Genomic DNA, 121,896 nt, shown 5'->3' on the forward strand with positions numbered 1-121,896 from the left:
GACTGTGTATTTAACAATAAAGTACTTGGTGAAAGTCAGTAATTAAAATAAAATTGAAAAGAAAAATGCAGCTCTCAGCCTTCAGCAGTTTCATTTTCCATATAATATTCACATTATAACTTTTAAGGAACTCAGTGTTCAGGGGATTTCTTTCTTGGCGTATCAGTCCACTTTTAAGGCACATTGGTGTCATATTACTTGGACCCTAACACTGACAGACTCTACAGGCTTGATCAAGTGTATTAAAGCACTGCTAAAAACAGTACTAAATACATTCACAAAAGTCTGTAAACAGAGACATATAGCTTCACTATTTATATGAAAACCCTTTTATTTCTCCTGGGGTCAATGAAAACTTTTTTCCCAAATAATAGTTTACAGCTACAAGCACTGTTGTATAGCTTATATTACACACATAACTGTGGTATATTGCAAAAGAAACAGGATAGAAATACTTATCTATTTACCAATGTATCAGCAATATGAACGAGCACCCACCTAACTATTTTGCAGTAGGGAGCGCAGAATGGCAGAGCTGTCATAGCAGTTAACGATTAAAAAGTAAGCTGGTTAACTAGTAATATTTATTCTGCTTAACACAGATCATTTCAAACACACTAACAACAAAAGACTGATAGTTTGGCTAGTTGCCAGTAAGTGTCTCCAGAGCCAGGTAAAGGAAAGGAGGAGGAGAACACATGGCAGATGGAGAACAAAGATTGATAAACTTTTGCTATTGATAGTAAAAAAAAAAGGAAGGAAGGACATTTTCCTCTCCCCTTACCCATAAAAGAATTCAGCATGACATATAGAGGTCTGCAAAAACACACTAGTCTTTCCCACAAGGGGACAAAGGCTCTCCTTTTAGCCACAGAGAGGGAAGGATAAAGTGGGTGTGGGCCAATATACTTCAGTTTCCACTAGAATGAGCCAATATGGTTGAGTTCAGAACCAGGTTAGGTTCAGACTGAGGTTGAAAGGATAGCCTTTAAGATTAACTAGGCTGGGAGTAAGGTTTAATGGTGCCAAAACCTGACACTAACGTGAGATGTCACTTCTAAGTGAAGGATGTCCTATAAAATCTCACAGGCCATTAGACTGTAATATTCATTATAAGCCCTCAAAATTGCCCTGGAGAGGAAAATCTCTCAGGTATTGGTCAAATTCCAAAAACTAAACTCGAGTGCAGGAACTTTAGCCAAAATGTCATGAAACGCAAGAGAAAAGGATTTCAAATGCAAAGGAATAGCTTGAGGCCATTTTTTATTGTTAAACGGGAATTTGGATTGGCTTAGTTTAAATAATTTGAATTTAATTTAGAAGTACCTGTGCTAGTAATACAGCTGCATATTTTCCCAATAGTCACCTTAGTCTCTCAATAAATCTTTTTCGGAAAAATGTAAGATCAGACAAAGTAATTCTAATACATACACCATTTAAAGAACTCCCTTCAGTCTCTACTGCATTTGTGATAAAAGTAGGATTGACATCAATAATCCAATACACCTTCTGAAGCAGATGGAGAAGTCAATATGATCTGATGCAATGTCCTTTGAAGCCTTTAGGAAGCTTTACATTTAACCTAATGCTCAATGAATCAGACCCTTAAACATTAAAGCTGTCTTCATCTGGGAACTCAAGATTCCTGCTCCTGTTGACTGTCCCCCCTGCTATTTACTTAAACATGACATTTTCTAAAACCCATCAACTTTGTCATTTGAACAGAGCTTTGCCCAATATCAGAGGCAAAGTCTAGTTTCCTGTCTAAGGACTAAATGCTGAAAAAGATTTTCAAGTTTTGGGCCAAAAATATATTATGTTTTCAGCCAGACCCTTATGACAGAAAAGGAAGCTAGGAGTTTGCACCACATTTCAACCGTTTATTTTCATTAGCTCTCCAGCTAGCTGGCATGACAGTACAGAACATGCTGCAATGCTGATCATTAGGACTGACATTTTCTCACAGAGCACATGCTAATTCCCATAAATCTTCTAGAGTCCCTAACCTTCATCTCCTGGCCTCAAATACCAATTCTTAAAAGGAGTTTCTCTTTCTTTAGAAAAGATGAAGTCTCTTCCTATGTTGCCTTCAAGTTCTACCTCTCTGATTTACTGAGAAAACTTTTCTCTAGAGAACAAAATATTCTGAGGTTATCAGATCCTGTCCCTGCTAGACATAATTTCTTGAATAAACTCACTCACTTTTTATCTTAAAGGCAGTTAATTGCTTTAGAGATGTTTCTACAAATGTTTGGGACTTTATAAATCTTCTAAAGATTTTACAAACTTTCAGAGATCTGAGTCTATCTTTACTGAAACCAATGCAAGCTTTTCCAATAACTAAACAAGGCTAGAAAAGCACCCAATGTCATTTACCATGGCTTCCAATTCCATTTAATAGCTCTGATTTCTAATCCACCAATCCCAATAGTGTGATTTCATTGGTTCTTTAACACTCTCAACTATTTTGCTTATATTATGACTTCCTGTTTCAGTATACTTAGAGTTAACAGAATTATATCAAATGCAGGCTGTTTTCACAGGTCTAGACAAATCTTTGGGGAACTGGAAATGAATTGACTTTGTTCTACATGTATTTTCAGGGTATACTATCTTCTCTTGAATGTGAGACATTCGCATCTTTTGTCTTTATTTAAAAAGCATCTCTTTACACCTCCTCAGAGAAGAAATAAAATTGAATTTTATTCCTGGATTTGAATATTTACCAAGGACATTAAAGAAATTGCTTTTTTCATAAGTCTGTAAGTTCTATAACTTACAGTAAATTTATATCAAAGTTTATGCTTCTCAGAGTAATATTATATTTCACAATGGCACCATCTACTGGAAGATGACCACTAATCAAATTAAAGTAAATGCTGGTTTTCTCACTTCCATCTTTCAGAGTTAAACCAGCATTCCTCTCCAGACAATTACTGACATCCAACAGCTCGTTCTCCAAATGGCAACATAAATTACATCTGGAAAAATAACTGAAGGGACCAGGAAGCTGATAATGAGAGATTATCACTGAAGCTTTCATACTGAAAATTTTCTTTAGAATACAACAGGAGCTAATTATTACTATTTGGCTCAACTCTTTCTTACCTATATGGTATTACCTTGAGACAAAAACTAGGAATCTGAAATCTCTTGACTTGTATTTCATGTAGCACACGCTACTGTGTTACCTTGGAAATTCATTCAGACACAAAGGGACAGAAATACCTTCTTTTAGAGATGTTAGGTCCACTTGTTGATTTGCATGATGACTGGGCTCTCTGACACCGCCTTTCAAACCTTCTCTATTACAATAGTGTGCAAAAGTGACTGCTTCTACATCTTAAAGACATTAAAAAAAAACCCACCTCCAACCACCATCAGCAACCTCCTTATACAAGGCTGCAACTTAATTTAAAACATACAGCAGAATGTTACAACAAACAGTATCCCAATCTGTAAAACAATATCTAGCCCAATAAATGCATTTTGTCACAACTTCAACAAAATTGGAATATTCCAGACTCATGAAAGAACTGAGTTCAGGAGCCCTCCAATTTTACTCCTTTCATAGAACTAAATTGCATTGTAATCATCCACAAAGGGAGGCGTGAAAACAACTCCCTCATTTCTGGCGAAAAATGTAGTATCACCTACACCAAAATAAATGTGCAACAGCCTTAGATTCAGGAATTTACTGCTGTGTGTGTTGAAATACGATAATTTCAGAGAGAAAACACAACGTGCTCCCATCACTGCAGTAGGTAAAAAATTAACTTGCTTCTTAGAAAAAATAAAGCGTTGAGATAGGAGAACAAGGTCATCGAACCACTCAGTGATTCTGCAGCACGGAAGGGGGAAGGCTTAGGCCTGTTAACTTCTCCGCGTACTCGGGATGCGCGGCTGCGGCCTGGTCGCCTCATGACCGGCGCGAGCCGCGTGCGAGGCAGCCACCGGCCGCAGCCCGCGGCACCCCCTCCCCTCACAGCAGGCCAGGGCGCCCTGCCCGCGCGCCGGGAGCAGCAGCAGCCTTCCCCTGAATTCTCTCGACCTCCATGACTGAAAAACCCTCGCCCAGCGGAGCGCCGCGACCGCGCCGCGAGCACCACCGCCTCCCAGCCGAGCTGACCTGGCGCCCGGCGGAGGTGTGTGTGTGTGTGTGGGGGGGGGGGGGGGCTGCTTCCCGCCGCGCGGTCGCGACCGTTAACGGCCGCAACCGTTAACGGCCGCCCGCCTTCTCGCGGCTCTTCCAGGCCCGGCCGCCCCCCGCTCCTCCTGACAGGGTGGGCAGACAGCGGGCTCCTTGCTGCGTTTTTCGCGCCACCGTTCCTCCTCCATCACCCGGCTAGGAGCATCTTCGGGGCTCTTCATCTCCTTCTTTCCCCTCACGCTGCCATGGGCACAGCTGTGAGGAGGTTTCGTGGTTTTGTGGCAGAGAACAGGTTCCCACCACAGGAAACTGCACAAATGCTCCCAGTGCTTCTCCTGACATCTGCATTTTTAAACGTTTGCCTGCTAGCTGCAGGCAAATATTCCAGTCTTGTGGTTAACTGTCAGCATTTCCACATAACAGCGATTTGTGAGGGGAGGGTAGAGGTTGTCTTAAAAAAAAAAAAAAAGAAGAAGAAGGAAGGAAGTTACATACAAAATTCTGTGAGGAAAACACACAGATTATGCAAAAGATCCAGCTCTGGAAAGTATTTTAGATTACACAGATAAAAGAGGACGCTCTTGTAGGACCTTGTCTTGTTAGCTGCAAAATGTGGAGGAGCCATAAGAAAAGAGACAAAGATCACAGTCATATTTTTAAGGCACTCAACTGTACAGTAGCTCCTCATATACAGAGCCTAGAGTTCTTCAAAACTTCAGTTCTTCAATGTATATTGACAATGTTACTGCTGGATGTATATTAAAGCCCCAGAGCTTTCAGGCAATCAGTTGCATGTATCCTCAGAGCCTGTCCTCTTTCCTGCTATACTGTATTAGGCAAAGCACATTAGTGGCACTGCAAATTCTTCTCAACTCCAGAAGCCTAGATACACACACACACTCTAAAGATTACATCTACCTTGCCCAGAGACCCAGGATGACAAATTAAGAACATCCACTTGCCATCACTGTAATAATGCAGCTTTGTGTTACTGACTAGATCATTAAATTAATCATCAAAGTCTGCTTTGCAAGAAGAAGATGGTGTTGAACTCAAGTCCATGATGAGATTCTACCTTCTACTATAAGATCTAATTTTCTCACAGCTTAAAATTTGAAGTTTGACCAAAATATTTCCCTAGTAGGCAAAATATTTCCCTAGTCATTTAGGAATATTTCTCAACATCTTAAAACTTCCATTAATTAAGCACTAATGTTCTTTTTTTTTTTTGTCAATTTTTATAAAATGATATTGCTGCCAAAAAGAGCAGTACCACACTCTCCCTTAGTCTCAACCACATGCTCCCAGAGGATCTCTTGCATTATCACTAGCAAATGTGTGACTGTGGGATATGAATCAGTTCAGTGAGCAGTCCTCTATAAGAAGAATTCTAGACAAATTATATATAATGCTGTAGACTACATGGTAGCATAGTTCTACAACACGGCTCTCAGACATGAAGTTCCTGATTATATTAGCGACATCTTAAAACAACTATACATAACAGTTGTATCTCAAACAGCTGTTCCTCACCACAAAGCTTTTTCTTCCACCCACTACTGTAACGTGACTGCCATAGGCTAAATATAAATGGAATACAACAAAAGTCTTTCTCCAAACATCATCAGTAACAATCAGCACTTCCGTATTTAGGACTTCCTCAACCACTTGGCTTTTGAGCCACTCCTCAAAGATCTCCTTACCAGTGTAACTACACCATCTGCCCTGTTCAGTATCAGCTTCATCTTTGAAAGAAAATGTTTTTTCTCACTGTTCTGCTGTTTTCCTATGGTAAGCCAAGGACATACTTCTTACAAATAATTCTAAACAACAGCCATTGTTTCTTGTCTGAAAGTTTTCTTCTCTTTTAAGCTCAAGTCTCTCAGCAGATTCAGAAATTAACTGCAGAACGCAGAGGTAGGTTCTTTTCTCCATTTTTGTGATATATGTCTTGGCATCAACTGCTCACACAAAAAAGGGGGAGGGATTCTAGAATGTCTGAAGCTGTCAAGTAAAATAAAAACTTTTTCCCTTGTTCGCACAATGAGACAGTTTAAAATTTTCTATGCAAAGTTAACTTTCTTCTTGCTGATACACAATTGTATGTACATTCAAAATTGCTTTAAGTTATTCAAAACTATTTTATAACTCTAGAATTGCCATGATTTATCTTAATCGCAGCTGGCTTATTAGCATTTTCTATGAAAAGATGTTGCAGGTTTTTCTCACAGTTGTACTTGTGTGATCCCATAAAACCAAACTATTTTGATAAACAGTCAAGGCTACTGCTGCTACTATTCAAAAGTTGGGGAGGATAAAGTTAGATCTGTTTACACGTGATTAATTCTGCCTATTTACACAGGGCCACAGATAAAATACTGTCTTTACTCGCAGGCTCACATGCTACCTCTCAACTAGCATATAAGGCTACTTTCTCCTACAACTAACACCCCATAATATTTGTATTTCTCTGTTATACTTCTATTTGTCATTGCTGTTGTGGTACAAAAGTTTTTTGTTGGTTCATCTAAATACCTGTTGGCTTTGTGTGGATATGCTCTCTTTTGTATGAAGATACACATTTTTCATTGAATGTTTGAAGCTACATACTGTCATTGAAAAATACAAAGTTGTGTTGCCTGCTACTGGAGGTGAAAAAATATTAGGATGATCTATTTCAACAGAAAACTACAGCATGGTCCTCAACATATTTTGGGAATAACCTGGGAGATACTTGGATGATAGGTGCAACGAATTCACTCAGAAGTTTCTTCTTTCTAGAGATGATCTCCAGCCCCACGCTCAGGCATGTTCAGGGCACTTTGGAAGTAGTGATGAACCAGAATGTGAGCCTCTCCTGTCACTCAGACTCTGGCTATCCACCTGTCAGATACACACTGTTTAAAGGAAATCAGAAGGTAGCCACACTAAATGGGATGGGCTTGACCGCAGTTTTGTTTAACCTGACTATCAACTCTGCCAGTGATGTGGGTGAATACAAATGCAAAGCTGAGTATAGAACCCCCAATGATGGAAAATACAGCAAAAGTCTCAACTTCTCACTTATAGGTAGGTCTTGCTGTATACCTTCCCAGCACATTTTATTTTAGGAGCACAGAGCCACCCACTGTCTGATCCATTCCGCCAGGGTTTTGTTTGAGGCAGGTGCTGTTTTGCACTGCAGTGAGTGCCTGCCTTGATTGCAGAGCTGAACTTAACTACTGCCCACTAGTATCAGGGGTCAGCAGTGCTACTCTGATCTGGCTCACTGCTCCCTCTGTCCCTTAGGCCCATCTCATTTGCCTGCGTTGCTGTCTTCCTTTGGAGTTTGTTCTGTACTCAGTGATGCAGTCTTTTTGTTTTCTTTTTACAGAGCCAGTTTCCAAACCAGTGTTAAGCTCACCCAGCTCTCAAGCAAAGAAAGGACAGAATGTGACACTATCTTGTTTCTCAGAAAATGGTTCTCTTCCTATCACATACATATTCTTCAGAGAAAGAAAGAGCATCTCTCGCCCAATGAAGATGCAGAAGAAGGAAGCAGCTATGTTTTCTCTGTTTATCAATTCATCTAGTGACTTTGGAACTTATAAATGCAGAGCTGAAAACGGCTTTCCCAATAACACAAAATACAGCAACAGTTTCAACTTTACATTAGCAGGTATGCACATTTCAAACAATTTACCATCGTCAATAAACAAGGACCACACAAAATTCAGAATCTAGTAACAGTGCAAGTCTTTTAGGCATAATTTTTCTCCCCACAATGTTATGTTGAAGCTATAATGATTAGAATAATAATAATAAAAAACAAAAATCCTGGGTTCTTTTAAAATTAAGGTAAAAAGACAGAATTCCATGCAAGAACGTAGTGGTAGTTGAAGTGACCGTGTAGGACGACCATAAAGGATTCACTGCTAGAAGAGACCTTTGCTCTCCTGTTGCTCTACCTGGGGGAGATCCTAGCTTCATTTTTCTCTCTGGTTCCTATGAAAGGGAGGGCCCTTCAATCTCATTAGTCTTACTAGATCACTGGCTGCAGCACACTCCCTCCTGCTGTGGCAGCGTGCAGTTTGCACTCTCCTGAGTAGTTCTATTAACCACAGTTAATCTGAAAGGTGAAAGAAATGCAAAGTTTTGATTTTAAGTTACAGAAAATACTTAGAATATGAAACAACATTTATTTGCATAAACACTTTTTTTTTTTCTTTTTAACAGAAGAGAGAAGCAGTTCTCAACCATTGCTCATTTCTCTTGGGCTGATCCTGCTGTTGTTGACAATAGGATTTGCTCTGGCAATTCCATTTTTCATTATTCCTTCATGTAAAGCAAGTGAGTTATTTAATGTCTATTTCATTTTCCAGAGGTGCTAACTTATGTCCTCAACACATTCTAATATGTAAACATCACGTTACAAGCAGAATTAAGCTCTGGGAATTTTAGATGTTGTCACTCTGCTCTTAACCAACATAAATTGGAGGCACTTAAAAGACATTGACTTCTCAGCTATGTTTTAGATGGCAGGCCTGGGCTATGAGAGGCAAAGCAATATCTAAATTAAATATATACATAAATGTTGGCAAGAATTGGTCCTTACTGTCCATAATAAAGAAAAGAAATTCTTTTAAAAATGCCCTTGGTTAAGGAGCAGTATTAATCATGAAAATAACATTATTTAAGATGTTCAAATATAAAAAAAATATCATGGAGCTGTTTATTTCCCCCAAGAGAAATGTATATATGTATATATGCATATGTGTTTGTTTCTTTTACAATTTGCAGAAAAAAATAAGTTTGCTAAGTCCTCAGCTGGCCTTATTTCAACAATGAATGCAGAAGAGACAGAAAACTATGTCATATACACAGAGATTGGTAAGTTGACGTCACTCTCCGTGTAGACACAAAACTTACTTGCAAGAGTTTGGTTGAAGAATACCATTATACTATTTGTAGTTAGTATGGGACAATTCCTTTAGATATTGCAAAAGAAAGGAGAAAGGGACCCCTACTACCAGTTAGTGAGCTAACATGCGTGCTGACCATAACCAGCAGAGGCAGCATTTGAAGTCCCCCAGGATCCATATTTACAGTCTACCACCTGTCAGCCACACAGCCAAAACTGCAACTTTGATTATACTGGGTAAAGGGTTCTGGAGTCTCACACAAGAATCTACTATAAACAGAAAAGAAAAAAATGAAGAATTGAATTTGGAAACTCATGGTGAAGATAGGAACAGCCATTGCAGAGGAAAAAATTAAAAACCAGAGAGTAAACCAGAAGTACAGTGCCCATTTACTAAGAGTCAAAAATGGGATACATGTTGTAGCAAAAGAAAACTTGTGCAGCTCCTGCCTTTTGTTCTGAATTGTTCAGTACACGTTAGTTCTTTGTGTTTCTTAACTTTGACAAGACTCAAAGTCACTTCAAACAATGAAGTAACACTAGATAACAGTCAACAAGGCAACTGAATTAAGACATTGTACTACTCCAATTGTAGAAAACATGCAATAATGAAGACATTGCATGAAAGCCACAATGCTAATTATTATCTCGTAGATCTTTTCAAATCCTCCTTATACATGATTTTCACTATTTTCAAGCAAAACAAACACAAAGATACTATGTTTCCTGTTCCTAAATACCAAAAGGGAATCATTCTCCCCCAACAAGTCTGCCTTCCTGCTCAGGTGGTAAATAAGCAGAATTCTAGCAGCTCTGCTCAGTTTGCCTCGTACTCTCTGCAGCCTCTTGTTCCAGATACCAATCAACATTCTACCCACATTGCCTGCAAAGAGAGTGAAAATAGCTCTGATAAGGCCCATACATGCTACAAGAAGCATGTTTAGATTTTATATCCTGAATCTCACTGCTTTGTACCAAGATAAAAATGACCTGGCCATAACTTCTTGTACTTACCTCTTGTTCATCATCTTTAATCCAGAGTACATTAAACCTGAAGAAGAGTATGCCAACTTTACCGTTATTAGAAAGGAAGATGAAAAAGGTAAAAATCCTGAAATTATAGTAGTGAAACATCTGGGGTGCACAAAAATATTTTGGGGGGATTTTGCTGGGGATTTTTTTTAGAGAGTAGCAGTTATGTAGTGAAACTGCTTACTTACTACAGAGAAATTAAAGTAAATTTAAGACTTAAGAAAAAAAAGGAAGAAAAAAAAGGAAGAAAAAAAAAAAGGAAGAAAAAAAAAGGTCTATCACCAACTTATGATTCAAAAACTCAACAGCTTAATTTTGAAACCATGCAGGCCATGTTATCAGTGACCAAGCTGCTAATGGCATATTAAGCTACTGAAGTGTACCCTTATTAAAGGACGGATTATGTTATTCTGGCTTTTAGCAGAGAAGAGGACCTGTGCTACAATCTATTCAAAGGTCATCATAAGAGATGGAGTACAAGGTAGGATCTCACTTGTGATTTACTGAATTACATATTTTAAAGAATCTTTTGCTCCTCAGATGTTCTGAGCATCACTGAGCCTGCACAGAAAGAGTAGATGATGCTCAGATGTTGTTTTCCTGTCTTATTTTGTAGACAAACAATAAGTTAGTTTTCTCTGATAGTGAAATCCCCAAAATGACAATTCCTAGGGACTTCAACTTGAAACAAAGTGCAGAACAGGTAAAAATTGGAACTCAGAGACCCAAATACCAAACCCATTAGTCAAACAGCACCTTATTGCCCAAGTAGCACCATTAAAAACAAAAATCCATGGAATCACTGCCAGGTAAGTTGGACATAGTATATAGTCTGGCACTATGTGTATCTGATGAACAAACAGAAAGCAAAAACTATGAGCTGATTAATGCTATCCAAATGGAAAGCTTTCACTCAGATCTGTGTTCCTGTGCATGTCTGACGAGTGAGTAATTCTCATGAAGTAGTAACTGGATTGTATACAAACAAATAATGAAAAATAGTTTAGTCAGCTACTACAAAAAATAATCCCAACTGTGCTGTCCTCTAAGCACATTCTAGAGGATCCATATTTGGCCTCTGTACCTGTCGTTACCTAGCAGCAAGGATGGCAGCTTCACAGTTCAACATTACTTCAGCTTTGATGGAGAAGGAATGGGAGGCTAAAATTAACTTTTGGGCAGTTAATTCTGAAAGAGATTCTGCATCCTACTGTAGGCTGTTTCTAAGACGTCTCTTAAGCTCATTGCCTGGGTGGATTTAATGTTGTTCCATAGCCAGTTTAGGTAGAATTCCAAGGCTTCAGTAAGTCACCCAGGTATACTGTATTAACCTTGCACCATTTGTCACAGAATCGCTGAGACGGAAAGGGACCTCTGGAGATTGTCTAGTCCAATCTTGACAGCTATATATTTGGTATATAATTATACTATGCAGTAATTCATATTATTTAGTGTATAGCAGTTGCAAATAACCCATTTATAGTTACATTAGCACCATGTTAACAGAAGAGATTTTAAGGCAAGTTCTTGTCTTCTGTGACATTAATGATTATCAGTGACTGCATGCATTGTTGCATACACCTTAAAGCACCTGTTCAATATACTAACTTAACAAGCTGTATACACATAGTAAATCTACAGAAGATCAAAATCACTCAGCTTCATTTATATTCCAACTCTCATTATCTGATTTTGACTACAATACTCAGGTATAGTATAAACATAACCGCACATTAGTCTTGTTTTCACTCTATGGCACAGATTTTCTGTCTACTAAAATTTTTTTTTGTCTACTAAAATTCTGTCTAACAAAAACGCTTGACGAGAACTATTTACAACTGATTTCTTCTAATTCCTCTGTTACCGTTAATACATTTATTATTATTATTATTTTTAAATCAAGTGCAAGGCATAGTAGCTTACATGCTGGATTGGAGAACAGAGGCCATGTGATAAAATACACTCATGAACAGATATTAGAAAGATTAAATAATGTTATTAAACTTTTCTAAATTTAATATTTGAAAGTCTTTTGTATAAAATACCATTTATATTCCAGCAGAGACCATAATTTGGCAGCATATATTAGCAATACCTAGATGGAAGATGAATTTTTAAGTTAGAATTGAATGTTTTCAATAAGATAGTGAAACTGAAGATATGAAGAAGAATACAGTTAGCCCTGCTAATGATGGACAAGTTTGTTTCTTCCCTCTTTTCAGGGTAATCTAGAAACCTAGATGGTCCAGATTTGACAGAAAAGAGATGCACCAACAAGCTTTAGTGGAACTATTTTCAGAGAAATCACTGGACCAGTGACACCCTGGAAAGTCAGTTCAGGCACAGAGATTTAAGAAATTCCTTTTATTAGACTGAGTTAAGTCTATATGTTTTTCGCTGATGTTACATACTTAGTTAAAAAGTCCTTCAGCCTAGAAATGTGCATCATTTCCTTCATGGTGGTGTCTCTGCTTCTCAGCTGGACCACTCCATTCTCCAGAGTAGCATCAGTTATCAATACGGTGAAGAGAACGCTCATCTCATCATATCTGAAAAGAGATCAGCACACCTGTTACTGCTTTTGGTGTATGAAAATTTGAGATAAGTTATGTACAAATGACCATATGCTGTAAATATTTATTTTTGTTACACTGTACTAAGTCAAGAGTGAAGATAACATTTTCTTGTTACCATTCCTTTATTTCTCAATAAATTTCCTTAAGTTATTGAGTCACTTCAGAACATAAAGAGAATTTTATCCAACAACCTATTACATGTATATTTTTGTAGAAGCAGAATATCTTTTTTCTATTTTTTAATAACCAGGCTTACTTTGAAAACTACTGTACATGAACAATTATTCATATATGTTTTCTGTAAGGGAAAAAAATATTCATTGATATGCTCAAAATTCACTCCTGATCAGCCTGAAACTTGTGTATGGATCACTTACTGGAATATTATTTATCTGCACAAAGAATTCCATCAAATATACCATTAGTAATCATTCCAGGCTTGAAAAACTTTAGGATCAAGGCCAGATATGGTGTGTGATTTGAAACAGTACTTAAGAATGAAACACAGATGCCAGCCCAGATGCAAAAATGGAAAATAAATCAGTTCTGCAAGTTAATGACTCATCTTAAGAAGTTTATTTTCATAGGAAGGTCTCTAACAGGCACTTCACAGTTCAAGAGCAACAGCAATAGCAATAGAAAAGTATGAAAGATGCACAGTTCATTTAATTCTTAAGTGAACTACCTGGCATTGCTCTTCATTAAAAAAAAAAAAAAAAAATCAAGTTTAAATGTATGGTTCTGAATACATGCCTTCAGCCACTTGGCTACTGCACATGATGACTGCTTATTGAGAACTGGTTTATTTTCACTAGTTCACAGAATCTCATCTTTCACCTTCATAGTTTAATTTACAAAACACTATTTTTCCTTACTTTGTATAAAGTTGTTCCAGAGATATCTGCATGGTTTCAAGATATCCTGGCCATACAGAAATTCTGTTTTCTGACAGTTCATTGAATAATCCTTGACAAACCTGTGTTTATTTAAAAACAAAAGTAAGAGACAGTCTTTGAGGGTTTGAAATCCTAGACAAAGAAGCCATTCAAACTGTAGTATGTGTGATATTAGCATTCCTAACTGGTATTAATTTACTGGCTAAAACAAGCGCAAAGTGGAAAGCAACTTGGCAGCTAGATCTCCATTTTTATTAAAAAAATATGCCAAGGTAAGTTTTCTCCCTTCTGTGTGTATTTCTTAAACATAACTGACTTAAAAAACAAACAAACAAAAAGCCTTCTGAAGATGTAACCCACATTATGTAATTATGCAAGATTAAGCTGATTTTATTTTCTTCCATTTTGCATAAAATTAGTATCAACTTTATTAATAGTAAAAGGAGTACATTAAAGCCAGGCAGGTTATCTGCTTCCCACTTTCCATGGTGTACTCCTTGCGCCAAAACTCACAAGCTACACAGTGGAAGCACTACTGAACCTATGCAAACATGACTCTCCAAGAACCACAAAGTAGCAGCACGATTTTCCCCAAATGTAAATACTGTAAGAATTATAACAGAAGACAACATGCTCATAATTAAAATGCTTTCTTACAACATACCTGTCTCAGCTCTGTTGTCGGACCTTTTCCTACATCCAAGGCCACTTTAATAGGTGCTAAACAAGGGTGAAGCTTAAGTACCTAATGTTACAAAAAGTGACAGATTACTATCTACACTAAATACATTTAAACAGAACTACAGAATATTAAAAAAGCCATTTGAAATTTTTTCATTTTTTTTACTGAATGAAAAAGCAGCTTTGCTAGAAAAGGTTCTAAACATGCATAATTTGTCTCATAGAACAAAATCATAACCTGAAAGAAAGCAAATCATACTTGATATAACTAGCACACATGCCAGCTACATTACCATGGCAGAAATTATTCTGCGTCAGCTGAGTGCTGTAAAGAAAATGAAGCTTTGCCAGCAGAGCTGCATCATCTTTTATGATAAAGCCAGAGATCCAAGAGACAGCCCACTAGACACATCACATCCAGTCTACCGCCTATTCTTAAAGGAGACAGAACACTTATTTGAGTAACAAGTACTGTTTGAAAGCTAGCACTCGGGAACTCCAGAAAACCACCGTAGAAGCAGAGTTAATAATGGTCCTTGAGAAAAATAACCCACTACCATCTCTGACCCACTTTTTCTACTCTTCTCTAGCAACCTGCAAACTCTGCTGGAAGAAGCCTCCCCAAACATCCTTTCTCCCACTTAGCAACTACATTGTTCCTCATAACTCCACCATCACTTACAACAGCCCACTAAGCATCAGAGAGAAGCAAAGACCTCAGAATAGGCGAAAAAATTGCGTATGTGGGTAGGAAGGACTGCAAAGGCAGTACCATGGGCCCAGTCTGTTGCTATCAGTAAAAAGTGTTCTGTCTGCACCTGTTGGGGAAGGGAACAGAGAATGGAGATGTGAAAGGAGAGGGAGATGTCTCTGTTTAAGTTTACCACAACAGCTGACCAACAAGGTTGCACCCAACACTCTGCTCTAAACTAACAAAAGCACTTCACTGTTGGCTAGTTCAGTCTATCCTGGGGCTTTTACGGATATATTTGTGTTGACCTGGGGTGTGACTTTTTCTATTCAAGTTTTGTACTTAGACCTGGACCCTTCATCCACCATCTGTTCTTCCTCTGCTTTCTGCAGAAAGTTACCTTTCTCTGTGAATTTTTCTTTTTCATTAATGGATTCTCAACTAGCTGTAGAGAATCAAAGAGATACGCTAATGTTCCTCGGTCCAGATTTCCACTCACAGACAGAACATGAGGAATAACATTCTTCCTTCCATCTCGGCCCTGAGAAGAAAAAAACCCACAGAGGGATACCTCAAACACTGCCTCAAAGGGTCTTCTGTTTACTTTAAATGTGTAATGAAGCATTGATCTCAAGCACCCTTATCACATTTAAAATACAGTCAGACATATATTTAAAAAGAGTTACTGGCAATTTTAGAGTGTAATAATAACTAGTTAAGACTGTAACACTGGGGAAAGTAAGACATGTGAGGAAGATGCCATATTTTCTTGTCCCTACTCTCTGATAATAAATTTAAATCTACTCGCAATACACTTGAAACTGCATTTTCTTTTGGAAGTGTGTAGATTACTTCCAAGTGACCACAAGAATCTGTCTCCACACTTTGAGAAATCACTACCTCACCTAACAAGTGCCATATTTTCCAACTTCTGTACAAAAAATAAGAAAGCTGCAAAAACAGAAATTAAGATGACTGGCATGTTCCCCCTGTCCAATATATTCAGTAGAGCAGTTTCCCTCCGCTCCATTCCCCCTTTTGTCTTATCGAATGTGATAACTTTTATAAAGCCACGTGCACAGCTTATGATTCTTTAAGCCACATACATAGTACTTCTAAGCATGGAATGGGACAAGCTATAAAAGGAAGCATTTACAGAATCTTTTTGACGTGAACTTAGCAAGGAAACACACAGTTTGTCTTAACAACAGCTCACCAATAAAGACTATGCAACTGACAACAGCTGTCTTGTCAATATACCTCATTTCTAATTTCACAGAATTAACTCCATGCAAAAATTATTTAGCTTCCATGCCTATTTTATCTGCAATGATAAGATCATCCAAAGGAGGTCTGATTGCAAAGTACCAATTATATTGCTTTTACCACAACAGAATAAAAAGATGGTCACACTTCAAGCAACTGGATCACCAAAAAAATCATTTCTCTCACGCATCATTTTTTAATCAAGAAACATTTTTAATATCATAAAACTAAGTTAAGGCTTACAAGTAATTTTGATCTATCCTCTGGATACATTTGTAACAGTTCAGTATCACCGAGATTTATCAATGTTTCTATTGCTTCCTTCCCCCAAGGAAAGTCATAGCATAAATTAAATCCTCTTCTTCCTTCTTCATCCTGAAAGTCACTGCTGCTGAAGTTAGATGGGCCTATTGCAAACTGAAAATTAAAGATATAAGAGGTGACCCATTACTATGTATGCTATATTAATCACAACAAATAAATCTGTAAGGCAAGCGGAAGTCCATGATATGCTTTAGCTTGAAGTACCACGTGCTTTTTATAAATCACAAACCAAAACACTTTTGTTTTATAGCACCTTGATCTCAAATCATGTACAAAAGCAAAACATTTGCCTGTCTGCAAGTCATGTTATGAACTACTTAACAGATTTGTCATAATCTTAAGCAGTTTTTCTGTTTCTTGCAAGAAATACATGCATTTCAGTGATGAACAACTGGCAATATAGCTACAAAAAACTTATCATTAAGTCCAGTCCCCCTGGGGGGGGGACAGGAAGGCCAAGACTTCCTATCTTAAAAACAGTAGAAGAGCACAAGCAAATACCTTTCTCCACCATTGGAGTCTCTGACGTAACCAGTAATCAAGCCATTGTCCTGCAGTTCTGGCAGAGCTAAACCATACAAGGGAAGACGTGGTCCTTTCGCCTATTCTTTAAACAATAGCAAGGTCAGCAAATTAACTCCTTCAAAAATAATAGGAAAAAAGCAAGAGACAGTGTTCAAATATAATCCAAAAGCAAAACATATTCAAAGAAGTGGTTTAAGTATAAAAAGGGATTAATCACTCTTCATTACTGTACCTGCTGAGGTTTTCATTGTATTGTTCACTTTCTGGAATAGAGTGAAAACATACTCCAATTTGAGCAAGGCCACAAGGCAGTCTCTTGTTTACCAACTCTAAACAGTTAACATACTGTGCTAAAGCACCTGTCAAAAGACAAATAATTAATTTTAGCAGCCACAGGAAGAACTTTAATTTTTTAATTATAGTGAAATCATATACTGAATTTAAGATCCCTGTGCTACACAGTCCATTTATACATGCGGTCTAATTAGCTTTCATGCTGTGCAAACATTAGGTCAGCGGCTTGTACAGCACGATTGCTCTGGGTACTTTGGCAACTGTGATTTTAATGAGCCCATTTCCTAAACGCGCGAAGAGCGAGATGCACGTTCAGGCACTCGTGCCGCTCGGGTCCGTAGAAAGGACACCAGCTCCCAGCCGGTGGACTGACACGGCCAGAAACAACGCGGCGGCTTCGCTCCCTGCCAGCGAAACGCGAGCGGGCGGCCCAGAGCCTCCCCCGGCCCCGGGACCTACCGGGAAGCAGCGACTCGCGGAGCAGCCCCGCGGCCCCCAGCACTTCTTCGGCGGAGGGGCCGCCCGGCTCCCGGCCCCCGCCCCGGAGGGCTTCGCGCAGCGTCTCGGAGGGCACCAGCCGGAGATCATCCCCCGCCAGCGGGGCGCCGGGGCCGGCGGGGCCGTGCAGCGGCGCGTCCGCCGCGAACACCTGCTCCCGGAAGGCGGCCACCGCCTCCCACCACTGCGCCGCCAGGTTGCCGCGCAGCGCCACGCCCAGGGGCCCGAAGCCCGGCGGGCAGCCGCTGAGGTAGGCGCGCCAGGGCCGCGGCTCCGCGCCGCCCCGCAGGAAGTGCCGCCGCCGGCACACCTCCAGCAGCGCCTCGCCGCTCGCCGCCTCGCCGCCGCCCGCCGCGTAGGGCCGCGCCAGGGACCCCGCAGCCGGCGCCCGCCGCTTCAGCGCGGGGCGCCCCAAGCGAGCCCGGCCGCACAGACGCGCCCCTTGGCCGCAGCCCAGCGCCATCTTCCTCCCCTCCCTCACACGGCGAGGGGGGAGGGGCGCTGCGAGCACCGCGCATGCGCCGCGCGCGCCACGGCTGCGCGCGCAGGAGCGATGAGGCGCGGAGCGCGCATGCGCAGCTGCCGGCCCGCCCAGCGGCGGCGGCGCTCGGTTCCCGCGCGGGGCGGGCGTCTCTCGCGGCCCCCTCACGGCTGCTTCGCGCTCTCCGGCCCACCCGGGTTCACTCGGCGCCAGGCGGCCGGGGAGGGGAGAGGGGGCGCCGGGCCGGGACCCGGCGGCTGCGAGCTGCCCGCTTGGGGGGGGGTTGGGGCGATCAGTCAGGCCTCGCAGGCGTGGGGTGCAAAGGCCGGCGTCTAGGGGAAGCGCAAACGCAGATCTCCTCGGAGCGGCCTCGGGGCTTTCTAGCCAGGAGGCGTCGAAACCGCAGAGATGAAATCTCATGTTTACAACAGCGCGTTCTGCTGCTGTAACGGGGTGGGGAAGCCCAGGGCCTCGATAGCGCTGCTGAAGTTTCCAGCCGGCCGCCTGGTGCAGCAGTAGAGCAGTGGAAATTTCCATGCATGCTTAATCACGGCTTTGTACCAGTGCCAGAAGGCAGAGCTTAAAAGAGGACAAAACATTCAGTGTGCTGTTTGTCATGAAAAATTCATGCATGTTAAGGCCCAGTGAACTGGAATAATCTCAGCATGGGCTCTCTTCTGCACACTCAGTCCCACAGGAGTGAGACTGAGAGCTGAAAAGACAACTTGTTAGTAGGCCACTAGGTCAGCTGCTTGTTACTTCTGTTACTGGTGGTCACAAAGTTGCAACTTCTAAGCAAAATTAATCCAGTTTAAAGCCTGCTGTCCTGACCCAGCCTGGAGAATACTGCATCGCAATTATTTACAGTGCAGACCTGCCCTCAGTTCAGTTTTAGCACTAGATCTGGCCCAGAACCAAAACAATATTGTTTAGCATAGCTCCTTTTACTTCCACCATTGCATATATCAGGGGAGGGCCTGCACTACACTGAGCAAGACCTTTCCCTAAGGAAGCATTTCCCCTACCCCATTTTCATTCAGAAACACCAGAAGGCAATACACAGCATGCAGCTAAAAAATTCAAGGTATCATCCTCTTTATTTCCCCAGATGCGTCTTAAAGGACACTTGTTTTGGGGGGGGGGGGGAGAGGAGACAACAAATACCAGCCCAGTACCCTACATCACATCTAGAAGCAAGATGGTCAAACTCCATTTGAGCTTGACAGTTACTTCACCTTCTAGAGGTAGCTGACTAGTTTTTGGCAGGTGCCAAGTTCCACCTAATTCCACAAATGTCCATCAGGAATCTATAGCCTTGAAAAAAGTCTACTAAAATACATCATTAATGAAGTGCACACCTTCCCAATCTTTCCTGCTTAAGCTTTCAACATCCTTTTTAACCAGTGTGACTTACACATGCTCGTATGGGTTTCACTTTAACAAATTTGTTTGGTGCTATCTCCCATATAAAGGGAGAAAGAGGCTATTTAAAAGCTCTCTGCATCACTTCATTTTATTTTGAAAGACCTGAGTCTTTCAGCTTTAATTTACAAACAATAATTTTTTTTAAATATATAACTATATATAAATATATGTATTCTTAGCAAAAGTAAAATTTTAAACAGAAACAAGTTTTACATGTGTTTTTAGTTTCAGGTAGTTGATCTAGAAACTTAGCAAATACCTCAAGTTTCAAAGATGAGCAATGATCAATTTGCTGGACTTCACACTGACAGTACTAGATCTGGATCTAAATAGTTTTAAGTTACAAGCATTTAACTAAAGCTTACCATTGTTACTGATAAACAAGAAACAAGTGGGAGGAGGGAACTGAAGGTCAGTATTAACTGGAATTTTAAGCTACTACACTTGAAAGCATCAAGTGCTTGTTTGCTTCCAGCTACGCATCTAATCAGGGAGATGCTTTAGAACATTGTTTTTGCTCAGCATGCGTGTTGCTTTGAGACTAGAGAGTATTTATTTGCATGTACTGCTAATCTCAGGAGGGAGGGAGGGGGAAGGAGGGGGGGATGGAAATCTATGAAGTATGTTGGAAAAAACAGTTGCTTTTCTTTCCAAAGCAGAATGTCGAAGCTTCTGATCACTGAAAAGTAACCCAGTTCCCTCCCCCCACTTCCATAAAGAAATCACTGCTCAATACCAGTTTAAGTGTAATTTGAAGTTTTAATACTAAGATCTTCCCGTATCTCTGAAGCTCATAGTAAGCCTGCATGCTAACTCACAAGGCCTGACAGCTGTAGGTACATTACACTCAAGCCTAGTCTGCACGTTTGCTCATGTGAAGGAGACACTTATGGTGCTGCAAAGAAGAAAAAAAAAAAAAAAGGAAAAAAATTCCTACATTTGTCCCAGAAGCTCATTAGCAACACCACTTCAGCAGAGTTTTGGTTAGCAAGATTTTAGCTATACCATTACTCCAATGGATGTTTTCCAAAAGTGGCCCTACTCTAGTTAGGCAGGGAAGAGTACTGTTTCCAATAGTTGTTTAGAAGCCAGTTTTAATTTTCTTCCCCCTTAAAGTGGAGCCTGCCATGCTAAGCAATCTAGTCCAATCAAGGCAAGGCTGTTTTTTGTATATGCTTTTATCTTAACTGCTTAATCAGACACATTTGAGAAACCCTTCTAGAATTTAATATAAAAACATTTGACATTCTATTAATGTAAAGTTGTGCACATGTTGAGAAAATTGCCATTTGAAAGAAAATTCGGTCTTCAAATATCTTTATTGGAAGGCCATGCACTGCCTTCATTACTGTATTTCAAATCACTGTACATTTACTTTGAAAACACTGTCTGCATTTTCTAGTACAAAAAACTAAAAATTGTTTCAGGAATGTAGAGAAATATTCAACTTAAATAGCGAAAAAAGTGCACCATAATTACTGCTGCACTGCAGTCATTTCTGCATTTCCCATTTCTTAAATAACTATCCTGTCTTGATAACACACAATATAAAGAGCAATTATGAAAAACTGAGACATTTAAATACACTAAGTTATTGAGAATAACTTGCTGGCATTGGGTAACCTATCATAGGAGCAGCACCAGTGGCAGGATATGCATACTGCTGTTGGTTCATGCCATTGTGCATATTTGCAATGTTACTTCCATATTGCTGATCATAGCCATTCTGGTAAGCTCCTGCAGGGTTACCAGCCCTGAAGCCAGCTTGCATGCCTGCAGCTGCAAAACCGTTTCCAAAAGGAGTTCCGTTACTGTAGCTTTGGGCACTGAAGGCCCCATTTTGAGCTTTTGCTCCGAAGTCTCTCTTTCCTAGTGCACCATAATTTCTCTCAAAGTTCTCCCTCTCTCTAAAACTACTAAATCCACCCCTTTTGCCCGCAGAATATCTGTCACGTCGATCGCCTCGGGAACGACCTATTAAAAAAAACAAAACAAAAAAAAAACCACAAGACCACAGTTATATATAATAAGGTTGCATTTTAGGTTAGTCTACTGAATGAATTTAAACTTATAGCCCCCTGACTATCAATGAATCCAAAAAAATAAAAGATATCTTTCTGTTTCGGCCCCAGCAAGACACGCCTACTATGAAAGCCTTCCAGTTACAATGTAGACCCATTAGGTACAAAGTCTGAGGACCGTTAGGATAGAACAAGGTGTCAATTTAACCCAGGAGAAGACAAAGCCATACTTTGAGACAAGTGCTCTCTCCTGTAATGTAAGTGGTAGCATGAAGACAAAAAGTCACTCTGATCTTGCCAATGGGACACTGTTCACTCCATGCATTTTTCCAGCCACGGGGAAAAATAAAAAAAACACTGAAACAAGCCCTGTCAAGCATATTACTTCAAAGTAACTCAAGTCAGAAGTGTATTTTTGACCAGCATTAGTCACGGTGCACTAAAAGGTGCTCCACAGAACACGCATAGAGTGTAGGGTTTTTTTTTTTGTTAATAAATACCTTTTCAGGTCAGCATAACAAGCACCTAAGCCACCTTCAACTTCCATTTTAGGGAGAGGTTGGAGGTGTAATTTGAGTTTCCAGTGTGTTTTGAGAAGCAAGCTATGGACTGTGGTTAGCAGCAGTACTTACCTGAACCTCTGTCTTCAATCAACTGAAGCAATTTGGGGTTGATGGCTTGATTAGCCTCCCGAAGCACAGAGATGAGGTCATTTACTTGCTTAATATTGTTAGGAGTAAAGAATGTGTATGCTGTGCCTGTTTTGGTACTGCGGGCAGTTCGTCCAATTCGGTGGATATAGTCCTCTGAGGAGTTAGGGTAGTCATAATTGATGACAAATTTCACATCTTCCACATCTGTAAAGTGTTGCAGTGTGGCAAAAGGCAATGTACAAAGTTTTGCACACCACAACAGCCAAATCAGAGATAAACGTTAGACAATAGTACTTTAAAGGAAATAATGGCTGCAAAGAACGTTGTTAGAATTATCCATTTCTGCATGAATATTGTGGAAGAGAAAGTTATGCACACTCCATCTGTTCCCGTCTTACACCCACCCTGTGATCCAAAACCTTACCATAAAGGAGTATGCATTTGCTTGTCAATCCCAACTCAAGAGTCCCCTTTACAAATCATCAAGTGACATCTGAATGCTTCTTGCAGTAGGGCCACTAAAGCTCACAGCAGCCTCTTCATGTGCTCATTTGAGGACCTTAGAGTAAAAACACACAAGGTCCTTCACATACACACTCATCAGAAGCTCAAAAAAAAAAGGGCCACACTGTTCGTCTTGCCAAGACCTTTGAACTGCAGCTGCAAGAAAAACATACCTGTCCCCCAAAAGTCACCAAGCTGTTTTTATGCACTGTGTCTCGTCTAGGCAAGCGCTTCCAAGAAGCCAGGGTTCACTTGAGAATGTGTCTCTCTCTGGCAGGTCTCGACATGACGACTATGTAAAGGTGGAGGAACTTCGACTTTCAAAGGCATTTAGAAAAGCCATTGCTTTCCTGCCCCACTTGCTAAAGTGAGAGGTGGACTTTTTCTCAGATTTCATGTGCCAGTACTCACCAATTTGTACAAGGCTTAGTACATTTTAAAGCTGCTCTCTCCATTTCATGGTTGAAAAAAAAAAATTTTCATTGAACATTGAAGTTTGTAATTATTTTCTTCGACATTTCAGCAAACTCACTGAAATTCAAAGACCCACAGATCACAGCAAACAATATGCACAAAACTAACAGTACTGCACCATGGCAAATCATGCAAAGCATGGAGAGAAGAGAAATACCAGGGCAAAGTGAACTGTGAATGCAACTGCTTATTTCATGAGAGAACAGTTTATGGGGTAGTAGTTTAAAGGATGATCTTTGCCTTTTGAAGATTACTGGCACACAATGCTCTCAGCTTTCACCTCTCTATTTGACTGGAAGCAGCCAGCCGATCATTTCCACTAGTCCTCCATCCCCCTCGAGTCCTCCGATTGTCATGCCTAGGCCTTGCCACAAAGACTGCACCTTTATGTGAAGAAAACTTAGAAAAATGCAGAGGTTAAAGAAAGCAATAGACTTTCTTTAAATAACTTTGGGCAACTGGCATTACGAGTTGTACTAACCTAGACCTCTGGATGCAACATCTGTAGCAATCAGGATTGGTGCTTTTCCATGTTTGAATTCTGTAACAGAAGCAGCTCATCAGTTTCTTCATTTATCAGCCAACATGGAAAATACAGTTAAAGAAATCACTAAAATACTCACCATTTAGAACCCAGTCCCGCTCCTGCTGACTTTTATCACCATGGATACCCATTGCTGGCCACCTGAAAGATACATAAATTGATTGATCAAACTTGAAATATTAGTTGAGTAGTTTCATTGGTCAGCAAAAGCAAGTTTCCAAGTTAGTTCCTTTCACACAGCTTCTAGAAATAGTTTTAGCATTTTAACTGACACCTGGTGGGGCTGTATTAGTTTTGACAGCATGGTGTCAAGTTGTTGTTCATGAAGGCTCAAGAGCTTGTTTACAATCTGTTGGAGTAACTGACAGAAGTTCAAGCTACTATTTACTTACCCATCTCTCCTCATTTTCCTGGTAAGATCATCACACCGTCTTTTGGTTTCCACAAAAACAATTGTTTTGTTTTCCTTCTCACTCATGATTTCTTCCATCAAGCGAATAAGCCTTGTTTTGAAAAGGTGACAGTTAGAACTTAGATCAACTCGCTGTACTGTGCATGCTTGTTTCACTACCAGTCTGACTATGATACTGAGGTTTTTTTATTTAGCAGTATCAGACCAGTGCCAAAACTTCAAGATCAATTCACTTCAAAAATATATATGTACTGCTATGAACATTTTGTCCCCACTGACTACTTACTTGTCATCTTTCTCTACATCATGACACACATCCACAATCTGAAGAATGTTGTGGTTCGCACTCAATTCTAATGCTCCAATGTTGATGTGTACATATTCTTTCAAAAAGTCTTCAGCCAGCTGTCTTACTTCCTTTGGCCATGTTGCACTCCACATCAGAGTCTGCCTGTCAGGCTAGAGAAGGAGACTGGGTTAGTACAAGATTCCAAAGTTGAGCCAAATACCCAGTCAAAAAAAAACAAAAAAACAAAAAAAAGCCTACCCAGGCAAGCCCAGAAGAGTTAACTGTACTGATCTTGTTTTTAAAGAACACAGTCACACATGTTTATGTAATACTGATATACATATATATATATATATATATATATAAAAAAAATACCACTTATACTCACTCTGATCTGATCTACAATTTTTCTGATCTGTGGTTCAAATCCCATGTCAAGCATTCGGTCAGCTTCATCAAGTACAAGGTAAGTACACCTCCTGAGATTGGTCTTTCCAGCTTCTAAGAAGTCTATAAGTCTTCCAGGTGTTGCAATGCAGATTTCCACACCTAAAACACAAACAGTAAGTCAGCTGAAGTAGTGTCCACATTGCCTCAGAGAGATGCATCAAGGCTTATCCATACCTCTTTCTAAGTCACGAATTTGTGGTCCCTTTGGAGCACCTCCATAAATACACGTAGACTTCAAACGGCATGCTCTACTATATTCTGCAGCTACCTGCTGCACTTGTTGAGCCAGTTCACGAGTTGGTGCCAGCACAAGACACTAGAAATAGGATGTCCAGCTTTTAGTTCAGTAGTTATATGAAGAAACAAAGTTTCTAGTCTTACACAAAAGTTTTAAATGGAAAGACCATTACATACTACTATGCTATCACCAGAATATAAATAAAAGATTTATTTGAATAGACAGAACTAGAAAGCCAAGTAAACTAGTATCTCAACTGCCACCAGACACTGGCCCATGCTGTGTGGTTAGGTAGTGTATTTGGAAGTCACCAGTTTCCAGGGGATGATTATTTCCAAAACAGGGCATCTAGCCCTGTTCTGCAAAACTTTAAACAAAAATAAATAAATCTGAGCTTACAAAACAATCTTGGGAGACTACTGAAGCATGAAACCACTTTATTCATGATGAGAAATACAATACTGCTATGATATAGGAAAGCATTCTGTACTCACATAAGCATGGACAAGTAGACTCTAACAAATCCACATTCTTTTTTAAATTAAGATCTCCTTTCATTTATGAATACTCACTATAGGTCCATCTCCTCGCTCTAGGAATGGCTGATGATTTATATGCACAATGGCAGGCAACAAGTACTGTTTGGAGAGGGAGGGGGGAAAAAAAAAAAAATCTCATTACAGTCTCTTTCCAGAAGTGTTCAGACCAAATGAAGTCAGGCAACACTGTCACTGCTGAAGTTCAGCAATATTCTAAGTTACAATCAAAACTTACAGACAGTGTTTTCCCTGATCCAGTCTGTGCTACTCCAACCATATCCAGTCCACTCAAGGCAACAGGCCATCCTTGTGCTTGAATAGCAGTTGGTTCAGTGAAGTTCTGCCTCTGAATCACTTCCATGACATTTGCTTGAAGAGAAAATTAGAACTTATTAACTTAGTTTTTCCAGGCTTGATTAAGATGAAGTCTATCAGTACACTATTCTGCACTTACCAGGAAAGTTAGCTTCATAGAAGTTTATAATTGGTTTTGGACAGTTATGGCCCCTGACTGTGACTTCTTTGCTTGATCTGTACTGTTCAACCTCTTGCTGCAAGACAAAAACCCCGTGATTGGAAATAAGCTTTAATACCAAAGTTATCCTTTAAGTTACCTCATCCATGCCCCATGACCCTCAGCATGTTTGTACTTTATTTGTTTATTTTTGCACAAGTTGGATAGGGTACATACCACAGTACGTCTAACTACATCAGGATGTTCTTGATAGAAGTTCTTCTCAAATTTGGGCAGTTCATCCAAATTCCATTTCTTTTTTGTAAGCTTTTCCCCAGGGTTTCCAAACTTCTTTCCAGAGAGAGGTCCACCTCTACTTCCTCCAAAACGAGGGGCTCCAAACCTAGAGAAGAATACACCATAATATAGAATCCAAGAGTAACTTTTTGCTCTTTTTCATATATGTATGACTGGATCATTATCTTGACAACCAAACTGTAACTTGACAATTCAGTTTTATAAGCCTCACATACATCATACTAAGACTCCAAAAACATACCAAAGTTACAGATGCCACAGTTTGCCTAATTATAAGCCATATTTTGACACTACAGTAACACATTACCTTGCAGTTTGCACAAAATGAAGCTGAGACACTTACTAACAAGCTACAACATAGTAAGAACATTAAAACGTCTGTATAACCCCCAGGATCAAAATGGTTTTCCACACAAGTGACACTGCCATTGTGTGTCAGCCTACAGAAAGTGAGTAGGGGCAGTTATGACATCTCGGGACAACTTTCCCGTAAACGGTTGCTTTTGTACCCCAAAGGACTGGCTCCTCTCGGTAACAATGTTTTCACGAGGTCATGCGTTTTAGGTTAGGTCCTTTCGTTCAGGAGAGGCTTGTCTCAAAAGCCTACCCTCGCGGCTCTGGAGCACGGCCCTAAGCAAAGTGTACCCGCACACCGAGGACCGCTAAGCCGGATCCGAGCGGGGTGCTCCCTCCCTCGCCCCGACTGCACCCCACTCCTGGCTGGGCAGGAGCTGGGAGCGATCCTCCCAACACAACACAGCGCTCCCAGAGGGGACCTGGCTGAGTGGCCGCTGCTTCCTGCCAGCGCTGTTTCCTTTGTCTCTCATTTCTGTCTACGCCACATTTTCCAGCCGCTGCCATTTTAGAGTCTGAGCTGGGCGGGGGGAGGAGGAGGAGGAACAAAGGCAGCAGCAGCAGCAGCCGGCATTTTGATTTCCCCTCAGTCACCGCATGGCGGGGCCGGCCATTAACATCCGCTTACACAACACAAAGCGGGAGCCGGCCGGCTTCTGCCAGCAACAGCTAGAGCCGCCGTCCCCGGTGAGGGGGAAGGGAGAGAAGGGAACCGCCCTACCGAGAGCTCCCCCAAGGCTTCTCCGGCATCGACGAAGCGCCCGGCCAACCCACTGACCCACAAACCTCCAGCCAGCCCGCCACTCCTCAGTCCGCCCCCACAGCCGAGGTGCGTGGGGAGAGGGTGTGTGGAAGGACAAGAATCGAGCTCTGTTGGGGCCATCCATACTCGGGGTGTTCCCCAGAGAGGGCTCGATTCCGATTCTCCTTTTCCCGACCGCACCCCTAATAAGCGGTCAGAGGCTCCGCAGAGGCGGACGGACTTAGCCCCCGCCCTGGATTATGCAGCCACCCGCACACGGTGACTGCTATCAGCGGCGCCGAGAGCTCCTAAAGCCATTTCCTCCTTCGCCCCTCCCCCCCCGGCTCCCGTCGCGAAGCTCCGGAGCCCTGGAGACGACAAGAGCTGAGAAGAAGGGCTCCAGGCCCAACCCTCACGCCTCGCCGCCATTTTAAACGGCTAAAAAAAAACAGCCAAAACCCCCATAGGCGGTCTAAGAGTCCGGACGCTGGCGGCGGCTAGCGCCGGCCGGGCCCCCGGACTCACCCTCTATCCCTGTCGCTGGAATACCCGGGCATGGCGATGGAAGCGATGGTGGCGAGACGGTCCCGGTCACTAAAGTGGGTAGCGAAAGGTACGGCCGGATCCGACGCCGTTGATGGGGGCCACTGAATGTAGAGCGCCTCGCTGCCCGGATGCCGGTTATATAAGGGGTGCCGCGGAGGCTGCTGGGAGCCGGTTGGTGACGCAAGGCGCCGAACCCGCCCTTTGTTTTATGTAAGCGGCCCGAGCTGGACGGAGCCTCCGCCCCCTCCCCTGTGGGCGTGGCCGCGGCTCGGCCGACTGACCGGCTTCTGCGCTCGCGGGCGGAAGTCCCCCTCCCGCTTCGGGGCGTGGCCTCTGTGTCGTCACTGCCCGGCAGCTGTGAGGGGGGGAGGCGTCTCCCCCTCGCAGTGCCCACGCAGGGAAGGGCGCGAGCCGCCGCGCCTGCGCAGTAGCGCGGGGCCGCAGGCCGCGGCCTAGCGGCGCCCGCTCGACCCGTGACAGCGGCCCCGAGCGGCTTTGGCCTGACGGGAACAGCGATTCCCCCCCCCCCCCCCGGTTTTAACTCCGGACAAATAGTAGATCTGACACCTTGAGAGATCAGTAACTGGCTAACTAGTGACCTCCCTCCGCACATACACATGACTGGACAGAGCCATAGAGCAAGCAGGAGTTTTTATCTCGGGGGTCTAAAAGCAATCCGAGTCAGCCACAGCCGTACTTAGGCTTTTCAGGAAACCAAAGGAGCTGGATGCAGAGATCCTCCTGAAGTTAACAAGCTGGCCGTAAATAATTAGAAGAGTAGACAGATAAAACACTGCTTGAGCAGCTCTTTTAGACTGTTACCCATTGCCTGGGCACCTTCCTAAATATTAAAATACATGTGATTGGAAACAGGCACTATTTTTATCTTTCCAAATTCCACAATAGGTCTAGTAAAGCGATTTAAAGGTCACAAGAAGTGCACCAGTGCACTGAAGGACACTGCTGCTTGTTTAGAAAGCACAGGTGTAATAAATGTCAAACACCTGAAGTGACTAGGGTTGCTTATCTTCCCTGCTTGGTTAGCTTGAGGAATAACTTGAATGTCTTGCTACCTGTGGCTTTAAGCACACACAAGATGAGGCTCGAAGCATAAATATAAGCAGCCATATTGCCAGACCACCTGTTTTCAGGCAGTGGCCAATAGCACATGAAAACAACATAAGGAAGAAGTGCCGTAACAACACCCTCCCTTTATAGCCTCCCACCTTCTAGCAATCTGTGGTTTAAGACTTTTCTGAAACAAAAATAACTGTATTTGACAGTTATAGGCATTCTTTTGCATTTTTTTTGTTCTATTTATGCTCTTAGCTTCTAAAGCATTCTGTGACAATCAGTTTCACAATTTAAATATACACCACCCGAAAAGTATTTCCATTTTTTTCAACATGTTGACTGATAAGAACAAGGGGGCACTAACAAAGTGAATTGTTAGAAATGGTAAATAATAATTTCCTATCCACTTTATGTATACCTTTTGTGGACATTAATATCTTCTCAGTTATCCCTTTTCTAAGTCAAAGGTGCAGTCTAATTATTTCTCCTTTAAAAGCAATTCTACACATCTGATAATCCTTGTCACTTTTAAGTTTATTGACAAGAAATGCACATAGAATGCAAAATCTGCACCCCATATAGTTTTACATAAGGAAAGTAAAAGGGTGTTCTTGTTTTGTCTTGTATTATTTCCTAATGATTGTATTTCCTTTTTTTGATTGCTGCTAAGATTGGAGCAAGGTTTTCAAAGAACAGTACTAGATGATTCCATGACCGGCTCTCAAAAGTAAGACCTAAATTAGGCCTATCTTTTTTTATGTATACCCACAGCTGTTTCTTCCTCATACATATTACTTTTTACGTAACTCTGCACAATTTCACCTAAAGAAACATAACCTTCAGAACCTCTCATAGTCTCCATGTCATCTGCACACATTTAGACTGCAAGTAACTTGTTTCTTCTTTGAAAAAAAACAAACTTCCTCATTTTTGTGTTTCACCCTTTTAAGTTAAACACATTTATTTTCCTCTGTTCCATTCTTTGAGCCAATATATGCAATGTAAAACGGAGGCTTGCAGAGCTGTGTATGTATCAAACTGAAATCCATGTTTCCTGGGGCAACAAGGAAATTCCAGAATCCCTAAGCAGCACTGTATACTTGTGCTTAGTAACAAAGAAAATACGCTTTCATCATCAAAGGCCTTCAAAAACTTGTGAACTAACAGCTAGCTGTACAGTAGGTTTCACTAGACAAAACCTTCTAAGTCGTATTTCTAATAAAGGTTCTGGCACTCCAATCATCCGCGAAAGTCACCAAGTTACCCGGCATTTTCCCAAGCAAACCTACATCACCTGCTAATTTAAACCAAACTCCCCAATTGTACACTAACCCTTTTAATGTAAATACCACCTCCGCCTATTAGCAAACGATCCCGAGGCCGGCCCCGCAAGGTCAAGTGCTAGAATTTTCCCCCGCTCCCCCCCGCCTGCCAAAGCCGGCCCTCTCCCCTCCTCATTCTGTGAAAATCCGGGAAAAAAATCACCTCACTTCAGGGGGATTAAGGGCGGAACCACTTCAGCGAACCCTCCCCAACTGCCCGCGGAACTGAGGCCGAGTTAAAGTATATATATATTTTTTTATTACACTGCCACGTTACGCCGTGAGCCCGCCTCGCGGCCCGAGGCGCTGCCCCCACACAGCCCGGCGAAGTTCACCCGCCGCCCGCCACAACGCTGAGGGAAGCGGCAGCGGCGGCCGCGCGGGACCACCGCCCCCCCCCCCGCGCTCCACGCATGCGCGAGGGCGCGTGCCGCAGGCACCCCCTTCCCCGCCCGCCCGAGCGCCTCGTCACCAACAGCCCCGCGCGCCAGGAAGGAAGCGGCGCGGGGGAGGGGAAGGCGAGGTCCCAGCCACGTGACCCGCGATGCGGCGTCGCTCTGAGGCACAGGCTCCCCACCCCTCCCCGTCTCCACGGTAACCAGCCCTTAGACAACCCTCAACGGCAACGCCGGCGGAGGCGGACCATCCCCAGCCGCAGCTAATCGCGACGTCTCTCAGCGGGAGTCCCCGCCCCTTCCGGCGAAGGATGCCCAATCAGCGCGCGGGACGCCGAGAGGGGCTATTTAAATTACCGGGGGGAGGGGCAGTGCCCCCGGTCCGTTGGTGCGCGTGAGGCGCTGTCACCGGGGGCTCGCGCGGCCGCGCCATGGGCAGCTCTGAGGAGACAGGTAGGGGGGTCGGGGGAGGGGGTTCCTGAGGAGATCGCCCCTCTCCGACCCGTGGGGCGCTTCTCCCTGGTCCCTCCGCCTCGCCGTGCCCTGCCCGTCGTTAGGGCTAGGTCGTGGCGTGTCCCCGCCGCCCCGAGGGGCGTCCCTAGTGGTGGGGCGGGCGAGGATGCTGGAGAGGTGACCAGCCTTCGTGCCCTACAGGTGGGGGCTAGGTGGGGAGCAGCCTTTTCACCTCCTTCTCGTCTTTTTTCCTTCGCTCCACTTTATTCATACTTGTTTTTTCCTTAGGATTTTTTTTTTGTGGCTTTTTATGCTTTTTATCGTCCCTTCCCCTCTTTCCCGTAGTGACAATTTTAAGCTGGAAATAAAGGGTAACCCTAAGTTCTCTAGGACCTGTCAACCTGAACTGTAGGAGATGCTACTTCAACGTTTCATGCCCCGGAAAACAAAATGTGAGGGTAAGGTGTCTTTTGGATCAGAGTGAAGGCTCGATAGGTGGAAATGTAATTCCCCTGGGTACACAAGAATAACAATGGGACAAAGTAGTATCTGTAGTAGTAACACTATACCTTTTTTTTCTTGCATGGATGTCTTATCCCATTTCTAGCAATTTAAAATCCTTGATAATACTTGTTAAAAGCCTTTTTTCTTTGTTACATGAATATGTAGGGGAAAATCAAATTTCAAAAAACCACAGACTAACGGACATATAAAAACGTTTTTTTTTTTCCAAGTTAATATTTGCAGTGTGGGGCAAGGAAAACTGTAGAGGAAACATGTACTTTAAACCACTCTGAATTCAGAACTTTTAGAGAACACTTTGGTAAAAACAGGCTGCATATGCACACTCTTCTTATTGCACTCAAGATATCATGAGACTAGGGGGGACCAGTTTCATATGCTTGTAATATCTGAGCAGCAAAATAATAAAAGCAGTCCTAGGATTTAGCTTTAATGATGAATATTTACATTCTCCATTTAGATTGTCAGGTTATGCTTAAACTTAAACTCTATAACTTAAATTTATGATGTCTTCAAAGATGCTCTGACTAGCAAAAGGGCAAATTCTGAACTCTAAATCATCACCCTAGGGTTGGATGTCAATGAGAAAGTAGTGCAAAGGGTGGGTTTGATTGAAAAGTTCTTTTAGTATCACCAATCAAATTATAGATAAATGTTATTTATACATGTCAATATTTTACTGACGCTGGAGATAAGTCTTTCAAGGTTTGGAATTCCTAGTTATGCAGTCAGAGAAAAATTTGGTTTCCTTTATCTGTCAGGAAAGAAAAAAACTGTCTAACCTCACTATCCTCTGGCACTCACATCCAGTTGTGTCCTGATTACGTATATACTTGACCAAGATGCTGGCATGTATCTTTTCTCACTCTTTATCCATCCTTCCATCTGAGGGAAGGCAGGGCACAGAACAGAAAGCATAATGGTGGACTCCAACAGGTTCTCTAGTCTGGATGATCGGGGTGGCATGACTGGGATACACCAGATACTGCAGAGCCACAGACAATTAGATTAGTCCCAAGTCTAAACCTTTTTCATTATAACTAACCATGTCCTATTCCTGTGTCTTAGCTTCATTGTTAATGTTTTTTTCTTAATAGACTGGGTTGATATTGCCAATGATCTTTTAAGGAGTTGTCACATAAACCAGCACATAAAGCAGCTCTCAGAATGTGGTGCTGACGTGTTTGTTCGTCTTTATGAATCAATTTTAGGAGAAAAAGTACCAGGTAGGAACATTAATTTCTAAACCAGATTTTTTTTTTTTTTTGGGTCTCTTTATATTTAGTAATGACCAAAATCAAGATGAACTTAGAACTACAATTGCGAATAAAGTAATCTAATGCTTTTAAGTATGTGCAAGTGTTGCGTACTGCATTTAACATGTATGGCTGATTAGTGGCTGAATAATCTGATGATATGACACTGACTACTGTAGTGGCTGACTTTTCAAATGGTAAAACATTCCATCTTTTCTGTATTGAACTTAGACCTACTAGTTACTATGTTATAACTTCTTGGCCTATCCTAGACAAACCCACTGTAGTAAAAGGCTTTTGGGATGAAGCTGCTTGTAGTAGGTACCTATGAGACAGTTGATAAGTATTACAAAGGCAATGAGGGTATAAAATAAGCAAAGTTGCTTGTTCTCCTTTCCTGTGAATTTAACTGGGATGCAAACCTTTTACACTGACTTTATTACAAGGTCAAAGGAACCACGTCAGAAACTATTTTTTTATCTTCCAAGGGTCATGCTTTAAACAGCAGCATTTTTTTAAACACATGCAATGGGGAAGTGATTATAGTGTGGTCTTACGTCTTTTCTCCGCTCTCCCAATTTCAACGTTAAATGTAGATTCACTATTTTCCTAAAGAATTATCATACTGTGGTCCTAGGGAGGCTACCTTATCTGGACTATTTTGATGTCCCTGTTAATTTTGATATGAATTATATTTTTCTTTTAAATCAGTTGCTTGTCTAACCTGAAGATTTAGGTTATGTTCTTAAGTGATAAGCTGTGATATAGATCCTGTTTATCCCAACTCCATTTGATTTCAGTGACACCAATTGAGCAAGGGCTATACAACCACATATTTGTGTTTGCTTTAGGGTAAACTGTGTGTGTTTGGGGAGTGTCAAGACTTCTTGTTCTAGAAGATTTTAATAGCCTTGTATTAACTGGCAGCTAATTGAGGTAGAAGACCTGTTGAATACATGCCCAAAACTAAGAATAATGCTGCTCCAAATTAAGATTAGAACACATTGCAGTGCTGCTAGTTACTGATATGTGAAGAAAGGTGCTTAAGACAAACTGTACTTCAAATTTGGTGTTCTGAACTAGGGGTAGGTAGGGATGTGTGCGCACGCAGGCTAGGAGTGAAGGAGAAAAAATACTTTACTAGTTTTTATTTCAGCTGATAAAATCCTCACATCTTTGAATGACTGTTCTAAGTTTGTAGTCAGTATCTAATAAAGTTGCATATTAAAATATAATTATAATATTTAAATATTAAAAATACTAATTTGTAAGTGAAAATTTAAAAATAGGTTAGTTGAAACATCTGCAGTTAAATTATCCGTTTAGGTATCCTATAATATATTGCTTATTTTAAATAGATTTCATAGCTACTCCTAGAAGCCAAGAGGATGATGCACATAATATTCAAGCAGTAATAGATTCTCTGGCATTGGACTACTTGCAGGTCAGCTTGTCACACATCACTGGTGAGTACTTGCATTAATGTTGACAGGCACCAAGTAAATGTATGTTTGGTTTAATCTGAACTTTTATAAGAGCTGTATCTTATCAAGCACACTTTCATGCCTGTATGCAGGATCTTATACCTGTAATGAATGTCTTTAAAATATTGATCCCTTGTCTTGGACATCAGGTTATAAATTTAGGCAGCAAGCAGAGAAAAAATAGAAGCCTTCTTGCATAACACAGACCTGTAGGAAACGTGAAAGTTAACAATCATACTTCACTTGTCTGCTTAAATGTTACCTGAAGTCTGTTGTTGACTCAGTATTTTCTTGAGTGGAGTTAAAATTTGGAGACTGGCCTTTAAAACATAAGCCTTGAATTTAGTACTTGATACTGAATTTTGAAGAGGCTATGTGTAAAAACTTGACCAATGTAGTATCTGTCCTTTGCACACAAATTACAGTTTTCATTCATTTGGGGGAGTATATGCATAGCCTTAAATAGCGTAGTCTGCAGAGGTGAAACACTGTGCTTGATACCAAGGTAACAAGAGATACTTTATATTTGTACAGAATGGCTGGTATTTGTACTCCTGCCTGCCTGTCAGTAGACTTAGTTCATTGTGTAGCAAGCATGTGCAAGAAAATAGTATTAAATATCAAATATCCCTGAAAAACTGAAGGTGGAAATTGTAGATTAGTTTGGTTATAGTACAGCTACTGAAGCAACCACAGTATAGGTAAGTCTCAACAGCCTTCTCTACTAGCTTTCTCTTTTTCCTGAGAACCAAGTGTGCCATTTCTAACACTGATATTTTTTCCCTTTTTTTTTTTTTAATGGAAACAAGTGTAGTGTCAATAAGCTTTGAATTATTAGAACTGAAAATACACAATTTTAGGAAGCTTTTAAGATATCTTACCCTTACAGATCTAGGCATCTATCAGTGACCCAGGCTGTCTTCTGAGCTGAAATCTTCAGAAGAATTTCCAAGCAGTCTTTCCCAGAAAACTCTTGAAGACTTTCAAGCTGTTTTTGTTGTTTGCTTTTGTTTTTTTCTTTCTATGAAGTACTAATTATTAATATGTAATAGTATCTTCTGTTAAGGTGAGAACATTATGAAAGGAGAAAGGGAATCTATCAGAAACCTCCTTGAAATATTTGATGGTTTGTTAGAGTATCTTACAGAAGAAGCCAGTGAAGCCTCTTTTCAGAATGGAGGTGAGTGGATGGAGGTCCCGGTTCAAGGTATTATGTCATGCTACTGTATTATGGGCAGTATCTTTTTATGCTTGACAGCTTGTCTGCTATCAAGTTAGCTTGCTGAGGGCTTTATTAGGGTCTCATGACCACAGTTCTTTGTGTTCATGGATGGAATACAGTTCCCATAACAGATAAGAACAGTTCCTTTCTTCTTCACTAGCAACTATAGGGAATTATAGCTACTTAAAATGTAAGCTTTGTGGAGCCTTATTTTGGGATGCACAAGATCAAACGAAGTGTTTCCAACGTAGCAAAGTTGTTTGGTCTTTTTGCCTTATTTATAACCTAGGCAATGCAGAAGAGAGAATGAAACTGACCACAAGGGGAAAAAATGTATTTTCAGTGGCCAAACTGAGTACTTGCATTCATTATTTTCTTAAGCAACAATGATGAAAAGTTTTGTTTTTCCCAAAAAACTTATTAAAAGGTATATACTATATATATATATATATATATATATATATAAAAATAAAAATAAAAAGAATATACTTTCTGCTTCATTTTTGTGGCAGAAGCCTACTCCAGACTTATTAGTATGTGTGTGCTGATTTGTTTTTTTTAACTTGTAAGTCAAATGATTGATGGTTAGGAGTGAGGGAGGGAAATACTTGACTCCTAATTAGAACAATGAGCAAACCTTCCTTTCACTTGCTAGGAGCCAAACTGGGGAATGAGGTGATGGCTTCAATTTCCCTGTGAAGGTGGTCTTAGGGCCAGATCCATAGCAGGGGCTATTTTGAGGAAAAATTGTAAACAGGGGAAGAGAAGCTATTCAAGCCTTCAGAGGCATCCTTGCTGCTGCAAACTGAGTGCTGGTCTTCCTGTCTCTTAGCTGATAAGAGCTGTCACTGCTGGCTGTTGCCCATTGTGAGTAAAGGGGGAGAGCACTTGGTGGCTGAGATTAATTGCTACCTGTCCTGTTCCCTGTGAAGGGCAGAAAGGAGGCAGTAGCAATCCTCAGCACTTGTGCTGCTTCATTCCTTTTTCTCATAGACTTCTCCTGCCAGTAGTGCTACCCAGTAAGTGTTAGTGGCTCTAATTTTCCTAAGTACAGTATTTAATTACTTTGAGGAAAAATAAAGGACTTTGTAATTGAAACAATAAGGTATATGATAGTTGTATTGTTTTTCAAAACTTACCACAAGTTGACCTCTTAAAAACACATATTTTAGATATCACCATTATAATGTTGTATTAGTCTTAAGATGTTTTTGATAATATCGGCAATAATACCTGTTAGTTATTAGGTATGAGTAGTTTTCCTGAAAACTAATACATCTTGATTATTAACAGATGATGCAAACTTTCTATCTAATAACAAAATTCAAAATGCACCTCAAGAGCAGCTGGAAAGTAATGTTGGTGAACTTATGCCACCCTCAAAACTCTCATCAGTTAAAGGGTAAGAACAATTCTAAATATTTTCACTGACACAGTGATTGACTATCTCTTTGCATTTCTGTAGAACAGCTAGTATATTTTTAATACTATGCAAGTAGGAAACATACTGATTACATATGCCAAATGGAATGTGAGGTAACTTTCTCCTCTTGCTGGGCAGCAAGAGGGCTAAAATTAGATCCAGAATTTTTTTGCTCATGAAGAATGTTAAGATGGCTTTTATTTTCCCTTAAATTTACTTTACACATGGAATAAAGTAAGTTCAAAGCTTTTTTCTTTCCACTAGTTTTAAATGACTGCATTTTAGTGAAACTACATTAGATTTATCTTCATGATGTCTTCATTGGTTTGTTTTGTGGAAGTTGGTCTCTTATTTCCTGAACTATAATAGCTAGCTAACTGAAGTAGAATTAGGACTCTTCTGCAGCTCCATCTTGTGGACTAAAGAGGCAAAGATTTTTGGAATAAATACACTTTACTGCTTTATGTTCCTTTTAGGTCCCCATCAGAAACTTTTGTTCCACCTTGTGATGTGGATGGATCAGGATCTACTAATGAATTAATCAGACTTGGGGATTCCACTCAATCTTTTTTGGAGAAAGAGGAAGGTGAGTTCAGTAATTAGATACGCTTTTAAGACTACTCTGTAGTAACATTTCTAGGCTTTGGAGATGCATTATAAAAACTGTTGTTTTAAAAGCTGTTTTTCTAATGTATCAATGGACTCTGGTAAATACATAAGTAAAGTAACAAAATCAAACCTCGCTTTGTTCTGAAACTTCCCTCAAATTTAAGTCTCTCTAATACTTATTTCTGTATAGGCACACATACATATGACTTCACTCAAAGTCAGAAGCAAAAAGAACAGTCCACAGCTTTTGAACAACAGATATGCAGATGAAAGTATCAGCACAATATATCTTATCTAAATAAACAGTTCATAACAAGATGCTTTATAGTTTTTTGGGTTTTTTTTAAACACCACTTCTAGAATGCCAGTTCCTTGAATTTTTACGAGCATAAATGGACAATTGCAAGGGAATAGAAGAAACCTAAACACTCAGAGGCCATTGTACCATTACATAGACAATTCTCCAAAATCAAAAGAGCCCTTGTAAAAGAGAAAGAAAAAATATCATGAGTATCCAGTCTTCTGCTATCTAACCTAATCCCTTTTGACTAAGGGAGTAGGGGAGAACCATAGCCATGGATGGAAACACTGTAGCTATTAAAACAAAACAACACCTTCAGAAATTCTGGGCCTTTGTATTTTAGTGTGCCTGGGAGTGGAGTTTGCCTGATCTGGGGTATTTTTACTTAGCTAGGTTTTGGAGAAGCTTCTTTTGTGGTTCAGCTAACCAAATACTGAAAGTTAAGTGTTCTTGGAAGCTCCTTGCAGCTAAAATCATGTTCTGTAGGTGGCTTTCATGTTGTTCTTGGATAACCATGAATGGACTGTGGGCTGGGTGAATCCTTCTGGCAGGTGACAGCTATCTTTTTCAGTTGTCCTTGGCCTCTGCCAATTATGTCTCTGTCCGTGCTCAGAAGTCCCATTCTGCACATGATCAAGTATCCCGACGTGTGTAAAGTACCAGATTTTCTTCAAAAAGGCAGCAAACCTTAAGTTTCTTTTTTTTTTCTGTGAATGCACATAGCTACATCCATGCAGTAAACTCCGTTGCTTTTGAGCAGTGTATTCATTCTGCACTCATGAAATAAACTTGGTGCTGTTAAAAAGGTAGCATAACAGGGGAGAGACTGCAATATGTATCTCTAAAAGCAGAAGAAAAGTACCATAGTAAGACACAAAGGTTATACAGTCCTGTCTTATGGTAAGTACAAGTACAAGGTATGGTACAAAGATGGTAGTTACTGTTACATACTTTCATCTAGTGTGTAAGGAAAATGTACAAAACTAACTTACTTAGTCTATTCTGCTTTCATAGATAAAACTCTGATTTTTTTCATATTTGTCTCTTAAGGATCAACGGAGTCTGTTCATACCACTGAATTTCAGAAAGAGAGTTTGAGTTCCAGCGCTAAAAAGCTTGGGGAACCTATACGCCAAGCTATTCCTTTGCTACCACCGTTTCAGCCTTCTGAAACCAGACCTCATTATCCTGTAGGGGGAGATTATCAAAGTTCAGACAGCCAGTCAGCAACTTTGGTTAACAGTCAAGGATTAGAAACTCCTACAGTAAGTAGAAACCTGTCCTTTGGTTTTATTTATTAATTCTGCTTTCATTTTAAGACCTTCTAGTGTATTTGTATAATGTGAGTTAACTGGGCTCTGAAGTACACTTTTGAATGTGTCAGTGAGAATTTGTCTTCATATCAACAGGTTTGATCTACTTTCAGAGTGTATTACACAAACTTGGATTGTGAATTCATTCTTCACTGGATGTCCAGACAAGAAGTTAATTTGAGATGTGTGTGTGGTTTATATATATTTATGGTCAATATAACAACACTGTTTGCAATACAATGATATTTGTTTATACATATTAAAAAAAGCAGCCTTGACTTCCACATGCAGACAAACCTATTGTATGACCTTCCTGTCAAGAGTCTTCTGTGAATTCATAGAAAATTTTTGCATTTTCTTTCAGCCTGAGGCATCACTTTCACAAAAATCTGAAGGCATTTCTGGTAGTGTTCCTCTGCCAAGGAAAATCCCTGGTGAGAGAAAATTTTGCTTCCTATAGGGCAATTCTAAGCATCCAATGTTGCTTTTAATTTTAATAGCAGTACAAGCAACAGGGCTTTGAAACTATTAGTGCTTGTAAAAATGGTTATTTGGGCATATGCCAAATTCGTATTTCTCTGTTATAGGGAAACAAAATAGATCAAATTTAAGCTATTATTTTCTGCACTGGAGAAGAATAATCTGTCTGCAGTTCAAATCCTTTCTTAGTTAATACCACTAAGATGCATCTATGCTACAGAAGTTGATTCTACCTGATAATGGCTATGGTTGAGCTTATTCTGAGCACAGAATCGTTCTAAACATGGCCCAAAAAAGCCTTTTTCAGCTCGAGGAAAAAGCAATAAAATGTTCCTATTGTAGAAAAGGCTTAGAAGCTAGTTTTCAGTGCTTATTTTCTCTGTTGCCTGGGAGACGCTGGTTACCTTTCTAGTTTCCATAGCATTCCCATGACACTCAAAACTTACAAGAAATTACTAAAATGGATATATATCACAACTGTGTAACTACAGTTACTTTGTCATCCCATTCTTTTTGAATAATTTAGTTCCACAGGTGATCCTGTCTGTTTCCCAAATCAGTAGGCACAATGCAGTCTACACCATCCACTAATGCTTTCATGTCATTTGCTTCTGCAGTGGGAGACAAGGTGGTCTCAAATGGTGCTGAGGACAATGTGGCAAAGGTAGTTCTTGCATCTTTTCCTTATTTGTAGAAGTTCAGACAATACTTTGGAATTGCCATTTAATTCTCCCATTATCTTGTGAAAGTTTTTAGGGTTTTTTTTTTAAACCTGCTTTTAGCCTTTTCACTTATATATTTGTCAGTACAATGTGAAATAGTACCGTTAGACTATGACTACATACAGTTTATAAACCACATTAGTTCTTTCTCAATACGATGTTTGCTCCAAGAGGTATGAATGTCAATCTGCAGAGTTCTCATTTATCACCAAGAACCAGCTATTAGTTATACTGGTTCTATTTAAAGATAAAAAAATGTATTAGCTACCGTTCTCTAAAGTGTATCAGTATTCTAATTTAGAAAAAGAATTTTGTTTTTTCTGGGGTTGTTCAGACTCCAGTAAAATTCAGATTTTGCTCCCTTCTTTAAAGATTGCTCAACTGCCTGGCTATACTCTTTCATTTTCCTTCCTTGCATCTTCCTTTGCTTTTCAAAAGCAGAACGTTGCAAAATACACACACTGATCGGCAGGTGCCGTTCCACTCAAAGCATGTCTGTATAGGAATTTGCTTGCTCTAGAAAACACTTTTTGCTTTCTGTAACCACAAGAGGTACTCATAGACTTCATTTGTTCCAATGTTTTCAACAGCTTTTATATTTGTTGTCTACTGTTGGACTCAAGGAGATACTAATGGATAAAAGGATATGTACCAAAATTTAGAATTTACAGCTTCATTTGAAACAGAGGAAGTTAGACTCTTATGCTAGAGCACTAGTTTGTCACTTGTACAGTCAAACAGTGGAGGATAGATGGAATTTATGCATTAATAAGGGAAATGGATTAGATGTTTATTATTAAAATGAACATGGACTTTCCTTCTTAATTTTCAATAGTCAGTATTCTAACAAGACACTGAACACCCAAATGGAGATGTGGTGATTCATCTAATACTGTATTCTTCTTGCCCTCTGAGCCCATGCCATTAATATAGCTTACCTGGTTAATACTGCCTCCTGAAAATCTGTTGTTGTTTTTGAGGTAGATTTTTCTCTTGTGACTGCTTGAGCTATGCCACTTAATGTTGTGGGTGTGTTGTGTTGTGTTGTTTTGTTTTGTCTTTCTGCTTCCCTTTAAGGCATAGATACCACTTATGCAATTCAGCTGAGTTTAGCTTCCTTATTTTTGATTTTTAGGGTTTCATTCATATTTTTAAGCTTCTATCCTAAAATATCACCAGTCTTCCTTCTAGTGCAGTTCTCTCAAGAACACAGAATTAGAGGGGGGGGGAAACAGTTCAAGGTTGTTTGGCTCAGCTCAGAACTTGAAGGAGCTTGCATATGTTTCTGAACTCTTCTAGATATCTTTAATATCTACTTGGCTGAGGGAGGAAAGTATTACTCTACCTAATACCAGTTCTTTTAGGCAGCTGCTGAGATATCAAATGATGTTAATTTATTCCTTTTGTGTGAGAAATCACACAATTATTTTGATGTTTAAAATAATGTGTTAGAAATGAATACGGAGTTTCATATTTCCTAGATGTATGCTCATTCCATGATTTCTGCGGATTTCAATATTGTTATTTACCACTCTACTAACATATATGATCATATGGTTCAATATGACTTTCCTATAAAACTTGTGATAGGATCTCTCTGTTCACATAATCTGTGATATTTCTGAGCTTTACCATGAAAATCTTAATGAAATTTTAACTTACTCTCTCATTCATTCTTGCAGGTTCCTTGGGTATATGGAACTTCCACATCCACTTCCCTCTTACACGAAGAACTCTCACTAGGCACTGAACAAGTAACACAAACTCCAGGACCTGAATCAAGATGCCTGGCTAGAAAGAAAAGGCAAGTTAGCTTGTGGGATTTTTTTTTTTGTTTTGCTTTGTTTTGTTTTTTGTGTTTTTCTGTTTTTTTTGTTTGTGTGTTTTTTGTTTTTTTTTTGTTTTTTTTGTTTTTTTGGTACTGAACCAAGCTAGGACTCAGTACTTCCCCCCCCACACACACACTTTTTTCCCCCCCTCTCTCTAAAAAGATCTCTTCCTTCTTGGTTGCAAGACAGTAAAAGATCAGTTTTAATCAAAATCTTTTCTGTTTCTCCTAACTGGTGTAAGTAAGTGTGTGTGTGTGTGTGTGTGTATATACGTATATATATGTGTGTGTGTGTGTATACGTATATATATATATATACATAAAATATGACATTTACACAGCTTTTACTTAATCCTATAAAAATGTGGTCACACAAAGTGACCTGGAATTGTATGATGTAATGCTTATCTTCAACTAAATTTTTTTTTGAATAGAAATGAAATGTGTTGCATTCACTTTCTGTTTTAGCAGATATGAAAACTCTCCCACAGATTTATTTGAAGAAGAGTCTGTTTCCCACAGAAAGACAGAGGAAAAATTATCTGAGCAAGAGCTACGTGAAATGTCAGAAAAACTCTCTCGCAGGTTAAATGAACTAGATTCAGTAAGTGACAAAAGTGACAATCTCTTCTTTATGGTATCAGAGCAATCTAGCCTTGGTAATGATTGTGGAAAACAAGAACATAAATTAAGTATTGATGAAAAGGAAATCTGCAATTAACATCTAAATTCTAAGTTTTATTGAATGGCCTACTGAAGCTGACCCACAAAAAATCTATCCAATAGATGTTAAAGAGAGCTTTGGGTGAGCGTACCAGAGAAGAGTTGACAGATGAAGACAACCTTTCTCAGCACAGTGACAGTGTCATGGATTATCGTAGAAGGAAAGCTCGGCTAGGTAACAATTTTTTTCATGGTACTTAAGTATTAGGATGGAGAGGAACATCCACAGAACCTTTTTGTGTTTGTTTCATGTAAAGCAGATACGTTGTCCTGATCAATATTTTACCAGAAGATTTTTGTATTGTGCTAATTCACTTGCATTTTCTTTCTTGGATCCAAACCTGAGCAACAGTAACAGAATTACAACCAACTTCCCATTTAACACCCAAATAATTATGGTGAAATTTCACTAAAGTAAACGTAACAGAGCTGAAATTAGGTGGAAAAAGTACAGAACATGCTGAGAACTCATTGACAGTACTGTGTGATCCTAAAATGAGGGCCTGTTCACAATACACTTTACTGTATTTTTTTCTGTACTGAACACAGCATGGACATCGAGGTATCTTACAAACAGTGTGCACTGTGTGTGTTGGTGTAATAGGATTATATAACCATGCTATGTGTAGTCCAGACTATAAAACTATCATGACTTGATCTAATCCACATGTGCAACACTATATTACAAGATGGAGGTCTGATATTTGTGAACCTTGTATATAGACTGTCTCTGACCTTCACATGGTCTTGCTGCCTTTTGCTTTTCCATCTTAGATATCTCCTAGCACTTCTGCTGTCACACAATCCAAAAAATAGGTGATTTTGGACAGGGATGATTTTGAAGATAAAGGCTTTAGCTTTTCGTGAATTAATTTGTGCCAAACTTTTCCACTCTTCTGCTGTAGAAGGATTTGGCTAGTTTGGGGGTGTTTTTTCCTTGCATTTGACTGGAATTTTTTTTGTTTCAAGTTAGATACTCACCAAAGCACTTACCTCTCCTTACAGATGCACCACATCTAAAACAGTACCCAAACAGGCCACGATCTCTTTCTCCATCCTCACCCCCATCTCGGCATCAACTTTCTTCTGAGTTACAACATACGCTTTGTAGAGATGGAAGAGGTCAGATGGGGAAAATACGCAGCCAATTGCAGAAAGAAATGGATGAAAGAAGAATAAAAACAAAGGTAACTTCTGGGTTAGACCTATTAGTTATTCTTACCAACAATTACACTAAAAAGATTAAAACTTGAATGCCTTTACTTACTGGTGGTATTTGGCTCACTCCATGAATTTTGTAATGTTGTATTTGTAGACTGCTGAGAAAAGATGTAGATCCCAAATTTGGGGGGGGAGAGGGGGGGGAAAAAATGAAGATGCTACTTTGACATGTACACTGAACAAGTTCATAAGGCACGCATCTGAACTGGTTAACTTTCTGTGAAATCCGAGCAAAGTTCTCTCTTTATTCTCCAGCTCGTGACTAAAGCCTATGAAGATGAATTAAGAATTTATGAAGCTAGAGAGCGGCTTAGGCTCTCCAAGCTCAGAGAAAAAGCCAAGGAAATGGTATGTCATGCGCTACAGTGATTAGTTTTTAAAAATCTGTCTTGGTGTTCTGTCCAGACATTGTGGATGTTTGGGGGGGTACAAAAGCGCCTTGACTTCCATTGTCATAGTTATTTAGAGCTGTATATGACATATGCTACTGAGGTCGTAAACAGAAGGACAGCTTTTTCTGAGATAAGTAGAACCCAGGGACAAGCAGTTTAAGAGTCCAGCACTTGTGAGTATTATTCTTAGGGGTAACTTAATCACCATGCTTTTCACATCAAGTGACAATTTCAAGACACTCTGATTTAGAAGTAAAGCTAAATGAGTAAGTAGATAGCTTCCATGGATAGGCCTAAACTTTACATGATGATTTGAATTCCGAAAGCAGTATTAGTGCTTTGTTCTATGTAAGTGATCTGTCCAAGAAAAGTCTGAGTAGTGAGAAAGTGTAGCTCTTCAGATGAGCACTTCTTCACCTCCAAAAACAACTAGGTTAATGAGATTGGATCCTCTAGTATGGTGCACACAATGGTGTTTTACATTGTCACAGTCTGTTCTTTTTATTCATTTATTAAAACAATTTAGAAATTCTTTACTGTTATTAATCTGGCAAAGGGGTTCTCACTACTTTCTTACCTATTGCTTGAACAGCAAGGAACATAAGCTGAAAGGCTATGTCATGCCAATGTGGGCTGCGCTATCTATTTTTGTAACCTTTGCAGGAGTGGTCCACAGGCTGTCATAGTAGTGTAAGTGCTGCAGAAGAACTGAGGTTATGCAATAGTGAGTTTTAACCTTCATTTGAACCCTGACCTGCATTTGGTTGATTCTGGCCTTCTGGAGAATCAAGTTCAGCATGTCCAAGTTTTCATTCTAAAGTTTCAAAGCCATTTTTAAGTTCTGATATCCAAACTATGTGATCTGTCAGTCTTTCCCTTCTCATACCTGTCCTCCATCTGTTTTACATCTGCTCCTAAGGAACAAGGATACAAAGAAAACATCTTTAAAGAACCTCCAAAAATGCCTCAGCCAGTGAAAGTTTATTCTAGAAAAACCACACCTTGGAATCCCAAATACAGCCAGTGGATTCCAAAACGAGGGACTGTGAAGCCAAAGAAAGCAGCTCCAAGTAAGAACTGCAAAACTATACTTGGTGGAAAACTGGCATCCTTTGAAAGCATGTGTTGAACTCCAAGAATAAAGGCATCAGTCCAACATATACCAGTCAGCTGTAGCATTTTCCCCTTCTTATGACCTCCATATGTCTGGATTTTTGTTAGGGAAGATAATGCTTTAAGTAAATGTAAGCCACTAATGCACAATTCAAAACTGACCCATCTGCTACCTCCTTAAAAAATCCCTTGGATTATTTTCAAGGCTTGTTTCCATTACTGCTGCTCCTGTGCTTTCTCCCCTACATTCTGAGCTCAGTCTTTTTTATTTTTTTTCTGAGCATGTATTAGTTTTAAAATTAGACCTTTAGTTTGAGTGGGCTGGTGCTGACTCTCATTCAGGTAATAGAGCTGAATCTGTCAGATGCTGTCTTCTGCCTTTCAACTTGTTTGGTAAGGAAAGACCCTGCCATTGCAGTGCTAATGCTGCCACTGGTTTTGCTGAGCAAGGGATGTTGTAAGAACAGCCAACACACAAATTATAGGCTCAGTTTTGGCAAACAGCATTCTGCATGCTTATATGAAGTTCATGGTATAATCCCCTACGCATCTGAATGTACAGGTACAATGCCATATTTTTCAGTATTTAAAGGGCATATACTTGATAAATATGCATTTGTTTCATCTCCCCTTCATCTTTTCTTGCCATAAAGATATACTGGGAATGAGCTGGTTGTTCACAAACCAGTCTACTTTCCACCTGTTTACTTGACCTGGATCTGTCACCACTACTACTGTACTGGCATTATTTTAAGTTGCTGCAGCCAGTGAGAAAGAAATCACTGTCTGAACCATTTGAAAAAAAGAAGGGGAATACTAGCCTAAATTGGATCAAACATAAAGGGGAGAGGGGGGAAATCAAGCTTGAGCTATAAAAGGAATTCTTCAGTAGGGGGGAAAAAATCCATACTTACTTGGGACCACTTTTGCAGCTGCTGTACTGACAGAGTGATGCTCTGTCCTGCTGGGTTTAGCCTGACATCATAATAATAGCATGTTAGTTACATACAATGGTCAATCTAAAATATTTCATAACTGAGACTGACACTGTCTGGAAGAATTTACTGCTAAATGTGTTCTCCAGGAATTTATTGCTTACATCTGTCTTTACCTTGTAGTGAAAGTAAAAGATGATGACCTCCTATTTCTGCTACTGGAAGAATTTCCCCACCTGCATATTTCCCACCATACCATGCATAAAATGTGGCGGCAGCAGCTTGCACAGATTGAACAGCTTAAGGCAGCTTCTGGCAAAGACAGAACTAGACTGAAACTCCAAAATGAAGTGAGTGTTCTTATTCTTACCACTTAGCTTCAGCATGGACAGTACCTCTGACAGAATAGTAGTAGTCCTCAGTTTTTATTAGATAATAAAATCATCATAACTGGTTGTTTATGTGCAGCATAGGATACATACAGCTGAAGTACAGTATGAGAGGATGGTTATACCCCAGCTTTGAGATAGACTATGGATACTGCTTTTTCTTAAACTTGCATACCTATTAAAAATATGACTTTAGTTTCCTTCATTTTAAGGACTATGCTAACAATGTCATCAATAGCATGGACAGACACTTTGTGGCTTAAAATCTGAGCAGGCTCAATTGACAATGTGCTCTAGGAAAGATTTGTTTATGTTACTGCAGCCCTAGGTTTTACAGACTCTCTATTAAAGATGTCTTGCACCACCTGGTTCTGTTTTCTGACAGCATATCATGTACAACTACAGTGAGTAAAGTTGAGCCAAAATAATACTCATTTGGTCCTTGGGGAAGTAATTTTTGAAATGGTGGGGGGAGGAGGGGAAATGCTTTCTTCCTAGGAGGACATGATTAGTTAGAAGAGGGGTGTACGTATCTAGATACTTGGGTTCAAATTTGCATCGGCCACTTGAATACAGTGTTCATCTAAACTAGTTTTTCTACTACTGCCTAGGACCACTTTTTTAAGCATTTGGAAGCTTAAGTGCTAGTTCTTAAACAGTTTTGTAGTTTAAAAGTTAACCAACTTTCATATGCCGTAGATAATTTATGCATGGTAACTTTCTACTGCCAAAGAATATTTGGCAGACATGAACATTGCCCTTCTACTAAAATACCTATATAAAACTATTTGTCCTGCAGCATGATGGAAAAAAATTGGTTTTGTTTTTTTAACCTCAGGTTCAACAAGCCCTGAAGAAGCATGAGCTTCTTGTTGATATTATTAAAAAAGATCAAGACCATAACAAGAGACTGGTATGTTCTTTGAAGGGTATTTATTACATAATCTGAAACTTTTATATTGAGCTAGTTAGAATACAAATTCCATGACCAGTGAGAGTGGCTGCTTATCTTATGACAATATTATGTCTCTTGAGTAGCTCTGGTTTCAAATACCATGCTATATGTTTGTGTGGCTACTGAGGTCATGGGAATGGAATATTATTATTATTACATTGCACTGTTGCTTTAAAAGTATAAACAAATCCTGAGAAAATGCAAGGAGGAACAGCAGCTCAGGCTCCTGGTGTTACTGTTAAACACTAGCTACCATGGCAATGCTTAATTATGTAACACTGCTGATGGCACCACTTTGCTAAATCAGTGGCAACTAAAGCTTCAAACCATAAATCCAGTGTACAACTGGAGCAGGGAGAAGGTCTTTAGGAAATGACCCTATTTACTTAGTAAAAACTGACAAAACTTTGTCTGAAGCAATACTTACAGGAAGCTTGGTGGTCTTATGGCTATTATTCTCCATTTAGCAAGAATTTAAGCAACGCATCTATCGACAGAAATGGGCTCAAAACAAAGTCAGAGAGAAACGCCAGCAAACTGCTCGAGCCAGGAAATACTATGAAGATTACCGGGTTCAGCTGCGTGCCAAGATGATGAGGGCCAGGACACGGGAAGAAAGGGTAGGTAAAAGATGTCTTTGGTCTGCAGGTGTGGAATTCTTGCTCTGTGGTAGCTCAAATGATGGTACAAGTAGACAGAGGACAAGTTAAGTAAACAAAGCATAGGAGCCAGGATTAAGTGGTTGGTCAGCCAAGTCCTAGATGAAAAGATTCCTTCTTTGGAAGCACTGACGCAGTTTAGGGCAGTCCACTGTAAAATAAAAAAGGGTGCTTGCCAGGGTTAAGGCAAGGAGAAAAGGGGTCAGGTATCAGTATGGAAAGAGAGGGCTGGTAGCAAGAGAAATTAGGGGAAAGAGTTTTCAGAAGCAGTAGGATCAAGTTGTTCCTATAAGTACTAGCCAAAGAAAATCATCTGAATAGTCCCTTAAAAAAAGTGATTAAAAAAGACAGCTTTATTTGCTCATGTTTGTTAAACAAAGACTTTTTGATAGTGATATCCCCATTAGTAACATACATCAGAACTAAGGAGAGAAGTAGATTTCTCTTCCTTAAGGATTAACTTACTTATGTAATCATTTTGAAAAATAGATGCACCAGTCTCACCTTTTATAATTCAGGCCTAGAAGGTCAGTGATCCATTACTAGTGATTTGAGAACTACTTGCCTCTCTAGCTGCATAGGCAGTGTAGCCACTAAGCATTCTTTCGTATGAACAGAAAAGCCTGAGTACAGGCTAGATTTTCTGCTGTTGGAAATCCAGCAGAAGGACCTTAAGCTAGAGAACAGAACGCAGGGGGGTTGTAAATCACAATGCGCACTCAAAGACTCTAGCCTGTATTGTCAGGTCTTCCAAAGTGCTTTTAAAACTTAGTCAATACACACGTGCTGTTCTAGTCCCTTCCTTATACACCTGACTGAACTGACATAAGAATGTACCTATCAGAACTCCAGCTAAATGAGTCTTACAGATACAGCTCAGCTACGGACATACCACCATTACTATGTCTTCAGTGTAAGCACCTGTTCATCAGAACATAGAGTAGCTGAAAAACATAAATCTATACTTAAAGCATCTTATTCAAATGAAGCAGGTTATTGTAAGCCTTATTATTCAGGAATGTTAGTGTTTCCAGAAATTATCAAGCTTTTTTAACTTTTTGGGCATCTTCCTGCTGCACTCTTTCTTTTAATTGTTGCCAGATATTTAAAAATCTTTTTGAAGAAGGCTTAGAAATTCAGAAGCAGAGACTGAAGGACTTGAGAACATATGCTCAAGAGAAGCGTGCTGAGCAAAGGAGAGAGCATCAGAATGAGTTGGAGTCTATGGAGAACTATTACAAGGACCAGGTAAACTTAATCTGCATCCAAGTCAGTTAGGGGTGGTTTGGTGTATTTTTTTTTTTTCTCACTAAAAACTTTCATTTTCTTTAATTAGTTCCAACTCAAACATTTGTTATGCTTAGTTTTCCATGCTAGCAGAAGCTTTATCTCAAGAACGCCAGGAAATCCAAACCAGAGAAAAAGCACAAGCACAAGTAAGTATTTTTAATTTTGTATAAATCGTTTCTCTCTGGGTATTGTGGCTAATCTCTGTTTTCTTCAGATGCTGCAGAAAACAAAAAGAGAACTGAGATCAAAGATGGAAAAGGAAATTCAGCAACTGCAGACGATGATAATGCAAAATGATGAGGACACCTTTTTTCAAGAACTGGAAGCAGACAGACTGAAATCTAGACTTCAGATGGCTTCCTTTCAGTATAGCAAAAGCTCGTTCTTTTAAGACTTCTGGTAAATATCACTACAGTTCTCTTTCTGGGTAAAATGATGGTAATCTTTAAGAGAACTGCCATAACTGGAGGATGGTGTGTAACTACTATGCTGTAAAGTACCTGTCTGTCATCTTGACATGTCAAAGGTATAGAGCACTTTTATGATAACCAATAAAGTTTTACCTTCTTTGCAAGGCTGGGATAATGCTGAGCTTAACATGTAGGGAAGGAGAAAAGTCAATGAGTTTTAGTGAAGTAATCAAAGTGATCATTACCCTTACTTGTGTAACACTTGAATATTGAACTATTTATGCTCTTGTGTTGGTTTTATTGCTGGAGTTTAAAAAAAAAAAACACCCCACATTAACATTATTAACCAGAAATAACTAGATTGAAAAGCTACCAAGAACAAGAAGAGCTTTAAAATAATGTCAATGGTTCAAGTTCCCCTTGGAAGGGCTAGTTAGAGTGTGACTACAATAGAAGTGACATAAAAATGAGTCATTTTAATATATTAAGCAAGGGGGGGCTACCTGTTCTACACAATATTTACATTTGTGATTAAGATGCTGTTTTGGTGTGTGCTGGCTGTTAATAGCAAAGCATATAAAAGACTATCTTATGCTATGAATGTACTTGGGAAAAGTTTGAAATAGAAAACAATGAAAATTCTAAATCAGTAATTAAGTATAAGCTACAGGAACTGAAGCCTTGGAAGGGCCTGTAGACAGTATTCCAATTATTGGGCAGGGTATATGAATATTATGTATTCTTGAATCTCAGCAACTTCTTGCAGTTACTACTGGGAGGAGCTGTAAGTCATGTTGCTTGTTTTCAAAACTACATAAACCCACATACAAACAGGTGATGTTTTGCTTCAATTGATCTGTTTCAAAAGGGAGTCACACTAACGCTATATACAAATAGACAGGCAATAACAACTTATCAAATAGTTTACCATATTCTGTTTTAGAGTCAGATGATTTGGACTAAAGCAATCCTGTAAGACTGTACTTGCATTTAGCTTTCTCAAAAATATATCCTATTTAACTTTAATTTTTAGGATAAGGCAAATTTAGTGCTAGTTCTGTCATCATAAGCCCGAGTAAACAGTAAAAATTTCAAAATTCAGCTTTTAGTTCTCTTAAATCAGAGGGCTGTAAGGTTTGCTTCTAGCAGTGGGAGCTGAGAAGAGGCACTGTACCTATCTTTTGCAGAATCATCATCTACTTCTGCTATGAAAATACAAAGTCCAGTAGAAAATTCAAGTTTCAGCTGGAGCTCTTCAGCAGCCATTCATTTTGGGTCCTAAGAGATGCAAATATATAATGGTAAATACTTAACAGACAGAGCAAATGACACAAAGACAAACTGATAATTAGTAAAGCCCCACTACTGGTATACTTTCTTCTGCTTGACAGAATTGGAAATCTTAGTTTCCCAGTAATGAGGAGAGGATATTTAAAAAGTGATTTAAAAAAAGCTCCTGTAGAAGAGTTCTTGCTTAATATTGCTTTCTACCATGTAGGATGTAGTGTGCAAAGTGATGTAAATACACTGGAATTATGTATATACAACAGTAAAAATCTGCCATGAGGTGGTATCTCTTACAGAATCAACAACAAACTCAGTGGATTAAAGTCTCATGCATGTTTAAAAAAAAGTGCTAGGCAGAAGAGAACAGCAGCTGGAGATGCTTCCTTGACAGATTAAACAAAACAGCTGGCAGTTAGAACATGATATACTTCACTTGAAAGTGTGTGTGTGTGTGTGCGTGCGTTCTCATTCTCACAACCATTTCCAGGGAGTTGCTATAAAACAGGCTAATTCCAAGCATTTACCAGTTAAGTTTATTACATTTAATAATTGCTCACTAAACCTATTTACCTTTCTTTTTTTCTTCCCCTAAGGAAGGTGGGTTAGATTTGTTGAATTTTGAGAGAAGACATCTGTTTGCTAACAGTGAGATAGTCTTCTCTGGGACATGGGTATACCACCCACGACATGAAAGTTGCACGAGAAAGGCACCTTTTCTCTTTGACCAGGACACTTAGCACAATCCTTACGGTATGTAACAGCATGTAGAAAGACACCAAGAGTTTAAGTATCTTCTCCTGTAACAAAGCTGAGTTACTCAAAACTCCTAATGTTACATTTTAAAGTAAATATTTAACTTAAAAAAAAAAACTTAAAACTTTTTAAACCATTGATGCTGTGACAGTGCAAACAGCATACAATTTATTGCTCAACTTTTGCATGGGTACATACATTAAGTACTTAAAAACCATTTTATACAGATTTTTTTTGTTGTTGTTAAAGCTCATGTAACAGCTGGGTGAAAATACAATGATATCAATGCTAAAACACTCTGTAATAAATACAATGGAAATGATAAACTAAGAACTGTCAGTTTGTGGAGGAGCAATTACACTTGTATAAACTAATTACAACTACAGACAAAGCTCTAAGGATGTGGTAGAGCCAGAAACCTACTAGATAGTGTAAAGTACAACAAATGGCACCTGTTAACTATATGGTGCAGTTTAAAATCTGAAGCAATTGGAGCATGCTACATTAAGCTGTATAATGCATACTTATGCTATAGAAGCAAAGCTTTTACTTCCATCAATGCAGCCAGTTTAAACGCACCAGAAGTTTAATACAGATGTAGTGTTGTAGAACAAGAACTTAAAAACAGGTCGTGTGCTCTGGACTTTAGTACAACACAAAAATTTGGTAAAAATAAATCAGTTTAGGGAAACTGAAACTATGTGCAAAAAAAATTAGAATACATACTGTACAAAGCACCATTACAAAACTCTTTACACCGAGAAATTAAATCCTCTGAAACTCAACTGTGTACTGTATATTTGAAATCTACAAAAGTCACTGTTCATAATTAAACATTCATAATGAAAAGCAACAGCATAAAACAATGATGTGACATCTTTCTAAAACAACTAAAGACTGGATAAAGTAAAATCCAGTAAGAGGGATATGTTGAAATAAATATTCACATTAATCATGGGGTGAAAGTCCAAGGTTAAAATGCAATATTAGGCTTAGCACCTTTTTGAGGGGAAAGTAGCTGACATGATCTTGAAATAAAATTTTGCAAAGGAATTATTAACCCTTTAACATTTTTTGATACATGTCTGACTAGATGATGAGGTGCTTCAGTTAAAGCTCTCAGTCATTAGAAAGGTAGAAAGGCACTCAAGATATTTGATATATTCATTCTCATCTGTCAGCTATGGCTAGTCAAATGTAGATTTGTCTAGTTTTGCCTATCATATATTAAATTTACAATATTTATCTTGTGGCAGTTTAAAAAGTTCTGTGCCACACCAAAACATTTGATGGAACAAACAGATGTACTGCTAAGGCTGCTGTGAAAATGAACAGTATTTATCAGCTCATCTATACTCTGTTTTCTGCAGATCTCACCTCCTCCCTCCTCAAGGGTGGCCATAACTATGTGTTCAATAAATTTACCAGCTTAAGTAAACTGACAGGGAGAAGGTTCCTGGGAGGTGCGTACAGATGACGTGGTCAGGAGACACTACAGTGACAGTCTTTAAATAGTGCTGAGGTGGGCTGTCTGGTGCAAAGAGAACAGCATACCTTCCCCATGGAATCACCTAACTGAGCCCTGACTTCTCCCAAAAGCTGGATCACACTGGATTTTACTGCAAAAAGGTGCATTCACAATCAGGGAAGCTGAAAAAGCCTTACAGCCATAGCCTGAGCAAGAGCAGAACAAGATCACTTGCACAACACTGGGCTTTCTATCCTGTGAACAGTGGTCAAAAGAACCTAGTCTCTGTAAAGAGCAATTCATGTCATACCTCCAACTTGAAGGGGCGAGAAGAGGTCTTTGGGAGTGTCTAAAGCAGTGGTCCCAAACCACAGGCAGCAGTACTGAGTAAGAAATACACTGGGCAACATCCTGCTTTGATCTCCCAGACAACCTGGACAAATGTAGTGATAGCTTCTCTGGTAACGGTATTACCTGAAAGCCATGGATTACAGACCCCAACCACAGAAGCAAAGGTACCAGCCATTTTAAATGAGTGCAACAGTCCCTTGAAATGAAGAAAAAACAGCCTGATGTATTTCAAAGCCTGGCTGTCAAAGCAAGTTTCTTGGCTTTATGTTTACATCCCTATGTAGCCACGTGTCTGCAGCCAGCCCAGACTGGGAAGCAAGTCTTTTAGAACAAACCTTCCAGCAACAGCTGTACAAAAAAAATAAAAATCAAATGAACGTGTGGATTTGGCTCACCAGATTCTTACCACAATTCTACAAAAGTAGTTCATTGCCCACTATTCTAATACACAACATCCAGTAGTAGTTTACTCACTGTGGCAGTCAGATTTGGCAGAACAAAATTAAGTTCAAGCTCCATAGAACAGACAGAAAATCAGCTAGCTCACTGTGCAACTTAGGCTGCAAAATGGAACAGCTCCTTATATCCCATTCTTTTATAGTTATTTCAAGCCTCTTGACTTTCTTCTCATCGGCAGTGTAAAAATAGTGCGGATTTGATGATTAATTGTAACCTAAGTTAAGCAACACAACACTGATTGGAAAAAAAGCTACCTATTCCAAATATTCTCACCATTGAGGAGAATGCCACTGTCCACTGAGCAGACTGATACAGCTACACACCGTGAGCAGATCATAGCGATCTTAACTGAGAATTCCCAAACTTACTTCAAAATTCAGTTCCCTCTACTGGTAGTGCATTTTAATCCCCTTTGAATAGATCAACCCATGTTATAATTCATATATATACTTAATTCCATCCCTACAATCAATAAATTATGTGCTTTGAAAACCTCATTTTCAAAGCACATCGCATGTATTTCTGTTAATACAACTTTTTTAGTTTTATCACCATTTTTCCTTAGTTGTAACTTAAAACCACATGTCACGAGCAGCTAGTCAAAGATTAAAACATATTTTACCTGATAAATCTTTAGCATCAACAAATATATAATGTGATTTGGCTGCATTCAAACAGACTTTGGTTGACTGGACAGGATGGGTTCTGAAATGAACTGCTGACAGGCTTCTGCTGTCAAATATCACCTCATCAGCATGCTTAAAAACTTGAAAAATGCAGTGATAAATTTACAGTCAAAAGCAACGAAAAATACTCTTGACAGATTTGTTACAAAAATGCTGTTTAAAAAAACCCAAAATGTCTACCATTCATTAAAAAGGTCTATCCCACATTAACACAAGTACTGTACCAAATACAGTATGTGCCACTCAGACTAGAAATTTTGTTTTAAGGAATCTGACAAGTAATATAAATAGGACCCAAAACATCATATTTGTAATTCATGCTTGAAAAATATAAAAAAGCCCCCTGTGGTAACATTTAAGTTGAATTTACATTGCAGAATATAACTATAAGAAAATGCAGTTAACATGTAAGTGGCTTTAATTAAAAAGATTAATGATTCTTTCAGCCAATTTTATGCAAAGTTAGAATAATCCAAAATATTTTTTCCAAAAAATAGCAGGTATAGATGCTGTTCAGTATCTTACACTTAAATCAGGCTGAAACGTGACTTGTACCGACTGCTGAAGTTGTGTCTTGGTATCTGAGAATAGAAATCAGGTAGGCAAATATAATAGATTACCTTTTACAAAAATAGTAGTAGTCTTTAAGTATAGAATACTGCTTAACAGTTGAAATGTAGGAAAAGTCAGCATTCTGTATGTTCAAGATATTAGTTTTTAATAGCAGCTGAATGATTCCACGGCAAGAGCCACAGAACCTATTTTCTTGAAAGAAAAAAAAAAATCCAAAGTTGTCCTTTCCCTCACAGTGTCCTTGTGTAGAAAAGGGAAAGTTTCCTGTATTTCAAGCATTTCTTGAGTCTTGTCGGAGGGAAGGGCTTTCTGGCTGACAGGAGTATAAATAGAGTCTCAGGTAAGCCTGTGAAGGGTCATTCCACAGCAAACCCACATGTTTCTTCAATGGCAGTTAGCAGCTTCTCATATAGCTTGTCATAGCTTTCGTAGGGAGGAATGTCTATTCGGTTAAAGCTGTGAATGGAAAGCAAAAGTTTCAACTATCTAGAACTCAAGCCTCATGCAGCAAAGACAGAAATATGTTAAAGCGTAACCTAACATACTTGAAACAATGACAAAGCAATACCTAACAAAGCCAACAGAACTTCATAAATAAAAGCTATCTGTAGTTTTTACACCTTTACTAATCTGTAATGGATAGCATTTATTATCTGAGAAAAAAAACAAAACACTTATAATATACGGACCGCAAACTAGCCTTAATCTGAATTTCACAATAGAGACCCGAAAGAAGTCTTACCAGGTATGAGCTTTCGGCAAATTATTAGTGCTGGCATCAATTTGGTGTATTGTAAATAATCGTGGACCTGCAGCACCTGCCAAAGAAAAAAAAACAAAAAAACAAAAACCCCAAAACTCTACTACTACTGTATCACATAATAGGAAAAAAAGAACTAAACCAAGAAGATAATCTATGCATAAAGAAAGTTGAAATCATATAAGCAGGTAGGAAAAAATTACAGAGGAAACTCTCTTAATGCCTATCAGACAGATTGCCCCCCCCATGGTAACAGTGAAATTATTTAAACTAGTGAAAGATATACAAGAGCAAAGCATTGATAAGGAACAATAAAACACCTGATTTACACAGCGTACTATATAATTTTAACAGTTTTGGGTTTAATTTTTCCTCACTCCAGAGAACAAAACTTATGCAGCTATATCTGTCCCTATGGTGTAACAGGTGTTGACTAGTGGCCAATTTTATTCAAATTGGATAGAAGAGTCTCAGACACTAAATTTTTATAATTTTGTGAATTTATTTAGCTGCACACAGATACCCTTAATATCTCTGCTAAAGGAAAGACTGCAGCATAGCAGTCTTTAAGACTTAGTACACATTGAAGAATTCACAAAAGGTAGAAGGAAAGAGGATATGAATGCCCTGACCTTGGCAAAACTGGAATTTATGCCTGAGTAGACAGACATTAAAGAATACAATCCTCAGGAATAGACTCTCTTATGGGGACTCTTTCCTGTCAAATAGGAGTGTGAACTTGTACTGCAGCGTTAGCATAACTCAATTAGAAACCTGTCAACCTCCATGTTCAACTCTGCAAGAAAGCAGGCTTCATTTGTTCACAGAAGTGCTTGTTTTACTAGTATGGTTATACTAAAAGTTTCAGTGAAGATGAAATTGTACCGGTATTATTTCCCATACCATACTCAAAACAGCGCAGTCGCCTACAGTAACAGTATTCACATCAATAGTAGGGTTAATAGTACTTGTAACTATTCCAAGGCAATTAGTAGTTATACAAGTCAATCAAGTCCCTCCATCTTCCTCAATATTATTTAAGCACTTATCACTGAAAGTATAGTACTTCGCTTAAAAATAACCAGGGCCTTTAGGACCTCAATATTCCTGAGCATCTAGTCCTCCCGAACATTTTATGACTCAAAAAAAGAGGAAGAAGAAAATGAGTGCTTCTATCTTAAGAAGGGATGATGAGGAAGAAAAACCGATTTCTATAGTAACTGGTTTTTGTATGTAGTAGTGGTTACCACAGAATTTGTGTTCTGTTGGAATCAAATCTTTCCACCCGCTAAAGTGCTTTATGGCCAATGTTTCCCCTGACCAGTTTTCTCCCAAATCGTGAGGGGTAAAACAGGGTAACTACTTTATTTTTTATTGTGTTAACATAGCAGCATGGGTTGCAGCCAGAGTTGCTGCAACAGAGACACAGAGCTTCAGCTAGAGTTCAGAAGACGGGTAGGCAATTAAGGAGATCATTTCTGATTCCTGGGCTGCTTCAATAAAACAAGTCAGCATTACTAAAGTCCCTCTGCTGTTAAAGTCACAAGAACACTGCATGCTGGTGTCTTCTGGTCACAAAGCTGTACAGATGATGAGGGATTGTAAAATATGGAAATTAAAAAACAGACTTCCAGAAAAAACAGTAAGGAGGACCACACTAGGATCCTCCATGATCAGAACTTTCTTTCTTTCTTTCCTCTAGTAGAAAGAGCCTAATTGAAACAAAAGCATTTACAGCTGAATCACAACATAATGAATAAATTCCAAGAAAAGATTTTCTGGGATTACTATTCATCAGACCATTAAAAATCCCTTTGAAGAAATCAAATTACAGCCAACCAGCTTCACTTTTAGCTAATGTTTCCGTGATGTGTCCTATTGCTTCCAAGTACAGACATTTGCAGTTAGTTCTGCAGCAATGTTACCTTGTAATGCCTTGAAGCCCTGCAGAGGCACTCTGGATGAGCCAGTCACAAACTGGAGAAGTCGTGCTCTCCTTTCTTCATCAAAAAACTCCACAGCTTTCCAGAACCATTTCACAATGTTGCTGTCTGGGGTACAGTGTTTTAACCTAGTATTTGCCTTCCAGTCGTTAACATCGATTTTTCCAAGTCCACAAATGATGAGCTATAAATTTAAGATATAAGTACTTCATCTGTTATCAAAATAAACAAATGGTTTTATTTTTATATATATATATATATATAAATATATATATAAATAAATAAATAAATATATATATATATATATATAAATTTTTCCTCCCCCTGAAGAAAAGCTTTCAGCACTTTTAAATGAAGATCAACAATGGATTGGTTTAAACTTGATAGGGATTTGACTATAAAGATATTTTCTTTTGACTAAGAATACTAGACCTCCCTCTTTCATACTCTGCACCTGCAAAATGATTCTAGATTTACAATATGGTCAGCTCACTATTGTTGAATGAGAAGATTCAGGATAAAACAGCAGTCACCACCACTCAGGTAACAGGGAACAGAAGAAAGCACGAATAATCTATCTTTTAGCCATTTTATATGGCAAAAAAAATCAGCTCTGCAGCTGACAGACCGTATATTAGATTTCAATTTTAAAACAAGCTTGTGATCTATGGAATTTGTCTTGAGAGGATACTGTTTGGATGCCAACCTTGACATTTTGCAGCACATTTGTTGGTGACAGCACCAGATAGTGCCTTTCTTTATGCTGTATTTGCAAGGCGAATTTAGTCTGATGTAACGTAACTCAGCTCTGCAAAACCGCATAGCTGCCTGACACCAAAGCCAGCGGACTGGAAGGGCTGCAAGCAAATGGTGGGAGGTGGAAGGGAGTGACAGACTATTTTCCTGGCAGCACTGAATTTAATTTCGTGAAACTGCACTGTGAGAAATATGCACTGCAGCCTCTGCCGGAGTAACACTCTGTGACACAATTTGAGGTCATTGCCTACGCTTCTCCGTAAATTCAGCTGGGTCTTCAGGTACAGGACACGGTCTCCTTTTCTGTGTCCTGAAGCTCAGATTGAAATAAGAACTACTACTTTTACAGTTGCTATGAAATGTCAGCTTGAGAAACACTTTCATAGTTCTCAACGAATGACGCATGCAATGACAACGTAAGAGAAAGCAGTCCCAGAGACTGCAGGATCTGGTGACCTCTTATGTTAACTGTATTCCTTGTAATATTGCACCTGCGAACCCCCTAAAGCACTGGGGATACAACTTAGCATGTTACTTAGTCTCAGAAGAATGCTTCAGCCTTTTACTGTTGCACTTGACGACATAACGTAACGTTAGTGCACTGACCTCTAACTCTTTCTCATCAAATGTCTTCAGCAGATGTTGTGGGATTACTTCATTAAATCCCTTCTGTAAAGCCAGAAATTGAGCTTCAATTCCTCGTAAAAATCGCCAGTTTACATAAAGTCTGCAAGCAAGTGCAAATTTGTTTTGTGAAAAATGTATTCAAATACAATAAACTTGCAAATTATCCAGCCAAAAAATGACCTTACTGACAGAAATATATCACAACAAAATTAGTGCACTACCACTTGGGGAAAAAAAAAAACAAAATAAAACAAAACACTTATTATTTCAAGCAAGTGAAAGCACCCTCCCCCGTTATCAAAAACTTTGTTTGGAAAATATATTGATGATACCTGACATATTCCTTTTTATTTTCCTCTGTCACTGGGATGCTTTTGCCATTGGGTTTCAGTTCATGCTGAATAATTTCCCCATATGCATTGTGTTCTACACAAAATGTATGGTCCAAGACTCCTGTGATATCATTCTCACTGGTGGAAAGAAATAAGCACGTAACTCAGTGAAAACATATTCTACAAATGTATTACAGCCATAATATATCTAATACACATCACAGTTTTCAATAACATTGCAAATTACTGCTTGGAAGCAGAAGGTGAACATAGATTTTTTGCTATGTTGTACTTCAGAACCATTTTAATAATGGTTAAATAATATAACCACATTTTAATAATGTGTTACTGTTAATAATAGACAAAATTAATATTTCTGAACAGTTGAACAGTTTAAAACTCAGTAATATTTTTCCCCCAAATTGGTATTCCTTAAACATGTTAAGCTTTTAATGAAGCTGAACTATTTTATTGTGCAGGTAAGAAAGATGCTTCTTAAAGCTGCCTGAGCAGGAGAACAAAATATACTTCATTTCTTTTCAATTGGATTTAGGAACATATATCACTTGTTAACTGAAACAGAATTCTAACAATGTAAAATATAATGCACGGTACATACAGTATCCAGACTAAGCTGTTATGAAGATCAGGGTCAACCAATTCCATATCATCCAAAGTAATTGGCTTCCCTAGCAACTGCTTATAGAAAGGCAACGTGAAGCCCCCATCAATATAGTGTCCATGAAACACAGCCATCCCCATTATCCGTCCAACAAAATGGAAATATGATAAGTGTTCCTAGAATTGAAAGAAGAGACTAAGGCATTCAGCTAATTAAGACCTCCAGATATCTGCTGAATATAAAATTTCAATATAAAGAAAAAAAATTCCAGTTTTTGTTTTGTTTTTATACACAGTACATTGCGTATATTGCTTCCAGTCCAGAAGTCTTGCTACTAAGAATCAAAACAAATTTAATTTCTCCCAAGAAAAACATAAATCAACATCTTACAGCAAAATTAAGAACACATTTGAGTTTTTTCTTTGATCAGTACTAAAAAGAAATTATCATATCATTGCACAAATTCAGTCTCTAGCAATACTAATGCAAGAATTAGATTCCTTAGTCCAGAACATTCTCCACGTATTTAATTTCTAGGCCACAAAAAGATCATTTACAGAACTCATGTTACCAGTCCTACCGGGTTAACTGCAGAGTCTGGGTTGATTTGCAGTGTATAGATATCATCTCGGGAATATTGGAAGAGACCATAATACGGATTCAACATTTCATGTGACAATAGGTAGAGCCACTCCCTGAAAAACATAATTTATTGTGCACTTCAGACCAATGCATTCCTACACTGAGGATCTTCGCAAAAGAGTAAGATTTTTAATCTTACTGTTAAGCAAAAATGCGAAGGAAGTTAGCTGTGAACATGCTTAGGTAAGGCAGAAGTTACAACTGTTTTTACTGGCTCGGTAACTACACAGTACCTGACAACTGGCACATTTCCCAGCTTTCCAAGATTTTTTTTTTCTGGTTACTTATTTCCAGCAGAGTTTCTGATTGTGATTCGCCTTCATCCACTGCACATTAAAACAAGTTACACTGTGTATTCCACTGACTATACTAGGCCGATGTTTGAGTCAAAGCCTTTAATATAAACAGTCTTCCGGTAATGGATATATTTAGTTAACATAAACTTCTAATTACATTTTTCACAGATCAGTCCTGCATTCTTTAGCTTGGTCTCCCTCATATTCCCACGTGGAAGGTGGGGAAGGCTCCGTGACATACTGACTGGAAACCAAAGTCATGCTGAAAGTCCTAGCAGATGCTTTGGACAGTAATACACGAGAGCATCTGTAACTTCTTTATTTTAAACAGTATTATTATTATCATCAAACAATTAGCAGAAATTAAGTCAACAAGGTGCTAGACTGTTGTACTAGCTACAGCTAACTAAGAGGTTGAAATATTTAGGAATGGGGGTGAAGTAAAACTACTAGTGGCCATTTGCAAATTCATGAAGATACATATAATATAACAGTGTAGGTCCCAAAGATTATTCGCCATACACTTTCTACAGATGCAGAAGACAGACTATTTGGGAGCATCAATCCGTACTTTGGAATGAATACTCATTCCCTCATAATGCTAAAAAACAACAGCATTAAAACAGAATAGTACTATTGGCCACAATGCAAACCATGAATCTCCTACTGAAATGCTGACATTCACTTAGAGAGTACAGATCCACCTGCCAGAGGCGGAGCACGTTTTCATTCAAGTAAATTAGCATCTGTGGTCATTTGCCAATAGAATTCTAATCATTGCTTTAGAATTTTGAAGAATATCTTGATACAATCCAAAAAAAAGTTACTTTTTGTAAACAAAAGTAACCTCATAGACCACTGAAAGACTTTAGTTGACTACCAATTGCTAATTTTTAACATTCCGCTTCAAACAGTAGTCAACAATTTGTAAAATATATTATGGTTTTTTTTTGTGTTTTTTTTTTTAAACAAAGGTCTGCCACAAAGTTCAGTGCTTAGTAGTGTAAATTCTCAGATACCCAAGCTTCACTAACCACAGAAAAATATGGTATTTTCAATAGATACCAAAAGCCTATCTCACATATATGGAAGGCCTATGATATAACTTGTAATATTCACTTTGATTTATTTACATGAAGTTTTTTTTTTTGATGTAGTTTTTGCTTTAGAAGACTATCTGAAAATATATATTCTTCTAATTTCAATCTGTTGCAAGAAAATACATGAAGAAGAATAAATTAAAAAGAAAAAGGGCTGATACAAGACCGGTTTATGATTCAAAGCACGAGCGTAGTTGGGCAGGCGCAGGGCTGTTTACCTGGCAACACCTCCATAATCAAGGCCTTCCTCCCCACGAAATTTTATCATTAATCGTTTCCACAGGTCTTTAGGCCTCATCTTCATGACTTGCCTGTAGGATTCCTGTAAGCACACAACACATTCTTGTATTAACTGCTATTTATAGACAAGAAACTACTACTATTTATTAGAAATGAAAGGGAGTCTCAGACTTAAAGCCCAAAGGAGGTACTATTTTCAAAGATATTAACCAGTCTCTCTCAAATCATACTTTGTTTTCTAAAAATATGGGAACACTTGTCAAATAAAACAGATAAATGATAAGAGCCACTTTCTACTAAATTTCCAGAGGTATACAGTGATCAGAGTATTTCCTCTTTCATTCTCATATCACTAGAAAAGTTTCAATCTGTGCCAGTAAAATCCTTTCACTTTGCACAACGGTACACAATTTTTCCAGCCTGAAAAGCCAACAGTGGAGCAGCTACTCTGGGTAGAAGGCAGGTACAAACCTCCAGGAAGCATTTAAAGAACATTAGCATCAATGCCACCCCAGTAATCTACAGAAATACTCTTCTGTTAGTAACACTTCCAGCTTGCTTTGTATGTGTTTTCTTGCTGGAAAAAATAGAGAGGCAAAACAAATTTTAACAAAACGTCTAGTTTTTATTTATGCCTCGCATTGCTACCCCAATCTTTGGCTTTGCAGAAGAGAAGCAGCAGGCATGCTTGGGACCCAACAGACTTCACCTAGTTTTCAGAACAGGAACTTTAAGTTTTCACTGCAGTATAGCTGTTCTTTCCCTCTTTTTTTCCCTAGTTGATTAGGAAGTGATTTGACTGTCCCCAAAGGAAAGACCAATACAAATCCTTCTTGGCTGGGAAAACAGTGGCAAATATTTTGTCACTGGCTTTTAAGTTTATGGGTGGGGTAAAAGGTGATGAGGATGGGTGTGATGGATGACAAAGTTCTCGAGAAGACAGTCTGTTCTCCAGCACAAGCCAATGAATTATAACTGCGTTTAATTGATTCAGCAGAATCATCTCCCCCCAAAAAATGAAAACATTACACTGTGGGTGTCTCTGGTCACTCAGAAACCTGGAGATTTCATAAAATAGGTTTGATTTTGGAAAAAAAAAAAAATTGAGCTACGTGCTAAGTAATCCAAACTCTGAATATGAATGCTAGTCAGTAGTCATTTTACTTAAATTACACGACATTAAAGATCGTGTAAGATTCTGCTTGTTTTTGAACTTGCAGCATTCTCTCTATATCACATTAGTTTTCTTATATTCAAGAAGCGAAACAGTATCTTCAAATACATGAAGCACTTGGACACCTTCCTCAGTCCTTGACACAGGCTGTACATCCCCAGCGACATGGAAAGCTTTCTTCCTTTTTCTTCTCCTCTACAGGGTAAATACATCTACTTTCAATATGCAACAGCCCTGAACATCCCCTTGAAAAGCGTCCTCTTTCCATTCACCACTTGCAAGCTTTCTAGCTTTAACTCTGGACTTCATAATTTCATCTAACTTAATCGCTTCTTTAGAAAGTTATGAATAACCCTCCTCCCCGTCCCTCAGTGTTAATAAATGGGTCAAGTTCTCAAATTACCTCAAAAATCTCTTCCCTGGAGACCTCAATACGACAATGGCCGGCTTGAGGTTGCTGCTGTGACAGCTCTTGCCTCAGGATCTTGAGTTTCTGCACTAGGTCTCGCTTGTACCTTGGCACAGTCAGACATTCTGCCTCATCGGGAAGCTGACACAAGGACACTACCTGCTGCTGCTGCTGGTGCTGCTGATCTTTAAGTTGATTCTGGCGGCTAGAAACAAACACAGCTGTTTGCAGATATTCAAGTCATATGTCCCCTATTTTATTCAGACAATTTTTAAATGTTAAGTCTTCGTAACTAGTTTCATTTTACTATGGTTATTAGTGTGATTATACTAAAAATGTCCAGGTCCAGTAAAAAATAAAAATAAATTCAGAGAGATTTTATACTGACTAAAGACATATGCATCTGTCTTTCTTGGCAACTATCAGCTGGTTTTAGAGTTTGTTATTTCTATTAGTACTACTCTACAAAGTATGTAAAAGGTTATAGCACTATATAATAAGGTACTATCCATACAATTTTACTACTGAGCTGCTGACACTGAATTTCTCAGATACCATTTCCATATTTCCTTTGCGTGTTTTACCTTCCTCCATTTTAAAATTCAGGGATCTGCCAAACACTATGCCTCTAATCTACAGTCAATACCATAGTCTGTTTTAAATGGCTTGTCTGAAAAAGAGTAAGCTTACAACGAGATGTTTGTTCTGGCAGCTTGGCAAGGACCTTGTCCCTTGTACCTGGCCTAGTCTGGACCACAGGAATGTGGGCAGTTCACATGTAACTAATTGGCACAGATAAACAAGTATTTTTACTAGCAATTCTAAAAGATTTTGTAAAGCTAACGTCTTACTAGCAAAAGTAAATTAATCTTGTTGCAGAGACAGAAAAGTGTCCTTTCTTGTACACAGTGAGTGGATATTTTTATATGACCTAGCTTTTTAGTATGGCATTTCAAAACAACACAGGATAAAAATTACATTTTACCTAGAACACAAGAAGAAGATTTCTGCGTGGAACACACGATAATACCCTACATTTACTGGATAAATAGGAAAGGTTAGAATTGAGGATGTTTTTCAGTGGAATGTTAGTAAGTTATTTTTTAAGCGTCAAAGACCCAAAATATTAGATAGAATCATCTGCAATTTTAACTTTGGATAAATTTCAGTCTGTTGTCTATTTTGAAACAAGACCACTAGAAAGGTCCCCTGGCCAACCAGAACTCATTTCCAGCAGGCTTTTGCCACAGGAACACTCGGAATTGGCAACTGAAAAAAAAAAGGGGGGGGGGGGAGAGGGGAAAAAAATTCCCAGTTTGTTTTGTGGTTCTGACAGCTATTCCAGGTTTTTTTGGAACCTTTTTTATTTAAGGCAATTTTGCAGGGGAATAAAACATGGAAAACTAGCACCAGGTGACCAGGAACTTGAATCATCATCAGTAGTCCTACTAGCCTAGCATTTAGAAACCCCTGCAACGACACACACTGTGGATCAGTTCAGCAACAACTCAAAGCTTAGTAGTAGTAGTAGTAGTAATAATAATAATAATAATAATAATATAACCTCTTAACTCCTGGGCCTTAAGGAGGGAATAATGCATAGAAATTCTGTTCTGTTACTATGCTCGAGGATACAGAACTTCAGAAGTTAGCTTAATCACTTTTGTTAGATTCACAGTGTGTAAGGTCTTTTGGTTTTTGTTTTTTTAAATAAGGTTACCCTAACTTTGTTCTCAAGCTGATCATATTGGCCTAAGAATAAACTAGTCATTCCAAAAGTCATTCCTGTGAAACTGAAAAGTCATTACACAGATTTAGGGAGGAAGACAGATGCTCTTGATATGGTTCCAGAAAAAAGTTTGATGTCATTCGTGCTATATTCACAACACCTTCTTTTCGCTTGTGATTAGTATCAAATAAATCCCATGTAAACTCTATTTACTTGATGTAGAAATTAAGGTAAAATCATAACTTTATCTTCTGCACTTTCTAATTCTACAAGGACAAGCCAGTGAAAATATCCCTTGTATTACACCTACCAAAGAAGGTCATAATTATATACTATACAAAAGATAGCATATATTCGTACTATCTCTAGTAGTATAAAGACAGTAGTCCCTAGACACAAAGCTAGCTAATGTCAGTCTTAAAGAAAACAATCTCTGAAATGAACATGAATTTAAGAACTATGCATCAAATTAAAACAATCTAAAATATGGCAGGACTAGAAGAAAAATAAAATACCATCTTCCATACTAGACTGAAAATAATCACAGTGTAGTATTAGCTAAATAATCTGCAGTGCTTAAAATAATAAAACTAGGTTACTGCCCCAAAATTTAATGTCTCTGTTTCCAAAGCTGAATGAGCATGCTTTGTTGCGTACAGTGCCTTCAGGATATAGCTAAGGGCTTTTCAGGTGCCATAAACATCAAAACCTATCAGGAACTCTTGGCCAGTATTTTAAACAGAACTGGGTAACAAGTCCGATTATTTTCATAACTTATAATGCAATCACTGGAAAAACAAACTTCTCAGTTCAGTAGAAAAGTCTGCATCACTGGAAGTGAACTTTTTATTATGGCTGTGAACCTAAAACTTTATCCCACCCATTCCACTCATCCCAAATAGTAAAATTTGTTTCTCAGATAACTTACAAAATGACAGGCCTAAGGTAAATTACTTATTTTTTTTAAAGAGCAAATAAGGAGGTAGGTTAAAAAAAAAAAAAGTTTTCACATATCCTGTTTGGTGCAATAAAAGAATAAACACCAGAAAAGATTTATCAAGCTGCAGACTTAGAACAGGCTTTGCTGATGACACTGCTGGTTGAATTTCTGAAATCTTTCCCTAATGAAAGACAGATGTACAAATGAAAAACTTAAGCACATTGTAACTGTTCTTTAAGTTTAAAAAAAAAAAAAAAAGCAATGGGTTCTGTGGTTCCTGAACTTGAAAGTCAAACTGGACTTTATGGATACTAAGCTAGCTATATATTGTGTGCTATAATAACTGTCAAAGTAGCCACAATGTCAATACCATTTAAAAATAAATATACCTCTGAAGCACTTTTTTTTTTTCAATATAGTCTAGTTAACTGAATTTTCTACAGGTTAGGCATTGCACTGTTGTAATTAAGAGCAGCATTTGGGGTTTTTCTTTGCGTAAAATATCTAAATCTGAGTTAATGATCTTCTCCATGTACTGAACATGTACAGGCTCCTGTCTGGATTATGAGACATTTTATAATACTTCTGTAATACACAAGCATATAATCAATGAATTTCCCCCAAAAAAGAAAGAAGTCAGTATTTAGACTCTTCCCTCTTGGGGTGTGTTAAGTTCAAATGTACAGCTGGCAGACAAAAGCAGCCAACTTAATGCAACATAAACAATGTAGGACAACTTACTGGATACTACTATGCGATTCTTTGATTTTGTCTTTTGTGTGCTTGTTTCCATCACAGTCTCCTTCAGCTTCTCTTTAAGACTATTCCTCATACTTGATGCTTGCCCAGCGCTGCACACAGCTTTCTAACAAACTCTTCATTGTTTCTTCCACTTAACACCTACTTAATATTATACAGGTGTTTCCCAACAGCATTAAAAGGTGTTAATAGGAGAAACAATGGAGTCAAATTCCCACAGTGCTTGGACAAGCTGATAGCCATGTCTAGACAAAACAGAAATATTTGTTTGCTTGTTGGTCTCCATTTTTAATAGAAAGTTCTCCAGTATGAAATGCGTGCTTGGGGAATAAAAATAGGAGACAGAATCCTTTTGAGCCCTCTATTCCCCCCCTCTTTTTTTTTTTTAAATATGATATGAAAGTATTTCAGATTGGAGATTAATTTAAAGCTCAAAACACTATAGCAGTTGGTGTCTGCAGAAAAAATACAGTTCCTGTTTTTTATTTTGGTAATAAATCTGATTTCAATGAGTAGGTTTCTTTATTTTCAGAACATCTCAGCTAGTCTTACTCTGTAACTGAAAATTGGGCCTGAATTATTTTCTCCTTTATTCTAGAAGAACAGCTGGGTACTCGTGCTCCCTTGCCTAACCCCTCAGTGTTTTATTTCAATAGCTATTGAATGCAACCCGATATTTTAAAATGAATACTCCATAACTGAAAGTAATAAAGACAAAATGAAAAGGAAAGAAAGTGTCTCTCTTGTTGTTGGAAAAAATTCCACGGGCCAATCTTTTCCATGGGGAGGCACTTGCTTCCCCCTGCCCCGTGGCATCCCAATCGCCACATTCCTGTCTGAACGATGCTTGATTTTGTTGTTGTTGTTTTAAATACAAGAACAGTCAAATCTCTCTTCTTTGCTTGGTACACAGAGTAAGCTGGTAGTATGTTAAAGAACACTGCTACTATACTTTAAATAATACTGAATGGTAAAATACACCTTGATCTAAATCTGACACCCCTCAAGAGTCACTTTCTTTCCTCTATTATATTCAACATGTGTTGGACACTTTAGACTTACTTTAAGACTAAATGCAAGTTAGCAGATAGCCGCGGATCTGTAAACTGCGTTGTTCTGTTGTTATGGTCAACAAAATAAACCCTGCCTGTTGCTGTATTTCGGATCTCCCATCCAGGAGGCAGTGGACCAAGCTCTTCACAATTGATGTTGCTAAGATCCCTGTGAAAACAAATATAAAATGAAAAATACCTCAGCATTTGGCCTCTGAGCCAAACAAGCGTAAATGTAACAGAACAATTCCATGAAGTCTGAGAAAACGTATTGTTTCAGAAACTTGATCTGTTCAGCTGGAATCTCTACTCCCAAGGTACGAGCCCACCAAAGAAAAATCATACACCCACAACACATGCCTTGGGGAAAGAGAATTCTTATCAAATAACCTTCATTTTTATAAAGTAACTTCAGATGTTAAATTAATATGGGCTTAAAACAAAAATAAAAGCCATTGCCATATTTGCCAAATGGAATTGCACTTCCACACCAATTCTGACAGCAAACATTTTTTAAAACAACATTAGTCATGTAAGGAACTCTGAATCACACTTTAAAAACTCCTATAAAACAAAACTATATTTCCGAACACTTATACTTTCCATTAAGACTTATGCATAGGATATGTGCCTATGCCACAAGGAATTTTTGCCCCCAAATCCCAAATGCTAGTGGGATGCAAACAACTCTTTAACAAAACATTTCAAATAAAACACTGTATGAACAGTACCTCAGCTCTGCACTGAGTAATGCACAGAAACTTCAAGGGGTCTTGAGAAAATTCTACTGAAACCAGGACGATGTTGCTTCATTTCGGAGGTTCATATAAGACAGTATTAGCATTTTTTTTTAATGTACATTTATTGATTTTTTGTGTATATAATTTACACCTCAAATATCTCATACCCCTTTAAAAAAGAAAAAAAGGAAGGAAAAAAAAAAAAATGTTCTTGACACCAAGTCTTCAGATCTCCCCAAACCACGGGGGCTGAGGGAGGAAGGAGTCGAGGGGCAGAGCTGCGGAGAAGCTGCAGTCCGCAGGGACAGGCAGGCGGAGAAGCTGCTAAGGGAAACTCTGGGCTCTGGGACCGACCTTCCTCAGGTTTTACCCACATGCACACCACTGCTGAACTGTAGGGCTCATTAACGAAACGACCATGGCATATTAACATAAAATTACACTATTCCGTAGAAAAGACATCAGCTCCATCCTCCATCACTATGGCTGGTACGCACCAACCGCCAAACGTTGTTCCGAGACACTCGCACAGTTTCTGTTTTCACACCTAAGAGTAGCACTAGCTTAGATTTCATACAAAATTATTACCCTGCAAATTTACGGATTAAAACTTTAATTGATTTTTAGAGAAGTCTTGTTTCTAGGCTTCTGAGAAAACCAAGAGCACTAACAACAGTCTGCAGCCACCGGGGATCTCTCGCAAAACCCCGCGTGTCCGGAGGTCAGAGACGCTGCGGGCTATCAGCTGCTATCAGCCTCCCTTTTGCGTTTCAAAGACAGGGCTCCTCTCTCCCGTCTCCTTACTTCCACCTAACAACTTGGGACAGGGCTGACTGGAGAGAGGGTGGTTAGGCTCTGTAAAAACTCCTGCAGGAGATTTCCAAACCCATTCTCCCTCCTTAAATCCAGTCTATCACTACATAAAACAGCAGCATGTAGAAAATGTAATACTTTAATTGCCTGATTATATCCATAAATATCCTAAGACTTAGATGCCTCAATTTGCATCTGCACGTATTGAATTGAGACACAAAATTATGTGGCAAAGTGAGGTAAATTTTTATACCCGAGACCGACTGTTTCTAACAAGCAACTCATATAACACGCAAGTCATGGGAGCAAAGACGTTCTAATACACAACTGCCAACTGGATCCCACTCTCAAGTCTAGAGGTAATACATCAAAACATAGGGCATTTTTGTAACCCCAAAGTAGTGTTAAAAATAAATAAAATAATTATTTGGAAATGCAGTGCAGGAAGGCTTTGAGGCCTTACCAAGAGATCCAAAATCTACTTCCACGGGAATGAACACCAGCAGCATTCTTACAAATGCCAGTCCTGGCTGCCAGGCTCACGCTGCGCCCCCCTTGGCACAGCACCATCCGCAGAGTTTAGGAGGCAATTTCCAAACAGGATTTCCCTTTTTTATTTTATTTTTTTTTTAAAAAAGACAATCAGAAGCTAACACATAAGAAATAATCACATTTATAATAATAAAGACACTAAAAACCAGATAATGATTCTAAATGTCCTAGAAACTGGAGATGAAATAAATTCTTGGATTATACTTTCCATTTCCCTGCCAGTGTAGGACTGTTCTTTAGAGTACACTTTTTTAGCACTTCATCTAGTTTTAATTTTGCAAGTAATAGAGTCCATAACTCTACTCAACAGCTTAAATTGTCACAGATGTATGGATTTTCCCCCCAATATTCCTCAAAGTTTTCCCTCTTGATTTCACTATTCCCATTTATATTACCCTCAGTACCAAGAAGTATTTCTTATTCTACCAGGATGCTTCAGATTTATTTTCTCCTAAGTGCTGAAGTAGTTGTAATAGATGTAGCAGTCTGAGTATTTTATCACAGGTCAACCCTTCCTCAGCTTATTTACCTATTTGCCTCTCTCCTGATTTTCTTCCCCATTTATATACTGCTAATGAGGTACTTCAAAGCACAAATGATGTTCTAGGAACATCCATGATAAAGCACAGAGAAAATAAATATTAATTCCTGCTCTGTACAGAAAATTTATCATAAAAAAAAAGGGGGTCATTTTTAGGTGTTTGCTACTACACCCAAATGAGAAATTCCTTGCCTTAAAGAAAAAAAAAAAACAACACCCCACACACATCCAGGCACTTTAAACATACCTCACCATTTCAGCTTCCACGATTTTTATGTCCCAGTGCCTCCAGTTAGTTTCCTCAAAATACAAAATGTACCAAACTTCTCATTCCTTGAGTAAATCACATTCAGCACTCTGAACACGGGACAATAATTCTCATAGCCAAGTAAGTTTAAGCTATTTTTTCCTCCTCCCCCATCAAAAATTATTACATTTGTCTGGCAAAGTTCATAAATACATGTTGCCGGTTTCTCAAGTCTTATTAACCATCTGAGCCTGAATTTTACAGAATCCATTTTTCTCTTAAGCACCTAGATCAATCTGAATTTTTGAAGGTGCTCAGATTCAATTTTTTTCATTAATTTGCAGAGTACTAAAAAATGAACTTGTGCTACAGTTCATACGCAATACCTACAATTGGTTAACTATACCTGTTTTCAAAATGCCTCTGTGATTTACTACTTGATTCTCCTTTGCTGCATTAAAATAATAATTTGGAGAATTAAGCAAAGAGACTAATTTATCTTGATGAATGACTCAAGATGATATGTTAGTGGCCAGCAGTGAGAAATATAATACTGGACAGAGAACTCTGAGGGGAGTTCAGTTAAATTACTCCCATTTGAGGCCTTAAGGATACATTCATTCTTTTCTTACCTAGGTACTCTTGGATCGTGCCATGTGCTAACACCAGTCTGAGTATGCAGAAAATAGACCTGACCTTGTTGAGTTGTTCTTTGCTCTGTGAAATCAAGATAAAGTAATAAGAACAAAAAAATACAATACAAACAAACTCAAAGACTGCTTCTCCAAACTAAGAATCAAAAGGATTTTACATATGAGAATAAGAGAGTGTCTTGGAAGACCTACAATTAACAATTTTTAATTTGCATACCATATCCTTCAGGTAAATCGGGAGGAGTGTGCAAGTGTGTCCTGCTCATGTAATTTCTGTGTCTCTGTGACCTGACTCTTCTCTCTGCCACTCTGGGGTCTGAGGACTGCCCACATGTTGCGCCATTTGTTCCTGTAATTGGAGTGTTCTCATCCACAAAACAGCTTAGAGGTCTTCCTGGACTGGAATATTCAGATGCTGGCCTGTTGGGAAAACAAAACAAAACAAAAAAAACCCAAGCATGAAAAGTATTTGCCTTCTCTACCAGAAGAAGTAAAAGTTTCTAACATTATACTTTATCTAATCTAAATTAAAACCTTGTGAAGAAACACTTATGTGTAACAAACAACAAAAGCACTTGCTGTAGCCAGTTTTGGAGAACATGGGAGAGGAGTCAGGCACCTCTTGGGGCAAGACTGCTTCCCCGCTGGCCTTTAAATGCGTGCGTTCGTTACTAAGAGGTCTGCCTACATCCTCCGCAGGACCCTGGACTGCACAATATACTTCACAGGAGCTTCAGTTAAGGATGCTGGAAAAACTTAATGGACTACAGAACATAGCAGTTGACTCATCCAGCGGGATACCTTGACTATAGGCAGGAAGCTTTTATTCTAAGAGCACTGGGTTCATCCCAAAGCAGTCAGTAAACCTTCCTACCTATCTTAGGACTAACCTGACACTCAGCAGGTGACGCTGCAATGCTTAGTATACGATGCTGCAGCATCAAGATCATATCAAATACTCACAAGAGAAAGTCCCACCTTAAGAAACAGAGGGACGAGAGTAAAATTATATTTTGGTGAGGGGCTTGCACTTCAAACTTTCTCACCTTCCCTTTGTAAGGCCAAGGAAGCTATCAGGTCTGTTTTTTCCTTGTATTCCTAAGAAAGATTATTAGGTGAGGATAGTGAAATGGGCTAAGTGAGATAGAAACAGCTGCTCTTGATAGCTTGACTGAAAGAGGAAACACTGAATTATATGGTTTCGTATCTCAATGCTGCTTTCAAAAGGATTTTAAGCAGGTTAAAGGGGATTTATAAGACTGCAGAAAATCCCCTAGAACAAGTTACGTATTTTAGATTTGTTTTTCTACTGTAAATGTGTCTAGAGCTTAGGTTAGATATTTTAACATACCAGGAAAAATATAGATAAATTGAAAAAACATTCAGTACCTTCAGTCACTTGAAAATTGCAAATATGAATCAGAGTTGGCAGCATTAGCAGTATACAATTATTTCAAGTCAAATATAACCTTACAGAAACTATAATAGTATTTATTGAGGATGCAAGAGAAGCCACAGACAGTGTGCAGAAGACTGACACTCTACGATTCAGGTTAGAGTAAAAATGGTTTGAGGAAGCACTTTGCAACACACATCTATTGTTATAGGAACAGGCAATCGTAATGAGTTCAGACCATGATCTGTAACAACCAGTTTTAAAAGTTCAAGGTGACATGGTTATAGTACATACAAAGTCAACATTGGTCAACTACTCATAAGTTCCTTTTCTCATCTTTTATAAAGTGTCCACATTGTAATGGTTGTATTTATAGGGGTCTACCAAAGCAACTCTAGAAAAAAACAAAGATGCTAGTATTAGGAGAGAAAAATCTAATCAGAATGTTTCTTCTCAGTTAAATAGTGGGGAGACTGAACAAGGAAGACGTTAGGGACTTGTAGAGTCACTCTGAGGGACGCTGAATACCTCCTGTTGCAGCCCTTTAGAATCACTAGTGCTCAGCACTTTTGGTGAGCAAACAAACTTCCCCATATGCACGGTCTCCTAAATAATTTCTTACCGTGTTGGTCTTTCCCACTGAGTTGTTCGTGTAATATGATTTAAATACTGGATCCTTCCAGAAGCAGTCCTCCGCTCCTCCCACCTAGATTTCAGACATTGAGAGATAAGGCAATGAGTGGTATTTCCAGGAAATCAGGGCACAAAATGTTTCCAACATAAATGCCAACTCATGAAGGCTTTTACTATTATGAATCATGCTAGCTTAACAAGGTAACAGGAAACAACTAAAAGTTCAACTCAGAATTAATTTTGTGTGTTTTTCCCTTGGAACCAGGCATATCATTAACAATATCACACCATCATGTTCAATAAATATTTGAATTCTAATTAAACCCAAATAGCCATATAAAGAAATTTATTGAAAACATGTTTAATACTGCACTCAATATTTTTAACAACTTGTCTCAATAAGTGCTGTCATAGCATCTTTATGCACTATACTTGCTTTTCATTAAAAAAAGTCACTTTCAAATAACAAGGTTTTTTAAATTATTTTTCCACTCCAAAATATGAGGTTATAAAGCTAGCATTGCAGTTACACAATTAAATAAGCAATATTTATACAAGGAAGGTTTTAAAGTGACAATTTAAAAGCATTTTCAAAAATGCTCTTAACTTCAGACTCCAAATTAACAAAAGAATAATGCTTAGGACTTAGATGATAATTTACATTATAAAATTCATAATTTGAAAAAAATCAGTTTCTCCTGTCTTTACCTGCCAAAAATCACATTCAGAGGGTCTGTGTTTGCTCTGAAAAGATTGATGACAGCACCAGAACCTAAAACAGAGCATTTTTCTGTATTCCCAAAACTGTTTTAGGTGTTAATGATGTCATTAACTCTCACAGGGAGAAATCAAAATCCTAAATCCAGCCTTTGGCAGGTAAGTATAGCAAGAACTCAGACAACATTACCTTTCCCAACAATGTTTTCTTTACTATGATTTACATGGAAGAAAAGGTGATCCATTTTTACAATAGTGTATATCTCTGCATAGCTCTGTAGCAGGCAACCGGACATGTGCGTTCACTATATAACTACATTGCTACAAAACCAAGATATGGATAAGGCCGGATTGCTGGTTATGAATTAACATTGTATTAGTTTATCAATTCTATAATTTAAAGATCTATGATTTGTTAAACGAATATATTCTTTAATGCATGCACTCATTATGCTACCTCCTTTTTTCCCCCAAGGAGAGACAAGACAAGGGTCAAACTATTAACCATTCCACGTAGCCTTCTAAATTAAGCAAGTGGCCGGCTTATCTCCTGCTCCTAAATTAAGAGCTGTAGGACTCTGAGTGTTGGAATAAAAATAAATTAACCTATTTTTACTTTGACTTCTCATTACTGCAAAAGTCTGTTGTATGTACTGTTTTTGTATTTATATCACACTGGTGTCAACTTACCCATCTGGTAAATCATTATCAAACAAACGACTGCAATCCACAACTTGTCCTCCTGTGCCTATTCGGTCTCTGGACTGAAGACTTACTATTAAGATAATAAAAGAATTATTAAAAATACAACACCTGAATGCAAGTTACATTTATATTTGAAAGAGACTGGTACAACTTGGAGGACTAAGTTGAACCATGTTATGGATATTTTTTCCTTCCCACAAATCAAAGAAAATTTATGTAGAAACAGGGTATGTTTTAACACATGGTAATTCTCCGCACACTACTTCAAAAAAGCTAGCTTAAAGAATATGAATGTATGTTAAGGCAAAAAAAAAAAGTTAACTCTGAAGTTGTCATTTACTCTCTCTGGATGAAGCAGATGGCAATATAACAAAGCTGTAGGGTTTTTCTGGTGGCAACACGGTGGCTTAACCTCATGCAGAATGGCTCGGACAGCAAGTGGGATGGTGCAATGCTAGTGTCAGGCTTCACTACTAACAGGAGAGGAGAACTGTTAATAGAAAGCTCTCAAACACTAAGATTCCCTCATGTTTTTGACTCCTTTCTATGTATTTTTTATGCACATGAGATTCAACACACGCGCGCACACACACAAAACCAGGCAAAATTTAAATGCTATAAGCACTATAGATTTGGTTTATCAGCTCCTTTCAAACATCAGCGATAAGAAATCAAATGCAATTCTTTCACACAAAGCAGCAATCTGCACCCTGAAACACCCTCAACATCTGTTTAAAAAAAAAAAAAAAAAACTATTACAATTTTTACATGTTTTATTGTAATGGGTATTTATGCCTCAAGCTCTTGTACTAAAGCTATGAAAACAAAGGTTTTTCTGGACAGTTTTTGTTCCTAATGTCATAACTTGCAAGCATCCAATCTGATAATTTATGGTACTTGTATTCCTGGGTTTTTGAGAGTTTTTGTTTTTAATAATAAAATGATTAGTCAAAAACAAAAACTAAATATGTGCTGTGGCACTAACGTACCTCTGGGCAACTGTGTTCAAGTCCTTTTGACACATAAAGTGAAATAGATTTACAGACCTAAATCTAGACCCAACCAAATATTTGTCAAGATCACAAAGGTACAAAAGGATTTAGTAATACTGGTAACTTTTGCCAGAGAGACCAAGTGTTGAACACCACCACCAAGGTGTATTGCAGCTTAAAATTTTGGGCCTTCAGCAGACCGAAATAAGGAGCCCTGCAGTACCTGCTTGCTCTATTCCTAAACAATATTAATTCCTAGTCTTCCGTGAACACTAACATTACAAAGCAACTCTTCCTTAGAGTGGAAGACATCTTAAATTTAATTTCAACTGAAACGAAATCATAGATGTATTTATTCTGCAACAAACCCACACATTACAAGTTCACATTGTTGCATGTAGGCAAGGTTTGGCAAGCAATACACACAGACAAAAATGAAACTAAACAAAGGCAATTACCTCCTCTTTGCCTATGTGAGGACCAAAATTTGTGCACGGCTTCATTTTGTAATGAGTAAGGACTCATTTTTTCTGCACCGCCACATCAGAAATAAAATGGTGGCACAGAAGAGAGCTGCAAGATTAAGACACAGTTCAGGTGCCCTTTGCATCCACTACTCACAAGCGTCCCCTTCTCTTCCCCCCTTTGACGACAACCCCAGGTATTTCAGATAAAGATCCCCTTGCTCCCTGTCCCAAATTATAAAGGCATACCCACTGTGCACTTGATTTGTAAGGTTATCAATTGCTGAATATATCAATTACATTTTAATAGACTAGGCGTTTCTGCAGTCTTACATAGCCTTTTAATTTAACTAGTTTATCATTAGAAGATTAGGAGTATATTTAGATCATTTTCTATCTCATTATTAACTTTTAAGCACGATTTCTCCACCACTTAACTACAGCAGTGGAATTATCTACTTTTACTCAGGCTCATTCACTCATTCAACAAAATTGCTTTAGTGAAGAAAGACTAAAATGTAAGGAGATTAATAAAGACAATTTTGATAAAAAGAAAAAAAAAAAAGACAGGAGTTTCTGGAATCTTACCATGCATTCATTAATTAAAACACAGCATGACTGGGGAAACTCAGCCTTTTTAAAAACAACAGCTTAAAACAAAACACAAATATTTGTTCTAACCTGACAAGCCGTGTTTTTTCTGGTTTCAGGGCCGGATCCAGCAGCCCCTGGTAAGCAGGGGTAGCGCCAGCTGCCTGCCAAATGAGCTAACACAGTTTTTGCTAGACCACTTTTAATGACTGCAGCAGGTTGAGCCAACTGGTCAGCCTGGTTCGTACCCACATTGCTGACAATTAGTCGCGGCTGAAGGACGTTTACCATGCCCACACTGCAGAGTATCTGCCTCAGGTTTCCCAGCTGGCATCCCAGTAGCCTCGAGACCTTTCCGGTTTGGGGATTTTTTGTCTAAAGCGTCCAAATTAATGCTAGCGTTCTCGAGTCACGGTGACAGGGATGCATGCTGCGTACTCTGGAGGGCAGCACGGGAGCACGCCGGGGCGAGGGCACAAGCGCTGCCGCGCCATGCCGGAGCTGCTGCGGGCAGGGGGGATCCCCGTCCCCTTGAGCAGGCCGGGAACAAGCTATCTTGCCAGCTGGGCTCGGGTTTCGCAAACAGAATCACATGCGTACAGCATGGATGATCAGGGAAGCAAAACCAAAAAGCAAGCCAAACCGACAGCATAACGCACCCTATCCAAATGACTATTTCACCCTCTACAGTTCTGTGCAAGCCCAGTCGGAAAATCAGTGTCCCAGAATGGGCTGAAGCGTCAGCAATGCCCTTATGATTCCACGTTTCTACCAGCATTTGACCTTACTGTGCCACCTCACTCCTATCTTAATGCTCTGCAAACCCTTGCAGGTCAGGCATTAGACAGCTGGTTAAAGCAACATAAAGAGACAAAGTCATAGGTGTTATTCAACAGAGCACTTCGAAGAAAGTGAAGAAGTGCACTGAGGCCCTTACTTTCTGCCTGGCTTTTCAGAATTTTTCCCTGGCTAATGATACAGGAATACCGCATGGATATTATTTGAACTAGGAACAGAACATATAACTGAACATGCAAGTTCATTTTTTCCCCCCCCATCTCCAAAAATACTCATTAACATCTTGCTATAAAAATAAAGACCTCCTTATCCTGATCCATATCTTTGTGACTTCTGAAGTCATCCGCTACTAGAAAGGCTGCCCTCTGGAATGACTCAGAGTGCAGGCACTTCAGAAAGCACCAAAAGACACTTCCTAAGTTGCTTGTGGCTGTTTATTTTTCAATTTGTCAACTTCAAGACATTATTTTTACTTCTGAAATTATTTAATATTTATGAGGTAACAGAATGACAAAGCATAGTTACTGAGATTAGTGAGATCTGTTAATAACCCAAGAAAATGCAAAATGAATCAACAAAGTCATCCCAAACAACAACTTGTTGCTGTTACGGCAGAATGTTTTACCCTTGCATAAAATCCACGGTAAGCACAACTTTGCAAGATCTCTCAACAGTCAAGAAACTGTAGCCAAATGTCCAAGTCATTTTTTGGGGGGGGAGTTCAGACTCAAATTGCTGCCATTTTTTACAGTAAAATTCAAGACAGTGTTCTTTCTAGATAAACTTCATATTATCTATGGTCTTATCTGTCTCAAATCAGCATTACAATACATTACAATACCTATTACAATATTTGGGTCTTGTAATTCTGTACATACAAACTTCTAGGTTGAGATCCAAGTGGCTCTGGCACTAAACATCAAATTTGGAAAAAAAAATTTAGTCCAGAAAACTGAAATCTAGGAAGGTATTTCTATAACTACTATTAAGCTCCAAGTGAACTAGAAGATAAAAAGCCTCACTTACCTACTATCTGTCCTCTAACAGTATCATTGTCATTTGGCCCAAGCTTGCACAGATCCAATCTCTGATCTATAAAACCAGGAAACAAAGTGCAAGTCATTTAATATTTTGCTGCCTTTGAGAGGCACACTGAAGCATCATCAGAACAAAATTTGGCCTAATTTAAGATTATTAAGACTTTAAGAAACAGGGAAAAAAGCAGAAGTAAAAATCTTAAGTCTGGACATAATTTGTATAATTCTAAAACAGAAAACAAGACTAAAGGGACTTTTGCTTTAACAAGTTACCAAGTTACCAAGCTTGCCCCATTACCATAGTGTAATGGGGCAAAGGAATTGAAAAGCCAACGATAAGTTAGCATTAATTGACATAACTAAGCTATCCTCAGCCACAAAACATCATTACAAACTCCAAACCAATTGGAATATATAAGCCTCAGAAAAAACAAAAACCCCAACCACCATTAACTGTCACTTTTCTAAAAATTCTGTGCAGAAAAGCGTGCTCTGAAAGAGAAGAAATACCAGTGTTTAGCTTACTTACAACCAGTGTCTTTAAGGCGGTTGATTGCATTTGAAAGAAGTCTCACGCAACCCAGAAAACCAGCTCCCTGCTTTTTATGAATTTTCTTGTGATTCCATACACTGATCGTTATTGAATCCGACTTCCCAATATATCTGAAAAATGTGGAAAAGAGCACTGTGAATGACACTTCCTAAATACTTTGAAGATGCTCCAGAAGTCATTTTTTGGGGAAAAAAAATATATCAGCCATTATATTAAAAATTTAACGCACACACTATTGGCAAGAGAGAGTAAAAATTCAGAGAAGATGTACCTATTACACCTTAATGAAGGTATGACTTATGAAGGGATCTACCTGGATACAAACTAACCTAAAATCATGATTGTGGAAGAAAGCAGTCACGTGAACACTCTCATCGTCTTCAAGGTAAAGACTGAATCCAAAGTCTACTGAAATCTGTTTAAAACAGTAACATTGATTTTAACAGACTCCGGACTGGGTCCTGTGACCACATCTCCTCCAGCAGCTATAAACATGCTTAGATTCATGCCTACTTTCAGTCTAATTGAAAGCAATGGCAATGCTTGTGGCCGCGGGTATTTGTTAGCAGCACTAGCAAGCAAAGTAAGTCAAATGCCAGGGTAGAAACTACTGCTTTAGCATCTTTTTGCAGCACTCCATCTGCTGCTTCTTTTCAGGCTGTTCTTCCAACCACCTGGAATGCAAGTTACTCTAGCTTAGACTTATTTTGTTGAGCACTCAAGGAGAATAAGGTAAACCTAGTTACACATCTGCAATTAATGAACATTTGGGAAGCTAATTTACTATTAAGAAAGCTTCAGACAGGCCCAGATACTAACACACATAACATACTGTGAATGTGACCCATTACAAAAAGTTCCTACAATATCTTAGTTGAGAAGTGCCACATTCCCATAAATTGCATACTGTCTACATTACTAAGAAAATACTTTGCAAAATCCAGACTTGCGTTTCCCAGACTTGAGGAAATCGGAACACTGTAGGCTATTTTATTTTTGCTTTCATTTGAAGCTTTGATCTTCAGAAGCATTTAATTTGTAAACTAGTTTTCAAAACTTTCAAAAGACAATCCCAAAATACCCGAGATATGTTAGCTACTGCATATATCCTCTGACTATGCAGTGACAACACACCTAAGTAGAAATGAAAGGTACTGAATAATACAGTTATTTTAACTTGAGGAAAATGAATTTGTTACTATGGTTTAGATCCTGAAAAGTGCTTAGTTCTCCAAAAGTTCCAATTCTCCATTCCCAGATCAGAGATTCTGGCCTTCTCTAATTTAATTCCAATAATTGTGTTTGATTTTTGATGGAAAAACTAATCAAACAACTTGACCCACTTCTAAATACATCTCCCCCACTGACTAAGACTTTGTAAACTTTAAAATAACTTAATACTATTTTAATAAAGATAGAAATGATACTGTCAAGGTTGGCAAACCAAACAATTGAACTACCTGTCAGGGTTTAAAATTGCAGCTGTGATCATGTAAGTTCTCAATTAACACTTTTCACCTTTTTCCTTTATTGTATAAACTCAAAAAGCAGAACTTTGACAACTTCTTTTTACCACCTGCAGACAGGGACTGACCCAAGAAGCAGAACACAGAAAAGCATAACTGTAGGCACATACCCATGAGCATGGGTTAAAATAACCAGTGCACATTTTACAAAAATCTCACACAAACAAAAACCAAAGTTTTTGAAATACTCAACTGATTACATAATCTTAGCACAGGTCAGATTTTTGGCCTTACAACCTTGACAATGCCAATTTTGAATAGAGAAACAAGAGATGAAGATGGGTATTCACGTGCACAGTTGCAGTCTACAAATGTTTCATGTACTTAAAATAAATTCTTATGAGAACAAGGTTAGGTGCACTTAAAAATAAAGACTTATCATGACCTGTCTTGAATTTTCCAGTTTTCCTTGTTGCTTTAAAAGAGTCAGAGGTATATGGTTAAACACAATTTCATAACAGAACAGTTTGAATAATATGTAGAACAGCTGAATATACAAAACAGTTTCCAAGAATTACTGTAACATTTCAGGGTGAGGTTCTCGTGGTTGAGATGCAGACAGTAAAGCCACCCATACCAAACAGGTGAGGACTTCCATGTTACTACTAACCCATGCTGCTTTTTGTACCAGAAGACCTGGCCGATTCACACATTTGAAGAAAATCAGCAAGACAAGCTGCGTTTTCCAAATATTTTTTTTTCCCCCCAAAGGAAGAAAAGAAATAATACAATAACTGCTAGTTGGCTTTTTAGCAAAATGCTTCATCTGTATTTCTACATAATTTCAGGCACGAAAATACATAGTTGCATTTAGAAAGTGAAGGTAGGACTAAGCTGACCAATTCATTTGGTGGATGTTACATTTGTTTTATATCATCTGGCAATAAAGTTCCAACATAAAAACCTAGCTAGGAATTTTATTTGTTGCTAAAAAAGAATGTTCCAAAAATTAAAGTAAAAAACACTCTTCATTTTATTGGATGTTTCTTTATTCCTCCTCATATTATTTATTCAAATCCTTGAAGCGTTTTTGGTTTTTTTGTTTGTTTTTTTAACTCCACCTCCATCTGCAATATCTATTTCACAGCTTCAATCCTTCAACAAAGACAACAGAATTTGTACTAATTAAGTGGAAACCTGGAAATACAATTTCCATATATATTTTGTTAACAGCAGGGCATCTAGTCAAATTTTCCCATATTTCCTGAATCTGTAAAATTAGGATTTTGTGCAAGAATCGGGTGTTCAGAAGTTTTCTGAAAACTGCCTATTCTCAGCACTTCCACTTCTAAACCAAATCAAGTAAAATCCATACCGAAAAACCTTAAAAGACTGTAATCAAATTTTAAACACAGGGAAAATCATTATTTTATCTAAAAAAATTTATCCTTGCCAAAGTAGCGTTTCCTTGCGAGCCAATATACCCCACACGGGAAGGTTTGATATCAAGCAACTTCTCATCCCCATGCGGTTATACACACTTTCCCTGAAGAGTTCAGCTTGGTAGAGAAAAGCAGAATGAAGAAAGTGGAAAAAAAAAAAAAAATCCTGAAAAAACACATCTCTTCCTGATCACAAGCCAGATGTACTCCCTCCAGAAAGAGAGAAAAATGCAACATCAAGAGGTAGGAACTCAGGCTTGGAAGCCAGGAATTCCCAGTTTCTAATCCGTGCTGTCACACAGAGTCTTTTTATGACTTGGACAAATTATTTAGTTTGTTTCTCCATTTTCCCATTTCTGAAATTTTGCTAATACAATGGTAACATTATGCTTTGAGACTTCAAAGCAGGTTTTTTTGAGCAATTTTCAGATTGGGGAAAAAGAGGAGGAAGAGAGAGACATAATGAAAAGTATCTTCCCCATTTTTCCTCTCCTTGCTTCCCTCGCCCCGACATTTCTCTGGTGCCTGCTGGTACCTGACGGGTATTTTGAGCCTGCAGGCGGCGAGAAGAGGAGGAGGCCGGATGCCGCGGCTTACGCAGGGACACAGCGCAGGCGTGTGGCACCGCCTGGCAGCTGCTTTCTGCCCCGCAGCGCTACCCCGTCCCCGTGGGGAACGAGCCTGGAAGACACTGCAAAAGGAGCTGTACCAGGCAAAGCAGCTTCTGCTCCAGGAGTGCCCAACAGGGACACCTAAAAAGTTCAGCCACCCCTAATACGATGGGCAGACCCAGGGCCAAACATGACCAAGAAAAGCTTTCGCTTGCATGCAAAGGGCATCAGCTTCCTCAATTCGGTCCGGACGCCCGCATCACGGAGGTGAAGCTGCTGCACGGAGCTGTCTACGTGCTCTCGAGTGGTTTACGCTCGGATGGGACATGTCTAGAGCAGCAGCAAGCAGAGCCGTGCCCTCCCTTCCCGGGAAAACCCAGCTCAGCAGCCGCAGAGCGGAGCCGGACCCTGGGGAGAAGGGCGACTCGCGGGGCGGCCCAGGGGCTGGCGAAGCACGGGCGACCACCAGCACGGCACCCTGCGCGCGGAGGTTTGGGGAAGAGGAGGTGCGGGTGCGGCGAGGCTGCCGGAAGCCTGCTGCCGCATTCGAGAGGTGCAACCAAACGGGAAGGCAGGGAGCCCTTGCTTGAGCCTGAGGTGCAGATTTGAAGGCCACAGGGTCAAGACGGGACCAGGACTAGCTTTTGGAGGAAGATGATGGCACAAATATATTTTAGAGCTAAACGGAGCGTATGATTTGCTATACCTTAAGGGCCAGAGGCTGACGGGGAGGGATGGAGGAACAGGCTGGAGAGCACAGGGGAGCATGGCAAGGCTGTAAGAGATATCCAAGCTATCGCAGAAAAGAAGAAAAGCGAAGGAAGAGAAAGGAGCAATTTGGTAATTTGAGAACTGATGGTTTTAGAGAGTCTGTAAATGCTTTGAATGCAAGAAGGTCTGTAAATCTGCTACATTCTGATTATTCAAAGCTTTAGGAAAAGGCATGAAAAATAGGGAGAACACAAACAAGAGAGAAAATAAGGAAGGGGAATACATCCAGGACAAGCATGATATTTTATTGACATTAAACTGCATCCAGACAGCAACTATTTGGCAATTTTTTTCTGGAAAGCCTCCCAGATTTCCCCCCACACCCAGCTAGACTGAAGAACCTAAGCAACTAACAAATTCAGCTGCTTCCTTTCACACTAAGTTCTGAATTAAGGACCACACTAAGGCAAAAACAAAACCTTTTTTTGTTCTTATTCATACCACAGAAATCTTAAAAAACAAAACAAAACAAAAAACCCTTATACTACAGAATATCTATTATGCTGAATCAGGTTAACAAAACACAAATTCCCTTAGAATTGGCAAGCTAATTCAGACATTATTCCACGAATATATCACAGAGCCATCTTACTGTGCCGCCCATATATTACATCATGATGGCATACAAGATTGTTGATTAGCAACAGTATTAACCTGTTAGATAAATTCTAAATTGGGCACACTTCAACACAACATAGCATAGAGACAGTTTTACTGCGCATAAGCCTATTACAGCTATTAAAAAAAAATCTTTATGATAGGGGGGAAAATATATATATATATATATATTTAATTCCTACATAAGTGTACCTTCCTCTGGCTGATTTCCTGCACTACGTGGTGACAGAGGAGACCAGGCAGCCATTCTGCCCCCGCGACTCCGTCTGCCATGCTTGGTGTGCAAAGTATTTCCCGTAACACTGGAAGCGTCCTAAGTTGGACACTACTGTTCCAGTGCTGTGGTGTGTTGTTAGGGTAAACGTTAGTAAGCTTTTTTAATCTATTATACAATTATTTTCAGAGAATGAGAAAAAAAGATTAAATCTTATAATCTGAGGTTTGCCATCAGGTGCTTAGCCATGGGCTGCTTACTGCTCTTATTATTTTTCTATTTTTTCCAAAAGGAAAAGTCAGTTATCTTAATATCTGGTTAAGATGAAGAGCTGAGAACTGACATTAGGTATATTAAAGTAAAAACTTATCTTAAGATAAAAGACAGTGAATTATTATATCCAAGACATTAAATCTTTTACTGCTGTTTTAGACAGGAACTGAAAACCAGGTAACCAGTTTTTATAAATGAAAATACATTTCCCTCTAATAGAGTAAGGAAAGATAAATAAAACAATAAATGGGCTAAATGATTATGAAGAAAGTTTTGAGAGGGAGAGAATTATTCTCAAATTACAAGGCCTGACATCACATTGAATTTTACTTAGGGTTAAAAATACTGCATATACTTCTATGTCACTAGGGAACTCAACTGAAAGAATCAAGCAAAGTAGTTTTCCCTACAGGACAACAAGGAATTTATATGGAAAATAACAACATAATTAAATAGAACCTAGTTTTGTTAGAGTTCCTCTTCCTTAAAAAAGGAATAAGGATTTCTCACTTAGGTGTAAACTCATTATGACAGTCCAGAGAGGGAACATTCTCAAGTCTCATAAACATATAAACTAAGCATGGTAAAAAAAACATGTACCTGCTTAAGAGCAATTTATTACCAGTCTAACAAACAAAAAATACAAATGAGTCTGAAGTCAGAACACTCAGGACAAATGAAAGGAATGATCAAGAGCCTTTACGAAAAACTGAACATTTTAATTAACAAGCAACTAATTTTACATGATGAGACAAGGAGATATCCCAAATCTGCCTGAGAAAAATATTCAGCCAAAAACCCCATTTCTAGCTCTGCTTTGTGTAAGAAGATGCAGTCAGCAATCCCTCTTACTTCAAAGCTAAGATGACTACGGTATCCAGGTACAAGTGTGACTTGCTCTATAAAACAACGTAAAAAATATCTTTTCTTCATCCTTCCTCGATAAGTATAATCGGACAGGATTTTTTTTCTAAAGATTTTACTATTTTTTTTTCATTACTTGCATTACATATTAGCATCCTCCCTACTTTCCCATGTCCTCTCCTCCTTCTGCCCTCCAAAAGGGAACCATCTCCAAATCAGAACACGGGACACTTACAATCTCTTATAATCCATCAATGTCAACTGTTTACTCACACTGTCACCAGTGCTTCAAACATCAAGCAACAACTGGCAGATAATGGGGAAGAAGCAGGGGACTACAGACATTTTCAACACAGAATTTAGCAGCAGACACAGCTGCCAAATTATAGGCCATTATTTCTCCTGGAAAAGTATCTCTTACCTTGCACAGAGGTTACAAGAAGTCCTTACAAGAAAATACTCAAGCATGTTGGCAGCACCTTTCCTTTCCACCTTACTCTCCTTTCATCACTATAAAACTATGTTTTAATGCCTATCAACAGGCATACCTAAACACAAATAAAAATTGGTGCTCACACTTCAGGGATTTTTGGGGGGCTAGCTGTAGTCTGATCTGTCAGCTTGCATTGCCCTTAGGAGTTGGAGAGCATTAGGGGCATTCAAAGGATGCCTCTCGTGGTCCAGTTCATCCAGAGGAATCCAGCTCATGCACGCTAAGACTGTTTCATGCTGCAAGCCAAAATACAGCAAGTGGGGATGATGGAGAGACTCACTTCAAAAGCTCACTCTTGACGCAAGCTAACATACTAATGTAGACAGACTGCTACGGAACCAAAGCAACTCATTAAGTCAGCAAAGAATTATGCACATTGTGTTCCCCCCATCCAGTTAGCTTCCAGTAGGTTAAGTGAATTGAATCATTTACCCAGAAGTCAGATGGAGCCAATGCAAGGGCTGCAGCAGGAACAAATGCAGTAAATTGGGGAGGAGGTAAGAGGTCAAAACAGGTGAGAAAAAAAGCCTTCCATTTTTGGTGGCAGCAAGCTGTAAGATCAGCTTAATCTGTTCTGTGAAATTTCACCATAAGGAAGCTGCATGAAGTGCCCATTGCTATTGAAAGAAATGCATGAGCTCTGTCTTCACAAATGGATGGGCAATCTTGGAGAAGGGGTGGGGGGACAGAAATCTGCACATGTACACATCATTAAGTAAATTATATATGAATCAACATTCTGATAGGTTTAATAACATATTAAAATCAAATTAAATTAAAAGCCTTTTAAAGAGTGATACCTTCCATCTGAACTTAAATTGCTTTTTTATTCATATTCATTAGAAAAATGGGTAGGAGACCTCACATGTAGAATCTAAGCTTGGACTGAGTTTGTATAATAAAGCTAGACTACTATACCTTTCCTCAGTAAAAATGCTGTATTTCAGTAAACTGCCAATGGTATTTTGTTAAACAGTAACAAAAATGTTTTGTATACTGCACTAAAACATTATGAACAATAACTGCACATATTTAGTCTTGGATATTCAAATAAAAAGCAGGTCAAGACATTACTTTAAACCAGGCCTTCCACATAAAAGTGTTTAACTGAAAGACCTATTAAGCTGCTTTTCTTCACTGCCAAAAACAGGGAGGTGCCAAAGACAGGCACTTATTTGCCTACAAGTACTTGATTTGCTCTAGGTTTGGTGATGTCCGGAGCTAATCCTCAACACAGATGTGTTGCTGTACTATAAAACTGAGGTAAGTCTTATACTAGCATAAAAGTCCTCCATGGAAATATGCTCAAACAGCTTCTAATTTTATAGATACAGAATGGAGCCATGGAAAAAAGTCAACAATTGGAATAATTCCTTAAAAAGAAAGGACGACACAATGAGGCAAAGCTGTTCACTTAGTTTGCTTTTCTTTTTCTACCTTTCTTCCCAAGGAAAAAGAGAAAGAATAAAAGGAGAAAAAGAAAAGAAAAATAAAGCATGCATGAACACAAAGAAACCTATAAAAATATAAAAGCTTTAACAAATCATAATAAAGAGGGTAACCTAACACTTCAGAATGACAGAGGAAAAACATGATGTACACAACGTACTCAACAGCACTGAAAGATGCTGAAGTTATGATAACAACAAAAGAACTGAAAGGAACACTCAGGACAGAAAAAATGGTATAAAGGAGGGAAAACTGAATGACAGGCAGACAGAAGGAAAGACTGTTATACTGCAGACAAACAGAATGAAGAGAAAAGTAGTGCTAGGAAAATATTGTAAATTGTTTACTTCATTTTACAGAGGTGGCAATATGAAAATATTGCAGTAAAATAATGCTACAGTATATGCAAAACATGCTGCAGACATCATCACTAGAAAACCAAGTACATTGTTTACATTTTGAGGAAAACGAGAAAGTGGTATTCTGACACACGTATTTTTCACTCAAACTAATAAACCCTGGGATATCTTCCAAGCTGTGAACAGGATAGTATTATGAACATCCGACAATTTTTGTGTACATTAGAGGATTTCACTTCAAACCTTTGGTTATCACTGTTACCACCTACAGGTCATAATGCTGATTCCATTTTGGATCAAGTGTATTCTTCACAGTATCTGTAGAATGGCATTGGCCAGATCCGTCCACCACAACCTTAGCAAATGGATCAGGAAGTCCTAAGAGGAGGGAAAGAAAAAATTAAGTTAACAGATGAGGAAGCCTTAGAGTCCTAAATCATTGTACAAGTCTGATATTTTTAATTTTATTTGAAGTTGGCTTTTAGCAATAAATCAGTCATATTCAACTAATGAGATATAACAAAATAACAAGACATTTATCAACCACAGGAAACTTGGCTAAATTAGCACGTTTCTTCATTTGAACTTTACAAATTTTTCTTGTTCTATATCAGCAAGTCAAACGCTTGGAAGAACTCTTGCTGAAAAGCCTCTAAACACCTTATTCAACCCTGAATTAGAGAGATTAAGTTCTCAAAGTACAGTGAATTCAACAGAAAGCAGAAAAAACAGAATTATGTTTCTGCTACTTTTAAGGTTAATTGTAATCAAGATTTTAGTTATTTGTATTACAGGAAACTACTGATAGTAGATTACTCACTTTTTTGAGGTCTGCTTAGTTTTGTGCTCGTTTAGTACCTTGAAAAGACTCAACAAAACCAGTGCAAAGATGGTGCTGTACTACACAGTTGAGGATGGGAAAGAAGCAGGACCACCACAGCCTACAATTAGGTGCACTGAAAGCGCTGCTCTGTTCTACCTGAGCTAATTCACTGCCACTGAATGGGACGGTGCCGCCACTGGTGTCCCAAGCCAGGCACTTCTGTCCTCTTTCCCCTCATGCTAATTCTTCCACTCATGTGGATGCGCACTCAGACAGCCGAGGGAGCTAACCTGGTGAAATATTATTCCCTTTTTCTGTAGTGTAAGTTTTGTACGGGTTCAGCTTCCTCAGGTGGCTCATTATAGAGCCAGTCAAGCCCCAAGTGGCACAAGAGAAGCATCAAAGCACACAGGCACAAGGACAAAGCACATGGGGAAAGGGAGGAACGGGACCTTGGGGAAGTTGTTGTGCTTCAGACTGGCTTAGCTGTCACGTGGAATTGCATCACAGTTCAAATCTTGTGGAGGGTTTTTTTTTAGGCATTATTAGTCTGTTGGGCATCTAAAATAACTTACAGTCAATACAAAAATTCAGATACAAAGCAAGTTTTAGAAGAATCACAAATTACAACATAGATCTATACGACCACTTCTGCAAGGCCTTTTCAAAGTTTAGGTCTGATCTTTTAAATCCTCCCCATTCCCAATTGGAAGGAAGGAAGGTGATCCGTGTGTCCAGTCCTACGTAGTCAATAACATTCCTCCCTCCCTCCTTCATCCCCCTCTTACTACTTCTTTCAAAACGTCGTTACAATTAATGAAAATGTAATTTCAGAGTAGGTAAGTATTATGACATGGTTATTAATTATTAAGATGTATATCTGTTTACCAGGAATAAGAATTCTTATACGAAAAACATTTTAATTAATACGTGGCACTAATATTGAAAAACATGTCATTGCCAATGAGAGTAAATCTGTTTCCCACCTCCAACAGAAACACTACCAAAGCAGGGTAACATGACATCTCTGAGTTAACCTTTAATTTGTATGAAGATACCACCTATCAACACCTACTATACTGTCTTCACACATGGTGTTAAAACCATATTAACAATCGCTACGGATTGACTTTTTTTAGCTATAAATTCTGGGATCTACCATCACAAAAGGAGTTACACCCTTAAATTTCCATGGCTTCCTCCATATCAAAATATCCAGGTTTTAGAGAGAGGAGTAGGCAGGGGACAGCATGCATACTGTTTACTTGGTTTTTAATTGTTATTAAAAATCACTCTGGGATGAGTGTCACCTAAGAAAAATATTAAAAGCCCTGAAACAAAATGATGCAAAAACATCAAAAGCCCCAGCCCTTAATACATTGAGTGTGTGTAAACAGTGATGTACAGAATTTAGTAACACTTATGCTATCTATAAGTAAATAAATTTTAACAACTACTTACGGAAAAAATCCTTTTTCACCAAGTTTTTTGCACACAGTACTGTAAAAAAGAAAACAAGAAATACATAATGAAATTACTGATTCTTCACAGCTTTTTCTTTTTTTAAACCTGTCCAGCATTCCGGAAAGTCTCGCTGGAAATAAAATGAATGGACATAAAAGATCTGTTCTTTATCATTTATATTGTCATGTAAAATAATTCCCAAAAGCTGAGCCAGAAGTGTCATCTCTTGGCACTTACTCTAGGCAGACTCCAGTGGAGCTGGTACGGCAGCGCTTTCCTCCAGCAGTTGCTCCCCAGGCACTTTTTCACCGGTTGTGCCAACCTCAGCGGTTCCCGGTTCAGCTCCCAAGCAAACAGGACCATTTCCTCCACCCAGCTCCCCCCACGGTGGCACAAGCGCTTGTGCCACCACCATCACTGCTGTTTCAGAAGCAGGGGCTTATTTTCCATTCTACAGGACAGGAAAAGCTTCCTGACCATGAAGACAGTGCATGAGGCAGTGTAACCTTTTTTTATTATCCGACATGAAAATCAAATAAAAGCTTTTATTTAAAAAACATCTGGGGGAGAGTAGGCTAATTTTTAACACCAGAGTTTTGATGGCTCCAAAGATGTTTTATTTGTGGAAGCTGAAGATTCTTTCAGGTTTTTATTTTTGTTTTAAATAAAGGCTAGGAGGATTTGCATTTGTTAACCAAAATACGGGGGGAGAATGATCTCCTATGAGAAAGGAATAGAGGAAGGGGAGGGAAAAAAAAAAAAAGCTTACAGGGGACAACTTTCATATAAAGGCGCCGAGGAACACACAAACGCACAAGAGACTTCTCACAAAATGCACTGTTTTTCAGTGGCATACATTTATCCGTTATCATAGGTTTAGTAAACAGTAACTGCTAGATACCCATGCAAGACACTAAAATATTTACTGCTAACACAACAGGATCCTCGGTATTGAGTGAAAGTAGAAATTCCCACAGCTAGTATGAAAAAAAACAAAGCAAATGAACAGAGGTATCTGGCTGGAACCAATGCTGCAGAAGGCTCCTCAGTATGGGATTGCCATGGATGTTTTTTCCTGTACAATTCCCAGTATTTATTACTACCAATAAGTGCAAAGATGGAAAACTGCATCCAATAAGTGCATCCCACACACTGAGACCTGCAGACACCAACCAAAGGCAGCCGCGCTTTCCCCTACAGAACACCTCAAAGCGATCGGCAAGGCTGCTGGTTCCTTAAGATCAATTTTTTCCACAATATCCGCACAAATGCGAGTAAGGGAAGGCAGTTGATGAGCACTGCCACGGACATTTCCACGGTCAAGGAAGAGAAGCACAGTCCCAAACAGGTTTGCATGTTAGCGCAGCAGAGGTTACTAATTATTCTAAATCAATGGAACAATTTTCATGTGGCCATGTTCATGAAAGTGTTGATTTTCGTGAAGCTGCTTTCCATGTGAATTTGACACTTGCAAAACTCTAGCTAATACTCTACTCGGGTCTGAAGAAAACAGACGGGACACCACCTAAAGACAAACAGCAGTCAAACAACCCCCTGTGCATTGACATATATCACAAGAAACGCACATATAACCTCTCACCAAAGTTTTAACAACTCAGTTTGACACAAGAGATGCTAATAACAATACTGTTAACCTAAAAACAACGTGCCTGATTTAGGCACCTCTGTAAGAGATGAAAAAGGTCAAGAAATGCTGTCTCTCAGCCCAAAGACATAATGGGAATCCTAAAGCACAGCTGTATTTACAGGATTTTCACCCAATAATTCCACCACAGACAGCCAACAGTGGTAAAACATTAGTAGAGAGCCAAGCATTTTAGGTGCTGCTGCTACCTGCAGTTCAAGCGTGTACAGCAAACAGACTGTCACATCACGATCAGCTTCACCAAACATTCAGATAAAATCCGTGGGGTGATGTAATAAAAACCACAGTTACTAAAGATCCTCAAGTGCCCAGCAATTTCAAATCTATTCAATGTACACAACTGATAAAAACTTGAAGTTGAAGAAACAAATAATAACAGAAACTTAAAAAAAAAAAAAAAGCTTCTGCAAGAAGATTTTATTAAATTAAAGATTTTATTAAATCAGGAATATCCTCAGCCTCCAAGTTGTCAACAGACATCACTCATGTAAGAACTGAAAGAGGTTGCGGCTCACGAGCCATCTTTCATAAAGAGGGGAAAAACCAAGTAGAACAGATGTTTACAGAGAGGCCACCTTCTACATATTTCAGAAAACAATTATCTGCACAACTTTATCCTTTATTAAAAAAAGGAAATCTCAAGTGAAGCCGAAGAGTTTAAATTCTACAGTTTAGTCAAAATTCATCTAATAGCCAGTAAGCCAGACAGTATGTCCCTGAAATTGTGTAATGTCTAACATAAAAAAAGGTTTGAATAGTCTTTTGAGACAGAAATTGCAAGGTTAACTCATTATAAAAATGTTTCTTTCAAAACATAAATCAAATCTGTCACTGCAATTTACCCAGTCTCATGTTTATAAAACTGGGCACATGTACAACATGCAAAGTAATGAGAGTTTCCCCAACAATTAGCCATTCGTGAACAAGCTAATAGTGCTGGCTCAAGATCTCTCCTTCTAGTAACCATGTTTAAGGAAAATCAGATGTCAACAAATTCTGGCTTTGTCAGATTAACGAAACAGGAGAGACATTGAGAACGGTTGATTAAAAACATCCTCTCTAGCAGGTATTTTTAGGCGAACAAGCCTAGACACCACGATCATCAGCTCAATCCTAAACCCAACAGTCTTTTGCCACGTACAAAGCTCTAATCTAACTCAGGAGTTTTTTTGGACAAAAGGTTTCCCACGGATGGGAAAAGTACCAGAGCTTACGTTTCACTTTTCTAACAGTTTCCACACTGTGTTACTTAGACCTATTCTAAATATTCCGATAACCAACTGATTAATAGTTCCCCGAGAATAAAAGCTAAGGAAGCCTGGTTTCCTATGGATTTATGTTTTATGGTTGACCAAAAGCTACAGCTGAAGCTTTTCCCACTGCTAGCACATTTACACAGACGCTCTCCCACGCAGCCTCTCCAGCGGTCTAGCGACGCAGGATCTCCCACTGCAGCGCCTTCCTCCCATTTTGGGTCACTCCTAGGGTCTCCTCTTTATCCAAGCACCTATTTTCATAAAACTTGTGGGACTTAATTGTCTTCGAGACCTCTATCCTTTGTCAGATTTGAGCTGAAGATTCAAAAATCAGAAAGAACCAAAGCAAGATCTTTGTTTTCTTACAAAGCCAAGGTAAAACGCTGATGATTCTGGAACCAAACTCACTATCATTATCAGATTTACATAGCTGCACCAGTTGCAACATTAATAAAACTTCTACGGGCACACAAGGCCACTGCAGGGGGTTATCTGTTATTTGTAAATATTTGTTTTAAAATGTTTTTGATGAAAACTGTTTTTAAGCTAAAAATGTTAGTTAAGCCATTCAAACTCGCACTGAAGGTTTCCAAAAAGCAGAATGCCAGAATGCAAACCAATGGCTGTATATATATATTGACAGTGGTTTAAAAAAAAAAAAAAAAAAAAAAAAGTGGGGGAGCATTGTACCATAAGTGCATTATCAAAATACATTAATGTCTTCTAGTACATATATATATAGGTGGATGGTTTTTATTACAAAATACCAATGAGTCAGTGGATATCTATGTCTTATACTTATTACAGACTTCCTGGGTAGTCTACAGAAAGCACAATATTAATGTTCCAATCTGAAGGAACAATATACATGTGCCAAGACAAACACGCACATCAATTTTACATACCATACGTTCACTAAATACCTTTTTATTGTTCCTTATAATCTCACTCTAACATACACTGCTTAGGTCAGTTCACAGGAACACTGAAAGAGCAAAAGGATATTACAAGCTACATAGTCTCTTCCCTGACGGTTTCATTAAGTATAGCTCTTGCATACTCAAAGCAGGAATTAAAAGTAAATCACGTTTGCCAGTTTTCTCCTTCTGACTTGCTTATAGCTACAGTGACTGCCGTTAAGAATGGTTTATTGAAAAATATTTTAAATATTGCAACTATGTGCAAAATACATATTTAATGTCCCCAAACTCTTGTAATTTCCATTACAACGTGCATGCAATTATAGATGGACACAAAATAAGCAGTTCATTTCACAAGAAAAAAAAAAAAAAGGAACTGTGACTACTGAAAACCTGAATTTTATAGAAAGATAAATATTATCTCATTTTCTGAACTCTGCTTACTCTTTCGCTAGTTACTGAAGAACTCTTTTGTTACAACTACTTTTTATTTTGGAATCATTTTACAGAAAAATTTTAATATTTTTTATGACATCAAACTCTTGTTATGGAAGGTATCCACTGTTATACATTATTACAATTTTATTTAAATACTGAAACATACATTTATTTCAGAACAGTAAGTATATATAATACAAGGTCTCCATCCTTAAAAGGGAAGATGACTATGAAGTGAAAATGAACAGTGCCATAGAGGAAGCTGCCAAGCAAAACACGTGAAAAATGATAGAGATTTGCTGGATTTCACAGAATCGCCACATCTGAGAAACGATCGACAGGAGGAGAAGATAAGAGTCTGCAGTGAACCTAATCACCTTCAATGGCAAGGCCTAGAATGAGTCCTGAAGGAAGGCAACATCAAGGAAAAAAAAAATATTATCTGAATTTACTAAAGAATGGACGGTGTTCCTTCCGCTCTCTGGCTACCATTACAGTTAACTGCTTTTTTTTTTCCCATTACTGATATTCTGATGCAATCAACTACTCTGGCTCCTTTTTAGCAAGGCCGCGATGCTACGAGAGAACTAAACAGACCGAGCGAGCGTATATACGTAAGACTCTGTCCCGCAGGGGAGTTTAAGCCAACCCACAGCCAGGTTAGTGCAGTGTGATGCTCCCTGCCGTCTCCACCACACCGTCCTGCCCCCTTGACCACAGCGGCACCAGTATCCGTGCTGCCTGACCAGTCTCTTTGCAAACCCCGCACAACAAAACACTCGGCACCGGGTTTTGGGTGCCAGTCGAGGTTTTGGCTGAAAGTTTTCTGAACTCCTTACTGCATGTTCGGGCTAGCAACAACGCTAACGCAAAGCCGGAGCCAGGAACAGGTGAAAACGTGCACGGTTGCTGGAGCCTGGCGTACGTCGGCTTAAGCAGCTACGTTTGCCTGAAATTCAAAAGCGGATGGATGTTTAAAACCAGCGGCCTTGCATTCAACGCCTACAGGTACTTCCAACCTCTATCAAACTGCTTATGCACTTCCGATACCTGATTTGTTCATCCAACTCCCTCATACCTGCAAAACAGGAACACCACTACTACTATAGCACTACAGCATACCTGTGAGGTATATTTGTATATCATGCACTCGCTCATCCATCTGTTACAATATGTCTCTTGATTTATGACAAGATTACAAGGTTTAAGTATGTGTTTGTACAGTTCCCCAAAACATCAAGTACTAGGACCTAAGGACTACAGTTGTACTATAGAAATAAATTGTTTTTTTTAATTTTTGGATTAAAAAAAGATTTCTTAAGCTATCTTTATAAATAAATAATTTTTAAATACGTACATTGGAGAGACATCAATACTATCAAGGAAAGACATAGGAAGAAAGGTAAGTAAATAAAAAGTAATCATAAATGTCCATGAAGTGTCAAGCACACTAACTAAAGAAACTGTGAAGGAAATACATAACCAACACATGTGAAACACAGTACGTGACTTAGTAGGAAAACAACCCCCCATTTCATGTCAAACATTCAAAAGCAACCAACACTGTCAACAGGCAGCCGAAAGTTTATAGGAGGAAGAAAAGGACTGGGTCCAAAACTAAGATTATGTTTACTAATCTTCTGGCTTTTCACGTGTCATCACCCTAGAAAAACTAGTTCAGCCTTCTGAATCAAACCAGCAGTTTTAACATTATAATTTGTTTTTTGTTGGGTTTTTTTTTACCCAAGGGTTTTCTCCTAGAAAGAGTGCTTGTTTCAGAACATATGGAACACATGGGATAGTAAAGAGAAAGACATGCTGCCTATCAATTTTTACCACAATAGCTCATTTTGAAGACAAGTCTTTCTTCCCTCTACAGAAACACCATCTTTTAATGAAAGCCATTAGCACTGCTTTTTGTGATCAGATCCCAGTTGTTTGCATGTAATATGCAATGCAATACAATCGCTAAAATAAGTCCCAGCTGTAGAAACACAATGCTATGCTGTTGCTAATGCGTGTTGTACTGATAATGAATGGTCGTCTATGCTTTAATCTGAATAAAGCTCCCAACTGCTCTGTCTCCTCTTGCCAAAAATTCCCCTTCCTCCTCCAGACTGTGGTTGCATTCCAATTACACTGCTGATTGGAATGAGCCTCGTTTGGGGGCAGGGAAGGGGAGGGAAACAAATGAACACACACACACCCCTCGTGCTTTCAGATTACTGCCCCTGGGACACGCAAATTGTTTGGGGTATTTTGAACCGATCCGCTTACATTGCACACTTTTCTCCATATTATATAAAGCTCTTCAGAAAGTGCATTTTTTCTTAGAGCGCATTTGCAAGAGCCGCAAACAGACACCACGCGCAGGTTCCAGCAGGACAGCTCAACACTTTAAACATTTCTTACAAATTCCTACTGTTTTCTTTCATTGTTGGCCTGCTACAAAGCAACTTGTATTTTTCTGCTTACATTCCCTCCTCTGACCTGCCTAAATTCCCACAAGGGAAGATATAAAACAAGAGGTTCTTAACTATTCATCGAACAAAGAGAGCTGTAAATAATGCCATACAGGGCTGCAAATACAGCTGTTGAGGTAGTAAAAACTTTCTCAGTTAACATTTTGAAATAAAATTGTTTATCCCAACTACCCACATTAAATTTTATTTTACAATTATTCTCTCCAAGGATTTTTTTTCCGTTTTCATTTCCTTTTAATTTTAATTTCCTTTGAAAGGTAAGGGTTTTTTCTGCAGATGAACAAACTGTAAATGTCAGAACATGACCATAAACTAAGAATTTACTTCCAGTTAATGAAATTCATACATTTTAGAAGATTGCAGTTGATTATAACCAAGAAGGGACACTCAAAGGTAAGCAAGCCTAACAAATATATGTTTTACAGGTGCACGGGGTTTCTGAGTAAAGAAGGTATTGAAATGTGAAATGCCTAAAAAACACAGCAGCTGGCTATTGTGCTAACTGCGATCGCTGATCAACACGGGCTGGAAGGGTTCACGTTGCACCTAACAACACAGAGGGCTGCAGCTGTTCCTCGCTCCGATCAGGTCCAGCCATCACGAGGGTGCAAGGTAGATCAGGAAGCTGAACTGGCTTAACAGCAAACTAACCTTCTGGGGAGATGGATTAGTCTCCCACCGGCTCCGAGAGCTGAGCTCATTAATCCTGCAGTCGCACCATCAGTACATCTAATGCAAAGGGGGCAAGAAGAAGCCGGACTACTTTTCTGGCAGCAACTTGCAGTTACACTATAAAAGCGCACTTCATACCCATCAGTTTTCCAGCACTAAAAACAAAACAAAATACCCCTTCCCCCAATATTTTCTCTTTAATGCATACTGCTAGTTTTTCTCCTCTCTCTGGTTTGTAAACTCCCAGCCATCCACTAGATCCACAGATCCACAGCAGCAAAGAATCGGGCGAGCGCTGCCCGCTCTTCCAAAGGCAAAATCAGACAGGTGAACTCCAACCACCAGCACCAGCTGTTTAAGCTAATCTAGGTATCTTTTTCTGAAAGGCCTTAGGAAAGGCATACGTGACCCCTTCTGTCCCCAGAGCTACGGGAGGCAGGCCGGCTTGGAAGGGACGGTAACTTCTTCAGCTGGCACAGCTGTCTGCAGTGGACATCTGTCCATGTTCTTACTACGCACAGTTAAATTTCCTACTGGCAGGAAAATAATTTCCAACTCTATTTCAAAATTATAAATCTAATTTAAACTACAATGTAGATTTAGAATCATATACCAATTTTAATTGATTTGTTCTATGTGGAATATATATTAGAACCATTCAGAAGTACTAATAAATTTTAAAGTGCTATTAAGATACTAACATGTCAGGTTAAGAAAAAACATGCTAGCTCTAAGAAATATATAAAAGCATTATTGTTAGGCTGATATCCAAATGCAAGGTAGACAGCTTTTAAGTAAGCTCTATTTAATACGTATTAGGATAGCCTTAGTATTAGAAATGCACTTTTTACAATAATTTCCTTTAATAATTGTTAATATTCTAAATTGTCCCATAAACACATTTCTGCAAGTTCAACTTCAACGCAAGCCAGATGCTAAATCCTTAATATGCCACATGTAAAGTGAAACCCACTTCAAAGGGTCACAGGCACCTGCTTGTAAGCATTGTCAGTTGGAAATCTATGTCTCAACAAATCAGAATTATTCCTGGGGGACTAAACAAATTAAAAAAAAATGCAATAACTTGCATTCACACACCAAAGAGCAATACGGCATACACAGAAATGAAAACGTGTCCCAATAATGAAATACAATTTAAACCACTACAAAATAAGCCAGAAACTAACATAGTAACAGTACATTTTCCTTTCCAGCAGACTGTATATAGACTGTATTAAATTCTCCTTATAACTGTATGTTGTATTTTGACTGGTTTTAGAACACTAGGCCTATATTACTTGCATGTAATATAACTCATGGAGATTAAAATTCAAGATGAAAATGTCATGCATTTATCATGGAAGAACCATTAATAAAGATGTATTGCATCACTGCATATAAACAGTTAAGCCAATAAATCATTCATCTCGTGCAGCAATAAACTGCCGGGACAGAGTCTCCAGGGCTATTTTGAATTCGGTAAGGGGGGAGGAGGGACAAGGACTCAAGTCTCCGGCAGTCGGTGCCTCCGATGCCCGAATGACTTGTGGACACAGCCAGATGGAGTCTGCCTAGGTCTGCCGTGTTTAGACTCCTGTTTTAACACCATGATGTCTGCTTCACAGCATTGTTTTACTGTAAACAAAAGGCTTCCTTTTCCACTTCTCCTCCCTTATTCCCCTCCAAGCCAAAAGTAAAGCAAAACAAAACAAAAAACCCCACACCACACAATTCTGCCTTCAAGCAACTAATGTATTCGCGTTTCCTCGATTCAGCCTGCGATGGGCTCACTGCCACACACACCACAAGGTCTATTCATGTGTCCAGTGTATTTGATACGCCTGTCAAGCGGCGAAGGAAAGAAATCATGCTGCCACTTCTGCAAGGAAGGCAGGAACCCTCCCCCAGCGTTTTAAATCCTACCGTGCAGGCTTACAAGTCTCCTCTACAGAAAGTCGTGTTTGAACTAGTGAAACTGAATATGTAGGGGCAAAACCTGAAGATTTCTCTCCTTTTTTTTTTGAGCTACATCCCGAATATGCAAATTAGGTCTAAACGATACAGTACTAAAACATGGCTATCAGGGTTCTGGGTAAGCCAGGGCTTCAGTCCCTGCCTCAGACGGTGAAAGAGAGCCAGCAGTAACACGTGGGAACTGCAGGAAAACAAAGGCTACTGCGAATATTTGCATTTCCTGGTTTCGTGGGGATGGAGCCTCGCGGACCAGCCAGGATGTTTCTAATGCATAACTTTTAGACACCGCAAATTCCACTTAACTCCTCCACCCTACTGGAAATGGCCTAGCCCTCACAGCCTGTCCCTTTTTCAACATTTTAAAAATCACTATTGTATCATCAATTCATCATAAATACACCGCTTACATATACTGAATAGTATGCTGGTCAGTAAGGGGAAAAAACATACCTTTAAATTGACAACTATTAAAATGCTTAAAAAATAAATAAGTAAAAGGGATGCCAGCAGTCAAAGATCAATTTTCAAATCAGTTTCAAAGTTGTCTGTTCCGTTTCTCACATTTGCAGTAAATACAGACTTTAAATTCATACGCCAGTAAAAATTATCAGGGTGGGAGATGGAAATTCAGCAAAGATAACTGAATCCACCAATGTTACTGTCATATTTTCTGTATGAGCTTCTCAGTTAAATGTTTTTAATACTGCAGGCAGATGAAATACACAATTCCCATAAAAACTTTTAATTCAAAGTAACATTACCAAGGATATCCTCGCTAATCTCAAACCTGCAGAGGAGATTACTATATGCAAGTGTGAGCAAAGTAAACTCTTTCATGAGCATACATTCTATTATCCTAGAAATATAGAAATAAAATAGTATTTAAGAGCTCAAGAAAAAAAAAGGGGGGGGAGAGGAGGGCACTCATATCTCAAACTTTTAAGAATCATTATGCTAAAATCTTACCTCAATCCTTAAAGACTTGTTTGAAATCCCAGCAGTTAGTTTTTAACCAAGGCCTATTTTAAACAGAAGTGATTAGTCCAAAATTCTCAGATCACATGCCCCAAAGTCCTTAGAGAGCGCAGGATTCTTCCGCTGAGGGCGAGTAAATAAAAATCACGACAAGGAAGTTCACCCATCTATTTCATAGCTCGTGCTGATAAGCAGGGCGGGGTGGAAAAAGCTAACGTTAGAAACATTTGAGCTCTGTTCTCCCTGATGCATTTCATATACCTATGAAAACGTGCTGGGGAAAAACATCTTAACGCAAAGCAGAGCCCTCGGATTTCCCTGCAGCACAGCTCTCCACCCTCTGAATGATCTAGAGTAGAGGCAACAACAAAAGAAATTCATGATCTAATTGCCAACCAGACAAAAATGCCCTGAATTTTAAAGAGGGCTTCAGACAAGAGGCACCTGCAACTAACCCAGACTCCCGGGCAGCAGGAATTGGAGCTTCCCAAAGCTTTTTGGCCTGCGGGAGCCCGGCCATCTCCGGCAGGGCACAGTCGCACGCTCGACTTAAACAGGAAGTCCCAAAATTTTGTCCCTGTTACAACCGTGATCCTAGTGGGACACTGAACTAGCAGCTGGTGCTTTCCGGAGAACCGCACACAATTTACCCGTCGTGCTCACAGTAACTCTCACACCACTCTTCAGCAAAACACCGTAAATATTAACCCTACCAGCACTGCTAAAAGTATCATCAACTGCTTTATATGAAACAATTCCTAAAACATGACGGCAATCAAGGTGGCAACTTTTTTTTAAAAAACGTCAATTTTGCCATTTCAAAAATAGAACTTGAAACATTTGAGTGATTTTTTTTTTAAATCATTCCATAATAAATAAAATTTAATGTTAAAGAATTCATGAGGATTGTGATTGAGTACTATCACTAGTCAGGGACCCCCCTCGGTATTTTACAAATCTAAACTCTCAGTTCAGCACCATTTTGCTTCAGTAGTACACCTCATCTACTGAAATCATACTGTATGAGGATATGAGTGATGTACTGTTACATCGTCCTGTATCAATACCATCAACTTAAGACACAAATTCTGAGCTGCCTCCTCGACAAAAACTGTATCCTGGCTCCTCCTCCCTTAACGGAGTTGAAATATTTAAGCGCAATGGCCCTACATTTACTTTGGGGGAGGTAAATTGTTTTTGGAGGAATGCTTTCACCTTTGGAAAGAGCCTCTCTATTGAGCTTGACGGTTCGATTTTCTTGTAAGTCAAGTCTTGCTTTAAAGAACATTTATTAAAGGCTTTTGCCAAAAAAGACAGGGTCAGCAGAAAGACCTCTGTGGACTCATGTACTTTTATCGTGTTACTATGCTTATACCTCTTTGTTTACTTAATTCTGTCCATACCTACAGAAATGTAATACCATACAAGTGGGGAAAGCATCAATTGCTTAGTGTATCTTAGTCCAGGCTATTTCCCCATCAGAAAACCATAAAGCCTCATCTACAAGAGAGCGCTCTACCTATATACTATATAATTTATAAACTGATTTAGGTAAATCATCGTAGTCCCTTAGTATAAACAGATTCAGTTTAGTTTGTGTGTAAACAGATGTGTTCTACAGATCAAATTTAAACAGTTTAAGAAGCTACCACTGCTAAACAGAGATGAGGTAACTGCACAAGCAATCCTATTTATTGCAACAAAATTAAAGCAGCTTATATTAAAGCACCAAGGTTTGTTATTTTTTGTACACGTTGTTTAAATTATTTAATTAAATCAGTACAATATTTATGTACTACTGTAAAAATAATATTAAGAGGTTTTAAAGATATGGAACAATGAAGAATGCAGATGAAATAGCTCACCATTATACAAAAAGAGAGACAGATTCTTGCCCCCCCCACCCCAAAGCTTACCATCAATTTAAACTATGATTTCAGAAACCTTTTGAGAAGATGCAATGTTCAAGCGGCAAAAAGACATTTTTTTGAGAAAGAAGAGTACATGGCAAAAGATAGGAAGTGGAGACTAAGGAGTAGGAAAAAAAGTGGGAAGCAGGTGATACCAAAAGAGGAAGGAGCATGAAGCTGAGTAATAGCTGGACTGCACTGATGTGCAAAGTTTTAACACTGTGAGTGAACGCTCCCAGCAGTATAGCAGATAATAAAAACCCAGGGGGATATTTTGAAGAAGCAGGAGGATAAATTCATTATCAGGCACCTACACGGGCAGAACGGCTTTCAAACCTAACGAGCATGCAAGTGTTTCCACGGACCTCAGGCACCAGTTACGGGCTTCGAAGCCTGCGTGGTCACGAAAGGGCTTTCGAGGGCATGCGGGCACGGAGAGCCCTCGGTTACGCCCGCGCTGGCGACTCCAGCCACCGCCAGCCTCTTGCGGCTCCCTTCGCCAAGCGCCATCCTAAGCATCGCGCCCCTGATCCTACCAGGTCGCACCTGGTTGCACATGCAAGGGAAGAGGCAAGGCTGCCAGACCCGGCTTTCCAGCGCAATCTTTAGGTTTATTTTCTAGACACATGGCTTCTTAGAGAACTCAACTGCTAATTGAGTGCTATTCCGGGCTCAAAAATAATATAAATATTTGCTTAACAATGTATTAGCTTATTAAATAAAAAACATTTTCCACCACAGCTATCTTCTTACATTTCAGTTATTTAACAGTAAATTCCTTGCAATCAGCTAATTCCATTATTTTCTCAGCCACCTACATATCTTAGGGCCAATTAGACAATTTATAGTAAATAAAACATGAACACAGGCATACTAGAACTCTGCCGTCATCCGTATGAGTTATGAGGGAACAAAGAGGGCACAAGCCTTTCCCCCTTTACATTCCTTCAACTAGTTTTGTAAACTGTAGCTCCTTTTTGTACCGATTAATTAAACCTAAGAATTCACAAATATATTCCCCGTTTACAACATCTGACAGACCAAGACTATCCTTTGCATGTTGTAGAATATGAACTGCATTATCATTGTTAAATAGATACAAGCTTTTTAAATACTAAAAATCAAAATGCAATGGCTACACTGGAACAGGCATCTACATCTCCAGTTAATCATGTATTTTTACTAAATACATGCAAATAAACTCTATTAAGTCACTTTACCAAGTTCTGCCAGTGTCCCTCATGTCATGGTTGCATTCCAGACACACAACAGTCCTCACTAAAAGGTAAAATTGCCAAAGGCTAATAAGATTGGAGTGCTTTTAGGATCCATGCAAACATTTTATGATTTAGTTAAAAGCTACGAAATTACCTAAACATGTTCAAATTTATAAAACAGACATTAGAACAAACAAGTGAGTCTAGTAGATTTTGATCCTAAACATAGACTGCTGTTCAGCAGACAATTAAAAAATAAAAAAAAACACACATAGGATCGGAGAAGATAAAGTGTTAATCACATATTTGGTGGTTTATGAGCCAAAGCAGTCTGAGGTTTAAACTGCTTCTGCTCAGTGCTCATCCCATTCAGAGACGATGAATCATTTCCCATTTGGCACCACTTCTGCCTACAAGGCTGTCTTCTGTGAGATCTCTCCTGCATCCTTGTAATACATTGCTAATTTAGTACACCTGACTTTGAGCAAAGCCCATTGTTGCCAGCTGTCAGACTAGACCTCGTCCTGTTTATCAGACACATCTAAACCATCCTGCTCTGCCCCAATCACAGAAACAGAACGCTCTTTACTAAACCCAGTGCAGTAAATTACTTTCTAATATCCTTGTTTTTCTTATCCTGCCAAAATACCAACACATCATAGATTTAAAGCAACAGCAAAATCAATTTATCCGCAGCAGCTGGACTCATACCAATTTATCCAATATCCACATTTTTTTAAAGTAGTAGTTGCTGTTCTAGTCATTCTGTATAAATTCTTGAGTTTCAGCAATAGAGGTTTGATTATTTTAAACAAAAGTAATATAAGTTCACCAGGAGCATATTCTAGTTTTTTAGGCAGGCCTCCACAGCTCTTTGAAATTATCAGAGCAAAACCAAGTATTAATCACCCCCCACACACACACACACACACTAGAATGTTTCCTCATTTTACAAAGGCTTGGTGCATGCAAAAGAAACTGCATTAATTTCTGTTTATAAATACTTGTACGGACAGCAGCTTAAAAGCACAGGGTAGGGTAGGAGTTAAAGGGGAAAAAAAATTTTTTTTAAACCTACATGCAATAAGAGAGTCTGGGAAACATATTGAAAGTTATTTAATTTACAATTCTTTTCTCCACAACAAAATCCATCAGAATTTAATCTTTACATTCTGGCTTACATACGTCAGTTATGTAGATACAAAAAAAGCAGACTCTCTCTTTTCAGGTTTTATACACTGCCTCAAATTCCTATTGCATTTTGAAAAGCATATTGCATGCTCAGAAACTCATACCCATATTAGATCCTGTTTCGATACTTCTACTCATCTGAGTACTTTAAAATTCAGTATAATCAACAAACGTACAGTAACAAATCCACTGTGCTAACAAAAATGGTGAGGTTTTTATATTCCTCTCTTTCTCTGTTTTCAGAGGGCCATGGAGCCACTTGCACTCTCGCACACCAACCCGGCGGCATCAACCCTTGTGAGCGTTTCAAGGGAGGGCACCTGAGCTCTTTTTCACCTGGGACTGACTTAAAAGGCCAATTGGCAACACGGATTCAGCGGGCCAAGGCCACTTACTGTGAGCAGCTCCACAGCACCATAGTGCTACCTTAGCTTCTGCTAGGTTTGTGCCACAACGAAGCTTACGGTACTTGCTTACTTGTAGACTGGCTGAGGATCCCCACTGTTGTTTTTCCTCATGACGATATGTATGTTGCATCCAAGCTGACAGCTTGGCTGATTGCAGGAAGAAAAAAAATTAAAATAATAGTCAAAAAAGAGAGAGATTAAGAGCGCAAACTGCACACAGGAAGGAACCAGAGACTGGTTACACTTTGGGGAACGTGGCCCAGATTGCTTCCAGAAAGCAGATCCAGAGAAGGCGGCGAGAAAGGGCACACACAACACTGCTGCTAGGGGGTATCAACCAGACAAGCCATAGTGAGTCCCTAAAATAAAGGGAAGTGGAACACAAGAAATTTATGGATGCAGAGAAGAAACAATATATATCATTTTAGTGATGCAGCAAACCTACATAAGACGTTTGCTGTTATGTAGTTGCATTTACGGCTGGCCTACCTACAGGCAATCAAAGCAAGTCTCTGGGCTTTGTGGGATATCTCCCCCCCTCCCCCCCCCCCAAAAAAAAACCTGCTGAACTACTGAAACCTCTCTGCAGTTGCAAATGGGGCATGAATCTGAAACTACTGCTGCAACCTCAACTGCAGAGCCAGTACCTGTTCCTCCAGGTGGCACAGAGGAAAAACTCGGGAAATGGAAAAACGGCACAGGATTTTACGGAATGGAGATGCAGTCAAAATAAAAGTTAGTGAAGACTATAGCCGGTTATGCGTTTTCAGGTTTAGAGTAGGAATACGAAGGATGGCAAAGGCACAAAGTTGAAGATACTGTCTGGAGAGGCCTGGAGTAGGAGCAGGTCACCTAAATTAATTTGAAAAGAAAAATTGGAGGGCCCTGCCGCTATATGTTGCTAAGAAACCAATATTGCTCTTAGATGGCCATGGATACAACGGTTACCCAAACTCCCAGTTCAGAGACCTCTAAACAGTAATGCAGTTTTCATATGATAACCCACGTCTATCCAAATACCTTAAGCAGATCAACTTATTACAGTTCTGAAAATGAGGATTCCACGGTAAAAGAAAAATGAAGGTGTTCAATTATAAGAAGTGATCAGCAACACTTCTGAAATCACACGAGAAGCACTATCCTTTCACTGGCCTACAAGAGCAGCACGGCCAGTCTAGTCTGCTGTAAGTCAGTAAAGGTACTGTTCTTGCAAATAAAAAGACCTATGTATAATTTCACTGGGTTCGTTGTTGTAACATTTGAAATGATGAATCAAATACCGTATTTCAAATATTATTCATCTGCACAATTTAAGCTAGCAGTGAGTAATCATTAAAGAAAAATATCTGCCAGGAAAAAATAACCCAGAATATATGATTCATTCACTTCTGAAACAATAAAACAATTCACTATAACAAAAATAGCTATATTGTAAATGTTTTAATTAAAAAGTTTGAAAATCAGCCAAATACACTAAATAAAGCATACCCTATTAAACATATCCATGTGTGCAAAAAAAACCAAAAAAGCCTGGTTGGAAAAAGATAATTCCATAAAATACAGTTAACACCTTATCTGATGGAAACTGTAATTTTTAGCTATTTAATACTCTTATAACAGCAAAGATACAGCTCCCCTCTCAAACTCTGACAACTGGCCATTAAATTGACAAATTAATATTAATTTCAATACAAAGGTGATACACATAGTGTATCTGAAAATGAAACAGCTAGCTCTGGAAAGGTCAAGACTTTAATATCATAGAGATTCCTAAACAATTCCTTAGGAATTAGGGCTTTCAGAGACTTTAAATCATTAAAAAGGGGATCAGCTGAAACAAACAACAACAACAAAAACCACAGATATTTAATAGCTTTATAACTGTCTAAAGCTCAAGAAGTAGTGAGAACAAGCAGTTTGCTGGAAAAGGTGTCTTCATATGAGCAGACTTTGTTTTGGCCTTACATTGATTAAGGATTACAAGAAAAAAGAAACATTGGAATCATCAAAGAGTAGCACTAAACAAACACGAAATAATTACATATATATAAAACTTCTCTTCTTTGTGGTTAGAAAATATTAAGTGTAAGTTTACTTAAAATGAAACCTAGCAGTTTCATATTCTATCAGTTCATTTATTTTTAGCTGACTAACTAAAAATTCACACATCTGATAGCATTCTTAAAATTTCTCCTCACTTTATCATATATAACCATTTTCTGAATAGGCCTCTAAAAGAAATTTCAAATACAACATGATGGCTTTCTGCTGCTGGAGATGCATCTGCCCAATACATGTAATCTCATATTTGTTTCTTCACTGTTTAAATTCTTTTGCATACTCTCTGTGTGTGTGCATATATGTATTTTTATGTGTGTGTGTGTGTGTGTGTGTGTGTGTGTGTATATATATATATATACACACATACGTTTTCCTTAGCAAGAGACAACTTAATATAAACAAAGCACAGTATGTTAGATCAGTCAACTAGCTAACACACGAAGCTTTCCCTGTATAAATCCAGTGGTGACAGTGTGTAAAACTAGATTTTTTCCCCCCTCTTTGCATAAAGAAATCTTTATATCCAATGCAAGATCCAGCAGAGTACATAAATGATAACTCTCATATAGTCAATACAAATATATTAATTATCAAATGTACAGAGAAAGCTGACCAAAAAAGGTGAAACCTTTCTTTCATTCAACTAACTCATCAATAGCCGATAACACTTATCTGAAAAAATATTTGTTACTTAGAAACCACTGTGAATAGATGGCATGTAAATTAGTCAGGGAAACATTACAAAATACAGAACTCTTAATCATTTTCACATATTAATTGGCAGAAAGTCTTCTGGCCCCATTTATATCATATATTCCTTAGAATCAAAGCTTTAAAAAAAATTTTTTTTAGAGTTTGCTAACAGCTGAAAATCTCCTTTTGTTCTGCATGTCAGGAATAATTATAAACTTAACTGCAAGCTTCTCTTGGAATTATGTTATGAGTCATGGTCACTCAGAGGCCAGCCTTTAATTTCCTACCTCTTGCAGTTAGGATCAAGGTGATGAAGGTGCCGAGCAAAGGAACAGCTGGGAGAAGTAATCCTGAGGAAGTTTATTTCTTCCTGTTTGTTTTTAAACTGGTCTCCTACGTTCAGCTGAAAGTGCTTACATTCTTTACAGTTGTTAGACATCTTAAATTCTTACAGGACACCTCAGCTATGGACGAAAACTTCTTGCAAGTAATACAGTCCAATCAGCGACTATGACATTGCACACACAATATTAACATTCTTAGGTTACAAAGCTAAGTGTTGAAAAGTTCAGAAACGTAAGAATTAGGGCTGCCCCTGCAATCCTGCGTCCTGTTCACTGCTACACCGGGACGGTCCGGGTACCAAAAGACTCCCAGCGACTTGCCCTGCCAAAAGCAGCCTCCACCTCCTGCCCGTTTGACCCAGAGGGCTCCTTGTCCCAGGTCACTCCCTTCTTCTCCACCCTCATCCAACTTTTGAGCCCTCTCTATTCCTGTTAACGTCCTTCTTCACTCCGAGTTTAGCCTTAACCGAATGGGATCGCCCCCCTGCGCGCTCAGCTCCTGCCCCAGCAGTCTGTTAAAACGCACGCTACCTCTTACTTCGCTGATACAACGATGACTGCCTATTATTAAGGCCCTGTTTAATAATGTTCCTACCCAACAAAATAGGATTTTTTAAAAATGATACATGACATAAAATTATAATCTCCTTCCTGAAACTGGCTGAATATTAACAGAAACTTCCCCAAAATAAATTCAGCCTGATTTAGCCATCCAGCATGAAAATTTTCAGTTTTAACAGATTATTTAACACCAACTGAAAAGAGTCTCATAAGGGGAAGTGCTAACTACAGCTGGCACCATAAGCCTCAATTCGGAATTCCAAGTTCAACTATAGGTATAAACTCCGCTGACAGTGAATAAAAAGCAAAGACGTCCATACAGACAAAGCCATTCCCAACTGCATTCAGGCTACAGGAGGCAGCAGCAACTCCAGGAATGAGCGTTCCTACCATACCCCATACTGCTAAACCGCAACTATAAGCCTTCAAGAGGGTCAGATTAACCAGGGCCAATTTTTTCATGCTACTGCTGCTCTGTCACGAAGGCACTTGGTGGCTGCAGAACACGAGTGAACCTCCAGTCTTGGACCACACTACGCATAAATGTTTAACTGTGGAGAGAATTTGAAGTTTCAATAAACTTGCACAAAAATATGAAGCCTTTGAAGAGGTCCAAAGTACTATCCTGCACAGATTAAGTTACGTTATGCCGATACACAGGAAATAGCTGACTTATTCTACAGGATGAGCAAGTCAACAGAGGAAAGGAACTTTCAGGAAAAATGATAATTATGGTAATAGGGAAATCTGAGGCACATATTCGCAATTTATATTCAGATTCCATAAATGAATAGAAATTTCTTCATGATCTGTTGGCCACAGAAGCAAATGATACATGGAAAAAATAAATACATAGTACCTCCCTGGGCAGAAGGCAAAACATAACTTATTGTTTTAGATTATAGAACTACAGAAACTTTAAGCTCTTCTCATTGCCTCACGGCAAGACAGCTATTGGGAGAGCATTACGAACTGGGGGAGCAGAAAGCTCAAGCAAGGGAGAGAAGACTACACAAATGATTTACTTTATTACAAAGCGGGCACAACGCTTTTACTACCGAAAATTACTGTAAGTCACTTTTTGGTTAAAGGCCTTCCCCCTCTTCCTGTTACAGAGGGAAGTATAAACCGGCAGCATTTTAAATCATTCTTTGACCCAGTTCTTAGGTAGAAATCCCAAAGGTGAAGATTTTCATAGAAGGGCTACACTGGAACATAACATCACGACTTCAGGCTATATCTTGGCCAGTTCCACATTAGTACGCTCACAAAAATCTAAATCCTTGAACTTCTTAACAAAAAGTGCATATCCAGCCATTTAAGGCAAACCCAACCCAAATATTGTGTGGAATCGTAAACTTACAGATGGCATTTGCTTCTGTAAGAATATGTGGGGATTTCACATGTGAAGCAGCATGTTTGCTCTTGACCTCTGTTCAAGCTATTTTCCCCCAATCCACACATCCACACTTTAGCAACAGTTTCTTATGAAAATAAATGTGATGTATACATCTGAAGATTCTCTTTACCTATGTTCCTAACATTTTGTGCTTTTATTAGCAATTCTAGATGTTTGGGACATATTTAGAAATGCCATTCATATGACCCATTTGAAATTACGAAAGATTGCACTTAAAGTTATTACAGTTGTTCATAGGCTTGTCTGTCTGGATCGTACTGATTACTAAGATGCTTCTGCAATCACAGTATAAAACATTTTTGAACTTTCAACTAGAATCTTATAAAGAAAAGTTCTAGAAAATTCCTGCGTTAATATGCATTATACCATTCTTTAAAGTTGCATCAATTAACATCTCATGCATTGTGAACCCATACTTAAAGAAGTCAGACACTTTTTATTTCTTAATGAGGAAAGCTAAGTAAGTGCTATCCAGCATATAGCAGGACCAGGTCCTTCACGTCCATTTAAATGTAGTACTTAGCAGCACATATATTTTCTAAAATATATATACATATATATATATATATATATATATATATATATATATATAAGATCAGCATGAGGAAGAAAAACATTCAGTATCTTTAGATTTTCACACGGAAAATGCAACCATTACTATTTGGTTAAGAGCAATATTGTAGTCAGGAGCCTGAAATATAAGAGAACTCTTCTGTATGGTTTAGTCTAACTACTTTAGTTTTTTAGTAGGAACCTACTTTAGTTTTCTGCTTCCACTGTAAAATGACCCAATAACTGGTATACTTATAGTGCCTTCAGGTGCCTTTGTCAGCTCAGTTCCTCCAGCCAGCTCTTGAATACTTCTGCTCCACTCTATCCCGTTCCACTCTTACGAATGGCCCCTTTTCCCTACAATGACCACCACCACCTATCTACGTCAGCACCATCTTTACGAGTTTTTTAAATCCATCTGACATCACCTTTTATAAATTAAGACAGCAGCACTTCTTTGGCTGCTTAACAAAAAAGGGGAATACCTCAACATTACTACAGCGAGGCACAATGCTATCAATCCAGTCTGCATACAGTCTTCTATACAGAGCTATAAAACATGTAATTTTAATAAATCCATCAGGGAAAAGAGTGAGTGAAATCTTTTTTTCTGAAAACAAAAGCAAGATTTATACACATTATAAGTTAATTGTTTCAGAGCAATAAAAGGTGGAAACATTCTGGTAAGAGTTGACTTGAAGAATTATTTGCCATAAGGACACATGAATATTTGGCACAATTAACACTATGAGCTTCTAATCCCACGCAGTTAAGTATGAATATAACTCTATAAGTTTTACCTGGACATGTTTAGTTCTTTTACACACATGTTTAAGGATTTTAATTAATTTATTTATAAGCCATGTTTGTAAGTACTCTAAACCAGATACATCTTTCTTCCTCCACCAAGAATAAAACATGTTTCATTTTAATACATTTATATTTTTCAATTAAAAACACATGTATGAAGTAGACTTTTTACTAAAATGAAACACTAAACTTTATTGAGTACATTCCATTTACCCTCCTCAAGTCTTATAATTCACACTAAGTAGCAGTTTTACTATATGCAGTTTTAAGAGCACAGAGCCTAGCCTTTATTTATATTATAAAGCAATCACCTAGTTGGCTCAAGTTTTCAGAAAATGCTTCTGGTATTACTGATGCATATTCTCACCCTCAATTAAATACGAGCATAGCTGCATCTATAATTGTATTTATGTATGTATCTATATATTCAACTCCAAATCAGGTAGTTAGGCATGTTAAAAAAGAGTATCATTACAGATACAATTAGTTACGACGCCCTTAACTCCATTGGTTTTACTAGAATCTGGGTCAAGGCAGAATGAAAATGAGTTTATGTCACTTGTTTAAAGCCGTACCATGTGATGCTGCAAGATACGTCCCCAATCCCACAAACACTTCACTAACATGAACCACCATGCACTCACATCACAGCCCTGCTCTGTGCCCAGTTAAAAAAAAAGGGGCAGGGGGAAAGAGGAGGAAGAGGTTGGTTATAACTTGGATAAATTCCTCAATCCAGTTGATCACAATGTCGTTTGGAATAAGGGATGCACACAGTCTGCAGAATGGTGCTGGGGGGAGAAATGCTTTTACACTGGAACTGTCACTATAATGTTTGTGGCGATATGGTATCACACATGCTAATTTAAGCATGTATGGCAGAAGCTGGGTGCATGTTCTCATTGTGAATAATAGCAAATTACATGATCTGCACATGTTCTGTACATATGAAACAACTTTAATGAATTCAATATAAAGGACACCAGGATTAAATACTTCACTTGAGTATTATTGAACCACCAGCAACTAACAATACCAAAGCCATAGTTGGAGCGACTCTCTCGTTCTACAAGAAAACAATTTTTATATGTTGTCTTAAACATGTATTGGCCAAGAATCATTCCAGAAAATTAACAACAGGATACAGCTTTATAAACTTACATGCTGCTACTTTTTCTTTCACTTTCAGAACTTTGAAAATGTGAATAACACTTCAACTAAGCAATACTTTTTACTTACTTTTGAGGATAGCAGACCTTTTAGTTTAATTTGCCTGCAAAAGAAGAAACTGTATCTTTCAAATATTTTAAAGTAGAAAAAAAAATTTACCAAGAACCTGCAGCTTGTTAAAATACAACTGAAAAACGACCCTGAATCACCCCCAATGCATAGGCTCAGAAGGCCTAAACCAGAACCCTGTTTTCTGTGGATTTATACTAAAGAGAAACAACAAACACGGGCAGAAAGTCAAGAGAGAATGTTTTTAAACCCCAGCTTTTCCAGGTTTATCCTTTTTATGATCCTGTGCACATCTCTTCTCCACTCTAAGTTTCCCTACATAAACCTAGACGATAGTGCTTACCCAATTTTGTCCTGAGCTTTCTTATCTATAGATTAAGATTTCTTTAAAGTTGCAAGCATTCTTATCTATGCTTTCATTGCAAGTATTTAAAGTTTAAGTAGCAAGAAAAAGTCAACAGTTTGCTTCCTTGAATATGCTATTGTCAGATGCCCCTCAAAATTTGGATCCTATTTCCCAAAGAGGAAATGTGCTCTAGCAGTGGAGACAGACAGTAGCTACTTTTGTATCCATTATCTAATATTATAGAGATTAATCTTTACCAGCCACTCAGAAGTTATTCAAATGATCTCAGACATTGCATGTGTCAGGAGCATTTAAATTTTAATGTATTAAAACACGCACATAATAGCCTGTGCAGCAATGTACTCATGCCATTATGCCAAGTCAGAAGTCAGGTCATGCCATTATTATTATTATGATGAGAGAAGGGAAGACTCCCAAAGAAATCATTCACCTTTTCAAATATCCACAAGAAAGATCTGCCCTAATGGTGAAATGTCATTTTAAGCAAGATGGCAACGCAAGGATATACTTCAAAGGCCATGAGATAAAACAGAACAAAACATTAAAAGCTGTCTTCTTGCAGGGATCAACCTATTCACCTTACAGACACAGAGACAAAATGTCTTCATCTGGGGCCTGATCAGATTTTCAGAGTGATTAACAAAAAGGAAAAAAGAAAATATGAAAGAATGTGTTGCTAATAGCTGAGTTACTCAGCTAGTTCAAATACACATACATTATGATACAGCTTAAACTCTTTACATTTAACTGACAAGTACAATTATAAAAATTACTCACTATTTTTCCACCCCAGGATTTCTACTCCCTCCCCCACAACAACTTGAAAAAACAACAAAAAAAACTAACATTAGGACTGCAAATTTCCCACGTCTCCTGCATATGTTCCCATGTTACCTACAAAGGTAAATCTTCTACCAGCTTCTACTGACCGCTTTCCTCTTTGTACAACCAAGGATGAATATTAGGCCTTTTTGCCCTTTTAATTGGAAGCTCATGTTGAATTGCTTTCCCACTAGGACTTCCTCCCCCAAATCCTTTTTGATCATTGTTTTCTTTGCCACTATATCCCATTGTGTATGGTCTGTGTTCCTTGAACATAGATACCTAATTTTATATCTAGATGAATAAAACTTTGTCATTATAAGCTGAACCCACTGAAACAAGTAGTTGAGACTGCTCTATACATCTGCTCAGTTGTTGCTTACAATTCTACCATTTCTGTGATCTGCAACTGTTTTATATGTATACAAACACATACACATACATATTGAATTATGAAGTGTGTGTGTGCATATATGACAGTATTGAGGGCCACGCATCCTACTAATCCCTACACAAACAGGCTAGGCGCATGCCTATTGACTTTGTTATGATTTTGCCAACTTAAACCACTTAGCATATAATTTATTGATTCTGATTTCTTAAGTACTGGTTCGTAGCAAGTCACGTGTCAACAAGACAAAAATACCTTACATGAAGGGACTCCATTGGTTTATTGTTGACTAAAGCCCATCTAACTACAGGCTGCTGGCAAAAGAGGCAGTCCTGCTCTCTTCTCAGCTTCTCATTGCACATCCCTCTCCTCCTTCAATACAAAAAATGGTTTTTCTTGATAAGGTTAGTTTTCAGCTCATCACACAGCTACACAGTTGCTGGAGTCAATACAAGGGAAGGCACAGAAAGGTGAAGCCAGGGACTAGGAAGAGGGGGGAAAAAAAAAGAAAAGAAAAAAAAAAGAAACAGACCTCCCATTTTAAGCTGATCTAAAATTGCACTGCCATTTAAGTTAATTATAAAACCATAACTTTGATACAGAAAAAATACAGGTAGGTAGTTTTATCGATCAATCAGTCATGCTGTTTCTATAGTGAGGCTCTGCTAGCCATAAACTTCTGTCCTGTTTCCAACAAAACTAACACACTTTCTTCCTTCAACGCCATAATCCTATGGTACAGTACCACCTTTGTACTGTAAGAAATGAATATACAGTAAAATCAACATAAGCCATAGTAGATGAGATACTGTTCATTTTCTAGAACACAACAATCCAGTGCTTTTATTTTCCTAACTGGCAAACTTTGTCAGGGATCCTGAAAGACAGATCTCTCACACCTCTTCAGGCCTACCTCTCATTCTTTACCAGAAAAACTCTGCCAGATCATTCCAATTTTATCCACGGGAACTTTTTTTGCCATCTTTTACAGCACAGCATAATTGTGCTTTATGGCTAGCTTCACTTCTATTCTAAACAGAAGTGATAGCTATAACGCATGAACTAAATTAAACCATGCATTAATCTTCATTCAACTCAATATATTCTAGTGCCCATATAGTTTTGCAAACTTCAAACTGATTTCTTACATTTCTTTCTGCTTGATAAAGCCTTACATACTTCATTTAGGTAACTGTCATTTATTTTCTTCTTAAGTGAATACAGTCATATGTAACTATTTTAACATCAGATAATTCACAGACTAAGACATAAAATATTTACCAAGCAACTGAAAGCAATGATCATTTCTAGGTTTTGAAGAATATGTGGGGGTTCCATCTGAGAGTATAGTATATTTACAAATCCACAAATTCAATAAAACACTGAGAAAATTCACAATAGAATTGAAAGGGATGACTGCACTTGCAGTTTTTATATAACTCAAATATACTCAGAATAGGACTGAGAAAATGGCAGTAAAAATGTCAGAGTTGAAGGAACTTTCCTTATAATAACATTATCCAAGGAAGCTGTAATGTAAGTTAGCTACTAAGATAAATTTTGAAGAGTAGTGCAGTTCTAGACTTAAGCTAATTTAAATTACACTCACTATATTTTATCAGAAACAAGCACTTACACTTCATATTAGAATCAAAGTCTCACCAAAAGGCATAATCTTTGGATTTTAACAGTTATCTAGCAACTTTCTAGCTCAAGACAATGCAAAATGTATCAATATACATATAACTAAAGGTCGGAGTGATCTTTACGACAGACAACTAAAGCTATGAGCAAAAGAATAACCTTTGAAGAAACGTACAACACAGATTCACTGTAAACTAAATAAAAACTTACTAGAAGTATGCCACCACTGTGGTTTTTCTCTGTTATGGAACCCAGACCTAAATAAACTGTTAAACACTTAGTGTAAAGGTATGCCAAACATTTCTCAGAATTTTCTTAAGGTCCCAACAAAGAACCAACCTTTTTTGCAAAATGAGGCCTAGGTTAAATATTTTATTTGGCTCCTCAAGATGGACTGAGAAGTTGGGCATTAGCTCCAGATCAGTTCTTGGACTCACATCAAACATGACCCTGTCATTTATCCAGTCAGTCAAAACAATGTTTTCCATCTAAACCTTTAATGTTTATGTCCTGAAAAACTGCTAATTGAATCCAGTTCTTGAAATCCATTTTTTAATCTATAGCATCTAATTTAGAGATAATGAACAGAAAAGATAAGTATTATACAATGATTGCAGAATGAATCCTATAAATACTCAAGCCAAAACATAAGACTGCTAGTTTCATAAAGCCAAAGAAAATTAAGATTAAATAACATTTGTCAGTTTGAGAATAAACTTTTAAAAACACTGGAATATACAGATTCTTTTAATTCCAAACAGTTTTAGAATTCAAGAGTCCTCACACTGCTTTTCCAATCAAAAAGGGTAATCAAAACCACACAGAGCACTTAAAACTATTCCTAGGCAAGAACTGACAACATCTCAGCTCAATTAATAAAGTTCAATTCAGTGCTTATAACAGCTTTCCTTAAACATGTAAAACTTCCTTACAACAAATGACCTTCTGTGAAACAATATGCAATTAACCAAAGCACAAAATACCTCAAGCATTTTTAACTTGAGAAATAGGCTGATGTTTCATATAAACTTCCAAAAAAACAGAACTGGTACTCAGCAACTGCAAACAGCTGCTAGAGCTGGAATAGTCCCTGTAAAGACAATTTTGTCTGCATCCTGTGTTCTGCATATATCCTTCCTAAAATACAAGACGACAAGAACTCAGAAGCACGTCTTAAGACGGTATCTGCTTCTTTTTGGAACTGACTGCACAACTACACAGTCTCCTAAAACTCAGTAAGTAAAGCTACTGCTTATTTCTTGCTCAGAGTCATAATCCCCCATAACATATTTATATTGTCACAGACAGATGATTATATCCTTAGTCCTTAATAAAAATAAAACAACTACAGAACATGAAATCCAAAGGTAAAAAAGGCAACTCCCTAAACAGGTATTTTCCACACTTTTACATGAGGCTCCAGACCATTTTTAACATTTCAAAGATAGAGCAAGTCTGAACACTCAGGAAAAAAAAGAATTAAGTACTGCATGAGTGAAGCAAGAACCTAAAGAGAAAGCTACAAAATACACTTTAAAACCAAGGCAGCACTGTTCCATGCATCAGTCCCAGCTATGCTTATTTTAAAAGTTTTATTTCTAAGTGTAATATATAGACACTCACAAATCTCCATGAGAACTAGATTACAAATTTAGACCAAGTATTTCCAGAGTAAAACATAAGCAGACGCATTTATTTTCCCTGTAAAAATAACATACTTTGAAAAAATAAGTAAGAAAACATATCTCTTGATTAGACATTAACTGGAAATATTTCACATGCACTTAAAGTAAATATACCAACTCTGTCAGATTTTTTTTTAAATACCTATTGGGCTTTTCTTGCAAGCAGAAGCACTATCCTGCTAAAACACACTATTTGAAGGCAACAGTATTAGTAATATCATTATTTTCTAATCGCTCTTACTTTCATGCAGTGACAATTTAGAACACAAAGTATGTGTTTTTTTGCTAGGGAGGGTTTACATTATTTTTCATTATCTCTTTTCTTTAAAGTCTTTTAAATATATATATATATATTTTTTTTTTTTAAGAAAGCTCCAGCAATGCTTTTTAAGATTTTCTCCTCTAAACCTATTTACCTGGGTTCTTACTGTAAAAAAAGAAAGCACAAACTTCCAGTATTTAGAAAAAACTTATTTCCCTTCCCAGCGTGCAGGTGAGGAGTTCTGGCGATATTTAGAAACATTAGAGGTCAAGCGATCTTCCGAAAGAGGGCTGGCAGCACAAGGCATGATAGCAAACCACCTGGATACGACTTTAACTAAGGAAATCGGCCGGGGGGGGGGACAAACAAAGAGATCAAAACAAAGAGTGTGACAGTTTCTTTCAAGTTTACGCTGGGAAGAAGAGGGGGGAAAAATAAAATAAAACACAGGGGGGACGGGGGGGACACAGGGTAAGGCAGGCAGCGCCGACAAGCTGGCAGCGGCCGGCTCCCCCCGCCTCAAGCTGCCCCTCGCCGCCCGCCCGGGCGCTGGCGCCTGCCTGCGGGGCGCAGACATTTTCCTCACGACGCCCCCCCGCCCCGTCGCGGTGATGGGAGGAGAGGGAAGAGTTCACCCCGCGCGCACACACACACACAGAGGCCTGAGAGGCTGCTCCAAGCCCAGGTTCAATCTCAAATACGCGCCGAGGCGGCTCGCCCCCACCCGCCCCTCCAGCCGGGCTCGCCCCGCTCGGCTCCCGCGGCGCCTCTCCCCGCCGCCCAACGGCCGCCCAACGGCCGCCTCGCCTCGCCTCGCCCCCGGGCCCCAGCTGCCCCCTCAAAGCCCTTGGCCCTTCCTCGCGCTCTTCCCTCCCCAACTCGCCCCCTCGCCGCTGCCCGGCCGCCGCCGCACCGTTGGCGGAGGCGAAGGGCGGGAGGCCCCCGCCGCCCTCCCCGCCGCCGCCGCCGCCCCGCCGCGCTCGCCCTCACCTGTCAGTCGCAGCTTGACGGGCCCGTTCCGCCGGGCCCCTTGGTTGGACATGTCCCCGGCTGCTCCTAGGGCTCGGCGCTGCCTGGCCCGGGGCTCCCCCTGCCTCTGGGTCCGGGAAGGGAGACGGGGCGGGCAGGGGGGAGGGGACGGGCTAATGGAGTCGGGCCGGGCGCTCAGGGCAGCAGCAGCAGCGGCAGCGGCGGCGGCGGCCGCCGCAGGAGGAGGAGGCGGAGGAGAAGCCCGGATGTGCCCAGCGTCGCCATGAGCGGGGCCAGCGCCGAGGAGGAGGAGGAGGAGGAGGCGGAGACGCGGCCGCCTCGCCTCGCCTCCCTTCCCCGCCCCCGAGGCCGCAGCCGGGCGGCGAGCACAACAAAGCCGGCGACGGGGCCGCGCGGCGGGCAGCGGCCTGGCCGGGCCTCCCCTTCCCTCCCCGAGCGAGGAGAAGCCGCCTTGCGCGGCCCGATTTCGCTCCTGCCCTCGGAGGGACGGTGACTTTTTCAGGGACTTCCAGGCTTCGAAGCGGAGCGGGGGCAGGGAGAGCCACGGCGCCGGGGGGCAGCTTGCGGGGGGCCCGTGGAGGACGCGGGGCCCCCCAGAAGAGCCCTGACGGTCGCCACGGTCACCCTCACGTTGGAAGTCCGGGCGAGCTAATAAACCACGCGCCTGTTCTTGCTAATAACTGTACTAATATTTTGTATGCTCAGCGCACAAGTCGGGCAGCAGCGTCATTGCACGGGCAGCCTGTAGAGCGTTAACCACGCAGGGAGTCCTAGATCAGGATCCGTCCTGTGGGTGAGGATTCAAACGTGGGATGAAAATATGACCCGTGCTTCACCGAGTTTATAGTATCGCTTCTACCTAACCCAGGTGAAGTCACCCAGAAGGTAGAGCTGAACCATGAGCATACCAGGAGTTGTCCCATCTGGAGAGAGCGCGGTGC

General features: G+C 39.1%; 5 protein-coding genes across 20 annotated transcripts; 2 read left to right on the plus strand and 3 right to left on the minus strand.

The window, feature by feature from the left end:
- The first annotated feature begins 5,895 nt into the window (after positions 1-5,895).
- Positions 5,896-12,454, plus strand: MILR1 (mast cell immunoglobulin like receptor 1). 2 transcript variants are annotated; one of them, XM_067308333.1, is made up of 9 exons: positions 5,896-5,941; positions 6,023-6,067; positions 6,932-7,219; positions 7,524-7,808; positions 8,366-8,479; positions 8,930-9,019; positions 10,090-10,152; positions 10,412-10,563; positions 12,305-12,454. In XM_067308333.1, exons 1-8 carry the CDS (start codon positions 5,908-5,910, stop codon positions 10,456-10,458), a joined length of 966 nt encoding a protein of 321 aa, XP_067164434.1. In that variant the 5' UTR covers positions 5,896-5,907; the 3' UTR covers positions 10,459-10,563; positions 12,305-12,454. The 2 variants fall into 2 exon arrangements, with proteins under 2 accessions (XP_067164434.1, XP_067164433.1); XM_067308332.1 differs by having other exon boundaries at positions 10,090-10,563.
- POLG2 (DNA polymerase gamma 2, accessory subunit) lies at positions 7,887-19,413 on the minus strand. Of its 7 annotated transcripts, none has more exons than XM_067308326.1 (9): positions 17,795-18,323; positions 17,274-17,400; positions 17,018-17,123; positions 16,436-16,609; positions 15,327-15,467; positions 14,219-14,299; positions 13,534-13,634; positions 12,494-12,631; positions 7,887-8,258 (listed from the first exon to the last, which is right to left on the minus strand). In XM_067308326.1, exons 1-9 carry the CDS (start codon positions 18,294-18,296, stop codon positions 8,177-8,179), a joined length of 1,452 nt encoding a protein of 483 aa, XP_067164427.1. In that variant the 5' UTR covers positions 18,297-18,323; the 3' UTR covers positions 7,887-8,176. The 7 variants fall into 7 exon arrangements, 6 of the variants coding, with proteins under 6 accessions (XP_067164427.1, XP_067164428.1, XP_067164430.1 ...); XM_067308327.1 differs by lacking the exon at positions 7,887-8,258 and adding an exon at positions 9,047-9,933 and having other exon boundaries at positions 17,795-18,322; XM_013953134.2 differs by lacking the exon at positions 7,887-8,258 and adding an exon at positions 11,093-11,485.
- Positions 19,414-20,478: 1,065 nt separating this feature from the next.
- On the minus strand, positions 20,479-28,404 carry DDX5 (DEAD-box helicase 5). Of its 2 annotated transcripts, none has more exons than XM_013953082.2 (13): positions 28,281-28,404; positions 26,555-26,720; positions 26,318-26,414; positions 26,099-26,232; positions 25,897-25,962; positions 25,261-25,402; positions 25,025-25,185; positions 24,634-24,806; positions 24,328-24,438; positions 24,015-24,076; positions 23,873-23,932; positions 22,393-22,617; positions 20,479-21,713 (listed from the first exon to the last, which is right to left on the minus strand). In XM_013953082.2, exons 1-13 carry the CDS (start codon positions 28,286-28,288, stop codon positions 21,331-21,333), a joined length of 1,788 nt encoding a protein of 595 aa, XP_013808536.1. In that variant the 5' UTR covers positions 28,289-28,404; the 3' UTR covers positions 20,479-21,330. The 2 variants fall into 2 exon arrangements, with proteins under 2 accessions (XP_013808536.1, XP_013808535.1); XM_013953081.2 differs by having other exon boundaries at positions 28,257-28,404.
- Positions 28,405-31,448: 3,044 nt separating this feature from the next.
- Positions 31,449-52,855, plus strand: CEP95 (centrosomal protein 95). 7 transcript variants are annotated; one of them, XM_067308200.1, is made up of 22 exons: positions 31,449-31,521; positions 33,141-33,269; positions 34,658-34,765; positions 35,850-35,963; positions 37,299-37,407; positions 37,905-38,014; positions 39,389-39,603; positions 40,016-40,085; positions 40,749-40,795; positions 42,536-42,657; positions 43,153-43,285; positions 43,468-43,579; positions 44,410-44,591; positions 44,881-44,973; positions 45,937-46,087; positions 47,249-47,415; positions 48,293-48,367; positions 48,877-49,029; positions 50,170-50,316; positions 50,433-50,504; positions 50,573-50,757; positions 52,649-52,855. In XM_067308200.1, exons 1-21 carry the CDS (start codon positions 31,500-31,502, stop codon positions 50,747-50,749), a joined length of 2,508 nt encoding a protein of 835 aa, XP_067164301.1. In that variant the 5' UTR covers positions 31,449-31,499; the 3' UTR covers positions 50,750-50,757; positions 52,649-52,855. The 7 variants fall into 7 exon arrangements, with proteins under 7 accessions (XP_067164301.1, XP_067164300.1, XP_067164302.1 ...); XM_067308199.1 differs by lacking the exon at positions 52,649-52,855 and adding an exon at positions 51,956-52,039; XM_067308201.1 differs by lacking the exon at positions 52,649-52,855 and adding an exon at positions 51,956-52,039 and having other exon boundaries at positions 48,907-49,029.
- A 78-nt stretch (positions 52,856-52,933) lies between these two features.
- On the minus strand, positions 52,934-121,239 carry SMURF2 (SMAD specific E3 ubiquitin protein ligase 2). 2 transcript variants are annotated; one of them, XM_067308205.1, is made up of 19 exons: positions 120,956-121,239; positions 92,003-92,041; positions 89,988-90,096; positions 81,135-81,268; positions 80,595-80,660; positions 76,709-76,793; positions 75,291-75,374; positions 73,490-73,692; positions 73,252-73,336; positions 69,737-69,895; positions 65,241-65,451; positions 63,642-63,745; positions 61,966-62,080; positions 61,383-61,561; positions 60,764-60,901; positions 60,411-60,531; positions 59,031-59,232; positions 57,088-57,163; positions 52,934-56,801 (listed from the first exon to the last, which is right to left on the minus strand). In XM_067308205.1, the coding sequence occupies exons 1-19, from the start codon at positions 121,005-121,007 to the stop codon at positions 56,702-56,704; spliced, it is 2,262 nt and encodes a 753-aa protein (XP_067164306.1). In that variant the 5' UTR covers positions 121,008-121,239; the 3' UTR covers positions 52,934-56,701. The 2 variants fall into 2 exon arrangements, with proteins under 2 accessions (XP_067164306.1, XP_067164307.1); XM_067308206.1 differs by lacking the exons at positions 80,595-80,660; positions 81,135-81,268; positions 89,988-90,096; positions 92,003-92,041; positions 120,956-121,239 and adding an exon at positions 78,174-78,264.
- Positions 121,240-121,896: the final 657 nt, after the last annotated feature.

The sequence above is a fragment of the Apteryx mantelli genome, chromosome 19, assembly GCF_036417845.1.
Source record: "Apteryx mantelli isolate bAptMan1 chromosome 19, bAptMan1.hap1, whole genome shotgun sequence".
NCBI classification, from domain to species: Eukaryota; Metazoa; Chordata; class Aves; order Apterygiformes; family Apterygidae; genus Apteryx; species Apteryx mantelli.

Coding starts and splice junctions, on each gene's coding strand:
- CEP95 (XM_067308200.1), top strand. CDS start 31,500: ATGGGCAGCTCTGAGGAGACAG. Junction 48,368..48,876: donor AAGACCATAACAAGAGACTG/GTATGTTCTTTG, acceptor TTCTCCATTTAG/CAAGAATTTAAGCAACGCAT. Junction 49,030..50,169: donor CCAGGACACGGGAAGAAAGG/GTAGGTAAAAGA, acceptor AATTGTTGCCAG/ATATTTAAAAATCTTTTTGA.
- MILR1 (XM_067308332.1), top strand. CDS start 5,908: ATGTTTTTTCTCACTGTTCTGCTGTTTTCCTATG. Junction 6,068..6,931: donor ATTAACTGCAGAACGCAGAG/GTAGGTTCTTTT, acceptor TCTTCTTTCTAG/AGATGATCTCCAGCCCCACG. Junction 8,480..8,929: donor TATTCCTTCATGTAAAGCAA/GTGAGTTATTTA, acceptor TACAATTTGCAG/AAAAAAATAAGTTTGCTAAG.
- DDX5 (XM_013953081.2), bottom strand. CDS start 28,288: ATGCCCGGGTATTCCAGCGACAGGGATAGAGG. Junction 25,403..25,896: donor AGCGAGGAGATGGACCTATA/GTGAGTATTCAT, acceptor TCCTATTTCTAG/TGTCTTGTGCTGGCACCAAC. Junction 24,807..25,024: donor AAATTGTAGATCAGATCAGA/GTGAGTATAAGT, acceptor CTCCTTCTCTAG/CCTGACAGGCAGACTCTGAT.
- POLG2 (XM_013953134.2), bottom strand. CDS start 18,296: ATGGCGCTGGGCTGCGGCCAAGGGGCGCGTCTGTGCGGCCGGGCTCGC. Junction 17,401..17,794: donor CCGCGAGTCGCTGCTTCCCG/GTAGGTCCCGGG, acceptor GTCTTTTGACAG/GTGCTTTAGCACAGTATGTT. Junction 12,632..13,533: donor CTGGAACAACTTTATACAAA/GTAAGGAAAAAT, acceptor ATCTCTTTTCAG/ATATGATGAGATGAGCGTTC.
- SMURF2 (XM_067308205.1), bottom strand. CDS start 121,007: ATGTCCAACCAAGGGGCCCGGCGGAACGGGCCCGTCAAGCTGCGACTG. Junction 73,693..75,290: donor CAGTGGGAAAGACCAACACG/GTAAGAAATTAT, acceptor TTTTCCCAACAG/GCCAGCATCTGAATATTCCA. Junction 62,081..63,641: donor GATTATGGAGGTGTTGCCAG/GTAAACAGCCCT, acceptor TATGTTTTTCAG/GGAGTGGCTCTACCTATTGT.